This window comes from Prionailurus bengalensis, chromosome F2 (genome assembly GCF_016509475.1).
Source record: "Prionailurus bengalensis isolate Pbe53 chromosome F2, Fcat_Pben_1.1_paternal_pri, whole genome shotgun sequence".
NCBI lineage: Eukaryota > Metazoa > Chordata > Mammalia > Carnivora > Felidae > Prionailurus > Prionailurus bengalensis.
The window spans coordinates 40,567,632-40,711,810 of NC_057353.1; the positions used below are offsets into that span (position 1 = coordinate 40,567,632).

General features: G+C 38.0%; 3 protein-coding genes and 2 long non-coding RNA genes across 10 annotated transcripts; 3 read left to right on the top strand and 2 right to left on the bottom strand.

Annotated features, from left to right (window-relative positions):
* The first annotated feature begins 286 nt into the window (after positions 1 to 286).
* On the top strand, positions 287 to 28,249 carry CIBAR1 (CBY1 interacting BAR domain containing 1). 3 transcript variants are annotated; one of them, XM_043601371.1, is made up of 10 exons: positions 289 to 436; positions 987 to 1,221; positions 2,345 to 2,368; positions 4,343 to 4,411; positions 5,365 to 5,466; positions 8,766 to 8,771; positions 9,979 to 10,083; positions 19,261 to 19,374; positions 25,186 to 25,305; positions 27,160 to 28,249. In XM_043601371.1, the coding sequence occupies exons 1-10, from the start codon at positions 411 to 413 to the stop codon at positions 27,244 to 27,246; spliced, it is 888 nt and encodes a 295-aa protein (XP_043457306.1). In that variant the 5' UTR covers positions 289 to 410; the 3' UTR covers positions 27,247 to 28,249. The 3 variants fall into 3 exon arrangements, with proteins under 3 accessions (XP_043457308.1, XP_043457306.1, XP_043457307.1); XM_043601373.1 differs by lacking the exon at positions 25,186 to 25,305 and having other exon boundaries at positions 287 to 436; XM_043601372.1 differs by lacking the exon at positions 2,345 to 2,368 and having other exon boundaries at positions 291 to 436.
* Positions 13,106 to 19,265, bottom strand: LOC122495600. Its single transcript, XR_006300508.1, has 2 exons — positions 13,944 to 19,265; positions 13,106 to 13,216 (listed from the first exon to the last, which is right to left on the bottom strand). It is a non-coding gene; the product is annotated as an uncharacterized LOC122495600 (long non-coding RNA).
* A 3,282-nt stretch (positions 28,250 to 31,531) lies between the features above and the next one.
* On the bottom strand, positions 31,532 to 39,488 carry RBM12B (RNA binding motif protein 12B). Of its 4 annotated transcripts, none has more exons than XM_043601365.1 (3): positions 39,284 to 39,488; positions 35,739 to 35,786; positions 31,532 to 35,154 (listed from the first exon to the last, which is right to left on the bottom strand). In XM_043601365.1, the coding sequence occupies exon 3, from the start codon at positions 35,124 to 35,126 to the stop codon at positions 32,145 to 32,147; it is 2,982 nt and encodes a 993-aa protein (XP_043457300.1). In that variant the 5' UTR covers positions 35,127 to 35,154; positions 35,739 to 35,786; positions 39,284 to 39,488; the 3' UTR covers positions 31,532 to 32,144. The 4 variants fall into 4 exon arrangements, with proteins under 4 accessions (XP_043457300.1, XP_043457301.1, XP_043457305.1 ...); XM_043601366.1 differs by having other exon boundaries at positions 39,039 to 39,488; XM_043601370.1 differs by lacking the exon at positions 39,284 to 39,488 and adding an exon at positions 37,176 to 39,209.
* An 80-nt stretch (positions 39,489 to 39,568) lies between these two features.
* Positions 39,569 to 43,541, top strand: LOC122495602. Its single transcript, XR_006300509.1, has 2 exons — positions 39,569 to 39,699; positions 43,006 to 43,541. It is a non-coding gene; the product is annotated as an uncharacterized LOC122495602 (long non-coding RNA).
* A 9,170-nt stretch (positions 43,542 to 52,711) lies between these two features.
* Positions 52,712 to 107,288, top strand: TMEM67 (transmembrane protein 67). The gene is made up of 28 exons (XM_043601374.1): positions 52,712 to 52,996; positions 54,639 to 54,727; positions 57,103 to 57,196; positions 63,977 to 64,076; positions 65,768 to 65,837; positions 65,931 to 66,005; positions 71,372 to 71,434; positions 72,843 to 72,994; positions 73,115 to 73,223; positions 73,985 to 74,071; positions 74,332 to 74,397; positions 76,780 to 76,936; positions 77,515 to 77,638; positions 79,168 to 79,273; positions 81,923 to 81,979; positions 83,755 to 83,853; positions 85,618 to 85,716; positions 85,970 to 86,056; positions 88,008 to 88,107; positions 88,198 to 88,337; positions 90,650 to 90,790; positions 94,031 to 94,111; positions 94,605 to 94,721; positions 97,981 to 98,097; positions 98,202 to 98,306; positions 98,852 to 98,954; positions 104,642 to 104,784; positions 106,035 to 107,288. Exons 1-28 carry the CDS (start codon positions 52,774 to 52,776, stop codon positions 106,113 to 106,115), a joined length of 2,985 nt encoding a protein of 994 aa, XP_043457309.1. The 5' UTR covers positions 52,712 to 52,773; the 3' UTR covers positions 106,116 to 107,288.
* The last annotated feature ends 36,891 nt before the right edge of the window (positions 107,289 to 144,179 follow it).

The following is a 144,179-nucleotide window of genomic DNA, read 5'->3' on the forward strand; positions in this document are numbered from 1 at the left end:
CTGGCTGATTGGCTTTTCGCTCCTTTGCCCACAGTCCCGGCTGGAGGGACCGGAGGCGGTGTTTGGCGAGCGCGGCTCTCGACGAAGATGAAAGGCCCAGCAGCGGGCACCGGCCTAGGCGCTGTGCCAACCGCACGCGGCGGGAGGGAACGCGCGGGCCGAGGGCGCGGGCGGGTCTCGGGGCGGGCGCCGGGGCCCCCCGGCTTTCCCTGGCCGCGCTCCCGCCGACTCAGGCCCCGAGCGCGGGGACGCGCCGCGTTGCCGTAGAAACGCCGGGGCCGGCGCGGCGGCGCGCGGGGCGGGTTCTCAGGCTCCGGGAGGCGGCGGCTCGCGCCCCGGCGCACGCTCGGGCGCCTCCGAGCCCAGGTCGTTGGGCCCAGCCCGGGGTCCCCGGCCGTGCGCAAGGCAAGATGTTGAGGCGCAGCTTGGAAAACCGGTAACAGCCCCGGGGCCTCGGCTGGCCAGGGCCCCTCCACACGCGAGGGCTCGGGTGGGGGAAGCGGAGCCTCTCTCTCCGGGGCCTCCGTGCCAAATCTCGACCCTGGGCCGGGGTCTGGCCCGTCCCCGCTGCGATCTGGGGCCTACTTCCCAGGGCTGCGGCGAGCCCCGGAGGCCGGGGGTGGATCTTGGGACCACGCTCCCCGGGCCCGGTATTGCCCGGGCGGTGCAGACGCCAGGGAGGCAGCCGGGCGCCCAGGCCGCGCCGCGCCGAGCGGCAGCCCTAGCAGCCGCCACCCCGCGGCGGCGCGGCCAGGCCACAGCCTGGCCTCTCCGTGCGCCCGCACTGTCGGGGTGTTGAGGCCAGGCCCCGACATGGGGACCTAGAGGAGGGGAACCCGCCTCGGGAGGTGGTGGGATCGTTGATGGTTTGCTCCTTCGAAGCCGCAAAACGCCCCGGGAATGTTTGCATATCAAATTAACGCGGAGATGAAGCCTTTTCATCTCTGATGAGAATGATTTGCGTTTTGTGTCATCTTTTTCTCTAGGGACGCTCAAACCAGACAACTGCAAGATGCTGTCACGAATGTGGAGAAGCATTTCGGAGAGCTGTGCCAAATCTTTGCTGCTTATGTGCGGAAAACTGCCAGACTGCGAGACAAAGCAGACCTACTGGTGAATGAAATCAACGTGTATGCCTCCACAGAGACCCCAAATTTAAAGCAGGGCCTGAAAAACTTTGCCGAGGAGTTTGCCAAACTTCAGGATTATCGACAAGCAGAGGTATGGAGTGAGGTCACAGCGTCATTGTTATGAATGAGCCCTGAAGTAGTGGATGAAGGAACCGTGAAGACTTCCACTTGTAATCCACCTAACTGCAGTGGCGACCACACACTTGATGATAAACGTACATTTCATGTAACATTGTGTGAGTCTGTTAAAGGGAAGCTTCCTGTGATTTGTGATTTTACCGTTTTCAAACTAAACTTTAGGGTGTTCTGAAGTCCTGAATTTCCCCACTTCATTTGGCCAAGGGGTGGCTCTTTACAGGGGGTAGTAAACATAGTACCCATGGGAAAGAAAAGGAGCATGACTTGTGTCTTGTGTGCACGTAAGTATATTTTAAAGTATGTCTGGAGATGGAAGATGTTGAGAGTGGTAATACGAGTGAATAAGTAATAATTGGACAAGAGATCTTTGCTGCTTCAGTGCTCTGCAAAGTGGACCGGTATTTCATTGATTAAAAAAAAAAAAGCAGCAGTGATTTGCTGATTTATATCATAGATATAAACTAGTAGTGAGACTTTGTGGAGTGGCTTTGTTTTTTTTGCTTTTGCTTTGGAAAGGAGGGAAGAAGATGGTGTTGTAATTGTTTTCTTCATGAAAGTCCATTTTTACCTTTAAAACCTCATAAGCACTTTCACTTACATTTATCTTCGGTTTCAAGATACAGGTTTACTGTCAGAAAATTGCCAAGTTAGGAGCCACATTGCTTCTCTTGGACTCTTCTCATCAGTGCTTTTGGTACTTTTTAGAAGCCTAATCCAGTAATTTCAATTATCAAAAAAACTCACAAAAACAAAGAGAACGATCTTTGAACCTACATTTGCGATCCAAACGGAAATTTGAGTAGTGATTAGATTTGGGGGTACTTTTTGGGAAAAGTTGAGTTCTTGTCATAGGATAGTCTTCTATAATAAACACCTAACTCTCAGTTAAACATAACTGGGGACTTAGTGTTCAAAAATTATTTATTTACACTCACTGATAACCCTGAATTCCCATGTTAAGACAGTAATTTCAGTGCCCCTTTCTAGAAAACCTCTATGCTATTTATCAAATAGCAAAGTGAATTGATTTACATTTGTTCTCCTTTTTTATTTCCCCTGCTTCCCAAATGGTGGAGGTGCTAATGAACCATGAACAAAAGGTAGGCAACAAAAAGGAGAACAGAAACAAGACTTAAGATAATCCTTGCACTGCATAATCAGTGTATGGATTATTCAAAATGGTATAGACTAAACTATTCAGAGTATTCATGGTTTTGATTTTAGGATTCCTAATATTTACTCAATGAGAACTTGGTTTGTTTCATTTTCCTAAAATCTTTTAAAGTGAAGCATTCATATACATTTTGTTTATAGAAAAACCAATATGAAATGTAAAGTACTGACTATATAAACATACATCATCAAAAAAAAGCCTTCTTCCTGGGGCGCCTGGGTGGCTCAGTCAGTTTCAAGAGTTCTGACTCTTGATTTCGGCTCAGGTCATGATTTCACAGTTCGTGAGATCGAGCCCTGCATTGGAATCTGCGCTGACAGCACAGAGAGCATGCTTGGGATTGATTCTGTCTCCCTCTTTCTCTGTCCCTCCCCTCCTTATGTGCTCTCTCTCTCTCTCTCTCTCAAAATAAATAAACATTTTTTAAAAAGGCTTCTTCCTCCTCCAAAAATAATGTTCATTTTGAACAGTAATGTTATCTTGTATTACTTGTCCTGATAAAGAAAATGTTATTGTCCAAGAGTTATTTTTCTTACACTATACATATATATTTGCCTTTAAAGTTTTGGATTTTTTTTTTAATTTTATTTTGAGAGAGAGAGAAAGTGTGTGTGCATGTACAAGCACGGGGGGCGGGGGGGGGGGGGCAGAGAGAGAGAGGGAAAGATAGAATCCCAAGCAGGCTCCTCCCTGTCAACGCAGAGCCTGACTTGGGGCTCAGTCTCATGAACCATCTCATGAACCATGAGATCATGACCTGAGCAGGGATCAAGAGTTGGATGTTTAACCAACTAAGCCACCCAGGCACCCCTATATATGTCTTTATAAAACCTTTTTCAGTGCCTTCCACTAGCACTATTAATTAAAGAAAGTAATTACTCAAAATGAGATAAAAACTGTAATGTTTAAGAAAAACAGTTCAATTTTTTTTTTAATTTTAGGGAGATTGCAAGCAAGGGAGGCAGCAGAGGGGGGGGGGGAGAGAGAGAGAGAGAGAGAGAGAGAGAGAGAGAGAGAGAGAGAGAGAGAATCCTAAGTAGGCTTCAGATGCTCAGCAATGAGCCTAACATGAAGCTAGATCCCACGATCCTGGGATCATGACCTGAGATGAAATCAAGAGTCAGCCGCTCCAAAAAAAAAAAGTCAGCTGCTCAACTGACTGAGCCACCCAGGCGCCCCAAGAAAAACAGTTTAATTCTAAATAAAAAATCAACCATGCAGTTTGACAGTTCAGCAACACTGAGACCATTTATCTTGTTCTTCAAGCTTTAGTAGTTTACAAAAGGCTTCCCAGAAAAGAATTGCAGCTAATGCAGTGGTCTGTAAGCTTTTTCTGCTTTTGAGGATTTGTGTCATTTAAAATTTTTCCAATATGCTGTAGCTTTCAGCTTCAATTTTCTTATCTGGAAAGTTGGACTATTACTTTGGAGATAATATATTTTCTTATCTGGAAAGTTGGACTATTACTTTTGGAGATAATATATGTAGAATATCCAACACTGTGCTAAACACACTGATAATGGTAGCAGTACTAAAATTTGAGAGGTCTTGAGACTTACCCAAAAGTAACTGTGAGGTAGAAAAGTAATAGAGAGATGATTGTGTGGCGGAGATAAGCTTCTTAGAAACCTGAGACACCTTCTTGCCATATTGTATACGAGGTACTTTTCTGCTTTTATTGTTCCTCTGCAACTTAATAGTTTTTATTGTATTTGAGTTTCGATTCTGAGTTTTATCAATTTCTGGTGATGCTTTTTTATAAAGATAAACTGTGACATCTTAAAACATTACTCTGTATAGTAATTATGTTTAGGTTAAATAGCACAGGTTTTATTTCCGAATTTAAATTTTGATATGTCTGTGTTTCTTTTCAGTTATATTTTATAATAATTTTCAATAGGTTGAAAGACTTGAAGCCAAAGTAGTTGAACCTTTGAAAGCTTATGGAACCATTGTAAAAATGAAACGAGTAAGTAAATTCATTTTTTCCTACTATTTATTAGGTATTGTGGCAATGAGGATGAGATTTCCAACAATTGTCCTCTTAATAAAAAGTATAACGTAATAGTTACACAGTTCTTTTCACACATTTTATGAAGCATCATTTCTTAGAACTTTGAGAATAGTGAGATATTTTTAGTGAGTTTACTAAGTAAACTATAGCAACATAAAACATTATTATAGAAAGTTTAAAATATTTAATTTTTATAGTCATGAAGAATATATGGACAGAGCTTATTTTACTAAATGAATATAAGTTTATATTAAGTTTATATTTTTTTATTTTAAAGTAGGCAATAACAGGTAGACCAAAAGTGACTAAGACAAAGCTCTATTTTTTTATTGAGACATATTAGTTTCAGTGATTTAGTATCTGTGTACATTGTGAAATGATCACAAAAGTCTAGTTAACATCCATCATCATACATAGTTAGAAATCTTTTTTTCTTGCGATGAGGCTTTTTAAGATGTACTCTTAAGCAACTTTAAAATACACAATACAGGGTTAATAACTATAGTCTCCATACCGCATGTTACATCCCAAGTTCTGTTTTTTAAATCAACTTTGAGGTATAATTTACAGGCAGTAAAATTCTGTTTTAAGTGTTCATTGAGTTTTGACAAATGTGTATACACATGTAACTACTACCACAGTCAAAATTCTCTCTATATATAACATTATATATAATGGTTATAGGTTCGTATTAAAATTGTCTTGCCTGTATCATTATTTTTAGAGGATATTAAAGAAATGCACACATACATAGGCACACTCACACACACTGATTCTGCAGTAGTAATAATTCCTGTGGTAATGATACCTGGACCAAACAAGGAGTGTTTTCCCATTCTTAAAACAGAGTGTGTATATATTACTTCTTAAATCAGAGATTTGTATTAATCATAAATGCCTCTTTTCAGGATGACCTCAAAGCAACATTAACAGCAAGGAATCGAGAAGCTAAACAGTTAACTCAGTTAGAAAGAACACGACAGCGAAACCCATCTGATCGACATGTTATTGTATCCTTTGACTTTTGATCTTTAAAAAAATGTTTTGTAAGGTATGCCGTACAAAAGTAAATATATATGGAAATTATGCATTTCTACTCTTAAATGTGCAGAAAATTTGAATATAAAGGTTGTAAAGAAACCTATGCATTTACAAGTTCTCATTATAGAAATCAACTGCCCTGCTTTTGAAAAGGAAAAGTCATTTTTCCCCAGTATAATCCCCTTCACCTTTAAAAACAACAACAGTGTGAAACCACAATTATGACTACCAGCCAAAGACCCTCAGGAGGTTCTAGAATACAATTGAGGTCCTTAGCTGGACACAAAAGGATCTAGATAGGACTATCAACTGTGACAAGGATCTTCTGTTAAGAATGACTGTTACTGGGGCGCCTGGGTGGCGCAGTCGGTTAAGCGTCCGACTTCAGCCAGGTCACGATCTCGCGGTCCGTGAGTTCGAGCCCCGCGTCGGGCTCTGGGCTGATGGCTCGGAGCCTGTTTCCGATTCTGTGTCTCCCTCTCTCTCTGCCCCTCCCCCGTTCATGCTCTGTCTCTCTCTGTCCCAAAAATAAATAAACGTTGAAAAAAAAAAAAAATTTTTAAAAGAATGACTGTTACTTAAGGTAGAATGTACCTTGTTCATGACTAAATAAAATAGTGCCTGGCTAATTGCCAACCATTGGAATAGGTGCAATTGTATAGAGAGTACTAATTTATCCCCCTGCCTCTTTTTCCCATTCCTTATGTCTCCTTCCTGCTTCCTGAAGGTTTTTACTGCCCTAGCTCAGCCAATTAGGAGTGCCCCTATTGGGGGCATTTGAGGTTCCATAACACCTCCATCCCTGAGGGGAACCCCTGGAGCAATAATCTGGGGCTACACCAGTTGCGCGGTCCTCCTTCCTCTGGACCAAAGGTACATAAGCCCAACCTTGTAATAAACAAAAATGGGCAGCCATAGGGCTGGGACAGAAACATCTAGTTGAGGATTAAGATTTACCAACTAGATTATAGAATCTGGATTTTAAGCAAGTCAGAAAAACCAGAGAATGGTGGAAAATTTATGACTGCCAACTAGGGACTAAGGCAGAGAGACCAGGTTATCCAGATTTTAAGAAGCGAGAGATCAAAATTTTGTTGTTTTGTTTTGTTTGGAGGAGAATACATAAAGGCAGAAAAATGTCACATCTGGAATCCCGAGTGGTTGGTAGGATTGAATCATGGGTATCAGTGTGGAGATTCAACACAGAAATGAACATTTCTAAGACAAAGATGTTTCTGACTTAGATGGTCTGTTGTAAACACTGCTGTGGAGGAGGCAGTCTTATACTGTAGATGAAACTGGTCGCTAGGTTCACATTGGGGGAAATAAATGCAACAATGGAATAAATTACTGCTATAGGTGAATTGATATGCTCACTGGAAAAGTGAGTGGATTTTGACAACCTAAGACTAGAAAATAAAGGACAATCTATATACAAATGTATTCAATATAAATATAAAAATATTCAATCATAGCATAATAGAGTATTTACTAGGATGGACCCTTAAAATTCATCTGATAATTCAAAAGCAAGCATGTTAAAGTTCAATATGTAAAAAACATGGAGTGGCTCTGATATAAGAGGATGGGATAAAGAAGAATCTCAGGGCTCTGTCTGCTTGCTCATCCTGCAAGGCCCTGGGTGGCTTTGGAAAAAGTTTCCTATGACACAGTTTGAAAAACACCAGTCTGGCTCACCATTTTATAAGCCATTTTGCACTAATGGCTAGTTTCATTAAATACACTGATAACCTCTAACTCACAGAGTTGTGTCATAGTATTTTATTTTTTTATTTTACTTTTGTAATGTTTATCTTTGAGAGAGCGTGAGCAGGGGGAGGAACAGAGAGAAAGGGGACAGAAGACCTGAAGCCTGCTCTGTGCTGACAGCAGTGAGGCCGACGGGGGGCTTGAACTCACAGGTTGTGAAATCATGACCTGAACTGAAGTCGGATGCTCAACTGACTGAGACACCCAGGCGCCCTCATAGTGTTTTAATAAAAAGCATTTCCTACTCAAATTGATACATTATAGGATTTTGAAGAATTTTCCGAAAAAACAAAACAAAACAAAAACAAGAAATAGAAACCTATGTCTTTTTTGTTAAAAATAGCTGTGTTAACTTTGTGTGAGTTGCTGTGCCTGAGTGAAAAGATCTGAGACTTTCAGAAATGAATATTAGTTGGTGGAGGGTGGGGGAAGATTAAAACACAGGTGTCCCAGCTGTAGCCTCTGCTTCCCCACTCTTTTCCTGGTTTAGCCAATTCCACCTACCTGTCCAAATCAAAAAAAAAATTTTTTAATTTGAAACTATCAGTAACTGGAGAGGGCAAAGACATAATCAGAAGGAAGTAGTCACAAGAATTGCGTGAGTCGCATGTAATACTATTAAGAAATTAGTTTTCTTGAATATTCTCATTAGAAGGTTAACATGCATCAAATAACTGTTCGAAATTTTTTCATACTAATCTACAAAGGAACTCTATTTTACTTTTGAATTTCCTGTGATACAGTTATATTTTTAAAAATTGCAAGCCCAGGGCACCTGGGTGGCTCGGTTGGTTAAGCCTCGGGCTCTTGATTTCAGCTGAGGGTCATGATCTTGCAGTTTGTGAGATTGAGCCCTGCATTGGGCTCACTGCTGTGAGCACAGAGCCTGCTTGGGATTCTCTCTCTGCCTCTCCTGCACATGTGTCTGCACTCTCTTTCAAAATAAATAAGTAAACTTAAAAAAAAAAGTTAGAAGTTTATATGCTTTTAAAAAACTTTACTCCCTTATGGCAAATGTACACATACGTATAATGACTATATTTTTAAATTCTTAGCATCTTAAAATCATGTACTTGAATTATTCTAAATTCTTCTTTTTTTAAGTTTGTTTACTTATTTTTGAGAGAGAGAGAGAGAGACACTGCAAGTGGGGGAGGGGCAGAGAGAGAGGAGAGAGAGAGAGAGAGAGAGAGAGAGAGAGAGAGAGAGAATCCCAAGCAGACTCTGCACTGTCGACGCAGAGCCTGGTGCAGGGCTCGAAGCCACAAACCTGTGAGGCCATGACCTGAGCTGAAATCAAGAGTCAGACACTTAACCGACTGAGCCACCCAGGTCCCCCATGAGTTATTCTAAATGTAAGAGTACATAATCAATATAAAATTATAATTAATGTATAATCTGATTGCAAGTTTATATAACTCAATGAGCATATGATTCTAATTTACTAAAAAAAATTGTTCTCTTTGAAATGTATTTTTTCCTTTATGAAAAATTTCAGTCACAGGTGGGTAATAAAATGGTGTGTCGAGATGGATCCCTATAGTAAACTCTTTTACTTACTTCAATTTATACATTTTCTTGAAAAAGCAAGGGCTAAATGTCAAAATAGTACGTGTCACTAAACTTTGATGACAAATGCACATTTTTCCATGGATTATTAAATGATGATATTTGATACTTTTGAGTAAATATACTACTAATACAGGAAACAAAACTGTATTAGAATTTAATCAAAAATTAAGCTATGTTTTTTAAAACCTCTACTGCTTAGTAATAAAATCTTTTAAATATTTTTGGGCAACTACAGTTCTAAAGTAAGAAATGCTTTTTTAAGTGAAATACATGAGTAGATTAGAAATGTTCTGCACTTTACAGTACTGTAGCCACTAGCAATATATGGCTGTTGAGCTCTTGAAATGCAATTAAACCAAATGAGGAAGTAGTTTTTTAATCATTAAATCTTACAGTAGCCACATGTGGCTACTGGCCACCATATTGATTATACACTACAGATCTAGATTGTATGAGTACTTGTCATTACAGTATATGAAGTAAAGTGTTAAAGTTGCCATCTAATTTATTACTTACTGGTATATATTTTTTGTAATAAGCAGTAACTAAATGGTAACAGTGTAATATGATTAATTTATTAGAAGAATGTATAAATACACCCCATGCTGAAATAAATATCTGTTACTGTACATTCTTCTATGTCTGATTAGGATATTACAGGATTAGAAACATTTAATGCATTTGGAGAATTAGAAAATTTAAAATACTTAAGTCACAAGTCCATCCTTTTTTGGAAAATAAAGGGCTAAAGGGGAAAGAATGAGAAAAGAACAGAATGATAAATGGCACAGATGGTAAAACAGATGAAAGGAGTAGAAAATATAGAAAATTGTTTTACAGTAAACAGCCCAAGGGTGATATAGGGGAAAAAATGATTTTGTAGGAAGAAAGGGGAAGAAAGGGGAGTTACGTTTTCTTTTGTTTGAGGTCAGGAATCATGTCATTTAATAGATTTAAAGTTCTTTATTCTGCACATGCTTATTATATAGATCATTTTATTTTATGTGGTAAAATATATTCTTGAACAGTTTACAGTATTACGCCAAAAAGCCAATAGGGCAATTGTAACATTTAGACTCAGTTGAATGGATTCTAACTTGAACTGTTTTATATCTTTGGTTGGGGAATACTTTTTGTAGGCAGAAACTGAATTGCAGAGAGCTACAATGGATGCTACCCGAACAACTCGTCATCTGGAGGAAACCATTGACAATTTCGAAAAGCAGAAAATAAAGGATATAAAGGTAATAAAGTAACTGTTAAAGTCTGCAACATGTTTTCTAATGTTATTTTTTGTTTATTTAAATGTATGAAAAATTTTAATGCTGATTTTTTTAGCCCATAGTCTATATGGAAAAGGTACTATAAATAAAAATATATCAGATGATATTTTCCTATTTCCTCAGATATTCAACTTACTCCATTTCTATTTAATCAAAGGAAACTAACATTTCTTACGTTTTTGTGCATCCAGTGCTGTTACAGGCACTTTATATGAATTCTCTTTATAGCAACTTCATAAGAATGAGGTGGTGTTATCCATACATTATATAAAATTTAAGCAAAGATAGAAAGTAATTTACCCAAAGTATCATAGCCAAAAGTCTGAAACTATAAACCAATTATGTATTTTAAAAATCTGTGCTTTCCATTATAATACACTCATTAAATGCTCTCTAGTAACTAGATATTATCACATAAAAAAATAGCAAGAGTAACCAACCACATAAATTTGCATCCACCATGATACAGTGTCATAAGAATTGCCTTATCTTATTGCAACATACCAGTAGATATGACATCTTTCAGATCATAGACTTCAGAAGTCTTCAGTGACTTTTTCATATGCATTTGGAGATTTGGAGGATTGCTTATGACCATATTATGTCCTTTAAAACAAGTAATCTATTGGATGTGTTTTGGCTTGCTGCAAATTTTCTGAGAAAAAGGCTTTAAAGAAAAATACTTTTGTCATTTTACAACTACTAACAAAGAAAACATCTTGCTTTCAAAAGTTACGTTCTGATCAGTAAAATTATCTGCCATTTAATTATATCATTCCTCTTTACAGTCCACGAAACAACATTCATTTGTACCTTTTTCTCCCCGTTACAGTTTTAAAGGATTTCAGAACTTTGATTTTTTCTGATAACCATGCTCAAAAGTCTCTGGTTTGGTCCTGAAGACCAAAACCCTTTTTTAAAGCCTCTCAATTCACTTTGCACTCTGCTTTGTAATGGTAGATTACTGCTCATGAAGACCATCTCATTTAATAGAGGAGACAAACTCCATTTACTGAGGTGGGAGAGTGTGGGCAGGATATAACATTTTACAGTCACTGACATCATCTCATAAATTGAGGGAGAAAGGAAAGAAGATTATTAAAATAAATAGCTTTAACCTGAACAATGAGAATGAAGACTGGTGAGGTATGCTCGATTCCATTGCCACTTAAGGGCTTCTTCAGTGATGGCAGTCTGATTCCTCTCTCCTGCTGATCCTCATGCCTGCAAAATTTCCTTGTACACATGGCAATCTGTGTCTCTGATCTTTGGGCTCACTTCAGGGGCAGACTACCTCTACATGTGTTTTTAATTCCCTGAGTGACCACCAGTTACAGAACAGGCAGAGACAGTGAATGCAGAATTCCCAACTGCAATTCCAAGTACCTGGGATTTTCTGAAGCATTATGACATAGAAAGAGACTGCACAGTGGAGGGTGCACAGAGAAGGGCTTCCAAGCTTTCTCTTTACCTGCTGTATCATGCCCTTGGAAGGCTCTTGGTGGTCACAAAAGTGCTAGACAGGAAGAAACCTACTTTTTAGAAAATTGAGATATAATTCATACACCACACAATTTACCCACTTACAATGTACAACTCAGTAGTTTTTAATGTGTTGTGATATATGTAATCATCACCACTCAATTTTAGAACATTGTTATCACCTCAAAGTAAGACCTAGTACTTCACTGCTCCTCCCACCCCACCCCACCCTACCCCACCCCACCCCACCCCAGCCCTAAGCAACCATCACTTACTTATCTCACGTCTCTATGGATTTGGCTAGTCTGGACAGTTCATGTGACTGGAATCATGACATGGTTTTTATAACTGGCTTCTTTCACTTAGCGTAATGTTTTCATTATTAACTATACTTATATACATATATGTATATTAGCTATATACATGCTCTCATGTCATAACATGTATCCTATGAGTATAATCCATTCCTTTTTATGGCCAAATATTCTATTATATGAGTATTGCCACATTTTGTTTATCGGTTCATCCATTAACGGACACTTGGGTGGTTTCTACCTTTTGGCTATTGTGATTAACGATACATTCATATACAAGTTTTTGTATGGACATAAATTGTCATTTTTATTAGGTATACATCTAATTGAATTGCTGCATCATATGGTATAACCTTATCTGTAATCATCTGAGAAACTTCCAGACTGTTTTCCAAAGGGGCTTCAAGATTAGGTTCAAATTTTTTTGCATCCTCACCAATACTTGCTGTTCATCAGACTTTTTCATGACAACCATCCGAGTGGGTGTGAAATGGTAGGTCATTGTGGTTTTGAGTTGCATTTCCCTGCTAATGCTTATTGGCCATTGGTATGTCTTCCTTGAAGAAATGTCTATTCAGACCCTTTGCCCATATTTTCATTGGGTTGTCTTTTTATTATTGATTGGTAAAAGTTCTTTATCTATTCTGGATACAAGTCCCTTTTCAGATCTATGGTTTGCAATTATTTTCTCTCATCCTTAGGGTTCTTTTCACTATCTTCATGGTGTTCCTTGAAGCAGAAAAGTTTTTATGCTTGAAGTCAATATATTTGTTTCTTTTGTTGCTTGTGTTTTTTAGTGTCATATCTAACAATCCATTGCCGAATCTGAGATCATGAAGATTTATCCCTGTTTTCTTCTAACAGTTGTATAGTTTTCATAGTTCTTTTAAGTCTTTGATCCATTTGAATTAATTTTGATGTATGGTGTGAGCTGAAGGTTAAACTTCCATCTTTTTGCATGTGACTGTCCAGTTGCCCAAGCACCATTTGTTGAAGAAGCTATTCTTTTCCATTGAATAGCCTTGGAACCCTTGGTAAAAATCAGTTGACATGGTTTTGTTTCTGAACTTTGCCTTTCATTGATCTATAGGTCTGTCCTATGCCAGTACCACACTACATTGATTAGCATTGCTTTATAATGAATTTTAAAGTCAGGGTGTATAAGTTCTTCTACTTTCTTCTTTTCAAAGATTGTTTTGGCTATTCTAGATCTGTTGTAATTCTGTATGAATTTTAGAATCAGCTTCTCAGTTTCTATAAAGAAGTCAGGTGGGATTCTGGTAGGAATTGCATCAACTCTGTAAATCAATTTGGGGAGTATTGCCATCTTACAATTAATTTTTTCAGGCCATAAACATAGGGATATTTTTCCATTTATTTAAGTATTCCTTAGTTTATTTTAACCATTTTATAGTGTTCAGAGGATACATTTTTGTGTTTCTTTTCTCAAACTTTTTCCTAAGTATTTTATAATCCTTCATGCTATTATAAATGGAATTGTTTACTTAATTTCATTTTTGGATTATTCATTGCAAATGCACACAAATATAATCAGTTTTTGCAGACTGATCCTGTATTCTGCAACCTTACAGAATTCATTTATTAGTGCTGATAGTTTAGTAGATTCCTTAAGATTTTCTACATACAAGATATATATCATCTGTGACAACCTACACTTTAAATACAGACCCCCCCACGATCTACCAAACTTCCAGAAATGAGTTCCAGAGATCAAAATTAAACTCTGTTAGGGTTCTGAATCTCCATTTTATACATCTTTCCTCATCACTATCAAATTGTTTCTTTTCCAAGTCAGGCCTCATTTGAGATCTTTTATGATAAAGAGGGATGCACAAATCCCAGAAGTTTCAAACACAAGTCAAAAAGAGTGACACTACTGCCCCCCTATGTTGATTTTAGCATGTCTTACATTTCTGTTTATGATAGAAATTCTTGGAAAAGTAAAAATCGTTGCTGCCACTCATAATTTTGGGAGAAACAAACCTAGAACATTCTTATTCTTACCTTTTATCAGGCTACTGGTTCAGATGGGGGCAGAACTTCTGGCTCCTCTAACCTCTCTGGGGGCAGAAATGAGTGAGCACTGCTGATTACTGTACAACTGTGTGGGAGGTAGGTTTAACTGACAAGTCCATCTGAATTTTGGTAGCAGCAAAAGTAGCACAATTAATTAATCAGCAAGGTAGCACAATTTTTAGATAAAGACTTCACGGGAACCTTGCAAAAAATTGGCTTGAGAAAAGTTGGTATGGAACTTAAGAGTACAGAATGTGGATGAAAAATCACAATCCCATTTGTTTCCCATATAATAGGAAAAATCATCAGTTACATGGTGAATGTCAAGGGAATTTCAGGCCTACAAAAAGGATCTTAAACAGGGGGTCACTCCTGGAACAGAGAGGAACAGGAATTCAGTATGTGGCAAAGTAGCTGACATGAACAAGAAACATCTTCTAAATTTAATTTTAATAGCTTTATTTTTCTTATAACTAAATATAAAATAACCATAAATTTTCTGCATGAAACTATTAAGAGAGAATAATAATCCTACTACTGAGAAATAATAAATTAGCATTTTGGTTTATGTGATTACAACTTTTTTCTATGTACATATACACAGGAGATAAGGATAATAAATATTTCTTAGGCATTGACTATGTCACATATTCTATGCATTTTATGTGGATACACTCACTTACTCCTCACAACATCTTTATGAGGGAGGTAATATCATTACCCCTATACAGTTATATTTAAGTGGACCACACTATATGTAGCATCTGTTTTTAAAATTTAATATATCACAGACATTTGCTAAGAAACAGATGTGTATCATCCTTTTGGTATCCTCACAGTTTTTGCTATGGATATATATTACTTTATCTAACCAGTCCTTATTGGTGATACCAACATTATTTTTGCAGGTATAGATCTCATTGCATCATTAAACATTCGGCTTTTTGCTGATCCAGTTGTTCTTTTGGGATAAATTAACAGAGTGGTATTTCTGATTCAAAGAGCATATACCCTTTAAATTTTGATACCTTCTGTCCACAAAGCTTTAAACTCCTGCCCACAAAGTTTTAACTGGTTTACATTTCTATAAAACCTGCATGAGCAACCCAGTATACCAATGATGAGTAGAAGTCTTTTTAATAATTAGTCTGATAGGTGAAAAAAATCGGTGTAATCTTAATTTGCACTTACTACTATTAAGACAATATTTTTTCATATATTTAATAATACATTTATTTCTTCTTTAGTAAATTACCCACACTTGTCCTTAGCCTATATTTTTATTGAGTGTTGGCAGTTTGCTTATTAATTTGTAAAAAAATCCTTATATTGAGAGAATTAACCTTTTATATTGAAGAGAAATGTCGCAAATGTATTTTCCCATTTTGTTGTTTATGGTGTGTTTGTGCCATAAAGTTTTATGTTTGTTGCCAGATCTGTTGGTCTCTTTTTTGGTTTCATACTTGGTGTCATGTTTGAAAGGTTGTTTTCATCCTCAAGATTGTAAATACTTGCTTATATTTTCTTGTAGTATTTGTAAGTTTTAAAAATATTTTAAATATTTAAACATTTTATCTGGCAGTTGTGTTTTGCATATGGTATGAGGTAGATATCTAGCTTTATTCTTTTCAAGTAGATAAAAGTTCTCCTGGCATCACTTATTGAATAGCCTCTACTCTGGAGTCATTATTTCCCCTTTATTTGCCAAAATGTTATTAGTCAGACCTTTCATGACTTTTTTGTTAAAAGTGTTGCTTGCTAATTAAACCAGGTAGAGGCTTTAATATTAACATAAGGAACATTTTCTAACTTAGCAAGTTTACTTCTTGAGTGATAAAAATAGCTAACTTGTGTTGAGCACTTACTCTAAGTCAGTCACCATACTATACCTTTTCTTGGATTCTCTCATTTAATCCTTCACCCCCAAACTTATGAGTTTGATACTGTTCTTATCCCCCATTGTACAGATGAGAAAAATTAAGGAAAAGTACAGATAAACTGCTTGTATTATATAACTGTTATGTTCGGTCATGATTGGAACCCACATTTATCTTAATCCAGAGCCCATAATCTTAACTCCTATATACTATCCTGCTTTACAGAATACTTGTCAATAGAGAATTTCAGATTAGCTCCCCCGTCTCCTACCAGTAAAAATTAAGTACATGCCCAAATTGCCCTCTAGTCATACAAAATAAAATTGAAAAGGGGAAAAAAAAATAACTCATTAATGCGTCTGTCCCTGATGATACTCACCCACTGCAGATAAGATTACATGAGATCACTGAAAGTTAGGCTAAATTTATTTGGGGAAAATTATTTCTAAGTATGATTGGGTCCTAAAAAGTTCCACCACCCTTCTGGTGATTCACTGAAACTATTTAATTTCAAAAACATGCTTTTTATGTTCTTCTTAATACTAGGTGTCATCTAACTTTTCTGTTCCTTGCTATTGTTCTCCTTCCTTCTGCCTATCTTCAGATGTTTTGTGAAATTCTAACTAGAAAAAAAAAGTATAATTGGCAGTATTCCCTCCTTGCTATACTCAGGGATATAACTCTCTATGATAATCTTCAGGCTTCATAACTCTTAGGTCAAAAATTCCAAGTCTGGGATACTAGATTACCAGTACTTCTGATTTCCCATTATGGTTTTTGACAGAAAAATAAACGGTATAAAAAATCAGTAGGGCCAGTCTCGTCTTATTTAGGTGTTACAATATAGGTTTTGTCAAGAAATAAAAGTTCAAACCATAAAGGATTAAACCAAAGTATCACAAAACCTGAGAGTGATTCCCTCCCCCCCACCTTCCACATGGTAAATTATAGCCATTTATAGATTAAAGAGAATTTGTAAAGTACTTATATTAATTGAAACTAAATTGAGACTGGAAAGTGGTAACAGACTCAAAGTTGATCAGTGTTTTTTAAAATGAGAATGCAGTAGATTCTCTTATTAGAGGACATGAATAAACAAAAATAATGTAGCTTTCTTCAGTGACAGACGTATCTACATATTTTTCAGGGCTCACTTATGAGCTAAGGGTAATGTAAATCCTATAAAATGCTAGTATTAAAAAATTGTTAGTTCAGAGATGACACATTCAGAGATTCTGACCATCAGAAATTTAATAACTATATTCAAATACTTGAAAAATGTTTTAAATTATTTTGAAATGTTTGCATATTCCACAAAGTTACCACAGTGGAATAGATTAGAATTAAGCCTAATCTACTGATTTAGGTGTAATAAGGTTGTAAGTATTTGGATTTCACTAGTTATTAAATAGTGTGACAGTCTATGATAAAGATTTAGAATGTCCACTTGTAGAAATATTTAAAAATAGGAGTAACACCTAACTCACTTGACTGATTAAGCTTAATTCCCTTATTTGAGGCTACTTTATTTCTCAAGTACTTTTATAGGATAAAGCAAATACCTTATCTTCTCTCTCCACATAATAGATCCACGTAAGTAAACAGATGATTTATAAATACCCAAAAAAGAAAAACTAAAAAAGAGAGTGCACTGTGTAACATTGTAAAATGTTGATTCTCTACTGTACTTAGCTGAAACATTAAACCTAAATAAATGAAAACAAATTTCTGTAACAGCCTTGAATAAAAAGAAAGTCAAGCTATGTCTATATTTTTTTACATAGTTCTTTATTTAGTAAATGTAGAAAATCTCTAAATTTAAGATTCAGAAGGAAAGTTGTAAACCTCTGCTTGATTATTCCCATTGCCTAAAATGAGCTGCAGACCAAGAACCAAGTAGGAATCTTGTGTTTTGGCATATCATTGACTTCTGGTTCTGCTGTTTTCCCTCTTGGAGTTTTCACACTCCTAAGGGCACTTGACTCCTTTCTAGCTAGACTGCTATCTTAGGAAGACAGACAACTAAGTGAATAAGTGCCAGTCTTAATCAAAAGCGACTTCATTCTTGGGTATCTAGAGATTCTTGGTCATAATACCGCTTATTAGTCAGTTGCCATTCCAGTATACCAGAACCCTCTGTGACCTATATGAAGTGACAGTAAGGGTCACTGTTAGTCATACTTGTGTCTTGTCCCAGAGCCCAGTCTTTTTAGGCCAGAAGGGATACTTTCAACTACTGATCTGTTTCCATCGAGTAGTAATCAGAAGCCTATCAGTACTCCCTTAAATATTCTTAAGGAAGAAAGAATGGACATGAAGGAGAAAAAAAATCACAGGACACTAAGGGACACCTATAACACTGTCTTCCAAAGTGCAGGGCCACTCCTATTTGATGACTAACACAGAAGAGCAGCAACAAAGAGAAATGGGTATTTGACTCTTGTCTGTTGTAGCCCATCTCTTTTCTCTTGCCCCTTAAGGACAATGCTTTGGTACTTTCTACCTTATTCTGTCCACTCCTCTCTATATTAATGCTCTGATTTTTTTATTTTGATAAGAGACAAAATAATTAACAAAAGGATAAGATCCTATTTTATTGAAAACTTTTCTGGTTTGTATCCTTTCCTTACCTACCGATTTTCTCACCCCTGCTTAAATCAACATGCACATCTCCATTCATTCTCTTAGCTCATTATCTTCCTTGTTGTAAGCTGTCATCATGCTCCATAGAGTTTACATGCATAGTTTATTTGTGAAGGAAATGATGGATTCCAGCAAGAAGAGCACAGTACAATAAGCAAGAGCTATAACCTTTGAAGAATCAGACCCAAGTCACAACATTCTAGCTATGAGCAATAGGAGGCAAGTCATGTATTCGTAAACTGGAAAAGCTCTACACAAATGCATGGTGCTATTATCAGTAGTAGCAATATAATTACCAAGTAAGTCCTTTGTGGCTAGAGAATACAAGTAACACATAGAAATATGATGGGATAGAATTCCTGTCTAAAAAGACATACTGTTGTTTCAACATCAGTTGGAGTTACTAAAATATCAGGTTTAGAACTGACCTGCTTTATCTAATATTTAGAGACATATGGTAACAGAGTACATATGGTATACATTTTAGTCAGATCTTTTTTTTTTTATCACAAATATCAGTTACAAGGTATACAAAGAACTGACTTATTAAAAAATAGGAGGAAATTAAATGGTGGGATAAGAAATATTTTATATAATTTCAACGTTGTGCTACAGTCTTTTCAACTATTTTTATTCCCATTATCTTTTATACTTGATGTGCCCTGTGGAAAAAGAGATATCTCTGTATTTCATAAAATGCAAAAACAATAATAAGGAATAAATTTACTAAATTCACAAATTCATATGATTGTTTAAATTCAAATCTTTGTGTTTTTTTTTTTTAGACTATATTTTCAGAATTTATCACTATTGAAATGTTATTTCATGGCAAAGCTTTAGAGGTCTATACTGCTGCCTACCAAAACATACAAAAGATTGATGAAGAAGAAGATTTGGAGGTAGGACTATATCTATCTAAGTTAAGTTCTTCTCTTAAGATGGAAATATTTAAAAGAAAGCATTAATCTGTATGGGTAAAAATATCTTAAGTTTGAATACTACAATGGCTCGTGTTACTGTGTGCAGTCCCAAATAGCTCAACTTTTATGTTTTTCTCATTATGTATTTTTAACTTAACAAATTCACCATGGTAAAGTTCCAAGAATTAATTTATTAACAGCTAGTTAATAAGGCCATTACTTGAAATACTGTATCATTTTGACTGGTGATGTAAGTCACTTAAGTGTGCTAACCATCACATTGATTAGTGCTAACATTTGATTGCTTATGCTGTGCAGAATACCCAAAGCTTCACATGCATTTTCTCATTCACTGCTCAGAATCCTATGAAGTAGGTGCTGTGGTTATTCACATCTTATAACTACAGAAACAGGTTTAGAGGCTTTAAGTAACTTAACTTGACCACAGCCACTTAGCTAGTAAACAGCAGAATCAGGATTCTCACCAGTTTTGTGTGATTTAATCAGTATGCTATGAAATAAGTGTAGGTTTATAATAAGGCTTGCTTTGTACTGATAGTTAGATGCAAATGCAAGTAGCCAACTAATGTTAGAGCATCTAAATATCACAGCCTGGCTTCAACAAGCACATCTGAAGAGTAACTGTCCAACCCTCTTACCTTTTAAAGGGAGGAATAAAGGCACAAAAGTATTTTTGCTGAAATAGATAAAATAGTACACACAGACTTTGTCCATATTATCTCTATAGTAGAAGTGAAAAAGACCAGATAATCTCAAGATATAACCAGAATTCTCTATTAATGAGTGATAGAATTTGGGAGTATCTGCCAGTTGACAATTTTGAAGATTCCCCCAGTTGTTTATTTATTAACTAACTATCCATAAAGAGTTCACCTGGGCCTTCTTTTCCCACTACTCCACTGGTTCCAGGAAATCTAATTCATAAAATCAGATAACAGTTTGACTAAAATGAAGAAGGATACATGTTTTAATATGTGTACATATGTTTTCCAATGTCAAAATCTCATCTTAGTTTTACATCAGTTATGCACACGTGATATTTCTATTTATTGTCTATCAATAGATGGCTTCCTAAGTTTCCCTTCCTTCCAAGTACTATAGCTAAGGTTTCTTAATTTTTACTCCTTTCATGTCCTATCTTTTAAAAAACAGATCAAGCTTTTATCTGTCATTTGTAAAATAATAAAATAGCAAATGTTTATATATAGCAGTTACTTTGGACAGCTACTGATCTATGCATTTTAATTATATTTTAATCCTCCCATCAACTTTGACAAAAGTATTTATTGTCCTCCTTTCTATGGAAGAGGAAACTGAGGCAGAAGTAGATTAAGAAACTTCCCGGGGCGCCTGGGTGGCGCAGTCGGTTAAGCGTCCGGCTTCAGCCAGGTCACGATCTCGCGGTCCGTGAGTTCGAGCCCCGCGTCGGGCTCTGGGCTGATGGCTCAGAGCCTGGAGCCTGTTTCTGATTCTGTGTCTCCCTCTCTCTCTGCCCCTCCCCCGTTCATACTCTGTCTCTCTCTGTCCCAAAAATAAATAAACGTTGAAAAAAAATTAAAAAAAAAAAAAAAAGAAACTTCCCAAAGGGTCCCATAACTAATAATGCTGGAAGCCAAACCCAAAAGTCCTGACTACAGACACTGTTTTTATCCTCTCTATACTGTGATTAGTGTGGTTCTTGATGAGTGTGATAAGCACCATTCCCTGCAAGAAAAACACTGCACTGAGTGGTAGGTTCAAAACTGATCCCTTACTTTTCCTAGAAGACTGGAGTCCTGTTTAGAAGTATCTTCATTCTCCTTTTTCTAATGCCTCTGACATGCCATTTGTTAACTCTTACTAAAGTTCCTTCAATCTCTTTGAACCCCAAGATTTTCTTTCTCATTCCAGAGGTCCTAGCTAGTTTATTCTGTCACACCACTTCCCTTACCGGTATTCTTAATCAGTTAGCTAAATAGCTCGTGGGAGGAGAGATTCATAAAACACCCAGGATCTCAGAGCTGTGTGGTAGATACGTTTTTGAGTATCAACGTTCCTACTTTCTAATGGGGTAATATTGAGCTAGTTTTTCATTCTTCAGCTTCCTTATCTCTCAAATGGAGATCTAGTATTTACCTCATAAAATGTTCATTCAACAACTGTTTATTGAGCACCTGTTATATGCCAGGCATCACTCTGAAGATTTAGTATTATAAGTTAGAAAAGGTCTGAGTTGTCAAAGCAAAGATTTAAAAATCTACCATAGAGTTCAGACATTTAAAAAATATACAGGCATACCTCAGAGATATTATAGCATTCCAGACCTGTGCAACAAAAGGAACATCACAATAAAGCAAGTCAAATGAATTTGTAGGTTTGCCAGTGCACATAAAAGTTATGTTTACACTATACTTGTAGTCTACTTTTTTAAGTCTTTTATTTTAATCCCAGCACAGTTAACATACAGTGTTATATACTATAGTCCATTAAGTGTGCAACAGCATTAGATCCAAAAAGCAAAAAGGTGTACATAAAGAAAATATATTATTGCTAAAAAATGCTAACCACCCGAGCTTCCAGTGAGTCATAATCACTGATCACAGGTCACCTTAAGACAGGTAATAATAATGAAAAAGTTTAAAATATTGTTAATAATTACCAAAATGTGACACAGAGACACGAAGTGAGCAAATGCTGTTGGAAAAATGGCACTGACAGACTTGCTTGAAGCAGCATTGCCACAAAACCCTTAAGTTGTAAAAGAGTCTCTGTGAAGCACAATGAAGTGCAATAAAATGAAGTATGCCTGTACTGTGTAACTGTTTAAGTTTTATAATGTTGACCAGTCCTGTAAAGAAAAAATATAGTGTGCTGTGAGGATTCTAAATAGTCTGGCGAATCAAAGAATGATTTCTTAATTAGAAGTCTGAGGGACGCGTAGCATGCCTGGCAACACCTGTAGGGCAAAGGACACAGATACACAGAGGTCCTGAGGCGTAACGAACTATAGGCAGAAGCCGTTAGTGTTCTGCCACACAGCAATTGTGGAGAGAAGGAAGCAGACTAGGGAGAGTTGTGGGACCAGGGAAAGTAAAATTCTATGAAACTGGTACCAAGAAGAAAAAGAATCTTTTACATACAGGATTTCTTCGTAACAAGTAGAGAAAATATGTAGACAGGGACAGAGAAATAACTTGCTATTCTTCTTAAATACTTCATGCTTTACAAGGACTGCTGAGACTTATTCTGGCAACAGCTAATTTTTTTTGTGGTTAGGCATCTAGTTATATCACAAACCATCTTACCTTATTTGTTCTTCACATAAAAAAGCATTGTCAGGCTCATTTTCCCCTTCAAAAGATCACCTCTGTGCAGTCACTTCAGAGCATCTTGAGACTCACTCCTAGAAGAGATCTTGGACCATATTGGGAAATGCATTATTGCCAATAAACATTCCTGTAAACCTGTTGTTTTGCATTAAGAGATTAATTTTAACACGTAGCTGGTTTAGACTTTTATCCCATGGGTGTATACTGTCTTCCATTTCCCACTTTTAACTTCATCTTTTCTAGAACAGTTAAAAAAGGAATGTTGTTCTAACAAAAATACATCCCTGCCAAATACCATTTGATTAATGGTTCTTATACCAGGATACGTGTTCCTTACATCCGTTTCTTATATCATACCAGGATATGTTTTCCTTAACTGGCATGAAAACATAATTGGATCCTCAGTAACATGTTAAATAACCTAATTAGCATGACTGAATTGTCCTAAAACATGTCTCACCTCTTGAGTTTAAGTTTCACCTCTTCGCTCCTTTTGTGTCTTGTACTTCTCTAAGGTTTAAAGAAATGCACAGAGAAATCCCTTAGTTTTGAGTTTCTTTTCCCCAAAACACGTCGTTAACATTCCTTTATGTTACAATCTTAAGCTGGGAGGAGTTGCAAAGATAAAACGGGGCTCCTTGCACTAGTGTTGGAGATAGATACATAATTACGGAACAATGAAATGATAGCTGTATTGAGGTATAAACAGTAAGCGCTACTGACTAGAGAATAGGAGAAAGCAGAAGATGGCATTTGACTTGGCTCTTGATGAGTGTGCTGGAATTCTAGGCTGAGGAATCAGCATTGCAAAGGCAGAGTATAACATATTCTGCATATAGGTAAAAGGCTAGAGGTGAAGAGTGATGAGTAGGTTTGAGTAATGTTAAGCCTTGGGTGTCAGTATTTGGACTCTAGGTAGGGAGGAGCCACAAACTGTTTTAATAATCATACTTTGGTCTTCAGTAAGATAATTCTAAGTAAACTACAAAGAAAGATGTGCAGAGTCAATAAATTAAAATAGAAGTGCCTCAGATGAGAAATTTAGGGAGAATGTCTAGGATTATAGTTTGGTCTACTCAATGTATCGTAACATCTATCATTGTAAAGGTGAATATAGAACTACGCTGTCTAACACAGTAGCCCCTAGGCATATGTGGCTAAAGTTAAAAATTCAGTTCCTCATTCACATGAACCACATTTCAAGGGGTAGTAGCCACATGTAGCCTGTTTAGACAGCAAGCATTTCAGTCATCTCAGAGTTCTACTAGATGGTTGGTCTAGAACAGAAGTAGTTAGGCATGTTAAGTATGGCTATCAGAAGAGAGCCTATAGAAAATTGGTTGAAAGATAGCCATTAAACACTATATAGATAAGATCTTCAGAGAAAAGGGTAAAAAAAAAAAAAGTGGCCTAAGGGAAATCCTTTAAAAATATTTAAGGTATAAGCAGTAAAAAAAGAGATGTGAAGAAATAGGGCAGCTGGCACATGAAAAGAGTTTAGAGATGGCATACCTGGAAAAGAAGTTTCATAACAAGGCCAGGGAGGATCAAAGATGACTTTGGTGGTTTGGGGCAAAAGCAATTTCAGTGGAAAGTGAAAGCCCACTTGTAGTTTTTTTGACAAATGGAGATGAAGGAGAATATTTGAGAAGTTAAGGAGTAAAGTTATATCTTGAATTAAAAAAAAAAAATTGATCTTGAGCTTATTTGCTGAGGGGAAGGAACCTGTGGAAAAAGAAGGCTTTTCTTTTTTGAAGTCTTAGATATAGGAAATATGCACCTTGGAAAGACTCAGATGACATTAAATAAAAGGGGTGGGGTAAAGAGTTGAGGAAAAAGGGAGTGAAGTTGAAGAAATTCACATCTGACATTACCTACCAGTTTATATATTAGAGAAATGGGGGAAGACAAAAAATATAGATAGGCTTAAGAGAGTGGTATTTGGAACTGTTGCCTTAAGGATAAAAAAAACTGACAAAAGGTGTTTCAGAGTCCAGTGAGATTATAATCCATAAATCACAGTGGCTCCAACTTACTCTGAAATGATGTACTGTCAGACTACTGCGATGAAGTTAAATTGATAAGAGTTGAGACAGGGAGAAGACAAAGAATCAAAGGTATGACTTGCAGCCTCTCTACTTGGGAGCATCCACTTTGAGGGAAGGAACTCCTCAGCAAAAGCTCTCAAGTGATGGTTTCAGAACCCATCAGCATCTTAACCTGGTTCAAATAAACTTTATAGCTTTCATCTTTAAAACTTGATTTTTTGTAGTGGTTTTTTGTTTTTGTTTTTGTTTTTTTTAATTTACAATAATAGAAATTTGTTCCTGGGAGGGGGAGGTGAGCAGGTGGACGTGGTTGCTTTAAAAAAAAAAATCTTAACTAAGAAGAACTTAACATGGCTTCCTAGATTCCCATCGTTTGGTATTTATTTTATAATGTTGCTTTATCATTGCAACAGGTTTTCCGAAATTCTCTGTATCCACCAGATTATTCATCCCGTTTAGATATCGTAAGAGCAAATTCAAAGTCCCCTCTTCAAAGATCACTGTCAGCTAAGTGTGTATCTGGAACAGGTCAGGTAAGCTAAAAACCGTAATTTAAAGAATATGAGCAGCTGCCTTTGGTATTGTTCAATACATTTTTAGTTTCCCTTATGTCCTGACTTCATATAACTTACCCTCTTACAGAAGATGATTGGAAGATTGCATTAAGTCCAGCTCTGTTCTTATTTTGTATACTGTAGTACATAATACTCTCTACAGAACACTTGAGAGCAGAGGTGGAAAGGACAGGAGAATGCTAATCTAGATTTGTTTTCAGATGTAATATGAAGAGCATAGATTCTGAAGTCAAACTGCTTATGGTTTAAATACCACTATCATGACTCAGTGAAAATTATACCTAAAAAAAGTCTTTTTGCTGAACATGATCTTAGATCTGGAAGCACGTATCTTTAGGTAAAAAGTCCATTTTCTCATTTCTTCTATATCCAGAAAGCCTGAGTTACTAGATGTCTACAACTGGGAGGGGTGTACAGCCTTTTTCTTTTAAGAGGCCATACAGAAAATGGGCCCAAGGTGTATGTCCCAAATAAGGGCAGCCATAAACAATACATTAACAATTCTTTATGGCAGTGTTATAATAAAACTTTATTTACAAAAACAGGAGGCAAAATGGAGTATAGCTTGCCAACTTCTGATCCAGAGATCAATACTTTTTTTCATATCTTGCCTTCAGAATTTAAAATTGAGCAAAATAGGGGCACTTGGGTGGCTCAGTCAGTTAAGCATCCAACTTCAGCTCAGGTCATGATCTCAGTTTGTGAGTTCAAGTCCCACATTGGGCTCGCTGCTGTCAGCACAGAGCCTACTTCAGACCCTCTGTCTCCCTCTCTGTCCTTCCCCACCCCCTTTGATCTCTCTCAAAAAAATTAATAAGATTAAGCAACATATTTTCAAAATACAACTTGTAGGTAAATGTGACCCAATGACTTCTATTTTCATTTGGTTCTCTTCTAAGCATTTATTTACTGCTTTATATGTATACGTCTCTCTCCCCCAAACAACTCACATTTTTATTATTTATCAGCATAAAGTGCCTTGCATGTAAATTCCATATTATCTAGTATTATAGTACAAAGTTTGTTTCTATTGAGAGCTAATAATGTTACCAAAATTGGCTAACATCTGTGTCGTACTTTAGAATTACATTATCCTAGGGTTTCTTGACCTCCACACCATTGACTTTGAGTCAGATAATTTGGCAAGGAACAGGGAGTACTGTCCTATGCATTCTAAAGATGTTCAGCATCACTAGCCTCTACCCACAAGATGCCAGTAACACACACAAACACAAACCCCCAGATGTAACAACATTGTCTCCAGACATTGCCAAATGGGCCTCAGAAAGGTCTGAAGCAAGATGACTTCCCAAGTGGCAATGGTCAGGACTTAAAAGCAAGTAGTGAATTCAGACTCACTCCATTTAAATCATAGTATTAAATTTTAATATTTCAGCTGCCTAGTTGAAATAGTCTTGGCATATTATTTGCTGTCCCTTTGATGATTCTCATGTTCAAATGCCCATTTTTGTGACCTAAGAATTACTTAACAAAATATTTTCGATATCCATAGTATACTGAGTATGTACTTTTCTCTGAAGTATTTAGTTATTCAAATACTAGTACCGAACTGGAATTGGTTAATTTCATATTTTTGTTCAAAAACAATCTGCTATATGAATGAAAAAGCTCTGTAACTGTTTTCAACCTTAAAATATAAGAATTCATAGGGAATTTTCATTACTAAAAAATTATTATCTTCCTGAAACATATGTTCTATGTGACCTTCTCTATAAGGGCATATTAAAAAGATACCAAGTATGTAAAAATATTTTAAGTTAATATTTTTTAAAATGTGTTAACTTTTAACAGGTGTCTACCTGTCGACTAAGAAAGGATCAACAAGCAGATGATGATGAAGAGGATGAAGACTTAGATGTTACAGAAGAAGAAAATTAATTTTCTTAAGAAAACTTCATATTTCAATTTTCATCTTGAATGACTTGGCGTCCAGAATTACTACACTGTAAAACTTTATACTGGCTTCATACTCGTTAAACCTCAAAATGAAATCCTCCTGAAAATGAAAATTAAAGGAAATTTATGCTGACCAAAAATGAAGGTTTTAAAAAATATTACACACCAGTCATTTCAACATGCTATCTAGCAGTATGTGATTTTTGTATAGGTTCCATTAAAAAAAAAAAAAAATTATGTATTTCAAATGCATTCCATATTAATGCACTATACCTAGTTGAGGTTGCAATAGAAATAGATGACAAAACACAAGAGATCTAACAATTCCACTTGCTTTCTTTGCTTTCATTGCCAAAAAAAGGGTCTTTACTCATTCTGATCAAATACAAATTCTATTCCATAAAGCCTTAATCAAAAGGACAAAGGTTTTTTTCCTTTATTTTTTTTTCACTTTTACTACAACCTGAAGTTTCATTATTTGATACATAATTTGCTTTTCAATAAGTGTCATTACTTTTTATTAAATGTAATGGGACACTAGGATATCAGTGTCTTAAAACTACATAAAGCAGAAATTTTAGATTCAAAAAGAAAGCCACATTCAGCCTGATTCTGGTTTTAAAATGAAAATGCTGTCATACTGAAGCATTATACATGGTACTATAGCTTTTAGAAAGCTGTAATTTGGTGAAGTGTTGCCTAAGAAACATCATGGAAAACGATAATCATTTAAGTCTATAAAAATTTTACCAAACCACCATCTAATTAATGAAAGAGTATACAGTTACTTTTATTCCTGAAAATAATCAATTTAATCGGAGCCTTTCAGTATGTCCAATACTTTTGTTTCTTTGGATGGGGATTGTACTTTTGTTATTTCATGGATACCAGTCAGGCATATAAAAATTTTGAAATTTATAAAATCATTTGGGATAACCACAAAAGGCAACTATTCACAACAAAAATAAAGACTTTCTAGAAAGCTTTTTTGACTTTGTTATTCATGGTTCTGTTAACAAAACATTGCTTCCTGAGAATAGCCCTAAATGATGAAATTACTTCAGTACAAAATATTCAAAATGTTCTAAAACCCTAAATAAATTAAGACACTAAAGGTATCATTACATTGCATTTTATTTTCTCAATATTTAAACGTGGTGTTATAGTTGGGAGGAAAAACCAGGGTTATAGTATTTCTCTTGTTTACTATAGCAGCTCACTTCTCTTAGCATTAGTTGCCTATCTATAAAATTAAAACAGTGCCTGATATACAAAGCAATCAGCAAATAGTTCTGATATAAAATGTATGCCCTGCCTACTTCAAAGAAATCATCTAAAGACAAAAGGATTACTATACATAATACTTTCAGCAATGTAAAATTAAATTTCTTTTAGACCAGACTTAGGTTGGCAAACTATTTCTTAAAGGGCTAGGCAGTAAATACTTTATAATCTGTGGGCTGAGAAAATTAACGCTATTACATAGATAGTTCTATAATCATTTAAACCACCTTTAAAAATGTAAAAACCTCTTTCAGCTTCCTAATTAAAAAAAAAAAAAAAATAGGTAACTGGACCAGTTACTTAGCCTATAAGCCTCCATATATCTCCAAAACAGTTTAAGTTTTTTAGGGTTATGGAGAATAAATCACATAGTTAATTCATAATTATAAGCCAAATATATAGTACCTAGTACAACTCCTTAAGTAATAGCTAACACTTAATACAAAAAGATGGAGGTGATGGGGTCACTGCTTAATAGGTGATCTATGGACCAAGAGCTACTGCTCTTGAGAATATCCTTAGTAACTGATAAAAAATAAACTCTTAATGATTCTTAACTATCTCCTGGTTTATGGGATCAAGTTTACTTTCTAGATGGTAACTATTATTTTTCAGATACCTTCTGACAAAAAAAGTTTGTTTTTTAGTTAACATGTTGCTAGGTATTAAACTAGAGAACCAGTATGCTCCTAGTGTACCTGATATGTCTGGGAACAGGAGAAAGAAGTGGCTGAAACAGTTGACCCCCGAACTATACCAGGGTCAAGAGTGCTGATCCCTGAACAGTTTAAATCCATTAACTTTTGATTCCCTTAAAACTTAGCAGCCTCTTGCTTATCAGTAACCTCCTGTTGATCAGAAGCCTTACCAATAAGTTGATCAACACATTCTGTATCTGTATTATGCACTGTATTCTTACAATAAAGTCAGCTAGAGAAAAAGTATCAACACAACCATAAAAATATTTAGTGTTATACTGTATCTATCAAATCAATCCTACCTATAAGTGCACACTTGCAGTTCAAACCCTGGTTGTTCAAAGTCAACCACAATGATGGGTCTATGAGAATTGAGTGCAGTATTCTCTTTTATGTTTTTGAAATTGGTGTGCTGTTTGAGGGTCCATCATGGAAAATGCCCTGATTTTGTTACATTTGCCAATTTCCATTGCAAAAATACTGCCATGGCCAATTTAACATAACCAACGACAGCAGAGCTGGGAAAATGTGCAAAAATGGTTCCCAACCAGTAGGAGCCAATTTTCTCTACTTTTTTATTTTTAAAAGTTAAAAAATTTATTAAACTAAATGGTTATGAGTAAATTATATCAATTCATTAATTTTACAATCATAATACAAAGCTTCTGTTTACTATTGTTGACCTCTTGTCTACTATCACCTCACACCCCAGCCCATTTGAGAAGCAGTTCCACATTACATGGTATTTCACTTTTAGGCTTCATCTTGGCTCTTACTGATATGTATTTAGGAAGTGTTTTAAAGTCTTCTATACATTCCTCAAGAAGACTGATCAAATGAACCATCTATATAATCTCTGAGCATTTAAAAATAGTCATTTCTTATTTTGTTTTTTGTTCATTGTGTTTAGTTTGCACATTTATCATTCCCCTGGCTATTTGTAAGCTTACTAGTTTAAAGAGCCATATTGATGTGCTTTTTCAAACCAAATTTACCAGTTTATTCATTCTAGCAAGTAAGATATTCACAATAATTAAAAACACAGAAACTTCAGTTGGCCTCTCAAGTTTCTTAAATCACTGAAGATTAATCCAAAATAGTGGCAAATGGCTAAATACTGACAAAGTATTCTACTTCTGCAAAATCCTATTATTAAATTACTAAGCTACCATATATAAATTCAAATTATATTCTTATTTGCTCAATATGGGAAACCTGTGAATCACAGAATTGAGGAAAATTAACCTGGCTTTATGTAAACTATATAAAAGGCCAACCAAAATCAAATCATATTTGATAAAATGAACAATTTTAAATTAGAAGTCAATTTATGATATTATTATCCAAGAAAAGCCCTGGATAGATATATAAAAACTTTTAAAGTTATTTTGTCTTTTATGAACAATGAGCATAGTAATTTTGGTTTTTTAATGCCACTTTAAAGCAACAATGGAGAGAAAGAAAATATCATTTACTCTAAAGTATTTTTAGCACAATCTTACCAAAATGAAAAGTACCATTTAACAAAAGTTAGTAGGCAAAAGTGTTAATAGCATGAACTGGAGTCCAAGGTCTGTCTGGGTTGAACCTGGCTCCATGATTTACTAGCTATGACTTTAGGCAAGTTACTTAACCTCTAAACTTCATTATCTCACTTGTGAAATAGACATAAGTAATACACCATACTTCTTAAGGTAATATTTAAATTGAGATTGAGATTATGCATGTAAAGCACTTTCACTGCCTAGCACACAGTAGGTGCCCAATAAATGTTAGCCACTATTATGGGTATAATAAAATCAAATGCAGTGTTTGTAAAACGTCTACACTAAATATCAAAGAAGTAAAAATGCAATCTCACAAAAATCTGATTATATTTAGTTATTGAGTCTTTGGATACAAAGTCTTATAATTTAAAAATGAGAACCTAGTAAAAAAAAAGAAAAAAGAAAAAAGAAAAAAAAAAACAAAGTTCAATGAATCATCACTAAATTCTTCCCAGAACAAACTACATCCATTTATCAGATTCTTCCCAGCATAAGCCTAAATGTCCCCTTGTACCTATAATTACTTTTTTCTTTTAAGTATTTGGAGTTAATCTTACCAGTTTGGTTGATGAGATATGGAAAACACCATAAAGGTACACAGCACTCTATACTATTATAGGCTATTTGGTCCATCCTATCATAAATATGGTCTAAGATAGCTGTTGAAAACTTCACAGAAAAAGCTGTAATCCTTTTTTCTTTTTATACAAATACAAGTAAAGTTAATTAGCTGGTCTATTCAGTTGCAAATTTTTTTATTTTTATAAAACTTTGCAAAGTTATGAACATGGAAACTTCAAGAATCTCCTAAGCTTTTTACACAAGTAAACTTCAAGTTCACAGTCTGTCCATTTTGAACTATTTATAATTAATGGGAGGCTTAACACAGTAATATCTCAGACAAAGAAGAGGGCATTAATTCTGTAGGCAGTTAGCAATGCAAATGCTAAACCTGAACAATAGTCACTGACCATTTCCTTATACAGTGTAAAAGATGTAGACTACAGACCAGAAACAAAAGTGAATATAAAACTTATCTTCCCCAAATACAGGTCTACTTTATACAAATCTTGAGGTTTACCCATGACATCAACAAAAACTAATGCACTCAGGGAATTTTCTCCCCAACTGTCCAAAAAAGGGGGCATATATAATTTTAAATTAGAAAAAGTGAATGGTAATTTGCAAGCAAAAGAAAACCAGATTCACATTCTAATATTTACATTTGTTCTATTCACAAGTCAAAATGTTTCTTTTCATTAGATAATTAAAAATAAACACTTAAAAAAAAACAAATGCATTTTACTGCATCAATACTGTGGGGAGGTAATTCTGAATTTAGGAATGCTCTCTAGAGCAACATTAATTTAACTTTGCGTGGGCCAACCGGCCTATCACTTAGGTCTTTAATAGCAGCCATAGCTTCATTATAGTTTATCATAGCAACAATGGCTTCCCCTGTAGGTAACCCTTGCTCATTATACTGTATTGAAACTGAATCAGGTATGATTCTATAACCATGGAAAAAGTCTAGAATTTCGTTAACATTAGCTTTAAATGGAAGATTCATTATCTTAATAGGTGTTAGTCTACCTGAACTACAATTTAATTTTGGGTCAGGCATAAATCTCCCCTCAGGAAAACTTCCCATACTGCGCTTTCCAAAATCAAACTTGCCACCTTCTGGGCGACCAAAATTCACAAAAGGACGATGACTTCTAAAGTCATCGGGTGGACTCCTAAACTCCTCACCAAGAGGTCTAAAACTGTCAGGAAGTCTAGGGTCCTCCTCTGGAGGTTTCCTGAGGTCTTCCTCCGGGAGCCGCCTGAAGTCCTCATCAGAAGGGCATCTAAAATCTTCCTCCTGGGGGCTCCTGAAGTCCTCATCAGGAGGATGCCTCAAGTCTTCATCGGGAGGGCCTCTGAAATCTTCATCCGGTGGGTGCCTGAAATCCTCCTCTCGGGGGCGCCTTAAATGTTCCTGGGGTGGCCGCCGGAAATGCTCCTGAGGCGGCCGGCGGAAGTGCTCCTGGGGTGGCCGGCGGAAGTGCTCCTGAGGCGGTCGCCTGAAATGCTCCGGGGGCGGCCGCCTGAAGTGCTCCGGGGCCGGACGCCTGAGATGCTCCGGGGCCGGCCGCCTGAAGTGTTCCTGGGGCGGCCGCCTGAAATCTTCTTCGGGAGAACGCCTGAAATCCTCCTCGGGAGAACGCCTGAAATCCTCCTCCGGAGGTCGCCTGAAGTCCTCCTCGGGAAGTCGCCTGAAGTCCTCCTCAGGTGGTCGTCTCCACTCCCCTTGGGGAAGCCGTCTAAAGTCATCCTCAGGAGGTCGCCTCCAATCCTCCTCAAGAGGCCGCCTGAAGTCTCCCTCCGGGGGCCTCCTCCAATCTTCCTCCGGGAGCCGCCTCCAGTCCTCCTCGAGGGGTCGCCTGAAATCCTCCTTGGAAGGCCGCCTGAAATCCTCCTCCGGTGCCCGCCTCCACTCCTCCTCTCTGGGGTACCTGAAGTCCTCCTCCCGAGGGTATCTGAAGTCCTCCTCCCAAGGACGCCTGAAATCCTCCTCAAGAGGCCGCCTGAAATCCTCAAGAGGCCGCCTGAAGTGTTCTTCCCGAGGGCGCCTGAAGTCTTCTGGGGAGCGCCTGAAGTCCTCTGGGGAGCGCCTAAAATCTTCTGGAAGGCTCCTATCAAGCTGTCGGAAATCCCCCTGGGTTTGCTTGAAATTGTCCAGTTGCCTCAAGTCCTCCTGCTGATGCCTGAAGTTTTCAGAAGGACCAATTGAGTATATTGGTGGATCGCTGGAGTCAAAAGAATGGGAATGGTCATCTCTATCACGTGACTGTGAATGGTCTTGCACTCTCTCACTGGACATCAAGGAAAAATTTACATCAAACTCCTGCATTTGTGCCTCAGATATAAGTCTTAACAATACCTCTGTCCCCAAGAATCTCCGTCGGTTTAAACGTTCGGCTTTCATGGCTTGTTCTTCTGATTTGAATTTCACCAATGCTTCTCCCAGACCAACTCCTTTGTCATCATAAAGTAAGTAAATGTCATCCTCTGCAAGAGAAAAGTCTGCAAAGAACTTTTGCACTTCAACTTTTGTAACATCAAAAGGAAAATTTCTTATATATATACACAGTTTCTGGCCAGGGTAGCCTTCTTGAGAGTATTTTTGTGAAATATGTCCAAGCCTCTCTTTTTCTATGGACACTGGTCTTTTCTTTTCATAACATTCAATGAACTTCAGCATTTGTTTTCTAGAAACAGGATCAATATGAACAGGACGATACTGTAAAACAGTCTTATGTAAACCCAGAGCAGTGTTATAGTCTTTCAGAGTTTTGAACATTACAAAGGCGTATCTTGTTCTTCTTTCATCTTTATATAAAAACCTAATCTGTTCATTAGTCAGATCAGTATCTCTAAAGAAATTTCTTAAATCTCTTTTGTTAATACTTAGGGACAGATTTTTTAAATGAACATAAAACCCGAGAGGAGAACGAGAACGTGTTCTTCTGGGAGATTTTGAATGAGATCGTTTTCGAAAATGTCTATCATTAATTCCTCTTGGTGGAGAATGTTCTTCAATTCTCATAGGAATGTCAACCTCCTTAATTGCATTACCACCAAACTCAATCCACTGTTGTTCTGAGCCTTGCATTACTTCTATAAATCTTGAACCCATAAAACTTCTATGACATTTAAGACCTCCTGAAGCATCAATACATGAAGCAAATTTTACTATGGCATCACCATTATTTCGGCCATCGTGATGTTTTAAGAAAATTACGCCATCCACACACAAACCAGAAAAAAAGACACGTACATCATCTTCATTTACTAAGTAAGGCAAACCTCGCAGAAACAAGTAAGGATTCTCTGCCTTCAATGGCCTTGTCTTTCTTGGCCTTAAATCACCATGTCCTGTACCATTAGTATGAAACCCAGCATCTTGATTAATTGGAGAGCCATATCCGGAATTACTTGCTTCTTCTTTAATAGCCTCAACAAAGTTAGATAAGCTGCCAGCCCCTGATGCCCCAGATCCCGGTCGCTCTCTTCCTATGCGATCAGTTCTTTTCATTTCTATAGTCTTCTGCATTTCTGCCTTACTACTAAGAAAGAGCTCTACAGATGAATCCTTGATAAACCCTCCTGAACGACTTATGGCACGTCTTGCATCTTCATCTGTTGCAAAAATAATAAAAGCCTCCCCAACTTCCCCTCCAATTATATGCACTCCTCCATCAGGAATAGTCAATCCCGTGAAGAAGTGACGAATATCCACAGGCCCCGCAATAAAAGGAAGCCCCAGTAAACGGATGACTACAGCCATGCTGAGCTCAAACCACAGCAATAATGACCTGCAGACAAAAAGGTACACATAATAGCAAGTCTTATTTGTGAAGTACCTTATCCCAAACTAAACTTAATAATTACTTAGTTCCTACCTTCTTCAGCATTTATAAATGAAAACAGGGTATGAGTTCACAAAAAATATTGACAGTATCTAATTTCTTAGAAAAAGAATAAACCTTCTCCCATCTAAACATACAAATAAACCAACTACTTCGGAGAAATATTTCATATCACCTATCCTATATAGTATGAACATCAAAAATATCAAATCTTCTTTGTAAATCTGCCAGCACTGCTTCACAACAAGACCGAAAACTATTTTCAGACTCACTTAGAAACAGATCTTCTGCTGAAACATGTGAGAGAGCTTTGCGGATTAAAGAATGTTACCAACCATGATAAGTTTTACATATGAGAAAAGCCATCTATGGTCAGAATATAATTTCTGCTCATAATAATAAACTGTCTACCACTAGTGCATCACTGACCAAAGGTAAAGTACAGAAACCATGTGTGCCTACATGTACTATTCTACTTTACATTTTTTTGTCAAGCTTCTGTGAATAGCCTTAAGCTCTGGATATCTTACCTTTTTAAAATTTCTTGGAGACCTGTTAATTCTGTAAAAGCAACTTAACTGTGGAAAGAAAATGAAATATAATTAATCCTTGGACCCTGTAATTGATCTTAAACACGCCAGATTAGGATATTCCCTTCAGAATTACCTATTAAAAGTGAAGCAATATATGGAACCACAACTATGGACATTACAAAATGGTCTTCTTTGTTCCAAGGGGAAATTAATCATCCTTCAGCAAAAACGAAGTACAAATTCCAAGCAGACATCTGCAAATTATTTAAAAACAAAAATCTTCTGGAAATTAAATAGCTCCTTGATTGGAAGTGGCAAGAGCAAAGGGGTGATGAAAGTGTTATACATTCTGATTAGAGTGTTGGTTACATGGGAGTATAAACTTATCAAATGAATACTATCCTTAAAGTCTGTGCATTTCACTCTATATAAATTTTACATCCACTTAAAAAAAAAAGGGGGGGCGCCTGGTGGCGCAGTCGGTTAAGCGTCCGACTTCAGCCAGGTCATGATCTCGCGGTCCGTGAGTTCGAGCCCCGCGTCAGGCTCTGGGCTGATGGCTCAGAGCCTGGAGCCTGTTTCCGATTCTGTGTCTCCCTCTCTCTCTGCCCCTCCCCCGTTCATGCTCTGTCTCTCTCTGTCCCAAAAATAAATAAATGTTGAAAAAAAAAATTAAAAAAAAAAAAAAGACAAGTGTTCTACAAGTAAAAGGTCAATTTAAACACATCAAAAGTTCCCAAAAAAACTTCTGTCACTTCCACTCATGAGAAAACCAAACACCTAGCTCCTTATGTCCAACTCTCTTGCAGTTTTTCTCCCTTTTAAAATATAAGACCAAATCAAACTAATAAGGCAACCATTCAAAATGATACAATAAATGAACAAAATACTAATGTTTTGAATTCAAAAACCAATTTTTAAAGTAATAAATTCAAACCAATGGCTACCCATTTGAATACAAATTTTAAGTTATACACATATAGCTCACACTTCCAAACATGGAATTAAATTTCCTGATTCTAATATAATTAAGGCAAACACTAAAATACTCATAAAATAAAAAATCTCTGCTACTAATCCTTATCTTAAACTCCTAAAACAATTACTACTAAATTCATCCTAAGCCAAACAGAAAATGTTCAAATAAGAATCTTATTATGCTAACAAGTTTATTCCATTTTAAGCTGTCCTGCAGTGAGAAAACCCAAATGACAATAAAGAAAATAAAAACACATTTATTTAGAATGTTTAGGGATTATCAGTATTAACTGCTGAGAAATCTTATTTCCTAAAGGCAATTTATATCTAATATTTTCAGAGATACTCAAAGTTACAACATTTAATGTAATCTTATCAAATAAGAGTTGCTAAATTAATAATTATACATTTATGTTTTTAATGTGCAAAGAAATGTTGCTTTAATTCAGTACTTACACTTAAGTACCACTCTTCCACAAAGTGTGGTTGGAAGACATATTCTTTGAGGTCTGCAAGGCTTATTTTCCTTTGGAAAGGGTCCACTGATTACTTTTTAAACTACAAGCTCAACTAACAAGGTATCAAGAAATTACTGGCCATATTCTACATCTGAATTATCAATGCCAAATTGATACTTAAAATATTGACTATTAATACTATTAAAATATTTACAAAGTACATGGGCGCGGGCAGGGGGTATATAGGAAATCTCTGCATCTTCTGCTCAATATTGCTGTAAACCTAAAAAAACTGCCCTAAAAAAATCGTTTATGAAAAATCCACAGTACCAAAAATAAAAATGAGTACAAACCTGGTTCCTTCAACAAACCAATATCCACACCAACGTTTAAAAAACTATATAAATGGCTTCTGTACTAGTTGTCCACATTAAAGTTCCAAGATTCCTTCCTATACAAATTAACTTAGCTCCAGAGCAAGTAAGATACATGCCATTTTGTCTATCCTCAACTTTTTAAAAAACTTAAAAAGGGATATGCCCTGAGAACACAAATATATCTACAAGCTACGTAGGGACGTTTCAAGGAATAACATGTCAAATTCAAAAAATTTCTCGTTTATCCTCAGCTTAAAAACAATATTTGAACTAAATAGTTCCAGGAGTACAAATCTCATGAATTCCAATCCAAGCAGACAAGATAAAATATTTTGTCTAATTTGCCACATATAACTAACAATTAACTTTTTTCCCTTTTAGCTGGTAGGGTAACTGTACCATTTTATCCCTCAACAATGACACACCTAGGAGGCCATCTGTAAGAGACCAGTTCTCAAAATGAGCACTTTTCCTATGGTTCCCATAGGTCATTTCCTTAAGCAAATTCACCAGAAATTCTACTCTTAGAACATAACACAAAAATAGAAACACACAAAATACCCTAAAGTACACTGCACTTAGAATTGTTTCTACTTATGAATGTAACAGAAGTATTTTTGCGACTGTGTTGATTTAAAGACAGTGATGTTAGAACTTCTAACCTATGAAAAGATGAAGTGAGTCCTGAAAAGCTTGAAATTAAGAAGTTCATTTTAAGTAATTTTGATTTTATCCAGGATTCATCACACTTGATCACCATTACTAAACAATACGAAATGTGCATCTTCTAATCAAGCCTGATAGGGAAACGAGACTAAATTTAAATAGGTATTATCTCAGATCCATCTGATTTTAACTAGAGAGTAACAAGTCATTCTCCAGATACGGTGGGGGGAAATGACTATTCCTTAAAACCCAAAGTTATGATGAAATTCTAAATGCATGAGTTTCCCTTGCAGAAAATAATCTAGCCCGGTCCACAATTATTCTTTATGAAGATCTGCCTTTTATCCTTTTATAATGTAGACGGTTAAAATAAAAACCAAAGGCATGACGACAGAGCCATAGTCGTTAATAGGAACTGTAAATGAAGACGAATCCACAGGGCACAGGATTTCCCATAACATCCATCATCCTCAAATGGGGATCATCCGAAGGAATCGCTTCTATAGCCCAAAGCCTTTGTCCAGACTCCCAAGGGTTAGAGCTTCCTTCTTTTGCGCCAGGCCAAAGTTGCTACGTGGGATCCGATGCTGTCGCCAGACCTTCAGCCAAAATCAGCCTTCAAATTAACCTGGACCGCCCAACCTCCGTGCCTTTCCGTTACGCCGTCCCAAGGGCAAACATTCCACCCTAACTCGCCACAGGGTGAACTGCCCCATACCTAACTCAAACACTTTGGCCACTCTCACGCCTAATGAGCCGGGCCTTCAGCGCTTTTCTGCCACCACTGACTACGATGACATAGCAAAGAAAAAAAATACCTATGAAATCCTTCGAGATCTTCACTCTCAGGAAAACTGGGAAGCGCACACACAACACCACATGGAGGCTGACGGGAGAGTCGGTGTTTAGCAAGGAAGGAGGGTGCCCTAACGGCAGAAGCTACGCTAGCTCCTGGCGCGGCCGCCGGCCCCGCCTTTCCCCGTTCTTCCGTCCCCGTCGCCAACCCCTCCCCACCCCCGACGCCCCAAGGGTAACTGCTTCGCACTTGGCAGTAAACACACACCACTGCTGCCGAGTCGGACACACAAGACCGGGGGCGGGGGGCACTCCTCGTCGCAGCAGCCTGCCCGGCACAGGTGAAGCCCTCAGTGAGCCTAGAAGAAGATGGCGCCCACTCTCCCCTCCGCTCCGGACAAACGGACGTACAGTTTGTCTGCCCATGCGCTCTCCAGGCGTAACCCACCACCCCGGCGCCCCGGCCACGTTTGCGCACGCGTCTTGTGCTCACCCGCTTCCCCTTGTCAGGGGAAGGGAGGCGGTGCCCGCGAGCACAACGGCCCGCCTAGGGTTTGCTGAGCTTCTGCGCATGTTCAGATTCCAGCCAATCCGGGCGCCTCCACCAGAGAAGGGAGAGATTCCTAGACAAAGTTCGAGGCCATATCATTGCAGTAAGGAGAAGCTTCAATAATAACTGCTGAGGTACGTTGGGGAAACGTCTGTGGTTTACAGGAATTAAGGAGATGCAAAAGCAGAGACCAGTTGGCGATTTGTCTTTTCACCGCTGCAGTTATCATGTGTTGTAAGCATCTTCTATACGGCTCTTTCATAAGCTTTAAAAAGGCACAGAAATGTTAGTTTTACTGCCTTAGATGACCAACACCCAGTGGGTTTAATAAATGCATGCCTATTCAATTTTATAGACATTAATAACTTTTTGAAGTGCCTTTTTACGTTTGTTGTTCCTGCTTCCTAGTTTTTTGAAACATGAGAACAGATAGACCAATCCTGAACAAACGGTAAGTGAAAAGAACAATTACAGGCATGTTCTGTGATGCCAGCTATGTAATATCTGGTGAACAGCCTTGTGTTTGATTTTATTTTATTATTTACAAATAACAAAGCAGCCCACCAGTTTTATAACTACATGATGCATTTATGGTTGGAGTCAAAGCTCACTAAGAAAGCAGATACTACATCTTTTTTTTTTTTTCAACGTTTATTTATTTCTGGGACAGAGAGAGACAGAGCATGAACGGGGGAGGGGCAGAGAGAGAGGGAGACACAGAATCGGAAACAGGCTCCAGGCTCCGAGCCATCAGCCCAGAGCCCGACGCGGGGCTCGAACTCACGGACCGCGAGATCGTGACCTGGCTGAAGTCAGACGCTCAACCGACTGCGCCACCCAGGCGCCCCAGATACTACATCTTTAAAATGGAGATGAAAAAATGAGTTTTCAATCCTTCTGATATGATTATAAGAGGTAGTCTATCAAGTGAATAAAAGGTGGTTCCTGGAATGAGAGCCACCATTTACTCGGGCAAGTTATTTAGCCTCTCTATGCCTCAGTTTCCTCATCTGTAAAATGGGGATAAAATAATATCTACCCCCATGGGGTTGCCATAAATACTAAATGAGTTAATATATATAAAACCTTAGACTAGGTAAGTATTAGTGACTTGTTTCAAGTGTCAGGGTTACCCAGGCCATCCATGCCAAAAGAGGGCACTTTGGAAAGCTAGGCTTATTGAGTAGATAGCATTTGCCTTGATTATTCCCTACAGTCCTGGGTTTGGTCCTAGGGAAACCTGGCCTCAAAAGCTAAAATATATTGAGGGCTTACTTACCACGTGACAAGCCCTGTGCATTATCTCATTATATTTTTACAACTATTTTTAGAAGTAGGTACTATTATGTTTCCTATATTACAGATAAGGAAAACTAATGCATAAAGGATTGCATAGCTTGCTCAAAACTACAGAGATAGTGAAGGAATTGAATCCAATCCAGGAATTCAATCCAGGAATTGAACCCTGCTCATTTGCTCCCAGAGGCCACAGGAAGAGGATTCTGGCCTGTGAGGCAGGCTCCCTTTAAACAAACACAGAACCAACACTCCAGAATGTCAATATTGCCAATATTAAGTCACAAGAAGAAACACTAGTAGAGTGAACCTGAGATCACCTCTGGCTGACCAGCACTTTTCCTGGCCTGTATATGCTCTCTATATGAAGTCAAATACTCAAAGAGTTGTTCGCTACATGTGGAAATAGAACATGAGAAGGTACCTAATCTCAAAAAGTGGTTCTCAGTTAAAGGGTACCTAGGAAGCATTCTCATCTATGTTAACAAAAATAATAGCTATCATTTAATGAGCATTTTCTATAAGGCTAATCTGAACAAGTATGCTTAGATCAAACTCCCTCTTTTGAACAGGCTTAAACAGGTATTGTCAGCCTCATTTACTATTTGGGGATAGCCATCCCCTTCTACTTGCACAGATTTTCTCCACAAATAAGACACTATACCGTATGCCTGTCTTTTCTAGTCTGCCTCCTGCCTCACTCAGATAACAATACCAATTACAATCAAAACCAGAAAATGCCAGTTGAGGTAATTAGTTTTAATTACATGGTATCCTGGTTATAGAATAGTTTCTTGAGCCTTTAGTATGTCAACATGGATGTCTAATCATTTCAGAGTACAGAAAGAAAAGTAAGTTTCTGGAACAAGACTATACCATAAAATATGGTAACCACACCAAGCCATGAGCATTCTGTGGCTCTGCCTGGGCAATTACTCAACCTCTCCCAGCTTTTTACTATATCTACATCACTCCCTACCCTCCAGAATGATTTTGGTATCAGACAGCTTTCAGCTGCCCTTCCTAGCTCTTCAACACCCACAAGAACAGTCTTTTCTCACTTGATCTCAAGAGTTCCTTGATCTTCTCAACTGCAAAGTCCTTTATCCATCTTGCACACCTTGACTTCCATTCAATTTAACTGGCATTTATTGAGCACAAACTGTGGGCCAAGAACCTTGCCAAGGCCCCTGAAAGACGAGGGAGAACAACTCAGCTCTCTTTCCTCAGGAAGCCTATACTGTAGCAGAATAGACACTGCACATGCCATTACACCAGAAGCACAGGTTGAACATGGGGATTAAACTGTGGGCTTTTGAATCAGGCAGATCCAAGTTTAAATCCCAACTCTGCCACTTGATGACTGTGAACAAATTCCTTATCCTTGGGTTTCTCCATTTGTAGAGTGAAGATAACAGTATTCACCATTCAGGGCCATTTTTGAGGACTAAATGATATAGTGCTTGTAAAGCACTTACCACAGTCCCTAACACACAACAAACTCCAATATGACTTGGAAATCAAGAAGGCTGGCTCAGAAATCAGAATACCATAGTTCCAAACCTAACTCTGCCACTTGCTAGCTGTATCACATTAGTCACTGAATCACTCTGCCTTAATTTCTTCACCTATCAAGTGAAGGTGACAGTAGGAGTGTTGTGTATGTAAAACACACATGCATGTCCATAAACATGCATGCACACACATGCATTGTATATTATATATAATACATAGTAAAGCACCAAGAAAAGCATATAACATGAAATCTTACCTGTTGCTGTGGTGACCTGAATGCTCTTTTCCAATTTTCCCCTGAGGTGGTCCTCAGAAAACCCCTAGGGATTATTGGAGCCCTGTTTGGACACTACTGATTAAATAAAGGAGCTTGCTCAACTGTGTGTGACAGAGTAAATGGGAGTCTTATCGCCATGGTAGAAAGATGGAGGAGACTGAGATCCTGAATGTTATTTATGTTATAGGTTAACAAAGGAGTCATGCAGGAAAGGTGGTGGACAAAATCTGTTTTACTGCTGAAGCTTTGGCCTCCAAATCTCAGTATAGAACCCACTTTTAGTGAACAGGTAGAACCACACATGAAACATGACCTCTCCTGCTTAGGCCTCATTTCTCTTGGTTCCATTTAGTACTGGGTACATAAAAGAAAGAAGCAAGAAGACCTAATAAACTAAAGAGAACTTCCAAACACAGAATATAAGGAGAAAGTGAAAGAAAGAAGAAAAGGGCGAACGGAGGAAGAAGGAAAGAGTCTATAAGACTTTGTGTTGGAAGAGGGAGTCTCCTTCATGCAGTCTTTCAGACCCCACTCAGCTGCATAAGAATGGGCCTTGAGTCTGCAACACCTCCTTGCCAAGAGTTAAAGAGCTCACACAGACTAAACCTGACCTATCACCTTATGTGGGATAGGCCTTGTTTTGGGCTAAGTACTCTTGCTCTGTTTAAAGTATGTACATTAAACATCACTTGGTCGACCCACTGTTATCCTGTCCTAGAGAGAGGCCAGGTTGTTTCCACTGCATCATGAGAGGGGTGTGGCACAAAGACCAGTTGCCTTGTGTCAGTGGCCAAGAGAGACCCACTGGCCATGGGGGACTGACACCACTATTGAAGCTGATCCTGCTCTGTCTCTTCTCTATGTAAATAAACTATTGTCTGTCCAATGTTTGACTGCATTGTATTTCCCCTAATGACTCTAAAACGAAGATGCAATGGGCAGAAATTTTTGGAGTCCTCCCCTGAGACTGGTTATTGGTACATGGTACTTTGATTGATCAACATCAAGCAAAGTAGAAAGAAGATTTTGTGGACACTAAAAAATCTGTCTCTTAGACTATGGTTAGAGCCTACTCCAGGCTCAACCTATGTTGGTCCTCTGCCCCCTTCTCGGGGATGAAATGAGAGGACACAGCATTGAGATCCCCTTAGAGTTTGGAAGATGACAATAAACTAGAGAATGAGGGAGTGAAGCAAGTTTTAATCTTTTCCATTGCAACAAATGTATATTAAATGACAATGTGTTATGCACAACTCCAGGTACTAAGGAGACAGGGTGAACAAAAATGGACATGGTCCTTGCTTTCATAATTCTTGTAGTCTAGGAGAGGGCAGGAAACCTAGTAGAAGAATTACTCAAGTAAATGTAAATTTACAATAGGGACAAGAGCTATAAAAGGGAAATACATGATGCTGTGAGAATCACAGGCCTGGCCTGATCACAAAAGGCAGGGGGAGTTCCTTAAATGACAGATGAGAGATGCTTGGGTGGCTCAGTTGGCTAAGCATCTGACTCTTGATTTCAGCTCAGGTCTTGGTCTCACGAGTTCATAGGATTGAGCCCCACTTGGGGCTCTGCACTGACAGCATGGAGTCTGCTTGGGATTCTTCTCTGTTTTTCTCTCTGTCTGCCCTCCCCCACCCACTCAAAATAATTAAATAAACTTTAAAAAAAAAAAAAAAGAAGTGACAGATGAGCTGGAAGGAAAGGTAGAGTTAACAAAGTAAATGGAAATTTCCAGGGAGGGCAAGGAAAGAGCAATAGTTCAGGCAGAGAGGTGCACAGGCTTAGCATTCAGAGAATTGAAAGAAGACCAATGTGGGCAGAGTGCACAGGAGTGCACGGGACAATGAAAGGATGTGGGAACAAGTCAGACCCTGCTGGGAGTTGTGGTTCATGCTCAAGAGGTTGAGCTTCCCACTGGAAAAAAAAAAATTATTTTAAGCAGAGAGGTGATAGACTTGCATTTCAAAGGTTACTCCAGCTGAGGTATGGAGAATGGATTAGGGGGCGGCAAGAGTATGTATATGAGGACAGGTTAACAGGGTTTTTGACTTCCAGTTTAAGGTGACAGTTTGAACACAGGTATTTACTTCCTCTCCTTTCAGAAATCCTAATAATATAACAGAAAAGGAACTTTTGGAAGAAGCAAAAACTGACACGAATGAAGATAATAGAGTAGGAGGCAACGGCAATAAAATTTTGTGAGCAGGAAAGAGATAGAGAGGTGATAAATTCTTTTGTGAATCCAAGAGGGCTGAATCCTAAATTGACAGTGGGAAAAGCAAAAGGCAACCTGATATACACCAAATAAGTCCTCAAAGTCTTAGAAGTCCTCAGTGTCTTCTGTTGGGGAAGGAGATGAAAACATTTGGTTGAACATTAATTTATAAAGCACTAAAAACATGCACTTAAGACTCCTTTCCAGAGCCAAGAAACATAGATCTCCCCCCAGAAGATGGAAAGTTTATTCTCTTGAGAGAATATGACTATGGGACAATGGGTACAAATGAGATCAGGGGTTCTATTATATGAAAGAATGACAACGTGTAAATGATGAAACTGAATGATGAAACTCACACCCTCCTTCCCTGGCAGCCAGGCTTGAATTCTCCAGAGAGAAGTTTCTTCCTGGGGAACCTGATCAGCACAACAAGACAGAAGAAAAAACACTAACATGGGAGATGCCCTAAGAAACAGCCCAGGCATGGGGTGCCTGGGTGGCTCAGTCAGTTAAGCTTCCAACTTTGGCTCAGGTCATGATCTCACAGTTCGTGGATTCAAGCCCTGTGTCGGGCTCTGTGCTGACAGCTCAGAGCCTGTAGCCTGCTTCAGATTCTGTGTCTCTCTCTCTGCCCCTCCCCTGCTCACACTCAGTCTCTCCCTCTCTCTCTCTCAAAAATAAATAAAAACTTAAAAAATTTTTCTAAAAAAGAAAAAGAAACAGCCCAGGCAAATCACCCTACACATTGTAGACCAGTCAAGAAGCCCCACATGTCCTTTTAGAGCTTCCTATTAGCTTTTCAGTGTGCCCCACTCTAATATGCATACATTTAGTAGGTAAATATACATAGATATAAAACACATATACATAAATAGCAAACGGTCACCAGATTTATAAGTAAATCCTCTCATACAAAACATAACTTTGAAAAAACAGAGATTGTGCAGGCAGAAGGAAACTTTAAACGTAAAAGGAGGGGCGCGTGGGTGGCTCAGTCCATTGAGTGTCTGACTTCCGCTCAGGTCATGATCTTACAGTTCGTAAATTCAAGCCCTCTGTGCTGACAGCTCAGAGCCTGGAACCTGCTTCGGATCCTGTGTCCCCCTCTCTCTCTGCCTCTCCCCTGCTTGAGTTCTGTCTCTGTCTCTGTCTCTCAAAAGTGAATGAACATTAAAAAATAAATAAAATTTCTCAAAAAAAAAAAAACCTTAAAAGGAAACTTAAAACACTATTAATATCTTCAAAGAGATAAAATATTACATCCATGAAAGAATACCATGATGTTACACATTAGATATAGTCAGAAAATTAAAAAGTGCTTTTAGAAGTTGAATTAATAATGGTGGAAATGAAAAACTCAAGGTAATGTTTGAAAGAGAATGCTTGGAAATTTTTCCAGAAAGTAGAACAAAACAAAATGAAATGGAAAAGATAACATAAGAAAATTAAAGAAACAGTCCATGGGGTCTAGTATCTGAAACAGGGCTTCCAAAAAGAGAGAAGAGAAATAAATGAGTGATCGTCATAGGAACAATTAAGATCCAACAAGTGCTCAACACAAAAGAAGACAATGAAATACTCCAAGACACATCACTATAAAATTTTAAAAAATGAGGACAGAGGGACATCTCAAGACTTCCAGAAGGTAAAAAGCAAATTTAAACCCAAAAGATTAAGAATCAAAATGGCAGATTTTTCAAGAGCAATATGAGAAACCAAAAGAAAGAGAAGCAGTACCTTCAAAATTCTAAGGGGATTTTCCAAAGTAGAACTTCATACCCAAATAAACTGTTAAGTAACTGTGAGGGAAGAATAAAGATATTTTCAGATACACAAGGTCTCAAAAATTTACATCTTATGCATCTTTTCTCAGGAAACTCTACCCAAAAAAAGCAGTAAACCAAGAAAGGAGAGAACATGCAATACACTTAACCTGAGATCTCGCTTTAACCTTACTCCACTTTACCCTTCCAGTTTGATAGATTGCATAGTCTCTTCATTCTGGGTTTCTGTCCTGGAGGAGAGACCTCATAACAGTGCTTAAGAACATAGATCCCTGAGGCAACTGAAGCAAAAATAAACAAGCGGGACTGCATCAAACTAAAAAGATTCTGCACAGCAAAGGAAACCACCAACAAAATGAAAAAGCCACCTACTGAATAGGAGAAAATAACATGCAAATCATGTATCTGATAAGGGATTAATACCCAAAATATATAAACAACTAATACAATTCAATCACAGAGAAACGATCTGTTCAAAAAATGGGCAGAAGGTCTGGATAGATATTTTTCCAATGAATACATACAGATGGCCAACAGCTATATGAAATGGTACTCAACATCACTAATCATGAGGGAAATGCAAATCAAAAACAACTGTGCGATATTATCTCACACTTGTTAGGATGGTTATTATCAAAAAGAAAAGAACAAGTGTTGGTGAGGATGTGGAAAAAAGGGAAACCTTGTGCACTGTTAGAATTTAAATTGGTGCAACCATTATGGAGGTTCTTTTAAAAATTAAAAATAGAACTATCATATGATCTAGCAATTCTACTTCTGGGTGTCTATCTGAAGAAAATGAAACCCTAACTCAAAAAGATACATGCACCCTCACACTCATTGTAACATTATTTACAATAACCAAGATATGGAAATAACAAATGAAAGAAAGAAGAAAGGAAGGAAGAAGGAAAGAAAGAAAAAGAAAAAGAAGAAAGAAAAAGAAAGAAGGGAAAAATGTGATTATACACATATATGTAGGAATGTTATTCAGTCATAAAAAAGAATGCGACCATGGGCCCCTGAGTGGCTCAGTCGGTTAAGCGTCTGACTTCGGCTCAGGTAATGATCTTGCGGTTTGTGAGTTTGAGCCCCGTGTCGTGCTTTGGGCTGACAGCTCAGAGCCTGGAGCCTGTTTCGGATTCTGTGTCTCATTCTCTCTCTGCCCCTCCCCCACTTGTGTTCTGCCTCTCTCTGTCTCTCAAAAATAAATAAATGTTAAAAAAAAATTTAAAAAAAGAATGCGACCTTGCCATTTGCAACAACATGGGTGGACCTTGAGGCATTACACTAAGTGAAATAAGTCTGACAGAGAAAGACAAATACCTTATGATCTCATTTACATGAGGAATCTATTTTAAAAAATAACAAAAAAATCCCCAAACTCATAGATACAAGAGAACAGACTGGTAGTTGTCAGAAGTGAGGGTAGAGAGTGGGTGAAATGGGTGAAGAGGGCCCAGAGGTATAAACTTCCAGCTGTAAAATAAATAAGTCATGGGGATGTAATATACAGCATAGCAACTATAGTTAATAATACTTCATTGCATATTTGAAAGTTGCTAAGAGTAGATCTTAAAAGTTCTCATTACAAGAAAAAATTTTGTAACTATATATGGTGATAGATGTTAACTAGACTTACTGTGGTGATCATTTATCAATATATACAAATATTGAATCATGGTGTAAACCTGAAACCAATATAAAAATTATATGTCAATTATACCTCAATAAAAAAATAAAATAGAATAACTGATAATGCCTAAAACTGAAAATTAAGGTTTAGAATAGGTCATTGCAGTAATTCATATGAGAGAAGACATTTTAGGATGATAGAGATTAAGAAAAGTAAAAGAATTCAAGGGATATTTGGGTGATTAATTCAAGATATATTTAGAAGGTAAAAAATCAAGAGGTCTAGGGGTGCCTGGGTGGCTCAGTCAGTTAAGCATCTGACTCTTGATTTTGGCTCAGGTCATGATCTCGTGGTTTGTGGGATAGTGCCCCTCATTGAACTCTGCACTGGCAGCATGGAGCCTTCTCGGGATTCTCTCTCCCTCACTTTCTGCCCCTCCCTCGCTCTCTCTCACTCCCTCCCTTGCTCTCTTTCACTCCCTTGCTCTCTCTCAAAATAAATAAAGTTAAAAAAATTAAGAAGTCTAGCTAGACTGAAATGGGAGGATGAAAGAATGGAAAGGATCAAAAGTGACTCCTAGAGTTTTGGTCTGTATTACAGGTGGGACGATGTTACCATTAACTGAGATAGAAGACACTGGAAGAAGACCAGGTTGGGGGTGGAGGAAGGGATGGAGATCATGGGTTGTTTCGGGACACCTTGAATTAAAGATGCTTCATTCCACCCAAATGGAACTTCCAAGCAAGCAGTGGAAATACTGGTTCAGAGCTCAGAAAAAGAAATTTGGCCTGGATATATATAAATATGTGAGTCATCTGCAAAAAGTGGTCAGTGAAGTCAAGGACATGGTTGACATCCAGAGGGAAACTAAAGTATGAGAAGAGACAAAAGTCTAGGACTGAGCCCTCAGGGACTATCCATATTTAGTTAGATAAAGGAAGTTGAGTCAAGAAAGGGCAAAGAGCAGGAATAACCAGAAAGTTTATTCTAGGAATCACCTGGAGAAAACCTGGGAGAGTGTTCCATTATGGAAGCCCATCCAGTTTAGAACATATTGAATGTGATGCAGCAGTTCTAGTAGGAATTGGCACCAAGAGTCTGAAGATTAGGAAAGAGAGTAGGGCTTACCACACAAAGTGCCCTGACTGTAAGATCTTGACCTCACTAATTCCCCTTTCTGACCACAACTTCCACTTCCGCACTTTGCATTTGTTCATCACATTCTTTAATACTTTAAATTCTGTGATACTTTAATGCATTAACCCCCTCATGGGCTTACCTGCCTTTCCCTTTTCTTTATTCATGCCCAAGAAAGCACATCCAAGGGTTCAAGAGCACAAGTAAAGAACCAGGGTCAAGATGGTGGGCTCCAGGGGTGCCTGGGTAGCTCAGTCAGTTAAGCATCCAACTTTGGCTTAGGTCATGATCTTGTGGGTTCAAGCCCTGTGTCAGGCTCTGTGATGACAGTTGGGAGCCTGGAGCCTGCTTTGGACTCTGTGTCTCCCTCCCCCTCTGCCCATCCCCCTGCTCGCACTCTGTTTCGCTCTTAAACAGAAACATTAATTTTTTTTTTTTTAAGAAAGAATGTGGGCTCTGGTATCAAATTACCAGAGTTAGAATCATGATCTGAGTATGACCTTAGGAAGTCATATATGCTTTCTAAGTCTTGGTTTTCTCATCTGTAAAGTAAAGTGATTATAATGGTCCCAATTTTGTCAAATGAGATATTGCAGTGACTGACACACTGAAAACAAAAAATTAATATCAGTTATTTAAATTATCCATGGTCCCAACTCCCCATGAATGGATAATTCTATAACTTTAATTTTTACCATTAATTTTTTTTTATTCAGAAAGAAGCTTTTATCTGTCCCCAGATATTTCCTGTTTTCCTATAATGTCACAATCCACCTAGCTACCCAAATCAGAAACCGGGAGTGATCCTTGTTTTTGTTTCTTTACTTCCACTGTCCAAGTCATAACATTCTCACGATTCTTCCTCCTAAACAGCTCTTTCATTCATCCTTCCCTGCCTCTCCCTTCTTCCATAGCCCTAATTTTGTTATTGTAGATGAGGCATGGTACAGTACCCATCTCATTCTAGGTGTTCAATAAGCATTTGCTGTCCTCTTTGAAGCCATCTTCTCATGTTTTTTGGTAGACTTCTTCATAAGCTGACATTAAACCATGTTCTGCTAGTCTCATCCACTTATATGGATAATTCTTCCACATTTTAGCTGGGTGATACTGGGATGTCTTTAAGCTGATAAATGCACTATTTATAGGGCTGTTAAAGATATTGAAATGATGCAGGTAAGAAGTTTAGCATAAGACATGACATAGAGAAAGCATTTACTTTTTTTTTTCTTTTAAGAGACAGTGGAAATATCTCTGGTTCAGCTTATTTTCTTCTTCCTGTCTTAAATCTGGTATAGGGCAAGCACCCTGCAACTAAGAGGGAAAAGCCAAGAAAACTGCAGAGGTGACTATCTGACATCATTGAATGAACACCAGTGACCACCTATGTCCAGACTTCTCCTGTTTGTTTTTGTTTAAGCCATTGGGAACTGGCTTAAACTACTTGATCTATTATTTGCAGCAGAAATATCCCTAATGATACACTCCCAATTTATACTTAACAGTTTTAGCTAACATTTTTTCCGCTATCCTTGTAAGCAGTTTATACAGATGAACCCATAGTATCTACGGTTATGTCAAACCTGTTTCTATTTTGAATCATTTCACTACTTTATTTAGCTTTTTGGAGCAGTTTTGTCAGGTACAGTGCCCAAAAGTCTTAGGCAATCATTGTTCCCCTGTCCGTGGTGTACAATGGAGGTACCATCTTGTTAACTAAAGGCAATCGTTTCATCCTATATATAGAATATGCCAAATTTTTCCTCTATTCCACAAAGAAGCCACTTAGTAAACTGGAAAGGTAACAGGTTGTGGAGTTGGCCAGATGAAAATAAATTCTAGTTCCACCACTTTCTAAAATGTTACTTTCTTGATCCTCAGAAAGGGATACAGAAAGGAATAGTATTACCTCAGAGGGTTATTATAAAGAGTTCAGATTAATGCTGTCAAGAGCCTAGTATAGTGCACAGTGTGGAACACAAGAAAAACCAAGAATGGGAGCTCTTTTGTTGTCTTAATTACATATAAGGCAATGAGTAAATGTTATTGCCCCAATCCCCTCCACAGAGCATAGAACAGTATGCACTTCATCAAGGAAGATTAGAATTAAAATTCACCCATACGAAGCTTTTGCAGATTAATCTCAACTATTCTGACCATACCCTTTCTGAGTCATTGACATTTGTATAGTCACATGTCTTTTTAAAAAAATCTTAATCAGATAAATGATTTCCACTACCAGTTAAACACCCCAGCAATGCATAATTACTCAAAAACATTTTTGAGATTCCTTTTTAAGAGAGAGCTTTCAGAACATATTACTGTGTCCTGTATCATAGATATTAGTGACTGAGTGAATGCTGGTCTTTTGGGGAAGGCCACATGAAAAATACTAGGACTGATGGTGGATACTGGTTAAAGTTATCTATCTTTTTTTTGAGAGAGCCAAAAGTTGTTTCTAGCTACTACTGATTGATAAGGTGGCTGAAAATTATGCCAGGTGATTTTATTGGGGGAGTGGGGAGTGTGAGAACAAAATAAAATAAAATAAAATACAACAGAAACAGAAGTGAGATTTAAATATTGAGAAATAAAATTTTATGATCTGTAAAGTGGCTCTAAAGGTAATTCTAAAATGTTTTGGTGCTAATAGCCTTCAAGGATGCCTGCTTTGAAAGGCAGGATTCGTGTATGTTTAAATGTGGTTAAAAATTAGTTTCCTTCTTTATTCACAAATGAGTAAAGATGATCTAATTTTATATACATGATTTCCTTTACCCGAAACAAAGAAAGTAGAAACACAAAGAAAAAGTCTGGCAGGAAAGATCTTTTTTTAGTGCTTAAGCCAATCTTCCAGCATTGCATATTTCAAATCAGTGGATTTTTTCTACTTTTTTGACAAATGTATTTTGCAAATACTCTGTTGGAATGTCTCCTTTAACGCGAAAATGGCCTGATTTGGATAAATTCTGATGTAAACATCATTCAACAGCTTAATGAAACAATACTCATAATTCTGTCATACTATCGCATACAGTCTTTGCTGTGAAATTCTATTTACCGACCTCCTAAACTGATAACAAGCCCGGTAACGGGTCGCGTCCCAGAGTTTGAAACACATTTTAAAGAGCGGGTTGGCCTGCCAGCCTCCGGGGTTACTGTACCTCTACCCCTTCCTATCCCAGACCAGCCAGCTTCCCGAGGCTTTGCTCACCTAGCAACCAGGCGGCGACGGCAGACGCTTCCGGAACCGCAGGCGGAGTCGTCCAATCGGCTCTGCAGGTTCGCCGCAGCGGCTGATGGGGCGCGGGAGACTGCGCTGCCGCCGGCGTCTGCACCATGGTGACGAGCGGCGGTGGGGCCAGGGTAGCCATGGCGGCTTGGTCCACCTTCGCCGCGGCTGTGAACGTATTCCTCCTGTTGGCCCTCCCGCGAGTCTCACACGCCCAGACCTTCTCATTTCCATTCCTGCAGCCGGAGTCGTGCGGCCACAACCAGTACTTCGATATCTCCGCGCTGTCCTGTGTGCCGTGTGGAGCCAACCAGAGGCAGGATGCCCGAGGTGAGACCGTTCAGGGTGGGCCCTAGCCAGAGTTTTAACACTCCAGGCTGCTTCTTGCCCGCTGCCCCCTCCCCCTGTCTCTGAAACACATTTTCGTCGGCGGGAAGAAATGTTTCGGGAAAGTTAACTGCCAACTCCTGAGGGGTCGGTTTCCTTGGAGGATTGCAGCTTGCACACAAATGAGGTTGGGGAACCCGAGTAAACTACCCCCTGAGCCATGGCCGATAATTAATTTCTCGGCGCCAGTCCCTCACTTCTCATCCGAGGGGTCTTTCGGGAGGCACCTGGAAAGTCGCCCACCGAAGATAGAAAAAAAAAAAAAAAATAGAGAAGGAACGAGGTGTAGAGAAGTAGGTCACAGGATGGGTTGCGGAGGGAATGCAAATTAGCGCTTATAAATTTTGTTAGCTCTTTATCTTGCTCTTCAAATCCCAGAAACCTAGAGCTAGAAGGGACCTTAACCATGATTAGGTCCAGTCTTCTCATTTTACAGATAAGGAAATTCAAGCCTCGATGATGTTGTTACATCTTTGTTACCTAAATTGTGGATTGGAAGAACTGGTGTCTCTCTGCCCTCAGTCTCAACCCATGTATTTCCACTATACAGTGTGTTCTTAATATAGATTTCCTTAGGACTCATCCCTTTTATTATTGAATATTACTAATTGCCCTTAAAGTCTCTTTGTATTAAACTTAGTTGTTGTTGTTGTTTTTTCCCTTCAAACGTAGGTCATTTGGTCCCAGTTCCCCTCACTGAAACTGCTCAGAATAAGACCTTTTCCATATTCTAAGGTCCAAAATGTTTTCACTCTTGATTTGGTCACCCATGGTGTTAACTTTCTCCCATCTTCAAATTTGATATATCCTCATTAAAGTTGTCATTTAAGACTGGGCCGGCTCCTCGGGTGAGGATGTATGAATGAGGAAGCATTTCACCGGCTCTTAAACTGTAAGGTGTTGCTTCATAGTTACAGACCCAGATATTGGATGCATCCTACTACATAGATTGCTATGGGTGCTGTTTCTATTTGATGCCTCCTTAGAGAATGTTGTCCTTACCTGTCCAGCAAGTTGAATGGTGATTATCTTATAAGGTCTACTGTCTGTCCAGAGGAAAACAATGGTTTATTTGAATCAAGGTAACTTTGCTAATAAGGTTTTGTTTTGGCAAAGTAAATTTGAATTCATTGAATATATGTGTATGGTTGGATGAAATAGAACAGTAAAATTTCCCATAGCAGTTAATGCATAGTTTGATTATTAAAATTAAAGTTCAGTACTTTAATAGTTCAGTTATGCTTGCACTTAAGGTGGTAGCACATATGGTACCTACTGTGTGCCATACACATTCTAAGATCTTTGCGTATAATAACTAATTTAACACCCATATCAACCCTATGAGGTAAGTACTGTTATTGCCCCCATTTTGCCAAAGTGGAGACCAAGCCATAGAGTTTAGTAACTTGCTAAAGGTCACACAGCTGAATAGCAGAATTAAGATTAGAACCCATGCAGTGCTGATTCCAGAGTCTTGCTATTAACAGCTATACTTCTTCTCAAGATTTTAAGAATATTAAAATGTTCCCTATCTTGGAGCTTTATTTTTATTTACCAAGGTCAAAATTGACTGTTTTTATTTTAGGAACTTCATGTGTGTGTTTACCAGGATTTCAGATGATCTCTAATAATGGAGGACCTGATATTATTTGTAAAAAGTGCCCGGAAAACATGGTATCAAGTATTTATTTTAAAATCATTTTACTGTAAAAAGTAGTAAATTAACATATCTTTACTTTTTTAAACTACATTTTGATGCTGTACTATAATATGGTCCCAAAACTCAAAATTATTAAATTAACTTTGTTTTTCTCGACTAAATTTCGGGAAATGAGTGAAATTTTATGCAGACTTGGAAAAAAACAAATGTATTGCCTTAGTTTTTAAAGTCTGAGATTTAAAAAACCACAAAGCTGTGAATATTTGTGTCTTTATATTTTCTCATAGAGTAACTCAGTGACTTAAAAAAAATAGATGAATGGTATATATAGAGAACAAGTTGGGATGTGTGAGTTTTTTGACTGGTACAGATTGAGTTCTGTGCCTTACACCTATTGTGTTAACAGTCTTATATAACAATTCATGTTTATAATGATAACTGAGGTGTGATGAGTTCATGAAATGCGAATTGCATCACTAAAGAGGTTAAATAATATCTATTGCTGTTTTGTTAGTCATATCATAATTTTAGAAAAATTAGTAAATTAATAGTTACTATATGTAATGATTCTTAATTAACAGAAATACATTTTCCAGTCATTTTGGATAATTCAAAGTCTTTGTGAGCCAGTTCTTTTATAGCGATGTTTCTTCTCATTATCTGAATAAAATAATTGAATCTGGGAATTTAATGCTCTAAAATACTATCAAGTTAATTATTATTAAGTTACTAGTTTAATTTACCAGTTGTCCTAATTTATGGCTAACTTGATTTAACTTTTAAGTTTGATTTTCACCTTAATACGTATTTTATATTTTTGTAAATATTGACCATAGATGAATTATCAATGATGAAAAGCTAATATGAAATGGCTACAAAGCAAATATATTTTTCAGTGAGATTACTAAACAAGCATAATTTTTATTTTTCCAATGTTTATTTATTTATATTGAGAGAGGGAGAGCATGTGCGCACATGTGTACACACGAGTGGGGGAGGGGCAGAGAGCGAGAGTGAGAGCGAGAGAGAGCGAGAGAGAGAGAGAGAGAGAGAGAGAGAAGGAGAGAAAGAATCCCAAACAGACTGGTACTGTCAGGGCAGAGCACACTGCAGAATCGATCTAATGAACCCTGAGGTCATGACCTGGGCCAAAATCAAGAGTTGGATGCTTAACCGACTGAGCCACCCAGGCACCCCAACAATCATAATTTTTAAATAGTCCTATATAATGTACTGACAAATATAGGAGCATTTTATGATAAATCCAGTCTTTTCAACTAAAATTAAAAATAATTTGTGGCATTGTTTTGTTATTACCATTTGTTCTCTATTCATTTTGGTTACATTCATGTTTTTGATATTATATTTTTGCCCCAGGTTTAGGAAAAATCATATAATACACCTAATTTTGAATGTCATATTTTATAAAAAACCTCCATTGAGGCACTTGGGTGGCTAAATCAGTTAAGCATCTGGCTCTTGATTTCAGCTCGGATTTCATGATTTCATGGTTCATGGGTTCAGGCCCTGCATCAGCTCTGTGCTGACAGTGCGGAGCCTGCATGGAATTCTCTGTCTTCCTCTCTCACTGCCCCTCCACCACTCAAAATAAATAAATAAACTTAAAAAGAAAAACAAAACTTTCATTAATACAAACAATTCTGGATTGAAAGAAATATCCTTATAACTTTAACAACTTTATTTACATATTATTCATACACTATAAAATTCACCCATTTTAAATCATAACTTAATTTTTAAAAGCTAACATATTTGGATTATAAAAATTAGAGGGGCACCTGGTTGGCTCCGTCAGTTGAGCATCTGGCTTTGGCTCTGGTCATGATCTCATAGTTCATGAGTTTGAGCCCCACATCGGGCTCTGTGTGGATAGCTTGGAGCCTGGAGCCTGCTTCAGATTCTATGTCTCCCTCTCTCTGCCTCTCCCCTGCTCATAATTTGTCTCTCTCTCTAAAAAATAATAAACATTAAATTTTTTTTAAATAAGTAAAAATTAGAATATTTTAGAACAGGTAAAACCAAACTATTAATTGACTATCTGTTGATTAAATGCTGTTGAATTTTGTTGTTTTTTCTTTGTAAATGGAAAAACTGAATGACAATATTACTTTGAAAGAAATGACTCATTTGAACTGAAAATCATGAAGAAGAAATAACGGTTGCCCAGAGTTAACAGTAGTCTGTACATAGTAATAATGTATAGCTTAATTTCAGAAAGTGAGCACAGTTTAACTCTCCAAGAAATATTTATGTAGCTCATATATGCATGATTTATTTGAATCTTGACTACAAATTGTACACTACTGTGGCTTCTTGAATTCACAGCATCAATTAAGAAGAATTTACTTATTGATTTATTTTAATTTAGAAAGGTGTTACTGAAGATGGCTGGAATTGCATTTCTTGCCCTGGTGGTTTAACTGCAGAAGGAAAATGCCACTGTCCTACTGGCCATGTTTTAGGTAAGAAGTAGATTCTTTATGAAAAAGTAGTAGAATCTTCACTTACGCTACTTAACAAATATATATTTATTTATTTTGAGAGAGAGAATGTGAGCAGGGGTGGGGCAGAGAGAGAGAGGAAGAGAACCTCAAGGAGGCTCCACACTCAGTGCAAAGGCTGATGCAGGGCTTGATCTCACAAACTGCAAGATTGTGACCTGAGCCGAAATCAAGAATTGGACACTTTGACTAAGCCACCCAGGCACCCCCACTTATGTTATTTTTGATAAGGACATTAATGGAAATTCCTTGGTGAACAGTATTTTTTATTGCCCAGAATTTAATGATGTTTAAGTCAACAGCAGGCATTGAGAAGAGAATAAAAAGTCCTACCTGATTTTAAAAAAAAAGTCTTAATGTACAATTAGATGGATAAGATGGATACTTCCTTAATATGATAAAGTATATATGTTTCAACTCAAAAGTCAACATGGTGCCTAATAGGGAGAAAGTATAAGCATTTCTATTGTCAGGAACCAGATAAAGATGCACGTAGGTAAGTGAAAGAAACAGGTGGTAGAGTAATTAAAAAGGAAGTAAAAATCATTAAAAACTAATTTTTAATGATTTAATTATATGTTTAGAAAACCCAAGAGAATTACTAAAAATTATCATAAACAATAAAGGTTTTGGGGTAAAAAATTAATATCCAAAAATTAGTAGACTTTGTCTATCTAAACAACAATCCTTTAGAATATATGAAGGAAGAAAAGATCTTGTCTACAGTAGCAACAAAAAGAAAAAGCACCTGTATAAACTTCAGAAGAAATATATAAGATAAATCAATTGAAGAACCTTAGAATGCTTCTGCAGAACACAAAAGTTGGCTTTAATAAATGGAATACATACCTTGTTCTTGGAGGGGAAGATTAAACATTATAAAGATATTAGAGGGCCCCTGGGTGGCTCGGTTGAGCATCCTGCTCTTGATTTCAGCTGAGGTTGTGATCTCACGGTTCATGGTTTTGAGCCCCACGTTGTGCTTTGCACTGACAATGCGGAGCCTGCTTTGGATTCTCTGTCTCCCTTTCTCTCTGCCTGTCCCCCACTCCTTCTCTCTCTCCTTCTCTCTCTCTCTCTCTCTCTCTCTGTCTCTCTCTCACACAAAAATAAACAAAACATTAGGGGCGCCTGGATGGCTCAGTCGGTTAAGCGTCCGATTTGGGCTCGGGTCATGATCTCACGGTTTGTGAGTTTGAGCCCCATGTTGGGCTCTGCTGAGAGCTCAGAGCCTGGAGACTGCTTCAGATTCTGTGTCTTCCTCTCTCTCTACCCCTCTCCTACTCACACTCTCTCCCTCTGTCTCTCAAAAAAAATATTTAAAACAATATAAATAAATAAATAAATAAATAAACAAACAAACCATTAAAAAAAAAAAAGATGTTAGCTCTCACAATACCCATCTATACATTTAACAGAACCTTAATAAATTCTACTAGAATATTGTTTGTCTGTTTTAGAGACTAATTCCAAAGTTTATCTGGAAAATGTGAAAAGCCAAGACAATTATGAAAAAGGAAAGAGAAAATAACCCCATCAGATACTATGTACATTTTAAAGCTACTGTAATAATATGAATGGCTGGTATATGGGTTACACATACTGATGGATGGGACTTAAAATAGAGAATCAAAATAGATCTAATCTGTATCAGAATGTGATATGGGATAAAAGTAGTATTTCATGTCAGTGGAGAAAAGACTGATTAGTAAATGGTGTTGGGGAAACTTGGAAAATACTAAGTCGGGTTTCTAACTTATTGCTTAAGGAAAAATAAATTTCAGGTCAAATATCTAAATATTAAATATGAATCTAAAGAAAAACGAATTTCAGGGTGCCCAGGTGGCTCAGTTGGTTAAGTAAGGATACAGGGAAATAGTCATTCATATATTACTGGAGGATTATAAATTTGTGCAGCGTCTGTAGAAAGCAACTTGACAGTATTTATCAAATGCAGATCATTGCCTAGCTAGCCCTTACTGGGAATTTGCTATTCCAGTGCAGGGAAATATATGTCTGAAGAAGTATATGCATGGCTTCTTATTGAAACATTAATCCTAGCGCAGTCGGTTAAGTGTCCGACTTCAGCCAGGTCACAATCTCGTGGTCCGTGAGTTCGAGCCCCGCGTCGGGCTCTGGGCTGATGGCTCAGAGCCTGGAGCCTGTTTCTGATTCTGTGTCTCCCTCTCTCTCTGCCCCTCCCCCGTTCATGCTTTGTCTCTCTCTGCCCCTCCCCCGTTCATGCTTTGTCTCTCTCTGTCCCAAAAATAAATAAACGTTGAAAAAAAATTAAAAAAAAAAAAAAGAAACATTAATCCTAAGACAAAATATTGTAAGCAATGTAAAAGTTTGTTAAGAGGAGATTAGTCAAATAAACTCTGGTACATCCATACAATGGTATAGAATGCAGAAAAATATAGATTATTATATAGAAAAATAATGCAGTTCTTTATTGCTGTGGAAACAAATCCAAGATCCATTAAGTAAAAAAACAAGGTATATAAAGTTTATATTCATTCATCCACAAATATTTATTTGGTACCTGCTATTTATCAGTTCTGTTTTCTGTGTTTGGTGAACTACCATTTATGTTTTCTAAAAAAGATTATATATGCATATGTGTTTATGCACAGCCTATTTCTGGAAGAATTTACAAGGAACTGATAAAAGTATTGCTTCCAGGGAGGAGAATTCGGTATCTGGGGGGAAAAGGATGGAAGAGACTTAATTTTCACTTAAAAATTTTTTGTGCCTTTTTTATTCCATTTATATATTATCTATTCAAAAATTAATTTTATAGGGGTACCTGGGTGGCTCAGTTAAGTGTCCAACTCTTGGTTTCTACTCAGGTCATGATCCCACAGTTCATGGGATTGAGCCCTGCATCAGGCTCCACACTGAGCATGGAGCCTGCTTGAGATTCTCTCTCTCCCTCTGAGCCTCCCCTCCCCCAAATTATTTTTTTAAAGAAATACAAATCTCTGCCATCAATTTATTTAAAATCTAGCTAGAAGGCAGGATATGCCTATGGAAAAGTAATTTGCAGAGCAAAATAGCAACAAAATGTTTTCACAGGGGCACATATATTAAATCATCAAATGAGCATTTATAAACAATAAATGCTCTGTAAAGAGGAAGTCACTTCAACCAGGGTTGTTTAGGAAGGTTGTCATGAGGAGGCAGTGTAATCGTGGGGCCATAAAGGATTAATGGGATTTCAAAAGGTAATAAGAAAGAGAACATCTAGGCAGAAGGAGCAGTGTGAGCAAGAGTATTATTATAAACATAAACATCTAGATTGAAAATAAAGGAATTGGGAGGATAACAGTTTGTTGAGTTTAAAGGTGCTTTGGTACAGATGGTGGAAGGCCTTGAATGGTAGGATGTTCTGTAGGCATAGGCATTTTGTTCAAAGCTTTGAACAGGAGAATGATGATTAATCTGGCAACAATCTGTTGCATTTGTTCATTCAACAAATATTTATTGAGCTCCTACTACACGCTGGTCATTGTGCAAGGGCGCGAAGCATAAAGCAGTGAAGAGGATACAGTGAACAGGCACGAAGTCCCTGCTTTCATGAAGTTCACATTTAAGGAGTGGAAGAGCAGAAGTAGGGAGAGCTGTGAAGAGGCTGCTCTGATGCTGTAGACATGTGACTACTGGACCTGAACCAGAGCTAGAGGGAATTATACCCAAAAGAGTAGATGCCAGAAACATTAAAAGGATGACAGTAGACCTAGATGAGTGAAGGAATATAGGGATGAGGAAAAAGGAAAAGTCAAAATATCTTTGGGATTTCTAAGTGGGGATGAAGGTGATGATGGTTCATAGATTCATGCTGTGAGGAAGTCATTATGGACTGAATTTCTGAAACAACTTTTGACAGAGATCACTGGTACAGAAGTGGCAGTTTTAGTAGGTTGCTGAGAATGGAGGCTAGATGCCCGGGGGGCCAGATGGTGGCTCTGACACCTAGAGACCCCTTAAGGTTGAGTGACAGCTGTGAAAACAGTATTTCACTATCTTAGACGCTACTGTTACGTACTTAAAATTCTCCATGGCATGAGCTCCTTAGAGCCACCTTGAACTTTTGCTGTTGATTTGTTCTGTGGATTTGCAAGAGGGGTTGGAGAGGAATGGAAGAGTACAGAAAGAGGGCACATCTTACTTATTGCACCGCTTCTCTCAACTCTTCCCGTTTCTGACATAAAAAGAAAATGATCAGATAATCAGGTAAATAATTTTTTTAAAATAATTTTAAAATAATTATCATTAAAAATATCAAAATTCTTGAGGCTATAGAATGAGAAATAAAAGTCTACACTCCCCATCTATTTTATTTCCCAGAAATTAACCTAAAGTAATTATTTTTTCTCTATCTTTCCAAGTTTTTAATGTATTGCAAATATTTTGGAATGTCTATTTGCAGTGTATTTTGGAGAGAGTGCCATAAGAGCACATGTAGATTTACTACTTAAAAAGATATATCCATATTTTTCAACTTAAAATTTTTACTTTTTAAAATTAAAGTAATACATGTATATGGTTTGAAATGTAAATAGTATAGAAAAATATAAAAACCAAGGGTCCTTGCCCTTCCACCCTCACTCTTATTCTTAGTTCTCTAATGTAACCACTATTAAGTTTCTTTTGTGTTCTTCCAAGAATGCTTTATGTATTTATATGTTTCTGTACATCCTTGGAAATATTTATATGTTGTCATACTTATTTCATCATAAATATTTGTTCACAAAAATTAAAATTTAACATAAAATTATAAAACTTGATTTAACAGAACGGCAGTGAAGCTAAAAAGCAGTACCTTTTACTGAGCAGTACCCTGTTCAGTACCAGAAAATGGTTATCATCATGTAGGAACATGGGTCCCATGAAATCAGATTTTCCTATTTTTAAAAAAATGCTAAAAATACACAATTTTTATGTGAAACCTTCCAAATTAAAATTTCCCAAATTCAAAAAAGAGTTTATTGAGCACTACCTGCCAGGTGCTGGCAGACAGTGGTGAATCCAACTTAGGTTCTAAGCAAATTAATAGTATATGCCAGGGCATGGTAAGTGCTATGAAGACAAGGGAGGGAGGGGGGGGGGGAGAGAGAGAGAGAGAGAGCGAGAGAGAGAGAGAGAGAGCACGCCAAGTGTTATTTTACGTGGATGATCATGGAAGATCTCTTTGGAAAAGTGACATCTGAGCAAAGATTTGAAGGAAGTGCGGGACAGAGCCATGTAGATCACTAGGGGACTCGTTCTAGACAGAGGGAATAGCAAGTACAAAGATCCTGAGATGGGAGAATATTTGGCATTTTCAAGGAGCAGCAAATATGCTAATGTGGGTAAAGTAAATGAGGAGGAAAGCAGAAGTAGATGGGTCTGGAAAGTTGGGGTGATTGTGTGCAGATCATGTAAGGCCTTTTGGCTGTAATAGTGACCTTAGAAATTACCCCAAGTGAGATGGAAGGCCATTAGAAAGTTTTCAGGGGAGTGAAATCATCACACTTAGTTTTGGAAAGTCTTGCTCTAGCTTCTGCCTAGAGAATAGAACCAGGACTCCAATTAGGAAGCTGTCACAAAAGTCCAGGTGATAGATTGATGTCCCTTGGCCTGGGGTAGAGTTGCGGAGGTAGAGAGAATAATTCAGTTTCTGGATATATTTTAAAGGAGGAGCTAACAAGATTTGCAGATTTATTTTGTTAACTTTAATTTTATTGTTTTTAATATACAGTATGAAAAGAAATGAGGAAACTCTAAGGACTAGGGCCTGAGTAAATGGTCCAGTGGCATTGCCATTTACTGAGACGGGGATAGGGATGACTGTAGGAGAAACAAGTCATTCACCTTTACTTTGGTTAAACTCATTTTTACTATCTTGCAAAAACTTAAAACATTATGGACAAAGCATTATTGGTAACATTATGATTAGGAGTAATGCCCTTTGACCATTTTTCTCAGTGCTGGTTCTCTGTTAATTCCCTTAGCCCCAAAAGTAATTGTTAACATTTTGATGTGCGTGCACATACACGTTTGCGTGTGTGTTTCCTTCTAGAACCTTTTTTTTTTCTGTTTTAAAATAAACATTCAGCCACATTATATAAATGTTTCATACCAAAAATATTGTTCTAGAGCAAACTTTTTTCAGTTACCAGTATGATCTGTTAGATTACGTAATTCTTTTTAGTCCACTCCATAGTATTTCGTAGGATGAATATACCATCATGTTGCTATTTTAAATATGTAGGTTGTTTTCTAACAAGTAACTACCTCAGTAAATATCCTTATACACATGTACAAGTGTTTCTGTAGGTTAGGTGTCTAAAAATGAAATTGTAGTGTTGTAGGATATGTGAATTTAACATTTTAATAGGTGCTACAAAAAACCCTCTTAAGTTGTAGAAACATGTCAACTGTCTATGAAATTACTTGTTTCTGCATACCTGCTGTAGCAGGAACGTACAGGTAAGAAGTAACAAAAAAGAAAAATAAAGAAAAAAATAATTTATTATTATGATTTGGAAGGTTAATTTTTGTAATTTTTTTATGTGGGAATAAGGAAGGCTTCACTCTTCTACACTTTGTTATGGTGGTATTTGACATTCCTCTTATACAAATCAGGTATCTTAAATATACCTGATTATTTATAATAATTACAAGGGGACTGTACTAAGTTTATAGAAGGTTATATGTTGACTTTGAGTTACATCTTAATTTTGTTTCTAAATTGTTTAGTGGAAAGAGATGTTAACGGAACATTGTTGTCTCAAGCAACTTGTAAGCTCTGTGACGAAAATGAAAACTCTTTTACAGTAGCAAATGCTTTAGGAAACAGGTAAGTGGTGTGCTGGGTGCTGACTTTAAATATCATCGTACATTTATATGGAATCTATACCTTTTAAAAATACTTCCTATGATATCACTTGTTCCTCATACTAGCCCAAAGAAGATAAAAGTAGATATTAACATATAAAGAAGCTGAAGATCAGAGAATGAGACTGATTAGGGTTCAAAGCTTGGCTCAGTCTCTTATCAGTTGTTTGACCTTGGCTAGCTCAGTAAGTCAGTCTTTTTGTCCTTAGAATGGAAATATACCACCTACTTCCTAGGCTGTTATCACAGCTCAGAAATCAGTATGTGAATTCTTAGCATAGTGCTTCAGAGTAAGTGCTCAGTAAAAGGTGCTTTTTTTGTTTGTTATTATGAAGTTTGTACATAATCTATAATATATATAGTATATAAATATTAACTTCTATTTGCAGCATCCTTACTGTGTGCCAGGAACTGTGCTTTAAAATAATGTTACATAAGGGCACCTGGGTGGCTCAGTCGGTTGAACATCCAACTTCAGCTCAGGTCATAATCTCACGGTTCGTGGGTTTGAGCCCTGCGTCAGGCTCTGTGCTGACAGCTCGGAGCCTGGAACCTGCTTTGGATTTTGTGTTTCCCTCTCTCTCTGCCCCTAACCCATTCACATTCTGTTTCTGTCTCTCTCAAAAATAAATAAACATTAAAAAAAAATTTTAAATAATATTACGTAAAAAAGCATGTTAATAGATAAATGGTAATTATAGTGACCCAGAAACCCTGATTAATAGCCCTGTTCTTTATCACTTCCTGTTTCCCCTTTATGCGTGCATATGTGTGCACCACATAAACACACAGCCCTGTCTCTCTAACTCAAACACAGTATCCCTATTTCAAATTCTTCACATTTTTATAGAGAGCTACATGATGACTTTTCCCAAGTTTAAGAGAAAATACTTGAGTAGCTTCTCCTGGGGGTATTTAGTATTGGATCACCTCTTCCCTTATGCTGATATGGATTGTAGTATCCAAATATTGACTATTGGGCTGATCCCCAGGTCTTCCCCTCCAGTACCGCCTTAAGCCCACTTCTATGCCATGCCCCAGTGCCTCCTACCTGCTCTATCTTACGAGTAATGAATACTACAGACCCATCACTGTCCCCGCTAGTCCGGTGGATGCTCTCCCTCCCTGGATATCATACATTAATGAAAAATACAAAGTATTTTTCTAAAATAAATAAAGATAATAAATAGACTTTAAAAGTGTTTGTCACAGCTTTGATCAGGGGATAGACACATTTTTTCAGTATATGTTTCCTTTTTGCTTTGTGAGAGGCAAAATAAGGAATGTAGATTTGATATAACTACCTATGAAAACAGATTGGGTTTTACTTATGTGAGTTTGTTAGGCTCTTAATTGAGTGACTTAACCATCTTTTTTATTCAATATCGTTTATTCTGTACACGCCATGTAGTTTCAAAAGAATATTCTCCTATTATTGGCTAATATTATTTATTTATACCTTGCTTTGTAATACAAGGAGTGGTATAAAAATAATCAAATCAGTGTTAATTTTTTTAATTTGTTTAGTTTATTATAAGTAATTACTTAGTTGAATGAATCTATTCTAATCCAGCATTTAAGAAGACAGATTTTAATGAAATTAGATCTAGCATAATTCATTAACATTTTAAAATGTTTTTGTTATATTGACAGATGTGTTCGATGTGAGCCAACATTCATCAATACCAACAGGTCCTGTGTGTGTTCGGAACCGAACATTTTAGTAAGGCTAAGCACATTAATGAAGTGTATATTTTAAAATTAAGTTATACCTTTCCATAAACTTTTTTTTTTTAATTTTTATTTATTTATGAAGACAGGGGGATTATGTTTCAGCAGCACAGTGAATTTTCCTTCACGTGTAATTTCATCTGCCCGTTATGGAGAACTTGTGAGTATGTTTCAGTTTTTTTGTTCCATTCTTGTTGCATTACTTCCTTTGGTCATCAGTCTGGGGCTAAAATGAGAAATATTTCTGTGTAAGTCACTTCAAAACACAAATAAATTAAGAAACAGTTACTCTCTTCTCTACCTTAGCTCAAACTTTTTCAGTGAATCTCCGAATGTTTAAGCTGGAAAGGTCCTATATAGATCCTGTAAGGAATGAAGCATTATTTGTTAAGAGCACCAGAGACTCTAGACTTGAACCCTAGGTTGCCAGTCATTAGTTTTATATCCTTGGACTTACTTGATATTTCTAAACTTCAGTTTTACTGTCTGTACATTGGACATAATAATAATAATTACCTCACAGTGCCTATACATGCTAATCACTGGAGAAACAAGGGTTATTCATATCTGGCCAGGTTCCTTGTTCTGTGGATGAGAGCATGGATGCCTCAGGTTAGAGCCTTTGTAACAGATTCTGGTCTGACAAGGTCTGCTGTGTAAAATGGGAAGTAGATGAATTGGAAGTGAAGAGATCACGAATAGAGAATAGGAGTTCGTTGACTAACTAGGAGTTAGTTAATGAGCACTGAAAATAAAATACCCAGTATGGCAGCAGAGCTTGTGGCAGGCAGGCGAGGACCCGGTTGCTCAAATTATCCTTAGATGAATGAGAGTCATTAAGGGACAGGAGGATAGCCATGATGAAGGTGGAATCTGGGCTCTTAAGGAATAAAGCAAAAATCCCTGTTCTCCAATATGGTCTTGTGGGAGTGATAGGCAAGTACCATGCATTTGCAAACCAACAAAATAAATGCTAATATTGGGGTACAAATACGGAGCTCTGAGATCACCCCAAATTGCCTCATTTGGAATAAGAGGTGTGTCTTCTGGAGTGTTCCCAGTCTCAGGTTATAGTGACCTTCTGTATACTATTGTCAAACTTGCAGGCCTTTAATTTTCATTTTTCCATTTGTTTTCTTTTTGCCTTTTTAAAATAATTTTGCCAAAAGTACCAACAACGCCTCTTTTTTCTCTTTGGTGTCAGATCACCAGTCATTTAGAAGTCATGCCTCTTTTAGTCTCCTCTGATCTGAAATAGGTCCTTAGTCTTTCACTGTCTTTCATGAACTCAACAGCTTTGAAGGTTACAGGCTTTACAGTCTATAGGATGACCCTCAACCTGGATCCATCCAGTTTTTCCTCATAATCAGGACATGCTTGGCAGGAAACCACAAAAAAGATGTCAATGTATTATAACAGAGGGCACACAGTGTCCATTTGTCCCACTACTGGTGATTTTAACTTTGATCACATGCCATAAAGTCACCATGTCTACTATAAGGGTACCATTTTTCCCTTTATAATAGTTAGTATTTTGTAAAGAGAATTTCCAAGATTGCACTTCGTCTTCACCAACCCTAACAGTAAGTTAAACAACAATAAGTTTTAGTGTTGGTTAGTGATGTTTGCCTTTATCAACCACTACTAGTATGGTTGCTAAATATTTCCATCATTCCTTCTTCATTTATTAATTGACATTCTACTATAAGAAAGAATTTTTCCTTCTTCTCATTTATATATTTATTAACGTAGGTATAGATTAGTGGGTTCCTGTTTTATTCAGTTGGTTATAATCCAGTACATGCATTATTTGTTTTGATCCTCAAATTGTCCTAGATTTAGCTAGTAGAAACTTCTTCAGTTTGTTTCCTGTGTCTTTTTGATATATCTCCATCATTCTTTGAGCATTTCCTTCCTTTCTGGAACAAAAGATTTCCAGGCTTATCTTGTACTTTTCCTACCTCAGCCCTGGGATCAGCCATTTCTTTAGAATTTCTGGAAGATAATAATTAGAAACCAAGATTACCACATGGAGCATGCCCTTTTAGGAGGCAGATACCTATATACATACACACATCTGTAACTATTTATTTTGTATATGTATTGAAGTAAATGAGTTCCCACTGATACTTTCAATTCCAAAGCAGTACCTCAGCATTCCTTCTAACTCTCCTTTTGACAGATTTTAAGTACCGTCTCCAGTAGTGAGAAATCTGGGTCTCATCTTCAGTTTACTCATTTGCTCAGTGTAATAGTCTTCCAACCATACTGCTCTCTTCCATACCATCTCCGCATCCTTCTTCACACCACTTTGCAATAGATCTGTTGCAGACTCTGTTAAGAAAAGATGGACAGGGAAAATAAATTCCATTCTTAACGTTAATTTGATTCAGTTAATACATTTCATTTAAACATTATCAATCTTGAACACTGATGCTTTCCTAAGGACAAGTTTGGAAACCTTGATTTTTAAGTCATTTTATAACTAATGTAGAGACAGGTTCTGTGTAGCTTAAGTTATGAGGCATGTAAACAAATATAGTTAAGATTATATGACTATTTTGGCCCAGTCCTCAGCCTGGCTGACATAAGAACTCAGTTTTAGCAGTGCACTTGTAGTCAGTCAGGACCTAGGGGACCAGTACAAAATAATTAAACCCACAAGAGACTAGATGGTGGATAAAGCAAAATGCATGTTTATTAGTTTATATATATTAATTGCCAGCTAGACTAAAATACTTACATTGACTTGATAATGTACACGCTTCCTAATTGGAAAAGTGTGCTTAGAACATTACAAATCAGGTGTTCTCTTGGGTAATACAGAATTGGAACATAATTAATTTTGTATAATTTTATGAGAGCATTTAATCCTACTCTAGGAATGTACCTGCCAATCAGTAAAGAGTTTCCATATATACGGGTCAGTGTGTTCCCATTGTCTGTCCCCAAAGATAGTAATAGTGATCTGGCATCTTGGCTTTGTGTTTTTCTCAACTTTTTTTTTGAAAATTTCAAAATTACAGAAAAGTTAAAAATATAAGTCCAGGAATGTGCCTGGGTGGCCCAGTCAGTTTTGAGCATCCAACTCTTGATTTCAGCTCAGGTCATGTTCTCACAGTTTGTGGGTTCGAACCCCACACTGGGCTCTGTGCTGACAGCATGGGGCCTGATTGAGATTCTCTGTCTTCCTCTCTCTCTCCCTTCCCTGCTTACTTGTGCACTCTCTCTCAAAATAAATAAACTTAAAAAAAAGTACAAGACTAGGACTATACATATATCTTTCACTTAGGTTAACCAATTATTAATGTTTTGCTGCATTTGCTTTATAATTCTGTATGTATGTAAAATGCATGCATACACACACACATTTTTTTTCAGAGTCACTTGAAAATAAGTTGTAGACTTGTGACACTTCACTCCTAAATATCATATTATATAGCCCCTAAGAACAAGGGGATTTTCCTGGCTTCACAGCAAAGAAACTAAGATAATAAAATTATCTGATATACTGTTCATATCTAAATTTACCCTGTGTTCCAAAAATGTCCTTTATGCCTCCCTTTTTGTGGGTGCAGGGAGAGAGGCAAGAATCCAAGGATTCATTTAAGGATCCCACAATGTAATTAGTCTTTTAGTTTTCTTTAATCTAGACCCTGCTGAATTTTGCTTTTGTGGGTTTGTGGTTTTTTTGCTTTTTTGACTTTTATAGAATTGAAATGCAGAATCCAGGCCAGGTCTCTTGTAGAGTGTCCCACAATCTGGATTTTTCTGATTGTTTTCTCATGATTAGATTCAGTGAAACATCTTTTCACAAGAATATGATGTAGGTATTGTGTATATCCATTGCATCATAACAAAGAGCACATGTTAGGTTGTCTAGTTCCTGGTGATGCTAAATTTGATTATCTGGTCACGGTGGGATCTGCCACTTCTCTTCATTGTAAAGGTACTGTGATAAGTCAGTCTGAGATTTTACTTTGTGACTTTGTAAATATCCATTTTAGTGGCCACTGATGAACCAACCTTGCCTGAATCAAGTTTTAAATCGGTCATTTCAAGATAATTTCACAATTCTATTATTTCCTTTACATTTAGTAGCTAGCAGTCTTCTGTAAAGAGTGCTTTCCTTTCTCTCTATACTTTTTTTTTCACTTAGAACTCATGAAATCTTTATTCAATGTGCTATAATTTTTTTACTTTTTTTTTTTTTTTTTCCAAAGTTCAAATTGTCTTCGGGCTTCACTTTAAGATAGTTCCTATGTTATTTTGACGTGTCTCCATCAGTCTTTTTGCACCTTCTTGGTTTCTCTATACCATGTTCCAGGCTCAACCAATATAATTTTTAATAGTTACCTAACACTCTCATTACCTAACACTCCCCTTTGAATATTTAGGTTTTATGTTATTAATAATATTGCTATCAATCATTTTATGCACAGATATGTTTTTCCTTTTAGAGAGATTATTTCCTTATGATAAATGTCCCAAGTGTTTCTAAATTCCTGGGTTAAAATGTGTGGATAGTATTTTATGAAAGGATCATGTAGCTTTAACATTGTCACTGGAATTGTCTGTGGGTTTATTTTACATGAATTTCCAAACACTGTTGTCTTTGCTTTCCATTTTTACTAGTTGTTTTTTTTTTTAATGTGTTCTTCAATCCTGTATGCAGAGGTGATGTTTTTCTTTAAAAGGGAGAATCTTTAAAAGGGAGAATTGCTACTTGACGAGATGAAAATAGTGACTTAGAATTTTACTTCAGATTTTTTTGATAGCTATGATGCCATGTTCCATATAATTTGGTTTTATCTCCTCTCTGTCCATGCCTCTGAATGGTGTTTCTTAGTGTGTCATTTTTTAGCAAGATGTGCAGATAAGCTCTAAAGCAGTGGTTCTTAGCCAGAGATTTATATCTGCAGCTTTCAGAGCACATGCGTGCCTTGGTCTCCTGGAGATTGATTTGGAATGTAGTCAGGCATTTTCTGTTCTTTGGAAATTCCACAGGTGACTCTGATGCCCATCATTATTTGAGAATCGCCACTCTAGAGATTTTATATGTCAGTTACTCTGTATATCCCCAATTTCCTGTTGCTTAGAAATCATTCATAAATGTTTCTTTTTTATTACTTGCAAATTTAATACAGTATAATAATCCTAAATCAGCATGTGTTGGCAGTGAAATGCTAAATCAATACCTAGTTTTTCTTTTATTTTTTTGCCATCTTGTTCTTTGTTTCTTGTATTAGTAAAATGAGTGTAATAGTTTTTTTTGGATTATAGACACACTGTTTCCTTTTATCTTTTGCCTAAGTGACATGATTTTGTAATGCAGTCCCTCTTTGTGATAACTGAGTTTGGTTATAATTAACTCTTATATCCTCATTAAAACTATTTTCTAATAACATTGCGAAAGTGCTAGTAGTCATTTCCCATTGGAAAATATGCATGTTAATATTTTCTTAGCAGTGTACATAAGGAATCTTCATTTGAACTTAAAACTAAAACTTATCTTTTTGTGAGCAGGGCATGTCTTTCACTTCAGAATGGTTTGCAAAGTATTTGCAGTCATCAGCAGCTGCTTGTTGGGTAAGTTTAAGTTGTTTTTAAATAATTTTATTTCATTTTACAGAATTGTCCCACCACCATTTTTTCCCCAGATAATAAAAATCTTCTAAGATATATCTTCTAGATATATCTCCTTGGTCATATTCTATAAGAAAAATAAGCCATTTCTAGTGGAAAGAAAATACACAAAGAAAATGTTTTTCATTTCACATTTCATTATACACAAATTGAATGTCTTCAAGCTTGTTCAGCTAGAATGGAGTGTTAGAGGAAAGTGATTCACACTGTCATTTCTTAAATATTAATTATTGACCTACTGTGTGCCAGGCCCTGTTCTCAAATCAGGTTATGTATTTCAGAAAAAGACAGGAAAAAAATCCCTCATGGAATTATATTCTAAGTAAATGCAGGTGGTGCTAAGTGCTATAAGACAAATAAACCAGGATAAAGAGCATAGAGAGTGGAAGGGGTACTATTTTATACAGGGTGGTTGGGATACATATCTCTGTGAGTGATATTTGAACAAAGTCCTGAAGGAAGTGAGAGTGTAAATATCCAGGGAAAGAGTGTTCTAAGTAGAGACCACAGCAAGTACAGAGATTCCAAAGCAGTTCTCTGATGTGTTCATGTTTAAGAAACAGGAAGGAGGCTAGAGTGGCTAGAGCAGGGTAAGTAAGTAAGGGCAAGTGGAGAGGTGAATTTGGAGATGAAGGGAGTGGCTACAGTGAGGACCTAGTTTATTGCAAGGGGGATTAGAAGAATTTTGTGCAAAGGAAGATAGTGACTGAACTTCAGATTTTGAAAGGATCACTAGCATGGAGAATAGATTTTGCTGAAGCAAGACAGAAGCAGGGAGACCAGTCGGGAGAGTATTACAGTAACCCAAGTGGGAGATGGCGGACCCATGAACAAGAGTGGTAGCCTGGGTCTGAGAGAAGTTCAGCTTCTAGATACACTGTGAAGATTGAGGCAATAGGATTTACTGATGAGCTGGGTATGGGTATGGGAAGGGAGAGAAAGAAGATCACTGAAATGTTTGACTTGAATCAACTGTAAAAAATAGAGCTGCCTCTTCCTGAAAGGGAAACTGAGAAGTTTGAGTGGCAAACTCAACAAATAGTATTCTTTCAAATATAATTATTTTACCTAATAATTTTTTAAATGTCCTGCTATGTTTTTAGTTAGTTCTTTTTTCAACTGCTCATCTTTATATGTTCACCTGTAATTTACAATTAAAATGTACACATTATTCAAGTGGAAAGTTCTTTTCTACTTAAAATAGAGGAAAGATATTAAAGAGCAAAAGAATACCACCAAAAAGAATTTGTAGACTAGGTACAAACATAATTTTTATATCAGCTTTTGCTTAAAGTATTAAAGTCCATGTTACATTTCTTTGCCTGGTTACCTTTACATGGTTCTCTCGTAGGTGTATGCCAATCTAACATCTTGCCAAGCTCTCGGAAATATGTGTGTGATGAACATGAATTCTTATGACTCTGTCACTTTTGATGCATGCCGACTGTTTCAGTTTATCTTTGAAAATACTGGACTGCGCACTGTTCATTCTATTTCATTTTGGTAAAGATACCCTGATTGATGAACTGTCATTTTGACCAAATTCAATGCAGTTACTTTCACAAATATTAGTAATGAGATATATTGGTACCGTGTTACTAAAACAATTGTAATTATTTGTAGGAGACGGAATCTTCCATGGCTCTTCTATGGAGACCAGCTAGGATTAGCACCTCAAGTACTCAGTACCATACCTCTTCCTACAAATTTCAGTTTTAAAGGGGAAAACCAGGTATAAGTTATTAGATTATTAGAGAACAACTGTATTTTGATTTATAATTTAAAATTTATAATTAGTCATAATTCTTGCTTCCTTAGGTTTTTTTCTAAAAATTTAATTACTAAACTAAACCAAAATATCAGCTGTTCATAGAAATTAAACAATATAGAGTTTAGCAGCCTTACTGAGTGTATGGCTACCTCTGGATTATGTGGTTGTGGCAGTAAGTAGTACGTGTAGGACTGGGAAAGTAGTTTTCATCACCAAATGCCAAACAAACTCTGTCCTTCTCTGTCTCTACATTTTTAAGAACTGCTTCCAAAGACTGACTGGAATCTATGCCATTTCCTTAGCATAAAGTTTTGTGCTAAGGTCAAAATTTTTACCTTCAGCTTTTTAACTTTCTAGAATGATGGAATCGATTATTCTTGTCCCTGCTCACCCCCCCCCCACTCTTCTACACACACACACACACACACACACACACACACACACACACACATACTTAACAGTTTTGAAGGAAGTTACTTGTCACTGGCATTGCCTCTCAATTCTGGGATAATAGTTTTAATGCAAAAAAAACCAGTTCATTTATTTTAGGTGTGTTTAATTATAAAGATACTTAGATTAATTTTGCTTCAAAGTAAAGACAGTTGAATTTGATATTTGATCTCTAGAAAAAGAAAGGATCAGTCAGTAATGAACGTTTCTCAATAGAATACTGCATTGCTTCTAGAGTATGTAACATTTTATTCTTGTTTTTATTTAATCAGAATAGAAAACTGAAGTTTATTGCTGCTTCCTATGATGTAAGAGGAAATTTTCTCAAGTGGCAGACATTAGAAGGAGGTGTTTTACAGGTGAGCATACTTCTAGCTAAAGAATTCCTACCTAAAGTGCCTTATTTTTGCCTCAGCAAAGATAAGGAAAAGACTAGATGTTTACTAGATTAACTTGCATGGCTACGTTGATTTTTTTATTGTGTTTTAAATGGGATTTTCTTAAAACTACTTTAAGTAGTATTACATAAAACATGTTGTATAGGGGTTTAAGAATTCTTGACTATAAGCAAATAAAACATTATTCTGAGACATTTACCATTTGTATTGTTTTGCTCTAGCTTTGTCCAGACACAGAGACAAGACTGAATGCTGCTTATTCTTTTGGAACAACCTATCACCAAAACGTAAGTTTGGACTATACTAGTCTATATTTTAACTTCATTTCACATCAGCAATATTGGGATGATCTTTGAATTTTCAAAATGTTTTTAATAGTAGTGAATAATTTCACTGACTGATACAGTTTTTTATTATTTGGGTGTGGAAAGTCTTACCTTGTCATCTATAGCGTTTAAAATCATATAATATTAGATTTTCATAATTATTATTTATTTACTTTTAGGCATATAAAATGATATTTTCGTCTGAGCATTTTAAAATAAAGTGAAAATATTATTTTTAGTGACTAATAAAAATGTTACTCCCTCCTCTCTCTACCCCCCAGTTAATAAATCAAAATGCCTCTTTCTTTCCTTCCATACTTTTCTCCCTTCTACCCTCCCTGACAGTTCCTTCCTTTGGTAACTCATTTTGAAATTATAGTATTTACAGTATGGTATAAAGGAATGTTATGAGCCATTAAACTTCTGAAAGACAGACATTCACTTGTCTACAGAAATACTTCTTGATAAAATGCATATACATACACCATAGAACAAAACTGTGATTCCACTTTTGTTAAAACTACAATGAAAACTATCATGGAAAACAGATTGGAAGACAATAAACTTTTTTTTTTTTTAATTTTTTTTTTTCAACGTTTATTTATTTTTGGGACAGAGAGAGACAGAGCATGAACGGGGGAGGGGCAGAGAGAGAGGGAGACACAGAATCGGAAACAGGCTCCAGGCTCTGAGCCATCAGCCCAGAGCCTGACGCGGGGCTCGAACTCACGGACCGCGAGATCATGACCTGGCTGAAGTCGGACGCTTAACCGACTGCGCCACCCAGGCACCCCAATAAACATTTTTAATAGTGGTTATCTCTGGATGGTGGGATTGCAGGTGATTTATTTATTTATTTATTTATTTATTTATTTATTTATTTATTTTATTATTTTCCAAACCTCAGGGGCACCTGGGTGGCTCAGTCGATTAAGCATCTGACTTTGACTCAGGCCATGATCTCACGGTTCGTGAGTTCAAGCCCCGCGTCAGGCTCTGTGCTGACAGCTCAGAGCCTGGAGCCTGCTTTGGATTCTGTGTCCCCCTCTGTCTCTGTTCTTCCCCTGCTCATGCTCTGTCTGTCTGTCTGTCTCTCTCTCAAAAATAAACAAAATAGTAATAGTTTCCAAACCTCCATCATGAACGTGAATTTACTTTTATTATAAATGACTTATGTTATCAAAAAAAAAAGGAATGTTATTATGTGTCTACTATGAACCAGGAGAATCAACACTAGTTAAATGCCTGCTGCTGGATGCTCAGCATTTTGTCATTGTCATCTCATTTGATCCATGAAATAACTATGTGAGATACGTATCATTATTATACATATCATTCATAGATGAGGAAATGGTGCTCAGTGAGATTAAGTAACTGACTTAAGGTCTTGTAGCAGGTAAATTGTAGAACTGGTGTTCTGTTAAACTTAAAAACCATGTTTTTTCCATTGAACCAGGCTGCCTCTGAAGTGGCTCACAGCCTAATAGAGAAAATACTATATAGACAAAGAATCGCAAAGAATGTAGAATGCGGTGTGTACAAAGTACCATATTGACACAAAAGAGGAGTCATCAGCAGTTCCTGGGGAGGTACTGGAAGGCTTCTCAGAATGAGTGATATTTAGTCTTGTAGAATGAATATGAGTTTGCCAGGAAACACAGTGGGGAAGGGAATATCAGGCAGCAACATTTGTGATGTCAGAGAGACATAGAATAGCATAGCATATTTAGGAACTGCGTTAGGTTGGTATGAATGGACCATAGACTGGTAGGGAGCAGTGGGAGATAAGCCTGGTTCTGTTAAGGGAAGCCAAATCTTAGACTACACTGTACGTCAGGAGAAAGAATTAAGACCTCATTCTATAGGACAGTAGTTTTTAAACTTTTTCACTGATGTACACTTACTGTTGAGAACAAAGGCATACCTTCTCCAGCTGTGTTGTAGAATAAGAACCAAGCAGTTCTTTACTTTTAGTTCTTTTGATCCTTAAAAAGAATCATATTGAAGTATTCATGTTTTGGGAGGTTCATGGGAATGCATATTAAAAAGATAGTTTAAAGATATTTTAAAAGCTTAAAAAACACTTTTACGTTTATTTTTATTTTTGAAAGAGTATGAGTAGTGAGGAGCAGAGAGAGGGAGACACAGAATACGAAGCAGCCTCCAGGCTCTGAGCTGTCAGCACGGAGCTTGACGCGGGGCTCAAACCCATGAACCGAGAGACCATGACCTGAGCCGAAGTCGGACACTCAACCGACTGAGCCACCCAGGCGCCCCCAAAAAACACTTTGAAAGATTAAATATGCTTTCTAATTTTCATTGCTTTTATTTTTTATTTTCCAGTGTGAGATTCCTATTTCTAAGATCTTAACCGACTTTCCCTCTCCTATATTTTATGATGTGTACCTTGAATATACTGATGAAAATCAACACCAGTATGTTTGGGCTGTGCCTGTGTTAAACCTAAATCTTCAGCACAATAAAATATTTGTAAACCGAGGTAAGATATCCGTATATACCATTCTCTCTCTGAGCTGAAAACCAATAAATAAGTCAACCTTCATGATAATCTAATAAACCATGGGTTATAAAAAAGGTCATGGGTTTTCTCTTATTATATGGTTTTAGATAGTCTGCCAAGAAGTAAAACAATAAGACTACTGATATATTTAGAAATTTCTGCCAAACATATGAGGCTTACTGTTAAGAAATTAAATATTATTGCTAACATGTAAATTGAGAAAAAGTAGTAGAACTGTAAATTGGGGCTTCTTCAAGCTGTTCTCAAGCTGCTTTTCAGACAAGTTCATTTATTTTGTCCTCATATTATAAAATTCTTATTCAGGTAATTTGCAGGGAAAATCCTTCCAAACTGATGAAAGTCCAAACAATCAGAAGACATTCAAGTGAGGTCAGGAAAGCTATTACCAAGAATTTCTTGCAGCAATAGCTGTTTGTGCAATCATTTTATCTAAAACACAATGTATAATTCTGTGTTTTAAATTTATTCTGCAACTTCTCCTTGAGAACCAAGGTATTTTTTAATGCCATCTTTTTCTTTTCTTTTTATGATAAAAGACAGTAGCCCCGGCAAGTGGCTTCTGACTCGGCGCATTTTCTTAGTGGATGCACTAAGTGGACGGGAAAGTGACTTAGGAAGTCAGCCAAGATTAACTCGAATTGCTACCCAAATATCACTGAGGTAAGCAAACATCTGTTGTACTAAATTAAGGTTGGAGTGTATGGGAAAATGTGATAATGAAAGTGTTTACTAGTAATCATCAGATGAAAACAATAAGGACAACTAAATTGCAGCAATACATAGAGATTTTTAGATATCTGTGTAGACTGGTATATACACCAGTAGAAGTGAGGAGCTCCAGGGGGAGAATTCTGTTGAAGAACCTGAGGAGTTTTGTCAGAATGCACACTCTAGCCCTGCTGAATTAGAATGGGTTGGGAGGCGGAGGGGAACTGAATAGCAGTGGGCTGAAATGGGAATGTGAGAAGGAGCCTGCCCAGTGGTTTAATGGGTAGGCCCCTGGTTTTCATTTCCTTTCATAGCTGCTGCCTTGGCCCAGATTAACTATCAACACCTCCCTCTTCCTAGGAAATCTTAATGATGATCCTACCTTAGAATAGTGCCTTGTAGCCCTTATTTCTCTGTTTTTAAGTGTGAGATTCCTACCTCTAGATCATAACTGACTTTCCCCACTCTGATATATGTATTTTTTAATGTTTATTTATTTTTGAGAGAGAGGGAGAGAGAGCACGGACCGGGCAGGGACAGAGAGAGAGGGAGACACAGAATTCGAAGCAGGCTCCAGGCTCTGCACAGTCAGCACAGAATCCAACGTGGGTCTTGAACTCATGAACTGCGCGATCATGACCTGAGCTGAAGTCGGACGGACACTTAACTGACTGAGCCACCCAGGCGCCTCACTCACTCTAATATTTTTTGATGTGTACATTGACTACACTGGCAAGAATCAACACCGCCATTTTATATGAGTCTGGCACTTTGAAGCATTTCAATATCCATATACATTTTTTCATTGTTATTTCATTCTGCTTTTCATAGCAATCTTATGAGGTACAGGCAGTATAGAAGCTTTATCATGTATCTTGCTGAAGTCCAAATATACTGTGTTTTTTAGCATCCCCTCAATCTACTAATGTAGTATCACTGATAAAAATGAAATTGGACCTAGTCAGGCCTAACCTGATTGTGGTAAAACCACGCTGGCCCCTAGCATTTGGCACTTTGAATTTACAAACCATATTCATGCATTGAATTCAGCAAAATATGTTCCACTATGTACTATAAACAGCACTAGATATGACATGCATTATTTTGTTAAGAATTCATCTTTCTCCTTTGAAAATTATGGTGTTATCTGTCTTTTCCTAGGCTTCGTTTAACACTTCACTTTTGACTGTTCCTCAAAGATGGTTCATAGTACTTCAGTGATTTCACTTGTAAACTTCATAGGACCTAGATCGCGAACAGCTTCTAATTTGTCTCAGACGGCAAAGTTTTGACTACTTAAGATAGCTTATGTTGTTACCATTAGTTTGTTTGACCCTAGTCCTTATTAACTGGTTGATTCTGAGATCACCAAGACTATCCATATTACATTAAAACAACAACAACAACAACAACAGTAAGTCAGCTGTATGTTTAAGGACTTAGATATATTTATAACTAAAAATGTATTTTATTATAAACAGCATCTACCTTGTGCCCAACACAAAAAATGGAAACATTTACCCTCCCTTAATTACCATTGCCTACAGCGACATTGATATCAAAGATCCCAACAGCCAGTCTGTGAAGGTGAGTGCCATGCTATTCAGTGGCTCTGTATGTGTTAATGTAATACTGATGCAGTTTACATTATGGTCAAAGGTTATTAGTTCTTTTTTAAGTTTTAAAAAAAATACTGCACTAAATATAGTCAAGTCTTAATTACTTTTTACGACTAACAGTAAAGGTGAGTTCTTTACAGATCGTTCAAGTAAAAAAGCAAGAATTAAGTTTTTATCTAGACACCATCACCAGGGATACAGTTGGGCATCCCTGTTCAGGATCCCGGGGGTATCCTGAAATATGCAGTGTCTGTCTCTGTCCTTTTTGCCAACTTGCTTGCACTAAGATTTTGTTTCCCTGGCTAATAAAAGCAGAAACTCGAACTTTTCAGCAGGCATATGTGTTCCTCTTCTCATCAGGTTTGCTCACTTGATGAAAATGCACTTTGACAGGTAGAAAGATTCAAATCATCAGTAGTTTATAACTAGTAGTGCTAAAGGGAAGTAGAGAATAGTTTGGACCTGCAGCCAGGTTGGCTTCCCACTATTTCCCCAACTCAAAGTTAACTGCAGAACTAAAGGCCTCCCTTGCCTGGAAGGGCCTGTGAATGGAGTAGAGACCTCGTACACTCTGAAGACAGGCTACGCCAGAGAATGAGCCTGGAGAAGGCTCAGTTCCTCCTCCCAACCTCACGAGTAGTCAGATAAAGCATCTCTGCTTTGAGGAGTGGTACATGACAGAGATATAGAGACCAAAACCAGAGGTAATCCTTCTATACTTTTTCCTCAGAGAGATTAAGTGGCCATTCCCTTCCCTGTCTGGAAACATGAGAGGTATTTAAGCATTCCCTACCTCCAAACCTCACTAATAGCTTTTAATTTCTACTATTTTACTTTTCTGAATTTTGGCTACTTTTGGCTTCTGTATTGTATTTGTACTCAGCTGCTACTAGATTCAGGCTGCCATTAAAGGAAAAGTAGGCACATAACATAACTCTTCTCTGAAAGATTTTACCTCCTCATTTGTATGACCGAATTGGACGTTAAAATTAGTTTCCATTGCCTGAGCTCATATGCACCATAACAAGAGGAGAGGAAAATCCAGAAACTCACTTAGTAACAACAAGGCTGCCTGGTTTAAAATTTCCTGGTTAGGGACACCACCTGGGTGGCTCAGTCGGATAAGCTCTGTGTTGAGCCCCAAGTGGAGCCCTGCGTCAGGCTCTGTGCTGACAGCGTGGAGCCTGCTTGAGATTCTCTGTCTGTCTCTCTGTGTCTGTCTCTCTCTCTCAAAATCAATAAATTTTAAAAATTAAAAAAAATAATAAAATTTCCTGGGTAACCAAGAGTATATTTATTTTAAGATAAAACACTTCTGGGTCTTTTCTTTAACAATCTTTTTATTTGCTTAAAATATTCCAAAGTAAGTCTTGATAAATTGGAAAATAATAGATACAAAAAGAGTTGCGAGAATCATGAAACTATACTGATGAAGTCCACCTCAGATTCCTTCTAAGTATAGAATGTACAGTTCTTTCATCATTTCTTAATTTTTCATGAGAGGTGTTGCAAAAATTCTACATTAGTGAAGCATTCAGCTACGTCTTGGCTCTCTCACCAACAGCAAATAACTTTCCCTCACATTTTCTGAGCAGATCAAGAGCATCCCTCAGATTTGCCCTCAGATGAATGCCCTCAGTTTTCCTCTGTAATACTTCAGAATCTCTGTTTCATTATCCTTCTTGTCTCTTGCTCCGATTTTTACGAACAGAGTGCCCTTCCTCCTTACTTAATTTTCTACCTGTGCTTGTGTGTAGTACTTTCTCCAGCATCCTGTTTCACCGCTCTTCCCTTATTCAGCCAGCTTCTCTGCTGGCCCCTTTCCTTTGCCTATAACAACTATCAAGTCCTCCTGTCTTAAATACAGTAAAACAACCAAACAATAAAATCTTTCCTCAGTTCTGCCAGCTTTTTAGCTTGCTATCATATATCTTTCCTTGATTTTCCAGGCATTTACTCTTTCATCATTTGCAGTCTAGCTCTTGCCATTTTGTGTCTTTGAAAACCTCTTTCTTAAAGGTCAGCAATGAATTCCACGTACACTGGCTTTATTTCTTTAACCTGACATACAATATTTGACATTGTATTTCCAGACATATTCTTGAACCTCTATTCTGTTATCTCAGTAAGACTTCAGTATCTCGCCTCTTCTGCCTCTCACAGTCCTGTTTCTCTACCCTTTACTGGTTTCTCTTTCTCTTCTTGTCTCTTAATAGAGTGGTATCCCTAAGATTCTTGTTCAGCCCTTTGATTAATGCCTTCTAAGGTGTGATTGTTTAGCTAGTTGCTAAATTCTTGCTGCACAAGATTTGTCACATTCCTCAGTTACAGACACCTATCAGAAAATGAAATATCATTAGTTTGGTTTGACTGCTGTTAATGAACCTAAATGAGCTCCTAATGAACCCCTCTTTCTTCAATGTGTGTTCAAAAGGTATATTTAAAGCAGCGTGAACAATTCCTCAGAGTATTTCCACTTATATATAAATAAAGGTCAACTCTAAAAATACTGATAGATTAAAAATAGGCATTTCTACAACAAATATATCTTTATAGTAAAAGTAGGTTTGTGTTACATAATTTCAGTATGGCTAATTTACTTTGTTTTAAATTTCAGGTTTCTTTCTCAGTCAAATATGAAATGAATCAAGGAGAAGCACAAGTCCAGACAGATGTGAGTTTGTTTTAACTTGTTAAAATATTTACAGTATATTTCTTAATTAAAAAATGTTTAAGTACACAAGGGAGTTGTCAAAATAGTTCTGCGATAGATCCTTCAACCAGCCTCCCCTAATGTTCACCTGTTACATAACCATAGTACAGTGATCATAATAAGGGCATTAATATTGATGTAATCCTATTAACTGATCTGCATATCCTTTGAATTTCATAAGTTTTTTCACTATCCTTTTTTTTTAATTTTTTTTTTAATGTTTGTTTATTTTTGAGAGAGAGAGAGAGAGAGTGTGAACGAGGGAGGGGCAGAGAGAGGGAGACACAGAATCTGAATCAGTCTCCAGTTTCTGAGCTGTCAGCACAGAGTCTTACACGGGGCTCAAACTCGCGAACCGTGAGATCATGACCTGAGCTGAAGTCGGACACTTAACCAACGGAGGCACTCAGGCGCCTGCCTCTCACTATTCTTTTTTTGGTTTAGGACCCAAATTGCTTTTGCTTTTAGTGATCATGTCTCCTTAGTCTCCTTTAATCTGTGACAGTTCCTCAATTTTTCTTTGTCTTTCATGACCCCATCCCAACACTTTTGAAGAGTACTGGTTATTTATTTTGACCTTCAGTTGGGGTTGTCTGATATTTTCTCATAATTAAATCAAGTTTTGATACAGATACTACAGATATGATGTTGTGCCCTTCTCAGTGCATCATATCAGAAGGTACATGATGTCAGGATGTCTTATTACTAATGATGTTAACTTGGATCATGTCTAAGGTGCTATATGCAGAGTTCTCCAAATAGTATTTTTTTGTTTGTAATTAATAAGTATCTTGTGGAGAGAGAGTTTGAGAGGATGCAAATATCCTGCTTCTCATTATCCTTTTGGTCTCTGATTTTAGTATCTAGTGATGATTCTTATCTATAAAAAGTATTACCGTGACATCTGCCTGATGGTGATTTTTCTCTTTTTAAAATTTTTTTTCTATTTTTCATTTCTTCTATTTTTGTTAAATGGAATTCTAGAAGAAGTTGTCCCTTTGCCCACATGGATTTATTTATTCAATGATTTCTTTAAAAAAAAATTTTTTTGGGGGGCGCCTGGGTGGCGCAGTCGGTTAAGCGTCCGACTTCAGCCAGGTCACGATCTCGCGGTCCGTGAGTTCGAGCCCCGCGTCGGGCTCTGGGCTGATGGCTCAGAGCCTGGAGCCTGTTTCCGATTCTGTGTCTCCCTCTCTCTCTGCCCCTCCCCCGTTCATGCTCTGTCTCTCTCTGTCCCAAAAATAAATAAAAAACGTTGAAAAAAAAAAAAAAGATTATCCTAAAAAAAAAATTTTTTTAATGTTTTATTTATTTTGGAGACAGAGATAGAGCATGAACAGGGGAGGGGCAGAGAGAAAGAGAGAAGGAGACACAGAATCTGAAGCTGGCTCCAGGCTCTGAGCTGTCAGCGCAGAGCCTGACGCGGGAGTCAAACTCACAAACCATGAGATCATGACCTGAGCCAAAGTCGGACGCTTAACTGACTGAGCCACCCAGGTGCCCCTATTCAGTGATTTATTTAAATCAGTATAGATTCCTGGATATTTATTTTATTCTAATGATTATAATTCATTACTATCTATCTTCTTGGTCAAATTGTCCTAGATTTGGCCATTAAGAGTTCCTTCAACTTGGCCTCTATCCACCATTTTTTTTTAGCATTTCTTTACTCTATTTGCATATTTGAACATTGATGAAGGAAATTACATATATTCCAAAATGTTGTGTTTTTTTAGATTGCTTTAGGCGTTTTGGGTGGGCTGGCTGTTTTATCATCTCTTTTGAAGACAGCAGGATGGAAGAGGCGCATTGGGAGTCCCATGATTGATTTACAGGTATGATCTCAGGAGTTTTTAAAGTATATTTTCATCTTTTGACTATTTTGTGTCTTTCTTTTAAGATACAGCTGGAGAATGAGTAAAACACTGCCTTCTTTCCCTGGGGTATATAACCAGAAGAGGTGTGTGCACACCGCATTTTCCTCCCACATTGCTGTGTGCCGGTCCACACTCCCACCCGCAGTGCTGTTCTTATTTCCACACATCCTCACCAATGCTTGGTATTTTCCAGCGTTTCCATTTATTGCCAATCTGGCAGTGCAAGTAGTACGTCATTGTTGATTTCATTCATTTGTCTGCTTTTCATAGCCTTTATTAATCATTTTGGTTTCCCTTTTTGTAAACTGCTTGTTTATATCCCTTGCCAATTTTTCTATTTGGTTTCCGGTTTTTCTCGTTGATTTAAAGTAGTTTTTTGTATTTTCTAAATATGAATCCCCTTTTGGTTTTTGATGTTGAAATATGTCCTCCAAATATGACCCATCTGTTATCTTTATCTATGTGTTACTTTGTTTAACAGAGACTCTTAATTTTGATGATATTGTCACATTGATTAGTTTTTCATGTGCCTCTGGAATATTTTTTAGGAAAACCTTCCCAGTCTCAAGATCACAAAGATATCCTACCAGGTTTTATTCTATTAACTTTATAGTTTTACATCTCATATAGTCGTTTTTAATTTACCTTTGTTTTTATTTTTATCTAACATTTATTGAATGTATGCTAGGCACTTTTTGAAAGCTTTATTTATATAATTTATTTAATCCTCACAATAGCTCTATGAGATTAGATACTATTATTATCATTCCCATTTTACACAGAATGAAATTGTGGCAGAAGTGAAATAAACTTTCTACTCATTTAATTTTTTACAACTCAGTAATAGGTGGTATTTATTTCCATTTTGCTGATGAGTTACCTGAGAAAGGCAACATAGTAACTTGTTTGTACTGATACATCTTCCCGACACCAAAGCCAGTGTGCCAAGCAATCAGAGGAGAGGCGCTTGGTTTACTGTTTGGAATAGTTAAGAAAGGCTTTCCAGAGAAGTGAACTTTAGGGTGGGTTGGGTTATCTGAGCATTCCACAGATAGTCGCTGAGGACCTGCTTTCTGATTGCCAAGAACACTACCAGGTGCTGGGATGTGATAGCAAAGACAGATTGGGTCTCTACTTTCAGAGCTCATGAGAGTTTGCCACAGAGAAGAAAGAATATTTGATGGAACAATAAGCAATGCCCATTTCATTCCACAAAATAATTCAAATGCAAGTTAATCATGGAGTGGTTGGAACTGGCATATGAAGTTTAAAAAGTCCATTTTGGTCTAGGTTGTGAAGGACCTTATGGGTCTGGAATTTATACTCTAGTGAAGAGTCGTACATTTTTAGGAAAAGGAATGACACAATCCAATTTACATTTAATTTTTCCAGTTTAGATTTTAGAAAGCTAACTCTGGTGGTAGTATGAAGGACTGATTGGGGTAGAGGGCTCCAAACTAGGAGAGAATTAGGAAGCAATGTAACTTTCTTAGATAGTGAAAAGATAAGCTGGGTTGAGTAAGACAATGTTGGTAATGGACTGAAAGGTACAGATTCAAAGGAACCCAGGAGGTGTCCACAGTTGGGCTTTATAACTGAATAATCTATAGATACATGACACAGGCTTTAAACTTGAGAAACTGGGTAGAAAATAGGTTACTAAAAGTGATAGTATAAATAGATTGAGTCTATAACCGCTATAATTCTCTTTTTAAATTGCAGACAGTTATGAAATTCTTGGTGTACTATGCTGGTGATCTGGCCAATGTTTTCTTCATCATCACTGTGGGAACAGGTCTATATTGGCTTATTTTCTTCAAAGTACGTGAGTTTCTCAATTTAACCTAAATGTTCATACCTGAATAAGTGAGGCTGTCTTTATAGAGGAACTATCTTTATTTGGGGATATTTCTGATCAAGAGAAATGAGTGAGGCAAGTGATGAACTCCCGATTCCTTGAATATGGTATTTACTGAATCTCACCACCTACCTCTTTTATGCTTTCTTTGGTTTATAAATTGTGCTTCTTAAAAACCCTGTATGGTCATATTTAACAGTGTAATTTATATCGTAGGCACAGAAATCTATCTCTGTTTTGCTACCAGTGCCAGCTCAGGAAGAACGTCTTGTTACTTATGTGGGATGTGCTTTTGCTCTGAAGGTAAGTTTTAAAGGACAGGTTCCTGAATTTAAAAAAACCTGCTAATAAACTCATAAGTCTTTAAAATGCTTTCAAAATCTTTGGTGTAAAATTTAGTGTGATTTTACTTTTTTTGTTTATTTTTATTTTTTAAAGTTTTATTTATTTAAGTAATCTCTACACCCAACATGGAGCTCGACCTCACAACCCTGAGATCAAGAATTGCCTGCTCTTCCCACTGAGCCAGCCAGGTGCCCCAAATTTAGTTTGATTTTATTTTTAATTTATTATTTATTCTTTTTTTTTTTTTTTTTTTAATTTGAGAGAAAGAGTCAGGGAGTGGCAAAGAGAGAGAGGGAGAGAGAGAATCCCAAGCATGCTTCTTTCCATCAGCGCTTGGAGCCTGATGCAGGGCTTGATCCCATGAACTGTGAGATCATGACCTGAGGTGAAACCAAGAGTCAGACATTTAACCAACTAAGCCACCCAGCTGCCCCTCTAATCAGTCTTATTTAAAATACTTAAGGAGCTCCTGGGTGGTTCAGTTGCTTAAACGTTCAACTCTTAGCTTCAGTTCAGCTCTCGTGGTTTGTGGGATCAAGCACTGTGTCAGGCTCCAAGCTGGCAGTGTGGAGTATGCTTGGGATTCTCTCTCTCCTCTCCCTCTATCTCTCCCTCTGTATTGTGTGCTCTCTCTTTCTGTCTCTTAAAGATAAATAAACATTAAAAGAAAAAAAAAAAGCACGAATTATTTTATTTTACCAAGAAAGTCTACTTTTATTTATAATAGGTAGTTCATTCTGAAAAACTGACTTAAATAATTTTCATAAGAAGCCATACATATTTTTGAATTAATACAAGTTATATTAATTTGATAAAGTGATATTTAATTATATGACTTTTCTTTTTGAAGTCTGATGGTGCATTCACAATACCTTTAGGCATGAATTTTATCTCTTTAGTGGACAATAAAAGGTACCACTTTGGATAAAGTGCTGAAATCTAGAATTTCTTTTCTCTGTCTCCATATTACTTTCCTCCTCTTCTCATGGCGTCTCCTCTCCCTATTTCATTGTTCTATCAATGTACGGGAAGCTGTCTAACATGGTTCTGGTAGATCTCATCCCATTGTACTATGATTATTAGTGTCTGCTTTTCCCACTGATCTGTGAGCTTCTTGAAGGAAGGAATCATGTCATACTTAACACTTGTATTCTTTGATAAATAATGCTTCTACTAGGAAGAACGCCCCAAATTAAACATATTACTTATGTTAAAAAGAAAAAGATGTGTTTCAACAACACATTTTTAAAAATTAGCAATCTCAATACCAGAAATAGACAGTAAAGGCATCTTAAAACTTTAATTAACACAGTAAATTACAGTTGAAAAATACCTTTACTCATAAAGAAATCAGATGATCTAGAAAATAAAGTGTGCTTTTGGAAACCTAGGGAGAGAGTCAATTATGCATGGCTTCTGTATGAGGAGAAGGTAGTATGTCTACTTTTTTCATATCCCTATTTTAAAGAAAGAAGAAAGGAGGGCAAATTAATGTGTATAAAAATTTTGTGAATTTGTTGATTCCATGTTACTTGATGAGCTTCTAGTGATCCCATAATGATATTATAACTTTGTCATTGTGTATTGTATATTCTTGTGATTAAGTATATTTGTTTCTTAAAAAAAATCATCATTATTTCCATAGGCAGGTTTTTTTAAATGTTACATATTATTTTTGAGAGAGAGAAAGAGAGACAGTGTGGGGGGCAGGGAACAGAGAGAAAGGGAGACACAGAATCTGAAGCCGACTCCAGGCTCTGAGCTGTTACCATAGATTGCAACATGGGGCTCAAATTCACAAACCATGAGATTGTGATCTGAGCTGAAGTCAGCCGCTTAACCAACTGAGCCACCAGGTGCCCCTCCATAAGCATGGATACATTTCAAATGTTTTGTTTGTCATTTTCAGGCTCTGCAATTTTTGCATAAGCTTATGTCCCAGATTACCATAGATATATTCTTTATTGACTGGGAGCGACCTAAAGGAAAGGTTCTGAAAGCTGTTGAAGGTAACTGAAATAACCATTGTACCAAAATGCTTTTGCTGCTTTTTCAGAACAAAGATGAAACCCTCTTGCTTATTTTCTCTCTCTGACCAGGTGAGGGCGGTGTTCGCAGTGCCATGGTTCCTGTGAGCATATGGAGAACATATTTTGTAGCAAATGAATGGAATGAAATTCAAACTGTGAGAAAAATTAATCCACTCTTCCAAATACTTACTGTCCTCTTTTTTTTGGAGGTATGAACTTTTGTAATTGTGTGTGACTTCTGTGTGCCTCATATATATTAATTTCATGTAATTCCAGCTACATTTTTTTTCCAGCTACATTTTCACATCAGTGGAAGTCTTCTAAAGTTTTCTAAAGTAATCAAGCCATTACAAAGAGTGGCTTTTAAAAACTTTGTTAAAATACACATAACATGTAAAATAACACAAAAAATCACCTGGGTGGCTCAGTCTGTTGAGTGTCTGACTCTTGATTTTAGCTCAGGTCATGATCCCAGGGTTGTGGGATCGAGCCCTGCTTCGGGTTCTGTGCGGCGCGTGGAGCCTGCTTAAGATTCCTTCTGCCTCTGCCCCTCTCCTCTGCTCACTATCTCTCTGTCTCTCTAAAATAAAAATTAAAAAAAAAAAATACACATAACATGAAATTTACCATCTTAACCATTTTTCAGTGTGCAGTTCAGTCTCCTTAGGTACATTCATCTTGTTGTGCCACCAGCCCCTAAGACTCTTTTCATCTTGCACAACTGAAATTCTGTACTCATTAAACAACAACTTCCAATACCCCTTCCCCAGCCCCTGACGATCGCCATTCTACTCTGTCTCTTTCAGTTTGATTACTTTAGGTAAGGAGCAGTTTGTTTTGTTTTGTTTATTTTTGAGAGAGAAAGAGCATGAGCAGGGGAGGGGCAGAGAGAGAGGGAGAGGGACACAGAATTCGAAGCAAGCTCTGGAATCTGAGCTGTCAGCACAGAGCCTGACATGGGGCTCAAACTCACGAACTGCGAGATCATGACCTGAGCCGAAGTCAGCCGCTTAACCGACTGAGCCACCCAGGTGCCCCAGGAGCCGTTTTTAAACTACTGGTTTGTATCAAAATCCCCTGGGAAGCTTTTGTAAAATATCTGTTCCTGGTCTCACCCCTAGAGATTATGTTTGACTCAGTAGCTCTGAGGTCTAGTTATCTGTGTTTTGAAAACAAAACAAAACAAAACAAAACAAAACAAAAAACTTTTCTTTCTCAGTCACATTCTTACTAGAATTAGAATTCTGCATCAGAACCACTATCACAGGTGAAGTTTTTCAACCAATTATCATTGAATGCTTGCTGTGGGCTACGTTCAGTGCTGAGAGCTGCACTATGCACAGAGAATGGGTGATGCTTATGATGCCTTTGCAGCTATTTCATGGATCTGGTTGGAATTATTAAAGGAAGTATTCAGTACTGAATAGGAGACTGAACTATGAAAACCATTTATGTGGGTAATAGATTTTCTCAGAAATTAGCTGCTTAAATAAAGTTAGATATGAATTACTAACTCATGTCTGTCTGCCTTCCTTTTTCCTTCTTTTCTTCCTTTCCCTTTCTTTCCTTTTTTAAGCTGGGAAAATATATGTATTTCTAAGGCATATGAATGATTTTTCAAAAATTCATGTATAGTTTTGTTTGTTAAGAGTGTTCTATAGAGCTTTAAAAGGTGTTATATGAAAAAGAATTTTTTTAGATGAGCACATTTGGAAAGCATTGGATTCAATAAAGTCATGTAGATTTCTTTACTGTAAAACTTACCAGAACTGGGGCACCTGGGTGGCTCAGTTGGTTGGGCGACTGACTTCAGCTCAGGTCATGATCTCACAATTTGTGAGTTCGAGCCCCACGTCGGGCTCTGTGCTGACAACTTGGAGCCTGGAGCCTGCTTTGGATTCTGTGTCTCCCCCTCTCTCTACCCCTCCTCTGCTCACACTCTGTGTCTCTCTGTCTCGATAATAAATAAACGTTTAAAAAAAATTAAAAAAAAAAACTTACCAGAACCTTTATTCAATGAGAGTGGAAGGCATGGACAGGAGTATAATGTACAGACTATACTTACTCAGCTATGGCTTCCTTTTATCACAGAAGGTACCTCCTTCAAAAGACATTTTGCAAAAAACATTTGCAAAAACCACTGTTGAAAAGTATAAGAAGTATTTTGCATAGTGCCTGGCATATGTTAAAAATGTGTGAAATGCTAGTTGTTCATTGCTGTTTACTGAGTAAAGTTTCATTCTTCTTGACAGAAATTTTTTAATTTTGTCAGTGTGTGATAATAAGGTTATATCTGGCCCTTAGTCATATTGAAGAGATTTCCAAATGAACTAACTAAATATTTTGTTTTGTAATGAAAACTCCTGGATAATTATTTTTAATATAGATTTTCTAATGTTTGTACAAACTTTTATAAATATTTTAGTTTTTTAAAGTAAGGGTAGGGAGGAGTGTCTCATTTTTATAGCAGAGCCGTTTTCTTTATCCATGTCTATTTAAATTTTTCTTTTTTTTACTTCAGGTTGTAGGATTCAAGAACTTAGCATTAATGGACTCATCCTCTAGTCTTTCCAGAAGCCCAGCTAGCTATATAGCTCCCTATAGCCGCATTTTAAGATACGCAGTGTCTACTGCTCTTTGGCTAGTCATTGGAAGTTTACAGGTAACAACAGATCATACTTTTTAGCAACATTGCCTTTCCATATTTATAACTCTGTTTACATACTAATTATCTTCAAATATTGACCACAATCTTGGTTTCTACGGCAGAAATAAGGTAACAGTGGAAACAACAATAGCAAATAGCTCACATTGTGTTATGATCCAGGCCCTGTGGTAATTAATTGCATTGTAAATATTAACTTAATCTTTATAGTAGCCCTCAGAGATAGTTTCTATTAGTATCCTCATTTTATAGATGAGGACACTGGGGCGCAGAAAGGCTAAATAGTTTGCTAAAGTCATGCAGTTAGAGATCGACAGAACTGGAATTTGAACCTCTGATGTCAGAGCCAACCCAGTGGGCTCCAAAGGGTCTTTCAGACCTGCAGCTTTCTAGTCAGAGGGCGGACTTTGTGTTTAGTTTATATAAACTATAGGGAAAGCTAAGCTACTTTTATTTATTATTTTTTTTAAGGTTCACTTATTTTTGACAGAGAAAGAGAGACAGAGCATGAGTGGGGGAGGGGCAGAGAGAGGGAGACACAGAATCCGAAGCAGGCTCCAGGCTCTGAGCTGTCAGCACAGAGCCCGACGCGGGGCTCAGACTCACAGACCACGAGACCATGACCTGAGCCAAAGTCGGACGCTCAACCAACTGAGCCACCCAGGGGCCCTGTTAAGCTGCTTTTAATATTTCCTTTTTTTTTTTTTTTTTAAATACAACTGAGTGTTTACATTTATTTATATATCATTAAATCTCATTCAGATTGCCAGTACCCCTTGTGAAATTTTTGTTGAAATATTTATTGAGAAAACTGAAACTAAAAATAAATCTTCTTGGCCTCAGGTCCTGTGGCTCTAGCAGAGGATCTTTTCTATGCTCACTTCTGCTATCTTCTTAGACCTTAAAAAAAAAAAAAAAAAAAAAAAGATGAAAGGAAGAAGAGAAAGCAGCATGAACTAAAGCACCTGATTCCAATATCTGCACTTCTTTCTCTTGCTTCTAGACACTCCCATGAATGGAAAGAACCTTTCTGTTTGATTAAAAATTTCTTTAAGTCAGCAAATGAACATGGGACCTTTAGACACACCGCGTTAAACTTTCTCCAGCCTGGCAAAACATGCTATTTTTAAATCATGGTTTGGGATTAAAATCCAAAAATTCCTATAGAATTGGATCCAGGTGGCATTCTGTAACCTGAGAATAGACTCTGAAAATTTACATTTATCTTAAATTGGTGAGACTTGTTTAAACTAGAAGCTACAGGGATAGATCCAGTGAGAGATGGCTTAATAATCAGAAAAGAAAGTCAGGGGCGCCTGGGTGGCTCAGTCGGTTGGACATCCAATTTTGGCTCAGGTCCTGACCTCATAGTTTGTGGGTTCAAGCCCCACATCCGGCTCTGTGCTGACAGCTCAAAGCCTGAAGCCTGCTTCCAATTCTGTTTCCCTCTCTCTCTGCCCCTCCCCAACTCATGCTCTGTTCCCTCTCTCTCAAAATATAAATAAACACTAAAAACAAGAAAAGAAAGCCAAACACATTAGAATTTGAAATGAGGTAGGATCAAAAGAGAATGGGGTTTGATATTTATCATCAATATAATAGGGAGAAAAGTCATTTTAAAGATATATAAGTATACATTTTTCTGAGTAGATTGGATTCATCTGGATGTAGAGAATTTAAAGGAATACCATCTGAACCTTTTCATATTTGGTTAAGTACAACAACAACAAAAAACCAAAATAGCAATGGCTGAAGTAAAAGTGACCTGTATCATGAGAAAGAAGAATGGAGATGTGCAATGCAGGGCGGCTCCATGCTGCCGCCCGGACCCAGAAGCTCTGCCACTCAGAACTTCCCTCTCTAAGGTCACCTTGTGGAAGGAGTCAGGGGGAATAGCTCACCCTCTCTTCTCTAAGAGCCTTTCCAGAAGTGCTGTTCAGCATTTCCTTGGCCAGAACTTAGGCAGATGGCCACACCTTCCTGCACTGGTGTCTTTCAGCTGGGCAGCAGTGTGCCCGCTGCAAAGAGGGTTCTGTCACTAAGGAGAAAGCAGGAAGGATTGGTGGGGCAGAAACTAGTCATCTCAGGCACCACCATCTCACCTCATTCTTTGTTTCTCACCCTGCTTTCATTCTGGTAGGAGTGTTTCTCTCCGTGGGTTATCAGTGTTTATTCCTCAAGTATTGTTAAGAGTCCCTTTAAAAACCTGTTACCGTTCCACAAATTTGTTCATAAAAAGTGTTTTTGATTCTCATAATGTTAAGCTTATTATTTCCTCCTTTTATTTCCCTAAACCCAGCTTCTTCAACTTTTAAGTGGTATCCTTTAGTTTTTAAACTTTGAAAGTTGCTGTTTTTCAAGTCCTTTAAAGGGATTTAAAACAAGACGTATATAGAATGTTAGGGAAGTGTGTTCAGTAATCAGCTGCTGTAGATTCATTTATTTATTCATTCACATATCTGAGTACATTTCTGTACTAGGCTCTGTGCTGGGCTCAAGGATATGCTTAACAAGAACAAGCTACAGATTGTAGCAAATGCTGTGAAGGGCATCGGGAGATGAGATAGGGATTAAGTGGAGGAGAGGTGGGTGGAAGTTAGGAACGGGGGCAGCTTTCAACTGGGTGGTTAGGAAATGTTCTGTTTCTCTGACATATATCTAAGTAGGTCTACGACATAAACTTTTCTCTTTTGATTTATAAAATAATTTCCTTTTCCAGTATTGTTATTAAAGCTAAGAAAACAGTTGAAACCATTCCATTTGAATATTTAATGCAGTATCTGCAGTTGAAATAGAATACTTGATATGTTTTTTATGTGCTACTCTGTCAGGGAAGATTAATTTGAAAAGCAGCATGTTTTCTAATGGCTTTGGAACTTAGGAGATGAGCAGGATTGCAGAACCAAACATAAATCTGGCCACTAATACATTGGTTTATGCTAAATTTTTTAAAGCCCTTCTTTTTCCTCCCATGTTTGTCCTGTCTTGTTTTAATGATACAGAAAAGTTTTTAAAATGCAAAGTAGGCTCCCTCAATGAATCTTAATACAATTCCAAAACCTACTTTCTTTGACAGAAGAATCAGAAATGATAAGTAGGATTGTATCCCACAGGAACCATTCAGAGGCCACTGTGTTCTTGGGTGGACCTTCTTTTTTCTTAAGATACTATACTGTGGCTATAAAAGAAAATTAAATTTTAAAACTTAATAAGTATGAACTTGGCTTAATGTTTCAGATCATGTTCTTTGCTGTCTTTTATGAGAGATTTATAGAAGATAAAATTCGACAGTTTGTGGATTTATGCTGTATGAGCAATGTAAGTACTTTCTAACTTTATCTTGCGACTGTTATTTTTCCCTTTTTAAAGGTCATGAGTACATTAAGAGAGGCTTTAAAAGTGATTTGGTATGATTGGATTTTTTAGTCCAATTTCCCACTGATTGTTAATTCCGGAGATAGTTATAATGAGCTACAAGCTAATGTTTACTGCCTTAGTTTCTTCTTCTTCATGTGCAGTTTCTTAATTATGAATTCCTTATGCTACCAAATAATTCACTCAGCAGAGTCCCTGAAAAGTTTTCATATATCAATCCTATTTCTTCCTTTCTTGGAAAATATCTTCAATCTCATTTCTGTGTTCTTTAAAAAAAATTACTTAATTATCCTTTATTACTTTATTGTCCTGTTTGTATATTTTCCAAGAATTCAACCCTCTTTATTTTGAGAGAAAGAAAGCAATTTTAAGAAAAACTTACTTTTCATTGTTTTCTTGATGAGCTGCTAATAGTTCCTCTCTTCTCTTTTTATAGATATCAGTGTTTCTGTTATCCCACAAATGTTTTGGATATTACATTCATGGTAGATCAGTACATGGGCATGCAGATACTAATATGGAAGAAATGAATATGAATCTTAAAAGAGAAGCGGTATGAAAGTATTTAACATCTTTTTAATTTGAGACATGGGTTCTCTTTTCTTAATCTAGGATTTGTAATAATATTTTTAAAAATTCCTCATTGATTACTTTTGAAAGTTGCTGGGGCACTGATTCATTACCCTGAACATTAATAAAGGGAAAGAATCAAATTTCATCTTACAGTTCCTTATATGAACTGTATTTCAGAGTAACCGAAGAATTCATGAGGGAAAGTTCTTCCTTATAAAAAGAAACTAAAAGAAATTCTACCTTAGAAAATCACCATTTTATAATGACTGATGGATTAATGCATATAGGTTACAATCAGTGGATGCTAAAACAGTTAAGGGTAAGTTGACAGGGAAGGGAGCTTTATAACAAGGAATCAGGTCGACACAATCTGAGCACACTGGCTCAATCTTACTACAAGTAAAAATTAGGAAAATGAACATTATGCACTTCCTGTTATGATGCAGTAGGAAGTACATAGTATCACTCATAAAATATCCTTGCTTAAGAAAATCAAGTCTAAATACAATCAAGCCTCTAGATCTAACCGCCAATTTACAGGAATTAGAGGAGCTAGAGGGATAAATTAAATAATACCATAGGAAGGAATTAGCCATATGTAGAATGCAGGATAGCTCACAAGGTAGATGACCCAGTGTCTCCAGCAAATCAAGAGCATGTAAAGAAGTGGGGTGGGCGGTGTGAGAACTGTTACATAGGAAGAGATTTAGAAACAAAATAATCAAGTACAATGTATAGACTTTGGATCCTGATCCAAACAAACCAACTATAAAAAAAAAAGTCCTTGGGAAAAATTAGGAGATTTAAGGACTAAATATTAAATTATATTAAGGAATGATTCATTTTATTACATGTGCAAATGGCATGGTGGTTTGTTTTTTTTAAGACCTTATTAGTTATAGATACATACAGAAGTATTTACAGATTTGGGGTTGGGTGATGGATGGTTTACTGTTTGTTCTCTGTACTGTGTACATTAGACCACTTCCTTAATAAAATTAAAAAGAAAAATAAATACTTAAGAAGAAAAATTAAAAGGATTTTTTGACTAAAGGACCTGTGACTTGTACGAATCTAGTACATGATTATAGCACGTCTCAGAGAACAATTTATTTAGTACATGAACTGGTTGGTTAACTATTAGAAATTAACACCTGATTGAAAAGTTAAATGTAAAAAAAAAGAATATCTGAGATTGGGAGATGACATTCTAAGCAAAAAGAATAGAAAACATCAGGGGCACCTGGGTGGCTTAGTCCGTTGAGCGTCAGACTTCAGCTCAGGTCATCATCTCACAGCCCCTCGTCTCCAGCCCCACGTCAGGCTCTCTGCTGTCAGCACAGAGCCTGCTTGAGATCCTCTGTGCCCTCTCTCTCTCTGCCCCTCCCCTGTTTACACTAGAAAGTAAACATTAAAAAAAAATAATAATTAGAAAGCATCATAAATGGAATATTCATTGATTTTACTTTATTAATTAATGGAGAATATTTACCTAGCCAACAATCATATAAATAAAAGACATAGCAAATAAGGATAAAATTCTCATAGCAAATATTACAAAGATACTGATAGCAATATTGAAAGTCATAAAGATCAATAGGCGAACAGTTAAAACCTCAATGGAAAAATGACAATTTTTAAATACATAAATGAACAGGAGACTAATAAACCTCTTAAAAATGTATAGCTCATAAATAAATGTAAAAAACTAATATTTTTGCCCTCTTCAAATTAGCAAACTTTTTTTAAAAAGCTAATACTTAATAGTACCAAGGACATGATGAAATGGGCACCCGTAAAACTCCTGGTCTAAGAATAAATTTTTACAAATCTTCTGGAAAGCATTTGGAAATAAATATACCAAGAGTTTTTTTTAAGAGTTGATTATCTTTTATTCACTGATTCTGTAAATCTAATTCAAGGAAATAATTAGCAATGTGAATAGCTAATTAGGTTGAGGGTCTTTATCACAGGGACTATTTATAAGGCCAAAAGCATACATAAAAATAAGAATATATTAAATCAATTGGTCTTCCTACACAGTGAAATCTTAGGTAGACATTAAAAATCTTGTTTTATAGAATATTTAATGACATAGAGAAAAAGAAATCAGTGTGATCCCAATTTTATGCCATCTATATGTATATCCCTGGACAAAGGACTGGAAATGAAATACCTTCAAAACTTCTATTTCTGAATGTTGAGATCATAGGTGATTTTTTTTCTTTTCTTTCTTTTTTAGATTACTCCATATTTTATAAATTCTCTGCAATAGCATGTGCTTTTTTAATCAGGAAAAAAGAAATGTTTTTTAATAGAGAAATTCACTACATGTAGACTTCCTTTCAGTCTGTGAAAAACAAGTGTTATGTTTGAAGATTAAATTTAGACAAGAAGATTATTAAACTCTGGAATAGGCAAATAAAGCAAGAGAAGGGAAGCAGAAGGACTTGAGGTGACCTTGAAGCATCGATGGGAAGTAGCTAGGGGTGGGGTAGGGCAAGATTTCACATGTTTATGGTTGTCAGGATTCAGGCTGTGTCAAGGAGACCTGAAATGGATATCTGGTCCATGGCATTAACCGTTCAATCATGTATCACTACCTTTTTATTGCATTTAATTAAGGAAGTGTTTTAAAAGTTTTTAGGAAACAAAAAAGATTATAATTATGAAAGTAGTTAATCTAAGACTAGACATTTTGGCATGCATTAAAGAGCAATAAAATTAATCATAAAGCAAATATCAATATATAATGAATTTAGTATGGATTTTTTTTAAAGTAGTGTAAAGGAGATGATACAGAGAGCTGAAAGGCATGACAACAAAGAAATTAGTAAAACCCGGAGGGGAGTGGGAACCTCGGATAATGTCAGAATCCCTTTTGTCTCAAATATAGTTTCAGTAAAATTTCAGTTGGCTTCCAAATCTTGTAATGTGTGATACCAACAAAAAGAAAAATTTTAGGGGTGCCTCAGTCAGTTAAGTGTCCAACTTTGGCTCAGGTCATGATCTTGCGGTTCGTGAGTTTGAGCTCTGTGTCAGGCTCTGTGCTGGCAGCTCGGAGCCTAAAGCCTGGAGCCTGCTTCAGATTCTGTCTCCCTCTCTCTCTGGTCCTCCCCCCGCTCACACTCTGTCTCTCAAAAATAAATAAACTTTTTTTAAAAAAAAAAATTGTGTATTTTCTTTTTGAGATAAGGCAAAATTTTTATGATCTTTATTTAAATCATTTAACTTTTCAGGAAAACTTGTGTAGCCAGAGAGGTTTGGTACCAAACACAGACGGTCAGACTTTTCAGATTGCAATTTCCAGCCAGATGAGACAACACTATGACAGAATTCATGAGACACTAACAAGGGTTTGTATAAATTACAATTCAGGTATATTTTGTCAATATTTCATGTTACTTAAAAACCAAGAACGTAAGACGTGTTGCATTTATTTTTGTCTCTTTCACATTAGAAAAATGGCCCTGCCAGACTATTGAGCTCATCGGCAAGTACATTTGAGCAGAGTATAAAAGCATATCATACTATGAATAAATTTCTTGGCTCTTTCATCGATCATGTATGTATGTCAGCATTTATATTTAAACTAGAAGCAAAATATAATTCTTAAGAAGTTAACCAGGAATGTCAGTGATTTCTTTAGTTAACTAAGTCAGTGGACTTAGAACCCTTCTTTTTTTGCCTGTCAAAATTAATACTGTGGCTTAAAGACAGAGTTACGTTATGTAAAAATAAAATGACATTTTATATCTCTACTAGCATAATGATAATTCCCTTGAAGTATGTCTACACTGCAATTGTGTCAGCTAGTTACTGAAGTATTACTATATTATTTATTACAGAGATATGCTGTGGTTGTATTCCTGAAAAGCTTGTTATAAGTTGATTTTAAGTATATCTAGCCCTAAATACTACTAAAGACATTTAAAATTTTTAACATTTCTAAAGAAAAACTTTGTTACAAAGCCCAGTGTAGTAAAATCCATCTTTTTAAAGAACATATTTTCCTTACTATTCATTTTTCATTTTCTCTCTTCCTGATTTTACATTAATTTGGAAACATTTCACTGCTGTTTTTGAAATAACTTTGTCTTTTTATATTAGGTTCATAAGGAAATGGACTACTTTATAAAAGATAAATTGCTTCTTGAAAGAATTCTTGGAATGGAATTCATGGAACCAATGGAAAAAAGCATCTTTTACAATGGTATCCTTCAAATGCCTTTGCTAAACTTGATTACTATTTTCAAAGTTTGAAAAAAAAGTACTTGTAGTTATTTGTTTTGCTTTTATAATTTTATATAAAAACAAAGGAAAGGTAATGAACTTAATTAACTTAACAGTATTATAGTAGTTTGCTAGGTTCCATTTTATTATGTCATATAGCAGGAAACAAAAGTATAAAAGGGGCGCCTGGGTGGCTCAGTCAGTTAAGTGTCCAACTCTTCATCTCAGCTCAGGTCTTGATCTCAGGGTCGTGAGTTCAAGCCCTGCACTGGGCTCTGTGCTGGATGTGAAGCCTACTTAAATACACACACACACGTGTGTGTGTGTGTGTGTGTGTGTGTGTGTGTGTGTGTGTGTGTGATACAAAAAAAGACCATTATTCTGTAAGAAAGTAAAAAAACTGAATTTCAAAATCAGTGGTAGACATGAAAGAGATAGTAAAACACATAAAATTCAGGTTTTTTAAATTTGAGTATAACTGACATGATGTTACATTAGTTTCAGGTATACAACATAGTGATTCAACAAATCTGTATGTTGTGTTATGCTCACAAGTGTAGCTACCATCTGTCACTATGCAATGCTGTTATAATACCATTGACTATATTCCTTATGCTGTATCTTTTATTCCTGTGACTTATTCATTCTATAACTAGAAGCCTGTGTCTCCCACCTCCTCCACCCATGTGTCCTCCCCTCCACCTTACCCCTCCCGACCATCAGATTCTGTTTTTTGTTCATTTGTTTTTTAGATTACACATGTAAATGAAATCATGTGGTTTTTATCTTTTTCTGTCTGGCTTACTTCACTTAGCATAACTCTCTCTACATCCATCCATGTTGCAAATGGCAAGATCTCATTCCATTTTTTATGGCTAATATTCCACTGTGTGTGTGAATATATATATTTATTTATGTATTCTTTATCCATTCATCTGTGAATGGATGCTTGGGCTGCTTTGATATCTTGGTCATCGTAAATAATGCTGCAATAAACATAGGGGTACATCTATATTTCCAAATTAGTGTTTCTGTTTTCTTTGGGTAAATGACCAGTAGTGGAATTATTGCATCATATGACATTTCTATTTTTAATATTTTGAGGAACCTCCATGCTGTTTTCCACAGTAGCTGTACCAATTTACATTCCCACCAACAATGCGCAAGAGTTCCCTTTTCTCCACATCCTCATCAACACTTCTTATTTCTTGTCTTTTTAATTTTAGCCATTCAGACAGGTGTAAGGTTTTCGTTGTGGTTTTGATTTGCATTTTCCTGATGATTAGTGACGTTGGGCTTCGTTTCATGTGTCTGTTGGCCATCTGTATGTCTTTTTTGGGAAAATGTCTTTCAGGTCCTCTTCCCATTTTTAAATGGGATTTTTTTTTTAAGTATTGAGTTAAGTTTTTATGTATTTTGGTTATTAACCTCTTTTCAGGTATGTCATTTGCAAATATCTTCTCCCATTCAGTAGGTTGTTTTTTTATGTTGTTGATTGTTTCCTTCACTGTGTAAAGCTTTTTTATTTTGATGTAGTCCCAATAGTTTATGTTTGCCTTTATTTCTCTTACCTGAGGAGACATATATATGTCTCCTTAAAAATTTTGCCATGGTCAGGCATGCCTGGGTGGCTCAGTTGGTTAAGCATCCAACTTTGGCTCAGGTCATGGTCTCATGGTTTGTGAGTTCGAGCCCCGCGTCGGGCTCTGTGCTGACAGCTCAGAGCCTGGAGCCTGCTTCAGATTCTGTCTCCCTCTCTCTCTGCCCCTCCCTTGCTCATGCTCTGTTTCTCTCTGTCTCAAAAATAAACAAAACATTTAAAAATTTTTTTTAATTTGCCATGGTCAATGTCAAAGAAATTACTGTCTATGTCTAGGAGTTCTGTGGTTTCATGTCTCACATTTAGGTCTTTGATACGTTTGAGTTTTTATTTTTGTGTATGGTGTAAGAAAGTGGTCCAGTTCTATTCTTTCTTTGCATGTAGCTGTCCAGTTTTCCCAGCGCCATTTATTGGAGAGATTGTCTTTTCCTCATTGTATACTCTTGCCTTCTCTGTCATAGAACAATTGACCATATAGGCATGGGTTTATTTCTGGGCTCTCTATTCTGTTATGTTGATCTATGTGTCTTGTTTTTGTGCCAGTACCATACTGTTTTGGTTACAACAGCTTTGTAGTATATCTTGAAATCTGGAACTGTGCTACCTCCAGCTTTGTTTTTTTCTTTCTCAGGATTGCTTTGGCTATTTGGGTTTCCATATAAATTTTACTATTATTTGTTCCAGATGTGTGAAAATGCTGTTAGCAATTTGTTAGGAATTGCATTGAACCTTTAGGTTGCTTTGGGTAGTGTGAACATTTTAACCATATTAATTCTTCCAACCCATGAACATGAAATATCTTTCCATTTGTGTGTGGTGTCTTTAATTTCTTTCATCAGTGTTTTATAGTTTTCAGAGTACAGATAACCTCCTTGGTTATTTATTCCTAGGTATTTTATTATTTTGGGTGCAATTGTAAATGGGATTGTTTTCTTAATTTCTCTTTCTGCTACTTCATTATTAGTGTATAGAGGATTTCTAGGTATTAATTTTGTATCCTACAACTTTACTGAATCCATTTATTACTTATGAGAGTTTTTGATTGGAGGCTTTAGGGTGTTGTATCATGTCATCTGCAAATAGTGACCTTTTAATTTCTTCCTTACCCAGTTTAGATGCCCTTTATTTCTTTTTCTTGCCCGATTACTCTAGCACTTCCAGTGCTATGTTGAATAAAAGTGGCAAGAGTGAACATAAAATTCAGATTTTATGAGAATCTGCAGTTAGTGGAAAACTAATGAAACACTTAAAGAATAACATTCGTGATTAGTTTTAATTTTTTATTTTATCCAAATTCTTAAAAATCACAGCTATCTGTGACAGGAATGGTGCCTAAACCTGGTTTCTTATCTTAAAAATGTGGTATATATGTCACTTTTAATGTGGCTGATAACCTCTTATATGGGTTCATTAAAATGGAAATGATGTAACCTGTGTCCTGGCCTAGATGTCACTTATTCAGGCAGTATTGGGCATTATGTGTTGTGCCAGTCCCAGGATACACAGATACACAGACTAGTGGGCATCTCAAATGTATGAGTGGGGCAATGCTGGGATGGAAGGCTCTGCAGGCACAGGATATACCAAGTACAGAAAGGATAGTGGAATATCTAACCAGACATGGAGTTGAGCCAGAAGAAGCAACATGGAAAAGTTTGAATTGCATCTTAAACAAAAAAAGTTACTATTGTCAAACAGGAATGTCAGGGGAAGAGAGGCAAAGACATTTGTACAGAAGGGGGAAAGGGCATTCAGTACTTACGAATTTTATTGGTGAAGCCTGGTATGAAGTGGGACATCGTAGGAGTACATGAAAGATAAAGAGGGTGATGATCAAATCCCAAAATCCTTGTCTGACATCCTGAGGAGTTTTACTTTATCCTATAGAGCAGTTGTTTCCAAAATATATATATATACATCTTTTCAATGTTTGTCTCACAAGAGATGTGGTTGATTCGTGAAGGTATGAGAAAAAACATTAAAATGTCTATTTGTATATTTGCGATTCAGTCATTTTTAATTTGTATTTTAAAGAATTTATAATATATAGTAATATTTAATAAAATATACCTATTGTGGAATGCATGCTTAACACTTTGTTCTGATAGGGATCCATGATTAAAACAATTTGGAAACCACTGCTAAGGAACATGGGCGCCATCAAAAAGTGTTAAGCAAATCTGATGGTAGATTTCTACTACTCTGGCAATAGTAAAGTGTGTTAAGGTTGTATTTATACCTGTGTTATCATGTGTGAAAAGCCTGGTAGGCATCAGTGCCTGGTATGGGATGGCTCCCAGTGTAGTCATGTTACTATTTGTAATAACAATACAGTCATCTTCATCTTCATCTTCACTGGGAGATGATGAGAATATGAGCTACAGCAGTAATGATGGGGATAAAGAAGAAGAAAGGATTGTCAGAGATATTAAGAGGAAAAAAACAGGTAGAGAGAGAGTAGTAAAAAATTATCCAGATTTCCAGCTTGTATGACTAAGTGGTTGGTAGTGATGCTTTTCACTAAAAGAATGCAGATGGAGGGAAAGAAGATGAATTTAGGTTTTCTTTTAAATTTTTTTTAATGTTTATTTTTGAGAGAGTGCAAGTGGGGGAGGGCAGAGAGAGAGGGAGACATGGAATCCGAAGCAGGCTCCAGGCTCCAAGCTGTCAGCACAGAGCCCCACGCAGGGCTTGAACTCACGAACTGTGAGATCATGACCTGAGCCGAAGTCAGACGCTTAATTGACTGAGCCACCCAGGTGCCCCTAAATTTAGTTTTGAATATGTTGTATCTTGAGGTACTTTCTGGACAACTAAGAGGAAATGTCCAGTGAGGTATTAAATGTAATGAACTGGATCTCAGGAGAAAGGAAAGGCACACAATAGCCGGGAGTCTCATCAAAGGAGGGCATTGCTGGAGCGATGTCAGTGAAAGAACACCCGGGAAGAGCATACAGAGCAGGCTTGTTTATTTGTTTAAATATATATGCAAGTATAATATGTATACAGAAGTCCATATTTTGTAAGGATATAGAATAAAGGGGAGTGAATTTTCACAAACTGAATATATCCCTGTAACTAGCACCCTGATCAAAAAAGAACATTACCAGCAAGCCAGGCATCCCCTTGTATCAAACAGAGTTCCTAACTGGATATCCATGAACAGCTTTGCTGATTCCCCGGACCTCCCTGAAATTAGGTGCCAGATTTGTATTTATGTGCTTTCTTCCCACTCTGGTGAAAGGATCTGTAGCTTTCATCAGAATCTTAAAAGGGTGTTTACATCCCAAAAAGAACAAACCCCTCCTTGTGGAGTGAGGGGAAGAAAAAAAAAAAGAGAGAGAGGTCTTAGAGCAGAACCTTAGAGTTCTGCTCTGTTTAAGACGCAACCTATTTAAGACGCAAATTATAGCTCACTATGCACTATTCAGTCCTTGCTGGTTTGGTTTGTTTTTTTTTTTTTTAACTTCCTCTATCTTGAAGAACCTAAGATTCTTTGGGCTTTAGTTATATAAACAAATAAGGGATATTAATTACCTGGTCTTTGAGAGGTATTGACGATACACTTATATTACAAGCAATGACCAACCCTTGGTACAAATGTTAAAATTGCTTTTTATGAGCAGAATTCCTTGACTAATCTTTGAGATTAGCAATTTTTTTTTTTAATTTTTTTTTTTTCAACATTTATTTATTTTTGGGACAGAGAGAGACAGAGCATGAACGGGGGAGGGGCAGAGAGAGAGGGAGACACAGAATCGGAAACAGGCTCCAGGCGCTGAGCCATCAGCCCAGAGCCCGACGCGGGGCTCGAACTCACGGACCGCGAGATCGTGACCTGGTTGAAGTCAGACGCTTAACCGACTGTGCCACCCAGGCGTCCCAGAGATTAGCAATTTTTAATTTTAATACCGTTTGTTTATTTTTTTAAAGCAATGAAGTATTACAAGTAGCAGCTAGTTTCTATTGTGCTGTTTTTAAATATCCAAACTTTATCACCAGAAATTTATTCCATTTTGCAGTTTCTAATTTATATCTTATAAATTGCTTTTTTTTTTTTTAAATAGATGAAGGATATTCTTTCAGCAGTGTCCTGTATTATGGAAATGAAGCCACTCTTCTTATTTTTGATGTGCTGTTCTTCTGTGTTGTGGATTTGGCTTGCCAAAATTTTGTTCTAGCAGCCTTCCTTACATACCTACAACAAGAGGTAACTGTAAAGTTTTTTTACTGGATTTCTTTTAAAAGAACTATATTGGATGGGGCCCCTGGTGGCTCAGTCCATTAAGCGTCTGACTCTTGATCTCGGCTCAGGTCATGATCTCACAGCTTGTGAGTTCAAGCCCTACATCGGGCTCTGTACCACCACTCCCCCCGCCCCTCCCCCCCCCCCGCCAAATAAATAAATAAACTTTAAAACAAATATTTGTTTTAAATAATTTTTTAAAAAATACATTGGAAGTAGATATTTTATAGCAGAGACTAACAGTATCTACTTTCACAAGGAATTTATAAAGGTTTAGAATATGATTATTCCTACCAAAAAAAAAAAAGAAGAAACATTTCAGCCCTCTTCTTCAGGATCAATGAAATACTGGGGTCTTGTGGAGGGCATAAGTTGTTTGAGCAAATGTAAAAGGAATCCAGTAGGAAGATATTCAAATTGCTGATCATCTAGATGCCAGAAGCGGCAGTAATTAGAATCTGAAACCAATTTTACCATATATGTTAACTAACTGGAATTTAAATAAAACCTTGAAATTAAAAAAAAAAAAAGTAGAGGTAATTAGAGTTCCATTCATCCTCAGCACCAGATGTTAACATAACAAAAAGGCAAGCTAGGGTGATCTAGCTCAGGACTCAGCCCCAGAACAACCCCCTTATGGTAACTCTCATGCATTTTCCACCTGTGTGAATAAAAAAACAACTGCTAGATGGCTTTGAAGCCTGAAATGGAGATTTTAAGAAATGACAGATTTGTTCTGGAAATGTTATTAATGTCACTCAAATATTCCCCCATTATATCCAAGGAAGTATATGAGTTAGTAATACATAATTTATTAGTCTTTGACAGAGATCTAAAATTACAAATTCTATCACTAACAGTTCTGTTGATGTTTCCGTAGCTTTTAGAGCTAGAGGTAAGATGCCTTGCAACATATTTGACAGTGAATTTCTATGAAGATGAGAAAATTTGTATTATTAATTCATTAAAACATAGTCTAAATAGGAATATACACTTCTTTGATATTATGAAAGATAATAAAGAGTCTTGAAATAATTTTGTATATCACCATGTCTCAGATGCCCGATACATGAAAATAAATAGCTGAGAGAATTAGCTAGTTTAATTTAGATATTTTAATTGGTTATACATATTTCATTTTCTTTCTGTATATAATTTTCATTCTTTCTGTATATAAAATTTCATTAATAAAAATTGTTTTAATTTTTTTCCAGATTTTTAGATTTATACGTAATACAGTAGGACAGAAGAATTTGGCATCCAAAACATTGGTGGATCAAAGATTTCTGATTTAATTTTGTGAATAACTTCAAAGACAACATAGCTGTGGCAAAAACAGTCATGATCATCAGGTTAGTTTGCCAAAGTTTTTAAAACTTTTAATGCAAATTATTCTATTTTTATTTGTTTTCTAATCTAAAGAAAGATTTATTTTTATAATTTGTGGATACGTAACTTCTTTGTGAATATGTAGTGTGATATAATGAAGAATGTTGTTTTCCCATTTGTGGTGGTATGTAATTCACTAGTTCATAAAGTAGATAAACTGACAGCAGGGCAAAGGAAATCTACATGTTGCTGTCAGCATAGCAGTCCCCATCATTTGTCTCTGTAGATAATTTTGTAAACTGGGATTTGCCTACATTTTCTCACATTGACAAAATTACTTAGTTCCAAGTTCAAGGCTAGTTTTCAGTTTAAGAGTTTCTGGTTTTTACTTAACGTTATGGTAAATAAATGTTGAAAACTATTTTCAAGTTCTTAGAAATTTGAAATTGTATATTGCTGACTCAATTTGCCTCATTTTAATTTCTCACCCTGTTTGGCAATGGACTAATTCACTCTTGGATTAATGGGCATCTCATGAGATGGTATATATTCATTCCTTTGTATACCTGTATTGTTAGGTCAGGAAATCTTTCCTGTAAAGCGTGTATATATCTTAACTATCACTTACATTTAAAACAAAGCTATAATGTGTGACATTTTCCCCAATATAGTTTTTCATACATTTTAAAAATTACATTTTAAGAGCACTCCCAAGTTTTGCTCTTCCATTATATTTAAAGATTATAAATAATGAACTGTAAATTTATCATGCTATATTGACAAGATGATTTATTGAAAGCAAACTTAGGCTTCATAAATCAGTACACTTGTATTTTTTTTAAATAAGGAAAAAAAATTAGGATCCAAAATATACTTAATGTAAATTCTGAACCATGTAGTAATAATTTCCCATGACATAATTTTTTTTCTTTAAAATACTCTTCAATAATCCTTTTCATTGTATACTGTATACTTGAAAGTCATCTTATGTTTCAAGTATAATGATCATTAACCCACAAACCATCATTTCTTACTGCCTTCTATGTTGATGCTGTGTAAATACGTAAATATAATGTTATGTAAATATTGTTTCTATTTTTTAATTGAACATATGGAATAAAACATTTGGTGTCTCTGTTTCCTGTTTGATTAATGTGTATTTCATGAAATAACATTTAGGAATATACAATACTATTGCAACCGGGGGCCCCAGCCTTTGCCAAAGTTGAATCTTTTACATTTCTTTGAGTTTTAAGAATGACTGAGGAGAAAGAAGTAGGGCTCAGAAGTATTTGAAGTATTTCAAGTATTTGAAACTAGTTTTTGAAGGGTCAAAGTACAGGAATGCCTTTATAAAACCTGTAAAGAGAAACAAATGTAATAGCCTGGATTTTTAAAACCCCTTGCTCAGAAGCATATGAAAGAAATTTAACTCTCATTGCACACATGAGAAGTTAATATTTATGTGAATGTTTGAAAATGGGAATTTCAGACAATAGGTGAGTCGGCTCACCTAATTAAAACAGAGAAAAAACATTTTAAAACATCATTTTTCTATACTAGTTTTATACAGTGTTGCTTTTTACTTCGGTTAGATACATAAAAATGTGTTCAGATTTTCATATGCTGTTGATTCCTTTGTCTACATTGCCACAATTTAAATTTTATGATCAGGTGCCTAATTTTCCATTAGCTCTATAATCTTATGTCCGTTTCTGTGGCACCAATTTACGGTACTTATCATGTTACATCCCCAGTTTTACTGATTACCTAGAAACATTTGATAAGTCTCCTCATCATTTCATACTGAAGCAAACTCTAGGTTCACCTGGAGGTTCTTTACAAACTGCTGTGTGCTTAGTATCCTACTTAGAAAATGCATGGGTCCCTGACAGTTCTGCAGACCAGTCTCTGTTATGAGATGTTTATATTTGCTCATTTCTCTGGCACTGCTGTCCTAACAAACCCTTTTGAGAAGGCTCTACTGGTTACTAGATTGAGAGGCATTCAAAATGACCACTAACTCAGTGCTTGCAGGTACGAAATATGTATCTTTTTTTGTTGCCTATAAATATTGACAAATAAAAGCTGAGGGGAAATAAATATAAGTCAAGGAACAGTATGACTTAATGGAGAATGCTCCAGATTTAGTAACAGAAGCCCCGGATTCAAATGAGAATTTGAGTGCCTCTGTCACTTACTGGCTTTGGGACCTTAAACCAGGTCATTTGACATCATTGAGCTTTAGTCTGCCTCTCTACAATGGAAATAATACCCTTTGTTTTCCGCTTATTGTGAGGATTAATTCCTTATCTTAATGATAAACATAACAGGAAACTATGTACACTAGAATTTTTATAATTTTTAGTTTAAAACACCTGCCTCCAAATATATTTTCTATCTTGCTAATAAATTATTTCCATAATATTAAAACCCAGATTACTGATCTCAGTAACTAACCAGGAACTGACCCCAGCCTCACCAGGAAGAGGCCCTCCCTGGTAGAGCCATCAGTGAAAGGCAAGAAGGAAGTGTCATCACACCATGTTTAGATACGGTTCATGGTACAGATTAGAAAAGAGGGAAGAGGGGCACCTGGATGGCTCAGTCGGGTGAGCATCCAACTCTTGGTTTCGGCTCAGGTCATGATCTCACGGTCATGGGATCGAGCCTCGCATCAAGCTCTGCACTGAGCATGGAGCCTGCATGGGATTCTCTCTGCCTCTTCCCTGCACATTCTCTCTTTCTCTTTTCTCTCTCTCTCTCTCAAAATAAATAAATAAGCATAGAAAGAAAGAAAGAAAGAAAGAAAGAAAGAAAGAAAGAAAGAAAGAAAGAAAGAGAGAAAGAAAGAAAGAAAGAAAGAAAAAGAAAGAGAGTGGAATATTTGGAAGCAGGAATTTAATTTATTCATTTATTCATTCAAATAGTATTTCTACTCTTCCCACTCCACAGCCTCTCAGGAGGGTCTTAGAACTGGTAGAGGAAATAGGTGTGTTAACCAATAATTGCAGGGAACTGAAAAGTGCTATAGCCACCAGGGTGTGATGGGAAAGCTCTTAACTGTGCATCTGCTGTCATTAGAACTTTTACCTGAGAAAAGTGGTATTTAATCTAAAATTTAAAGATTAACAAGACAAGGGCAATCAAAGCAAGAAACAGTGTATACTCTGAGATGAAGAAACATAGCATTTGGGCACTACAGGTAGTTGGAATACAGAATATGTGTATTCTTTATACGTTTAAATTTTTCTGTATGTTATGATGTTTTGACATCTTAAATTTTTTTTCTGGCTATTTTTTCTGGGATTTGAATTTCAGCAAAGGGCATAGCAAGTTGCCTGCTTTGACATATAGACTAACCAATCCAGATCCATACCCCTGTCTGGCTCATACATGCCCAGGAAGCAATATCCTGCCTTAATCATCTCAGGACCAAGTACCAGGCAACTAAAGAGCACCCCACAGCTTAGAGCCCACAGTAATTATTTCAGCTAGCCAATCCTGTTTACCCTGGCCTGCCTTGCCTTTCCTGCAGAAATACAGAGACGGATAAAGGCTGGGGCCTAGGCTCTCCCCTTGCTCTAGTTCTGCCTCCTGACCAGCACTGGTGCTTCCCCATGTGGCTCCGTGTGACGTGGGTGCCTGCACGGTATGGCACACTCTTGTTTGTAAGACCGTGAGTATAAGAACTTCTGTTTTCCTGAGCCTCTCCTGTGTCTCTTCTTGTGGCCCCACCTGACCATCACGTAAAAGAACACAGAACAGTACATTTGGGGGTTTTAGAAGGAGATGAGGTTGGAAAGGAAAATAGGAGCTGTATCATGAAAGATTTTTACATCACACCACAGTGTATAAAAAGTTCAACCAAGCTAAGCTTACCGGCTGAATACTTTACCCCAAAGAGTGAGTGAATGGACAGAGGCTGCATGAAAGGATCGTCTTCCACAGTCAAATTGCCCTGGAGTACTTGGTGGTCCATGGGCTAGAAGACTGGTGCTTCTGCTGTCTGTTGCCTGGCATATCATGTTTCATTAAAAAAAAAAAAAAAAAAAAAAAAAAAAAGCATTGCCTATAAGACCAGCAGCAAAGGATAGTGGTTGACAACAGAATCTGGAGCCAAACTCACTGTACTCAACTTCTGGTTCTTACTAGCTGAATGATTCGGAGCAAGTTACTTACCTCCCTGTGACTAAATTTCCTGCTCCTTAAGAGGGAATAATAGTACCTACCTCTAGAGTTTCGGGGAAGATTGAATGAGTTACTGAGTATACAGTGCTTAGGAGACTGCCTGGCACATAGCTAATACTATACCAGTGTTACCATGCAGTAGTAGAAGTAGCAGTAGTAAGTCCTATTCATATTTAATTCTGAAAGAAAGACCCGGGTTAGTCTCTCTGGGGCCGGCCTTAGGACACTGTGACATTGTGGAGAGTGCTGGAAGTAGTGGTGGACAAACTGCCCAACACAGAGCAGTCTGTGGGCTTTAAAAATAACTTCGCATTTATTATCATTATTGTTACCAAAAAAAAAGAAAAGACATGGCTGTGGATCTTCCCAGGATAAACAAATGACCACTGGAATGAAATACAGAAACAGATCCACAGACCCACAGTCACTTGATCTATGGCATGCAGTGCAGTGAGGACAGGGTGTTTTTTCAATGGTCTATTGAATATCACAACAGAAAAAAAAAACCTAGAATCCTTACCCCTATGTCACACCTACACAAAAATCAATTTCAGGTAGATCGTAGATCTAAATGTGAAAGGTTAAATGCTAAAGCCTCTAGATGGTAACACAGGACAATATATTCATAACTTTGCTGTAGGCCAAGATTTCTTTAGACCCAGAAAAGATTAACCTTAAAGGAAAACATTGGTAAGTTGGACTTTACAACTTACATTAAATTTGCACTTACATATATTTCCATTAAATGTAAATGTAAATTTGCAATTTACATTGAAATTACAAACTCTGTTCATCAAAAGGTACAATTGTAAGAACGAAAAGGCAAGCCTCCATATGAAAAAAATTTCGAAACATATTATCTGACAAGGCACTTCCATCCAGAATAAAGAACTCATCAACTCAATAAGGAAAAGACTAACAAACCCAAAAGGAAAATGGGCAAAAGACTGCAGTATGCATCTCTCAAAAGAGGATTTCTGAAGGATCATAAGCACAGGTGAAAAATGTTCAGTTAGGTGGATGGTTATCTCAGTTGGGTAGAGTGTGGCACTAACAGCACTGACGTTGCGGCTTTGATCCCCGAACAGGCTAAGAGGGGCATTAGTTCTTGTATTTAATAAAAATTAATATTTTTTAAAAGGGCTCAACCTTAGTCATCCTGAGAATGCAAAATGAAATCAGTGAGATATCATGGCAGAATCACAAAAATGTCTAAAGTTGCAAAAATTAAAACACCAAGTGTCCCTAACGATATGGAGCAAATGAACTTTCATGCTATGTGTCTGATAGAAAGTAGAGGGGATCAGTCTTTATCTGTAACTTTCCACTGGATTTCTTTGTATTTTAAACCAGGAGTCTTTACTCAGTGTTTGAAGCCACAGCTGGCAGCAGATGGCAGTAGAGCGCACACTAAACCCTTCCCCGGCTTTCAATGAGTGTGCAGGCTGGGGGCTGCCGAGCCCAGAGAATGTCGTGCTTCTTCTCCCCTCTCTTCACTACCTCTGCACCCCTCCTCGTTTCCACTGTCCCAGCCGGGGACTGCGCATGCTCCAGATGATAACGTGTACTACTCTATATGTAGTGCTGAGGTTTTCAGCTCAGGTTTGGGAACTGAATGCTAAAAATAGAAATACACTTTCATCGATCTCCTAGATAGAGGGTCATAAAACAGGTCATGCCTAAGGGGGAAACAAAAAACGAATTACCTAATTATTATGGAACCTCTCTCCCCTCATTTTAATGAAATACACGTTTTCATTTAAATCCATTAAAAAAATCAAACCATTATCCAGAGTATGCAATGCCTCCTTTACAAATCTCCCCAAATGGAGACTCGTTGGGACATTTTCCTGCCTTTCTCTTATTTATAAGAGGCACCTGGCTCCTGTGAGGGGTCACTGGCTGGCTCAGTTGGTGAAGCACAAGAACTCTTGATGTGGAGCATGTGACTCTTGATCCTGGGGTTGTGAGTTCAAGCCCATGTTGGGTGTGGAAACTACTTATTTTATATATATATATATATAGAGAGAGAGAGAGAGAGAGAGACAATATTTATATTTAAATATATATTTACATATACAGCCATATATACTTTACATATATTTAAATACATATGTTTGCATATATTTAAATATTTATATTTAAATATATAGAGACTCCTGTGATTACACTGGGCCCACCCAATAATGCCCAACTCAAAATCCTTAATCATATCTGCAAAGTCCCTCTTAGCATGTAAGGTAATATATTTACGAGTTCTGGGAATGAGGATGTAGACATCTTTGGGGGGCCATTATTCTGCCTGTCACAAGCACTAAAAAGAAAATCTACAAGGTACAAGAACACAAAACGTGGAAAGGACATTTCAGCCAAGACATGAAAGATTAGCGTAAGTCAGCCAGGATGATGAGGTAGGAATGATGGTGAAGATGTCCAGATAGAAGGAAAGATATGTACAAAGGCCCTGTGGCAGGAGCAACCTCATTTACAGAGGTCCTGGATCAGCCATTTTACAGAACTGACCAACAATAAAGAAAGGATTGTTTAGAGTAAAAAATACAAAGCAAGAAAAAAGCTTGCTTCCATCTAATTCCTGGCTTTGGCCTTCCTCATTGTAGCAACCAGAGTAAGATTTCATTTTGTTTTAGTTTTAGCTAGCTAAATGTGGTTCCATGCAATGAACATTTCTCATTTTCTGGAGTCTCTCTCAGAACCATCGTGTCATACTGTTTCAAAGGACTGTTTACATAGTAGGGGGAGGAGACACCAAGCTCAGAACCCAAAGCCAAAGCCCTCATCCTATTTGGGAAAGGTCTGTTCCTTGCTGGGGGTTGGCCATTATTCTGATCATGCTTTCACATTGGCCATTTTCTTTTGCAGCCACTCTTGCTGTGAGTTGCTGAGGGACAGAACTGATGCAGCAGGAAAAAAAAAAAACAGCTGTTTAGTCTACCAGAGCATTAAAAAAATAGTTTAAAAACAAATCATAGAGCTCTTTTCCCCCTTATGTCATTTTTGAACTTCTTCTCAAGTCTGCTCTGACAGAAATAATTGTAGCCTAGTGTTTGCATGGCACTTTGATTCTCAATGTTTTAATAAATGTATCCTCTTCAGCTGCCTCTGTCTTAGGAGCCCAGCTGCCAGGGAGACTCATGAAATGGACATTTTCAATGTTACTTTGTACATTACTAGGTCATTTTCCCTCTGACCCTCAGGAGGTAAAGGGTTATGAGATTTTATGCTGCAGAGTATCTATCTTAGACCCTAACCCAAACAGAATCCCAAACCAATTTCTCCAATTCTGTCTTTTCTCCTTAAGTACTATACATCTGTGGGAAGAGCCCTCATTTAGCCACATTTTGGGGTTTTTTGTATGCTGAGATAAAGAGGCAGAGCAGAATTGTAGCTCTGAGCAAAAGCTTTGAATTCTGAGGGATCTATATCCGAATCCTCCGTTTTCTTTGTGTGTGACTGTAAGCCCAAGCTTCAACCTCTATGAGCCTCTTCTTCATCTGTAAAACTGGGTAATACCTCTCTCAAGAGAGCCATTGTAAGGACTGAAGGAGATAATCCTGGTTAGTTACCTGGGAGAGGTTAAGTGCACAATGAGTGTAGCACAACATTGTGATTGAATTATTAATGTGACAACCACAAAACGAATTAATGTGGCATGTTTTGCTTATTTGAATGCTTCTGTAGTACACCCAAGGCAAGTGTAGATACGCAAATCCAGAGGAGGAGAACTGACCCGACCACAGCATTCCAGAAAAAAAGAGTAATGGTTTCAACAGGCCAACAAGCGCAATACGGAACAACATTGGGATGAGGTTGTTAATACAATTTATGGCCACATTAGTTGAGTACCCACAATCCCAAAATAAAGGAAGAAACGGTCCTCTTATGTGCTGCCCACATCTAACCCATGGTATTGTGTCTAGTTCTCAATGTACCTGGTTCTCAGGAGCCCGATGAATTGGGCTGTTTGGAGGGTGATGATGCTGAAGGATCTAGAGCTGTCCCAGGGAAGAAAAATAGAAGGAACTGGGGAGAAGTTTAACCAGGACCACGATACCTCTCTTCAAATATTTGTCTCATGGAAGATGGAGTTAACATCCATATGACTCCTAAGTACAAATTAGGATCAGTAAATGGAAGCTAAAAAACAATAGATTTCAGCTTAAGAGAGGGAAGAACTTTATGATAATTTAGAGCTGCCTAAATAATAGTGGCTACTTGTCATTCAGATCTTTCTATAGATGACTTATGGCAATAAGTCTGGGGTATGGAGAGGAGTCACCTGCCTTGGGGGAAGGGATAGACCACACAGCCTCCATGGTCCTTTCCCAGTCTGCCACTTGGGCGTGCACATAAAACCTTCCCAGGCAAAAATCACAACACCAAAGAAGGGTGTCTGTTTGCCTCCAGATGGTAAGCCTCAAGAACTGAAATACTGAAAACACCTAAAGCAAATTGCCTTGCACATAGCACAAACTCAAGTATTCCAGACTAACTGGACCATACCAGGCTTTTAGTTATATAGTTCTACCATTTGGGCAAATATCATTTATTCCATGACGTACGTGTTTATGTCCATAAAGTGACAAACCTTGTTATTAGGTTTGTCCTGAGGGGTCCTGTAAATAAGTGGTTTAGGAAAGAATCTGAAGCGTATGGAGAACAAGTGAAATCTTTGTGACTTGTTTCTTCTTCCTCATGAAAGAAATGAGTTCAAAGTTGAGATACATATTTAATAGGCATATGTTTACTAGAAATAGGCAGAAAGTATACTAGGCAGGAATACCTTTTGCCTTCCAGTCTAGCATACTTTAGTCCTATCTCTGTCAGTACGGAGACATTGACTAAACCAGTTATGCTTTCTGGACTTCGTCCCATCATGTGCAGTCCCAAAGATCTCTAAGCCATCTTCTCTAATTCCAGGATCCACAGTTGATAACTCTCTACATGGGAAATGCTAGATGAAGACAATGTTCATATTGAGCCCACTTGTCCTCAGACAAGTCATTTCACCTAAAATATGGTTTTTCATATTTTTAAATGATAGATAATAATCTTGAAAGGGCAGGTAGGCAAGATTTATAAGAAGTACAGCAGTTTGGGGTACCTGAGTAGCTCAGTCAGTTAAGTGTCCGACTTCTGCTCAGATCACGATCTCATGGCTCGTGAGTTTGAGCCCTGCATCAGGTTCTGTGCTGACAGCTCAGAGCCTGAAGCCTGCTTCAGATTCTGTGTGTCTCTCTCTCTGCTCCCCCTCACACTCTCTCTCTCTTTCAAAAATAAACATTTTTTAAAAATTTTAAAAGTACAGCAGTTTAAACTAAGTCTATGTGAGAAAAATGTTACTGACCTTGACATTTGAACACGACCTGTGATATAGAGTATGCCATCATAAGACTATGAATTGCTATCCTAAAATAAATCAGCTTGCATAAGAATATCACTAGCTGCCTATAGAATATCCATTCTCCACCTCTTTTCTTCAGAACGCTGGCTTCATTTGGAATGGAATGTGTTCAACTTCCACTGTGTAGGTGGCCATGTTTCATGGTAGTCAGCGAGAGACAAGCAGAAGTGCACTAGATGGGGCTTCTGAAAAGACTGCTGAGTTCCTCATAAAAACTTAGCTGGCACATACTTTTTGTCCTTCCCCTCTTCCTGCTGGAAATGTGGTCATGACACCTGGAGGTGCAAAAGTCATCTTGAGCTCAGGCCTGAGGATGCAGAATGGGAAACTATGGAAGACTGGGTCCTTGATGACTATCGTGAGCAGGTGTATCAGCCCAGGGCTGCTTCTACTTCTTGCTACTGGGAACGAGAAACCCCTATTTGTAGACAGGTATCTATTACATACAGCCTAATGCAATCCTGACTAATAAAATACTCCTAAACAAATACTTCCCAGTCAGCCCAAATTAATTACACCAAAGGGTGAATTCCACTTGGTACCCTCCAGAATGTCCTAAGAGGTATATGTAACCATCCACAATTCAATATCGAATGACACAGTAGAGACACCTACTCTTGTATCTTTCTTATAAATATGCTATTTAGTGCCAGAATTATCATCAACACCCGCAACAGTAGCAACAATAATAGGTGGGGAGCATCAGCCATGTTCCTTAAGGAACTTTTGATTAATTGACTGACTTCCAGCAGCATTGCTTAATTCAGACACATTTTGCAAGAGAAAAGAAAGCATTAACTTGAACTTTCTTGGATAACCCCATTAAACATTATACTTATGCCATAAAACTTCATTTAAGTACTAAGAAGGCAAAGAAAATCTTAAGTGTTTAATTAATTGTTACAACTAACATATTCCATGTTAAATTTATTATACTAGTTTTTACAACTATTCGCTTTATAGCATATTGGAGTCTTTTATGAAACTGAGTATATTACATTTATGCTTGTTTTGTAGAACTCAAGAATAATTTTACAGTTTTAAGTGGTTATACGAATGTATACCTATCTTTGCTTTTATGACATGTGGTTGGTTGTATTTATGGTTTCTGCAATGCTGAGTTCTTGGTCAGGATGCTATTCTGTTATAATCCTTTCCCTAGGGTGACAATAGGTTCTATTCTGTAGCAGTCCACTTAATGATGTGGTTTCCAGGAATGCCTGCACTCCACTGAAGAATAGACAATAGACGTGTTTTTTCTTTTTCCTACCAGGATTTGTCTCTTATGTCTCTGCTGGAGAAAACAAGCTCTCTTCTTGGAACTCTGTCACTCAAGTCTGCCGTCAAAACCGCTAAGATCCCATTTATCTGTTCTCTCTCCATCTATATCGTTCACTGACTGTCTCAGTTCACTTCTAAGTACTCAGGCTTGCACTAACACCACAGCCTCTGCTCACTAGGCTATTCCTCAGTCTCCCTTTGAGCAGGCCGGTCACGTCCCTCCAGTGCAGCCCGGGCCACCCTCTCCCTATGACTATACAGAAGCTAGCTGGTCGGCTCCTCTGAACTTCTTCAAGTTTCCATAAGAAATGCAATCACCCCAAACATTCTCTGATTCTTTTTAACTTTCTGAAGACACAGCCCCCAACATCTCCTCTCTCATTTTATGTTTCCTTCTCTCTTTCTTCTCTCCCCCTTCTTCCCAGATTCACCCAGGAGCTCCTTGTGGTGTGAGAAGCCAAACTCCAGCCTCTGTAGACCCACCTTTTATCTCAGGCAGGAACGGCGTTTCTTAATGAAGCAAGCTCTCCCGGGGGGGATTCTTGTACCAGTTGCTAACAGAATATTCCCCCCCCCATCTTGTTAACACACTTATAATCACCACACCCAAAAAGCATTTGCTTGCATATCTTCATGAATAACCAGAGAAAGTGCTGGCCCAAAGAATCATTTCATGACCTTGTACTTTAAACTTTGTTTTTACATGTGATAATGTAGTAAGAGCACAAAGGTTTGGACCTTTCTTCAACTTGTGGTGGTCATGGAAACTAACAGTAAATCAGGATAAAAACAGATCCTTGAAACCCAAGCCACATCTGGTATATTTGCTTCTGTCACAGTCACATGTTAAGTGTTCCTAGTTTTACACACTCCAAATGGGGGAGCATCCACACCATCGGATACTGAAATTCAATCATTTAAATGAAAAAAAACCCAATGACAAGAGGAGATGGCCCATACGGGTGGATCAGGCATTTGTTTGGGCCCCCTTCAAGTGAAAGGATGTTGAGAAGGACCCAGGAGAGACAAAGGTCCTTGGGGCTGAAGGAATGGCCAGATTAAGGAATCTCTGTGAGTTCAAGATGTGAATGAGCTCAGCTGACTAAGCAAGGGGTTAAAATAGAAATCAAACTTTGAAAATTTTGCCAACAATTGGAGTGATTTCTACTACAATGAAGGTTGCTACTCTATTTATTTATTTTTAATGTTTTATTTATTTTTGAGAGAGAGAGTATGAGCAGGGGAGGGGCAAAGAGAGGGGGGGACAGAGGATCCGAAGCAAGCTCTGTACTGATGCGGGGCTCAAGCTCACGAACCGCAAGATCATGACCTGAGCCAAGGTTGGTCGCTCAACCAACTGAGCCACCCAGGTGCCCCACTACTCTCTTTTAAAGAAAAAAATTGGGTGCTGGGGTGGTTCAGTTGACTGACTGACTGTCCGACTTTTGATTTCGTCTCAAGTCATGATCCCAGGGTCATGGGATTAAGCCCTGTGTTTGGGCTTTGTGCTGAGCATGGAGCCTGCTTAAGATTCTCTCTCCCTCTGCCCCTCTCCTCTGCTCATGTGCACTCTCTCTCTCTCTCTCAGATAAAAATAAGAAGAAGAAAGAAAGAAAAAAATTGAGCCAACTGAGGCTAAATTTTACTAATGTAACAAGAATGTGTTCTCTGTCAAGAATTACACATTCAATGGCACAAAAACAGACACATAGACCAATGGAATAGAATAGAAACCCCAGAACTAGACCCACAAACGTATGGCCAACTCATCTTTGACAAAGCAGGAAAGAACATCCAATGGAAAAAAGACAGCCTCTTTAACAAATGGTGCTGGGAGAACTGGACAGCAACATGCAGAAGGTTGAAACTAGACCACTTTCTCACACCATTCACAAAAATAAACTCAAAATGGATAAAGGACCTAAATGTGAGACAGGAAACCATCAAAACCTTAGAGGAGAAAGCAGGAAAAGACCTCTCTGACCTCAGCCGTAGCAATCTCTTACTCGACACATCCCCAAAGGCAAGGGAATTAAAAGCAAAAGTGAATTACTGGGACCTTATGAAGATAAAAAGCTTCTGCACAGCAAAGGAAACAACCAACAAAACTAAAAGGCAACCAACGGAATGGGAAAAGATATTCGCAAATGACATATCGGACAAAGGGCTAGTATCCAAAATCTATAAAGAGCTCACCAAACTCCACACCTGAAAAACAAATAACCCAGTGAAGAAATGGGCAGAAAACATGAATAGACACTTTTCTAAAGAAGACATCCGGATGGCCAACAGGCACATGAAAAGATGTTCAGCGTCGCTCCTTATCAGGGAAATACAAATCAAAACCACACTCAGGTATCACCTCACGCCAGTCAGAGTGGCCAAAATGAACAAATCAGGAGACTATAGATGCTGGAGAGGATGTGGAGAAACGGGAACCCTCTTGCACTGTTGGTGGGAATGCAAATTGGTGCAGCCACTCTGGAAAGCAGTGTGGAGGTTCCTCAGAAAATTAAAAATAGACCTACCCTATGACCCAGCAATAGCACTGCTAGGAATTTATCCAAGGGATACAGGAGTACTGATGCATAGGGCCACTTGTACCCCAATGTTCATAGCAGCACTCTCAACAATAGCCAAATTATGGAAAGAGCCTAAATGTCCATCAACTGATGAATGGATAAAGAAATTGTGGTTTATATACACAATGGAATATTACGTGGCAATGAGAAAAAATGAAATATGGCCTTTTGTAGCAACGTGGATGGAACTGGAGAGTGTGATGCTAAGTGAAATAAGCCATACAGAGAAAGACAGATACCATATGGTTTCACTCTTATGTGGATCCTGAGAAACTTAACAGGAACCCATGGGGGAGGGGAAGGAAAAAAAAAAAAAAGAGGTTAGAATGGGAGAGAGCCAAAGCATAAGAGACTGTTAAAAACTGAGAACAAACTGAGGGTCGATGGGGGGTGGGAGGGAGGTGAGGGTGGGTGATGGGTATTGAGGAGGGCACCTTTTGGGATGAGCACTGGGTGTTGTATGGAAACCAATTTGTCAATAAATTTCATAAAAAAAAAAAAAAGAATTACACATTCAAGTGAAAGCCATTCAGCAGTGTTCCAACCTTCTCAGAATACCCTGTCCTATAATACACAGATGGAATGATTAGCTTCCAGCCCAACCCGTATATTATGATAAGTCCTGCCTCTTTCCAGTATTTTTTTAAGCTTCCCAGTAGGGGGTGCACAAGTGTGTGCATGTGCTTGTGTATGTTTGCACACGAGCATGTATGTGCATGTGCTCACGTGCATGTGTTATGTGTCACAGCTGAGGACCAGAGTGTGTGGGAGGTAGGTTGGCTTATGATCTTCAAGTCGCCTCTCACTCAGAATGCTTCTGCCAAATTCCTGTTTCTCCTCTTCCCTCCTGCAGCCATAGTTCTTGCTCCTACCAGTTTGCCCCTATAAGGACCCCTTAATTCCCCCCACAGAACTATTAACACTGGACAAGTATATGTTGTAAGCTTTTGCTGAAGGTCTGGAATAACAGGGGATGGGCTACAGCATCACACAGATAGAAAACAACTCCAAGCGGAATACCAGCCCTTGTTGTTCTCGGAGCCCTTCAGCCAAGTCTTTCCTGCTCTCCTCTCTGCTCAGACCCTTCTCTCCTTTACCCTCTTGGTCAAGTCCTCAGTATTTCCAAACGGTCTCCTTCTGCCAGGAGTGGCTCTCAAACTTGTTATACAGACAAAGGGGTTTGGGGAGAACAATCTGATTGGAAGTTAGGGTTAAAGGTATTATTTCATTATTTTGTTTAGAAGCACGCTGCTTCTACTTAGATTGTGTGTTACTTGAAGTGGGTTGGGGGTCTAATGGAGGGTAGAAGGAAGGAGAAGACACTTCCACTGATATAATCACCCCTTCCTTTTACCACGGCAAACCCACAGTCTCTCTACCTACAGAACAATTCAGTTCTCTGTCAAAATACATATTGCTGAAAAATGCCTTGCAGAAATCACCTTTTATAACCAAAAGCCCCCTCCAGGTATTTCGCAAACAAAAGATCAGCCTAGTCTCTTCCATCTTCCAGAATGCATAAGCAGCTTCAGACATTTCTTTTTAAAATAGCAATTGTTCCTTTTCACTGGAACATATGGAATAAAAATGATTAGTATTCAAAGAGTGTTCAGTCTTCATTATGTTTTTAGATGTTGTCAAGTCTTACCATGGGGAAAAAGAAATCCCCAAATCATAGACTTCACTGGTCCTTAGAAATAGTAGCTTACCACCCTCATTCGTGGATCACAAAACTGAGGCCCTAAGCAGTTCTGTGGTAGGCCCAAGGTTACTGGTAAATCCTCAATGGTCAGCTGGGATTACAACCTCCTCAGGACAGCCACTGCTGCTCTGATAATAGTTTAATAGAGACAGGATTTAATTTGTTCACTTAGCTTGCTGAGTGGGAAGTGTATGGCTCAGAATTCTTATAAACATCACTTATGGGTTTAAATTATATGCAAATGACATGGTTAGACATGCAAAAATATGTGCATATATATTAGCTATACAGGAGAAACTTATCTGCCAATAGGGAAATTCATGTTGTATTATCAAAAGATAAACAGAGCTGCCTTTACTGCTATGCAGATTACAGTTTAAATTGCTATAGAAAAATAACAGTAAAATCTCATGGACCCTTGAGTCTCATCCAGGCCTCAGTGCTGAATCTGGGTTTTTGCCCACCAAATAGCTGCTCATACCTCTTTCACATCCCTGGAATTCATGGTGACCTCTGACCCTTAGGACACTGTTCTCTGTCTCTAACGCACACTTCTTACGTATTTAAACCTTTTTTCTGATCATAAAAATCATATATATTCCTTGTAGAAATTTTGGACAGTACAGAATAGCATGAAGAAAAGAAAGTAAATGCTGCTTGTAATCCTAGCACTAGTGATAACCACAGATTACTTTAGCCTTCACTTATTCCCCCAGACATTTTTCTTTGCATCCTAGATGATATATATCATACTTGCACTCTTTCTCCGTATTGGGAGGTGTATTGCATTGTTTTGTAGCCTGCTTTTAAAAAAAAAAAAAAGCTACACAGAATAAACATATTCCTATGTGATTAAATGTTCTTCAAAAATTGATTTTTAAGCCTGAATCCTAAGCCACCTTTGGGAGTTATTTATTTTTTTCCTGGGTATCTACCATGTATACATGAGGTATACATGTTAATCAAATTCTGTTTTTCTCTTGTTGATCTGCCTCTTATCTCAGGTGTATTAGCTAAGAACTCAGAAGGGAGAGGGAAAATTATTTTTCCTCCCCTACAATAATCTTTTGTAAACATTTTCTCAACCCATCTTCTATCGTTAGACCTTTTGATTATTATCTATTGTAAACCCTTTAGAAGAGCAACAAGCAGAGTTTATGAGCAGGTCTATCTGGTCCACATACACCTGGATACCAGAAGGTGACGCAAGAGAGCACTTTCCTCATTCATCCTTCGTGGTCACCTTGTGTTCCAGACCCCACTCTGCCCTCACTGCAGAGGTCTGTCCGGCCTCCTCTCATCTCCTCCATTCTTGATTTTGACTTGCCTCTTGTTTGCTCTTTTGCCCCATCCAGCTTTCTTCCTCACACCTCGGGTTCAGATTTTGAGATGCTCAATTCCCCCTGCTTTGTCCTGTAATGAAGCCAGAGAGAGAATAAAAGAAGGTAGCCCTGCCTGGCCTAATCCCCGAATGATATACCCGCAGGACTTGAGCCCCAGAAAGAAGTGATTGGACGTTTCTTCCCTATTGTGTGCCCAGTCCCCAATTTTTACAGAGTAGTAGCCTTAAGGCACTGTGCAACTTGTTTACCAACTGACACTTCCTTCCGTCCACAAACATTTAATGAGTTTCTTGTCTTTTCCAATCTAAATGATGAGAACCATCATTTAGCTAAAGCTTTGCATCTATCCTTGATTATTTCTTTAGGAGAACCTTCTAGAAGAATAATTTCTGGTCCAAATGGTTTTAAGCATGCATATTTATGGTGAAACATATTGTCTAATTGCCCTTTTGGTATAAAGGTTATACCAAATGTATGTTTCTACCAGTGGTGTCCAATTATGCCCCCAGCATTAGGATAATCAATTTGTGGTATCTCATTGTTGCATTACTTTGCATTTCCCTAAAGTATGTGTTTGAAAATTTTAATAATTTCAAAGGGTATTTTTCATTTTAGTAAATCAATAGATTTTTAGGATTTTTTTCTATTAATTCTAGGATCATTTGAGACAAGGAGACACCAGGGTTTTTAAATTGTATTTCAGAACTATACATATGGTTGGAGATGAAAAGAAACAGTGATCATCTGGGCAATCTTGTTGTTTTACAGATAAAAACAAAATTAAATTTCTGTGGTTGAAGAAAAATGTGTCCAATGAAAGCCATATAGTTGAGTTAACACAAAATGAGATTATTTTTCAGCAGCAAAAGTTAGGAGACTGCAATATATTTCAATGTAAGCAATATTTTGTAGTATGCACTTCACATAAGGCTGTTCAATAAAGTACCATCAAAAAATACATAAAGATTTCTTTCAAGAAATTTATGTACAATAAAAAAAGAAATTTACATACAATCATAAGGGATTAACATCAACAAAGTGCAGAGTAAAAGCAGTTAACCTTGAAAATGCATAGAATGAAGCTAAATAGGTTGTTGATGACCTAGTCAAACTTATAGAATTCTGTCAGCATGTAATGGAAGAAAATAAGAAAAAATACTTTATAGGTGAAATGGTTTTATATTTTTATGGGAAAAAAAATACCACATATGATCGTAGTTATGTGTACTTTTCATTTATTGGAAGCTGATTATATGAGTGGAGTTTTAGAAGATTGAGTGCACTCAGATGCCTCTGTGTGATCTGCAAACTTATACAGCAGGAGACCCCAAGACTCACAGCCACTTGTTTGGGGGAACAATAGTCTATTCAATCAACAAGCAATTATTAAGGGGTTATTCTAAACCAGATGCTACAGAAGATCTACTGAGATCAAAGACAAGTTGTCTCTGTCTTAAAAGAGTTCAGCTTGATGGATAAGAAAGACAACAAAAAATAGGGTGGTAAGATCTGTGATCATCCTATCGGACCCATTGTTGGTCAGTCCCTGGGACTTGTCAGCTTCAGAAAAGCTAGAAACAGGAAACAGACTGAGGTCAGATGCCAGAGAGAGAACAGACAAGTTGCCAAAGCTTCACACATAAGTGGAACACAGCACTGTCATGGAGCTGCGGTCAGATGCCATCAACAAGGCTGGGCAAGTTAGAGCAAGGGCAAGCCTGGAGGACAAATGTGACATCAGAAATGGCAGGAGTTGAGGAAGAGGCAGGGCAAAGGAACAAGAGATCTAAGGTAATAGACCTAGGAGAGATTGGGGAAGAGCATTCTGTAGTGGGGACTTTCTCCAAGACCTACTGACCACTCCCAGGGAACATTCCACTGCTGGTCTTAAGGGTGGTACCACCCAACCAAGTATCTAATTATAGAGGTGTGTACAAAGTGGTGGGGAAATCGCCAGCTGGGATCTTTAAGATTTCACAGACAAGGTCACAGAAGTGTGAGCTGCTCAAAGGGTGGAAGATGGAAAACCAATGCCATAGGATGAGGCTGGTAAATCAGTACTCATAGCTGACATTCACTTAACATGTCATATGCGCCATCTTATTTAAGCCCCACAACAACCTTGTGGGGTAAACTCTATTATTAGCCTTAGAGTGCCCATTAGGAAACTGAAGTTCATAGGGGTTATGTAACTTAAGCAAGGGTTTAACTAGAATGTGGGTCTTAATTCCAGAGCTGGACTGTTTAACTGTTACCAATAACTACTAAAGCTCCCTGGGGCACAATTACAGTGAGCCTTTTAGATGTGCTAAAAGGTCTGGACTTTCTTGTAGACAGTGGTGAGGAACTGAAGGTGTTAGAACCAAGGACTGACATGTGTTTGGTAGTATGGTTTAACATCATCAGCATAAACTTCACAGTCCTCAGGTTTGAACAACAGCTCTTTGGCTTTTTGAGGATCCTTGATCAAGATACTTTCTCGGGCCTCCAATTCCTATTCTAAATGAAGAATAACAGTGTCTTCTTGCGGGAATGCTATGATACTTAAATATGAAAATGTACATGAAAGCAATTTGTTAACTGACAAGGTAAAAATAAACATTAACCTTTAGTATTTCTACTGTATTTCAGCAAAAGCAAGGCAGCCAGGGATAGAGTGGTAGGAGAACCGCTGGGGACTATTGTAATGGTCCGGGTGAAGGAGGGTGACAAGGGCGTAGGCTAAAGCAGTGGCAATGAGGATGGAGAGGCAGGGCATATTTAATGGGTAATTAGGACAGTGTACAAACTAGACTGAATGACTGATTGGATATGGGGATGGAAGAGAAAGGGGGTCAGGATGATTCAGAGTTTTCTCTGAATCATCAGGTGGATGGTGATGTCATCCACGAAGGAAGAAGGGTAGGCAGAATAATGCATTCTATTTCAGAAATATTGTGAAGAGGTGGCTATGAGACATCCAGCAAGTGGAGGTGGTGAAGTATGAGTGGGACCATGAGTGTGGGGGGGATGCCCAGAAAAGAGATGTGCTATAGATTCAGATTTAGACCTCACTGGGTATTTGTGTTCCTAAAACTATGAGAGTAGGTGTGATGTCCAGGCAGAACATTATAAAGCTATGGCTTGTAACCCCATAAAGCAAGGGAAACTTCTCAAAAAAAAAAAAAAAAAGTGCTGATGCAGAAGCCCAAATGGCAAAATGTATCAAAATAAAGCTTTTTCTTGACAAATCTGGGGTGAGTTGCCTGGAGCCCACTTCCTAAGACGGCCTCTGAATGGGCTTTACTGAGCCCAGCTTGAGAACCACCAACTTGGAGCAAGAAGGAAGAGGGTTAATTGCCATATTGAGTCTGAAAGAAAGCAGCTTACAAAAATCAGATTTTCGTTTTGTGATTCTAAAAAAGCCGCTTTGAAACTCTTAATTCTTTTGGAAGCCTCACCCAGTCGTATACCCAGTACTCATATTTTTTCTGGCCTGCTCTTATTGTGCAATGAACATGGTTGCATACTGGAGGCCACAGTCCCATTTGAGTAGATAGTTGGCTGGGAGCTTAGGCTAGTAGCTGTTTTCAGGCCCATGCACATTGGTTTTCCTCATCAGACGATGGTTGTTGTGTACATCCGCGGGGTCTCTAGCACTGAGATAATCACATTTGTCACAGTTATCGTGAGACTCTTATGTGATCTCTAAACTAGAAAAGTGTGATCCTTTCTTCAAATAGTTGTTTAATAAAAATTATCCTAGCTTTTTAAAAAGTTGAATTGATTGAACTTTTCCTCCTAATTAAATTAATTGGGCCTGCTTATTATTTCAACACTTTTAAGGCCTTAGTCCCATATCCAATAAAAGCAGTTTGTTTTGGTGATTAAATCAGGAAGACCTAATCACACGATAAACAAAGACAGTAAAAGGAAGGAAATGAGGAGAGCAGGAGACAGAAAGAGAGAAGAAAGGACAGCGGGTGATGTATTATTTAGTGGTTACTGTTAAAAACAGCTACAACAAGAAATGAAAGCATTCTAAAATCTCAGTGATTTAATGCGATGAGAATTTATTTCTCACTTATTCAAAAGTCAATGTGGTGGGTGTTTATGAGCGGCGAGTGGCCGTTCATCCTGTGACTTGGCCTCAACATCCTCGCCTGGATCCCTTGCCATTCAGTGATAGGAGCAGGGACCTGAGACTTTCTCTGGGCCAGGCACTTCTAGACGCATTTCATTGGCCAGCACTAGTGTCTACGTGACCTGTTGTCTAGCTGTGCTCTGGGGGAGGCGGAAGCAGCGAGCCAGTCTCTGCTAGCGATGAAATAGGAATGGGGCTCTTGGGTGGCTCAGTCGGTTAAGTGTCATGAGTTCTGAGTTCATTCTGAGTTCTGAGTTCGAGCCCCACATCGGGCCCTGTGCTAGCAGCCTGCTTCAGATTCTGTGTCTCCCTCTCTCTGCCCCTCTCCCGCTCGCACCCTGTCTCTCAAAAATAAATAAACATTAAAAAAAAAAAAAAAGAAATAGAAAGTGCCAATGCTCAGGTTTTGTGAAAATTAGGAAAAATTAATCCTTTGCATTAAAAAGTTCAGTCTGTTTCTTCTTCTGTTATGGAAGTCTTAATCCAAAAGACTGACAGAGGTGCATATTGAATAGCCTCAACCCTGCCAGAAATATCAATTAATTCCTAAGCAGAAGTTAATTGCCACATCTTCAAAGGCACCAAAGAAAGTATGTATCGCTTTTACAGGTAAGGCTCCATTCTGAAAACATTATTTTCAAAACACTGTTTATCAAATAATGAAATAAAATGTATTTGTATTTGATGCAGTTCAGCATAATTACATAAACCTTTCCTTCACAAACTTCTCACAAAAAACTTCTTCACATTCTTACCCGAAAAAAGAATTTTGAAAAAGCTAGACATATACCACTGAGTCATAGAATAATTGGAATTCTGACAGGAATATAACTGTAAAGCAGTTCTTTAAAAAGGAACACCATCCTGCTTTATTTAAACTCCAAAGTAGGTAAGCATTTTATGGGTCGAGATTTTCTAATACAGGGTGTTATGCAATACACAGCTTAGCTTTGAATACTTTTCTTCTTGCTCACCACGCACATGCCCATTTGGTGACATCCTGAGGTCTGGGAGGCTCTTGGATTAGACTTTCTGAAAAGAAAAGGTTATTCTACATCATGTATAGAAAGAAGCTTTGATGATTCATAAAATTAAAGCCTTTTAGTTCCTGGCAGGGGAGATTTCCTAGTCAATGTGATGAAAGGAAAGTGGCTATAATATAACTTGCCCCCTGACAGAACCAAAGACCCCAGCTGGCTTTTCTGCAGGAAGGACACGAGCATTAGGCCAACATTGATGAGACAACTTTGAAAAAGCACAGAGTAGACAAAGACGTTGTCAGCCTCCAAAAAAGACAATGAGTGCGTGCCAATGAGTCTGCATGTTATGGAAAGTATAAGGATTGTTCCGGCAAATGTTTTCTCGTTCTGGAACAGTGCTGGAACAGGCTTGTGTCCCTCCTCATTTGTCCTATACCATTAGTCCAGGCCACTGAGGTATGACTGACAACTTTTGCTTCACAAAATAAAAATTTGGATCATGAAAGTGGTCTGATCAAATCTGACTTAGCCGAAAGTTCCAGCAGGGACTTCCATCCCCTCCTTATCTTCTATTTTCATCCCACCCAGTGTTTGAGCTTTTTTCTGCCTGGAGAGAGCACTCGGTAAAAGTGCATCGGGTTATCGTTAGCATCAGAACTTTGTAACTTAATAGTTTGTAAAGAGCTTTAAACTCCATAAAGGAAGTTCTTGGTTTTTCTTTTATGTATATCAACGGAAGCTTCTGTGTTTTTCTTCTCTTTCCCATTATATACAGTTCTTTTTATGCCAGAATTCTACCCTTAATGTATTTTGATCTTTAACCGTTCTGATTAGATGCCATTGCAAAGAAAGTAGTGAATCCAATTATGCATGGAGCACGGCGCTTTAGAATATGTGGTGTGGACCACTCTGGCACTCAAGGCAATTAGAGGTGCTATGTGAACAGAGAATTTATGAATTAATAAAAAAAACTATTAATTTCTCCAGAATGTATTATTTGACTCAGAAGTGAAACAGTCTCTCCATTTCAATTATTTTTCAATCCTCTTAAGGAGAATGTCTCAACTTAATGATAATTACATGTTCATTCCTCTTTATCACTTTCTGTTCTTGTTAAGGAGAAAAAAAAAATTTAAGGCTGAGAATCTTCAGCAGGCAATTTTATCTAGCTAAAACTTAGTAATATTTTTTTCTCAGTATTTTTAGTCTTAGTTTTCATTTATGGATATCAAGTGAAACATTTTCCAGTTATCAACTAATAGAAAATTTTCTTTCAAAATAAATAAGGGTGCCTGGGTGGCTCAGTCAGTTAAGCATCTGATTCTCGATTTTGGCTCAGGTCATGATCTCCCCCATTGGTGAGTTTGAGCCCCCCCATTGGGCTCTGCGCTGACAGCACAGAGCCTGCTTGGGATTCTCTCTCTCCCTATCTCTTTGTGCCCCTTCCTCTGCTCATGTGCTCTCTCTCTCTCAAAATAAAAGTAAGTTAAGTAAGTAAATAAATAAATAAATAAATAAATATTATTTAAATGCTAAAAAGGGAGTCACCTTAATGGAAAATACTGGATGACAGAGTCAGTGTAATGTGAATGAATCAAGAATGAAAAACACAGTTAGAGAAGAACACTGGTCTGAGATCCAGAACACCTGAGTTCCTATCCTTTGCCACTAACTAGCTATGACTTATGGCAAGTCAGTTAACTTCTATAGGCCTCAATTTTCTTATCTGTAAAAGACTGCAATATATCAGTGCTTCTCAATTTTGTCTGCACAATAGAATCACCTGAGGAGATTTTAAGACTCCCAGTGCTTGGGTCACAACCCCAGACCAATTATGTCAGACTCTATGGAGTGGGACCTAAGCCTGAGTATTTTGCAAAGCTCCCAGATGATTCTCTTGTGCATTTAAGTTGAAAACTCCCTCACTAAATGACTTATAAGGTCTTTGTAACACTAAGTTTCTGATTCTAAGATACAACGATAGGCCATGTGAAACATTGTATTAAGATAATCTAGAAAGATACCAGCATTTCATATAAATAGCTGAATGAACCAGGTTATCACCGTCATCCGTGGATTTAGATATTCAAATATGCCCTGCATGCATATTACAATTTGAGACAGGAACTATACTGGGGATATGATGACAAATGAGGCAGATGTGGTCTCTTCCTCATGGAACTGACAATTTAATGGAAGAGGAGCTCAATGAACATACCACAGTGTTTCTATGTTAGAGGATGCTGGAGAAAACTGGGAGCACATTAAGAAGGGCATCGTCAGTAAATCTTAAATTTTATTATTTAAATTCTATAAGTAAAAATTAAAACATTCCTCTGTATGGCTGGTGTTCTGTTTTACCTGGGCTACTGGCTCATGCTGAGGCAACGTGTGCCAAACAGAAAAGCTAGTGGTGGGAAAATTTCAGGTTTGGCATTTGCTGTCTGTTTCGCACATGGAAACTCTCAGGTTGGCATTGCACATCTGAATTGCCCAGCAACAAAAGCAAGAAAAAAAATCTCCTTCCACTCTCCTTCCCACCCGGAAGGCGCTTTGGATTGCTTGTGTAAGATTTAAAGATTTTCTTTTGTAATCTGCTTGAACTCAGAGTAGCAATAAGGTGGAACTCATATCAAGGATTCAAATAATGATACACACCATTTCATTCAAATAATAAATGTGCCTACATTCTGACACTCTTGTTCCCTGGAGACATGATCAACATTGATTTACACAGAAAAAATCAGACATAATTTGAAATAAAAAGACACCCTTCACTCTAAGAATAACTCTTAGTTTAGGTAATCTTTGCCAAAATAAGATTTAAAAAAAAAGCTAAGAAGAATAAAACCTTGTAACCATTGCTAAATCCCATTAATTCCATTTTAGTTCCTAAAAATAATGGGCCACAGTTAAAGTATTGGGGGACCCCGTTAACACTTTTAAGAAATCTATAGTAGAGATGCCTGGTGGCTCAGTCAGTTAAGCATCTGACTCTTGGTTTCTGCTCAGGTCGTGATCTCATGGTTTCGTGAGTTGAGCCCTGCATTGGGCTCTGTGCTGACAGCATGGAACCTGCCTGGGATTCTCTCTCTCCCTCTCTCTGCCTCTCCCCTGCTCACACTGGCTCTGTCTCTCTCAAAAATAAGTAAATAAACTTTAAAAAAAGAGAAAGAGAGAAAGAAATATATCCTAGAGGGATTCTAAATCATAACCTAAGCAACCCAGAAGTGTAAGGGGAATTTCCAATAGACTGTATGTCGAACGTCACCATGCCAGCATCAGGATCAGTGCTGTTGCATTACATTAATGTTGCATTAGCTGACACATGAGGTGCATGTGGACCGTGGATCAGCGTTCTGCCGCGGTGGCCGTGTGCTACTTTCCATGACACCGTCTTCCCTCCTTCCACCATAAACGCCAACCACTTGGCACTTGCCCAGCACCGTGGTAGCCATAAGCTGGGAAAGCAAAGAACCGCCACACGGGGTCTCGTGGTTCCCAGGTTTTTGCGGCGGCCTCCATAGTAAAACAAGAACACTGTTTTCTGTTACCGACTCCAGGCAACGAGAGTTTTTTGTATGACGCGTACTGTTGCCAGTTCATTCAACCCAAATCTATCTTGCTTCGCTCTCTCTCTCAGGCACTCTGGGTTTTTCCCACTTTCTCTGGTATCGGTTCCCACTCAGTCCATGTATGGAAACCTAATAGTTTATTCTTACTTTAGTGTCTAGCATCACCTCAAACTCCACATACCACCATTGACGTAAGCAGCTTCCCCATCAGCTCCCCTTTCTTATTTTTAGTCCACAGCACCAGTGTTCCCATCCTCCTCCTCCTTGCTTCCTAGGCAGCTCAGTGCTGCTGCTTCACTCCTAAGCGTCTGCAAGCTCTGCCATCTCTTCCGTCGAAGGGCCTCGTGGTTTCTCTTCCCTCTCCGTTCCAGTCCCTCGCACCCTGCTCTACCTCCTGGTTTCACATGCCAGGAACCAGAGGGCGCTCTTAGAGTCCCTTGGCCTCCAGCGTTGTTACCCCCAGCCATCCAGACTGCATGCTGTTGCTGGACAGGTCTTCCTAAATTAGCGTCTAAAATAGCACCATGGCCACTCCTGTGTTTAGGAATTCCCAGTACCTGTCCACCGTCCAATGCACTGCTGAGAGTAACCGTGGTGATGGTGGCAGCCATGACCTCTACACGTACTGAGCACTTATTCTGTTTTGGGCCTGGGGCAAACCCTGTACGTACAGTATCACTAATTCTTAGAAGAGCTGAACCGAGTACATGTTATCAATCCCATCGTACAAGTATGAAGACTGAGGATCCATGGGTTTTAATGAGTTACAAAATGGCCCAAGATTTTATACATTAGGACCAAGCAGAGATTCAAGTCCAAGTTTAACTCCATGCTCTGTGTGTTATTCCATGTCGCTTTTAAAAAACTCACGTGGATTTCCAGTTCTGTTCTAATGTGCACAGACCCTTCAGATCTAACTTTATCTCCTACTGCTCTGTGACAGGCCCCCCTCTATTCAATTAGGAAGGTCTCATCTCTGTCCTTTACATATTCCATACTGATGTCCCCTTCCCACCTTTGCCTAATATAGTCCTCACCCCAGGAATGCCCTCCCTTCTAACTTCTGTTTGTCTACATGTTAATCATTCTTCAAGGTCCTGGTCATGTTCAATCTTCAACATGGACTACTCTGAAATCAAGATAGCCCAAACTGTTATTTCCCTTTCCTGAGTTTTAACATAGGATCTGTGCTCTATAATTTACTCATTCACAGTTTTGTGTCTCCATAAAGTGTGAAAGCAGAGAATACAAAGGTTATGGAAGTGCCTAGCAGACCAACAGATCTGTGTTTGGATTCTGTTTTTTGGCTGTGGGACACGGGCATGCTAACCGTCTTCTCTGAAGCTGCGCTTCCTCATGTGGAAAAGAAGATAAGAACCGTCATTCGGCAGGGTTGTTACACAAATTAAACAACACCAAAAAAATGTCAAGCCCTATCTGAGACCCACCACTCTGTGGTCTCTAAACACTTGTGAGTTTTCTCTTCTCTTTGGGAGGTGGGCTATGACTCATATTTAAAGAACTTTGCAAGCGATCAGCAACAACCCATGCGTCTTCAGCTATTATGTAATGAAAGGTTGAGTTGTACATTTTAACTGAGACTTTGAGATATAAGATCCAACTATCTAAAACCAATTTCAGGACACTAAAACCCCCGCATTCCAAAGGGAGAGAGTAGAGAGTAAGAGAGGATGTGTGAAGTGGATTTGTGATACAAATTTCTCTAAAGGGAAAGCAGAGACCCCGACAGACATTTGTACCCCTGTGTTCTTAGTGGCATTATTCACAACAGTCAAAAGGTGGAAGGAACCCAAGTGTCTGCTGACTGAAGAACCACCAAACAAAATGTGTTCTATACATACAACGGAATATCATTCAACCTTATAAAGGAAGTTAAAATTCTAACACATACGACAACATGGGTGAAACTTTAAGACGTTATGCTAAGGGAAATAAGCCGATCATAAGAGAGCAAATGTTGTATGTTTCCATTTACATGAGGTTCTGAGAGTGGTCAAATTCAGAGACAGAAGTAAAATGGTGGTTGCCAGGGGTGGAGGGTAGGAAGAATGGGCAGTTGGTGTTTAAGAAGTATGTGGTTTCAGTATGGGAATATTTTAAAGTTCTAAAGATACATGGTGGAGATGGTTGCATAACCATGGGAATGTACTTAATGCCCCAGAGCTGTACACACAAAAATTGTTAAAATGTTGGGGCACCTGGGTGGCTCAGTCACGAAAGCGTTTGATTTCGGCTCAGACCATGATCTCATGGTTCGTGAGTTTGAACCCCACATTGGGCTCTCTGCTGTCAGCACAGAACCTGCATCGCATCCCGTCTCCCTCTCTCTCTGCTCCTTCCCTGCTCACTCACTCTTTCTTTCTCTCTCTCAAAAATAAACATTAAAAAATTTTTAAATCATTGAAATGGCACACTTTAGGTTATGCCTATTTTACCACAATACACAAAATATAGGGGGAAAAAAGGGATGGAAAAGTTATGGGACCTGTTCAAATGTGGGCAGTGAGTAGACTGCCCACACCTGAGCAGGTGTCCAAGGCAGTGAAGGCCATAAATGAAGTCCATTTGTCTTTACACCATCAGAGTCCTACTGGTTCGAAGTGCAGGTGACACAAGTAACAGCAAATCCAACTTGAACTGACTTAAAGTAGGAAGCGGATTTACTGCTTAGGCAACTGCTCTAGGTCATTGTTTCTCAAACTTTAATAAGCATCAGAATCACTTGCAGGGCTTGTTAAAACACAGACTGCTGGACCCCACCTCGTAGTGTCTGATTCAGCAGGTCCAGGGTGATAACTGAGAAATTGCATTTCTAACCCATTAGCAGGTAATGCTTCAAGAATGTAGGCGAGACCACTTCAGAGTGGATACGGGCTCATATGTCATCTCTGTCATCAGGGCTGTGGCTCTGGATTTCTGCCAGTCTCATTCCTCTAACCTCGGCCATCATCCAGTTTCTCTTCGGACTGATTTTCCCCACGAGAGCTAAAACATCTTACCTCACTTCCAGCTCTCGCATCCGTATGCCACGTGGTCCCGAGCAGGAAAAATGCCTCGTGTCCCAGCATTCCAGATAAAAAGCCAATTCAGACCAGTTAGTACTTGTTAAATGAAAGGTCAAAAACCAAAACAGAAACGCCTCTGATAGGTGGTTTCCTACGTAGAGATCCTCATCCCCGATAACGATAAAAAGCACAGTGACACTCGCCTGACTTCTACTTGTCCTATGTCTCTTGTGCTCACGGTCATCTGCTCCCTTGACCATTAATGACAAAGTTTCCCTCCAGAGACTGTCATCTGAGAGTCTCTGCCAGAAGAGCCTAGCTCTGGTGCTTAGCAGCTGAGATGGATTCGACTGAAATAGGAAACCACATCGGTTCTCTTTGTGACCACAGCGCTATAGCTGCCGAGGAGCCTGGTGACAACCAGGCTCAACATTAACAAGGACAAATTGCTCAGCACCTCTGGCAGGGCCACCCATGCTGGACACACCCACGGTGCCACCAGGGCTGCAGGGCCTTTCAGGTTCCCGGCAGACAGTGGCGGTTCAGATGGTGAGGGTAGAGCTTCAGTCTTCCCTCCGCTTTGTTCTCATCTACAGGCTTTGTCTCTTTCTTCAGGCTCTACTTAGATAGACCATCTGGAAAGGCCAAGTTCCCTGGATCTGTTTTCTTTCAGGAAATGACCTTTTCTCATAAAATTATAGATTTTTTTTTTTAATAACTGGAAGAATTTTTTGACATCAGGTTAACCACATTTCACCTTATTTATAGGTAAAAACAGCAACTTGGGGGCTTTCTCATGGCAGCAGACAAAGGCTATTGTTATTAATTCTGATGACAAAGAAGTTCTCTGATTTGTGGTCCCAGTCTTATCCAGAATCCTAGCAGCAAAGGTTGGATGGATCGCAAAGAGAGGGCTGATCCCTGACGTAGGACACCTTTATCAGGTACAAAGCAGCTGATGCCTTGAACTCAAAGCAGCTCAAGCCAGGCTCCTCCAAGAAGCCTTGGCCGGTCACTGCAGCCCATGGGGACCTTCTGGTCCCTGGAGCCCCAGAGACTTCAGTTGGGAACAGCTGATAATGTTGTAATATGTGCTATTTCAACATTGTCTGCTTCCTGAGTGTGCCTTCTCCTTTGTCTCCTGAATTGAATTCTGGGCTCTTTGACCACAGAAACCGTATTAGTATTTATTCATAATCTTCATATTGTACAACACAACTCCTGACTCAATAAATACAGATTGGTAATCGCTGTGACAGAAAAGCCCCAGGCCGTTCCACGTCCTGTTTGTGATGAGGCAGTTCTATCGTCGTTACACAAGGACATCCTTTTAAGAAGAGGCGGTGCGTTCAATCCTGAAAATCATCTCATTCAAAATCAAAAAAGATCTGAGGCCTCTGAATAACTTCCACTGCTTTCTTTGGTATTTGATTTATTTTATTCCCCAGTCAGACAATACTTTTTACTTCATTAACATAATAACATCTTACCATTTCAACTAACAAGCATTTCTTGAATGCCTCCAATGTACAAAAACATGGATCAAAGAGGAACACAAAGTAACCTCTGCCCTCAGAGAATTTAATCTTCTAGAAGAGATAAAACGTACATAAATCAACATAAGAAAAGGCAGAATCAGATCAAATCTGTGGGAAAAGTTGAACAAAAATACATTGGAAACAGAAGAATGACGGGAATATAGAATTCAGGGTTGAAAGGTCTTTAAAACCATATGGTCTATTTCTGCAAAGGCTGCTGGAATCCCCTTTACAATATAGTCAAATACCCAGCCATCTAACCTATGTTTGAAGAGCTCCAGGGATAGGAAATTATTATCTCCCAGACTCCCAGTTTTAAACCTAGTTAACTGGTTTGTTTGGTTGGTTTTTTGCCCTCCTGTCAATGCATACATGTGAGATCCCATGTCTGATCCCTGGGGTGATTCCTGGGGTGCAATCCACTGTCCTCTCCTGCATAGCATTGGGCACACCTGTCTGTAATGTCATATGTTTCCACTCAGGTATAATTCCATATGTGTGTACACAGCTATCCGTGTACTATTAACACAGGTAAAACAGGTACAAAGCAGAAATAAAAATGATGAGATAAAGAGGAAATATAGAATACTTCTGAAGTGATCTCGCATATTATCTCATTAATTTTATCTACCCCCTTTACTCTCGTTTTAACCATACTAGTATTAATAATATTCTGAATGCTTAGTTTTTAAATGGTTATATCCTGATAACCATGATGGCTCCCTACAATCACGGGCTAATGTCACAAGGCATACTATTCCCTACTGCTTGATTTATTAGGGATAATAATGGTTGTAAACTCATACTTCAGATAGTTTTTTGATGATTTCAGCTGTGTCTGACCGACTTCTAGCCAGATTTGATTATGCTTTTACTTCTTAATGTGACTGACAAAAGTCCTGTTCTCAGTGTTGGAGAAATGCCAGCTGTGCCATTTCTTCGATGTCCTCTTGTTTGCAGGAATCACGTTAAGCCACTTATCTATTTTGCTGGGATTACTTTAGTTACATCAAGATAATATTCTCACTGGGTACGTCTAACATGCTACACATCACGATAACGGAAAGCCGGCCAAGGAGTGAGGCCTGCCTTGGTCAACCACCCATTTTATGTAACCCCTGCTCTTTCCTCGGGATACTTCAAGCGTGGCAGGCACGCAAGATCTATTTGCATTCTGTTCTCCGACGGGTCATCATGTGCCTCTCACTCCATTTGGACATGTTTACAGGGATCCCTATTTGGTTTTTGGCAAGCTCTGAAGGTGACCAAGTCCTTCCCTCCATTGAGTTAGAACCAAATTGTATGCTACAGAGCCAGTCTGCTTGCTCTCCCACATGAAGTCCAGGGTCATGGATTCTTGCTGCCTTAACCTACTTCCCCAAACAGCTCCTCATGGGCCCAGCCCTGGGTGTCAGCCTAATGCTTGCGGCCCTCTCTGTCTTTCGGCATCTCTTTCTGCTAAATATGTATTGCGCCTCAGGATCCCTAGCCCTACCTCCTACCAATAATTCCTGATTTCACCTGTATTCCAGCCTGTCAGGAGGAAAAAATCTATATAGATAGAAAAACAGGGAGACATTTGATAGTAAACATAAATACTTTTACCTTGTAAAAAAAAATCTGAAACATGGAGAATAACAAAAATTAAATACTGAAATCACCCATCATTTCACATCTCAGTGATAAACACTGAAACGTTTTAATGTTTGCCCTTCCAGATTTTTCTATGTGTATACACTCACATACATGCACATTCCATTCCATTCTTTTTGTTTTATTTTTTAGCCATTAGGCTCTTCAGGTGCATCGAAAACACATCTATCTGACTGAATAAAATTAGAAATTAGAAGTGGCCGGGTCAACACCAATAAGCTGACGTGACAAGATGATATGGAGTTTTTCTAACCTAGACTGTCCTCTCTTCTGCAGAACAGTTTTGCAGCTTGGAGTCTGTGGGTGCATGTATAAGGCCTACGAGAAACAATATCTTGGTTTTGAAAAGAATATTGCAGGTCATATAATCCAAACCCCAGTCATGATGAGGATTCCTGCCCCACTCTTTTCCAAGAGGCGTTCAGCTTCTCTGGAATATTTTCCACCTGGGAAGCTCAAAACTTCCCAAGGCAAACCATTCCATCCTTCCCTCACCCTCCACAGTCTTGTTGTTAGGAAGTTTGGGCGGAGAATAAAAGATGCTGACATCCTGGAAGCCCAGCAAAGACAGTGCAGATCAGGAAAAGCTAAAAAGAAACCATAGAATTAGAAATGGACTCAGAAGGGGAATAAAGGATGATTTGTTTTCAACAAAGTTGAAAAGCCTTGAGGATCTAGCTGTTGTGGGAGGCAGAGGGATGAAGTACCAGGAAGGGCTTATTCTTTGGGATTTGAAGTAAGTTGTAAGACAATCAATCGCACATGAATGGATGACACATGGGTCCATGTAGGCATCTTGGAGAGGGTGACGTTTGAGCCAAGTCCCATGAAAAAAATCAAGTTTGGGCTTGGTTTTGGATTTGTTATGTGAAAAAAACAAATTTCTAGAATGTCTAACAACCACTGGAGTCGGAGAGCGATTGGATGGAAGGTCATCTAGGAAAGCCAACTGGCCTCTCAGACAGGCTCTCACAGATAAATCATTACCCTTCAGTGTCTTCCCCTCAGGTTTTTACGTCCAGAGGCTCAGTTTGTCCTGTGCTGTCATGGTGGCTTAGGCTTGGGTATTCTGACCGGCGTTAACAAAACTAAAACAGGATTAGTATATAAATCTGAGTGCCAAGTATAAAGGGTAAATACAAAATTTTAAAAGCCATTTCCCTGATACAAAAAGGGAGACTCACACCCCCTCCCCCTTTCCGTCCAGCATTTACTTTAGAAAACCTGTCACTGTAAATTCCTTCTCTGTCCCTCTAGATGTATGTGAACCATTTTCAAAGCTAAACCAGGCTCTTGCCAGCTTTAAGACCCAAGAATACTTTTCTCAAGGATGTGGGAATCATCTCTGAAATGTAATCCTCAAGGAGGAGAAAGCGGCCCCGGGCTCCCGGTTTCTGTGGGAGGGTAGGAGCCTAACTTCAGTGAGCCAGCTGGCTCCAGCTTGCAAAGCTCCCTCTTGTCATAAGGAAATTCTATTTTTCCTTTGGAAAAAACCAATTAGGTAACACAGATGACCACCTCAATTCCCAGGTGCATTTAGGATGAACTACATGTGTGACTAACGGTGCTGCTTGGTTTTCCTACTTGAGGACTATTGTTTACCTTGAGAACATGTATGTAATGAGCTGTATCTGCTCGACCACATGAAAGGGCAAGATTCCTTTCCATCTTTGCCATCTCTTAGCAGATTGCCTGGGAAGTGGGTCACATTCGGGTCTAATGCCTATCCAATAATAAAAATGTCCCCTTACTCCTCTACTTTTTGGGGAGAGGTTTTATGGGCTGGGGAAGGTTTTGATTTATGTCCCCGACACAAGTCATTCCCTGACAATGAGAAGTGCTCCAGCCACCCACTCCCCATATTCTCTCCATATATGAGAATCTGCAGGGACCAACTGATCTCTAGAAAACTCTTTGGTGAGTATTATGGTTTGAATTGTGTTCATCCAAGAAGATGTTAGAGGTTAGCCCCCACTACCTCAGAATGTGAACTTACTTGAAGATAGGATCTTCCCAGAGGTGATCAAGCTAAGATGAGGACATTAGCATGGGCCCTAATCCAATGTGACTGGCATCCTTAAAAGGGGGGACATTTGTTACAATTTAACTTTATTACAATTCCAGTGCAGTGATATCACTGTCAATATGACACCTTGACAAGGAATTCAGATATGTGCAAGAAACTATATTCTAAAATTTTTGTCCCCAAACAAGATAACCTGGTTCGATGATCTTCAAATAAATAAAAACCCCATGAAAATAATATATAACACTCTTGAGTGCATTTGGGGAATGTACTTTTTTTTTTTTAATTTTTTTTTCAACGTTTATTTATTTTGGGGACAGAGAGAGACAGAGCATGAACGGGGGAGGGGCAGAGAGAGAGGGAGACACAGAATCGGAAACAGGCTCCAGGCTCTGAGCCATCAGCCCAGAGCCTGACGCGGGGCTCAAACTCCTGGACCGCGAGATCGTGACCTGGCTGAAGTCGGACGCCCAACCCACTGCGCCACCCAGGCGCCCCGGGAATGTACTTTTTAATTTAATTTCTATGTTTTAAAAAAAAATTGTTTTTATGTTTTGTTGTATATTAGAAAGAGAGAAACAGAGCATGAGCAGGGAGGGGCAGAGAGACAGAGACAGAATCCGAAGCAGGCTCCAAGATCCAAGTTGTCAGCACAGAGCCCGAGGCGGGTCTCCAACCCGCGAACCGTGAGATCATGACCTGGGCCGAAGTCAGACACTTAACCAACTGAGCCACCCAGGCACCCCTTAATGTTTTTTTTTTTTTAAAGTTTATTTATTTATTTTGTGAGAGAGATCACACGAGTGAGAGCGAGGGAGAGGCAGAGAGAAAGGGAGAGAGAAAATCCCAAGCAGGCTCCGCGCTATCAGCACAGAGCTCATCGTAGGGCTCGAACCCACGAACTGTGAGGTCATGACCTGAGCCTAAATCAAGAGTTGAACGCTTAACCACCTGAGCTACCCAGGCACCCCCAATTCCAATGTTTTATAAATGAAACTGAATCATCATTTTTCGGAGCCTGCAGCCTCCAAAGGCAGGGTGAGGACTGCCACCGTGGCATAATGTGGCTCTGTGATGGAAGAATCCCCGCAGGAGCCTGTCGCAGTTGACTCACCTGCCATAACAAGGTACCACAGCCTGGGGGGCCTAAGCAGAAATTGATTTCTCACCATTCCAGAGGCCGGAAGTCTGAGATCAGGATGACATGGGGGCCTGTGCCTGGCGAGAGCGGCTTCCTTGCAGCCCTGCCTTCTTGTGCCTTCACATGACTTTTCCCAGGACCGTTCGGGTAGAGACAGGGGTGAGGGAAGCAAGTTCTGTGGTGTCTCTTCTCATCAGGGCACCAACCCCCCCCCCCCATGAGGGCCCACCTTCCCCACCTCATCTGAACCTAATTACCTCCCAAAGGTCCCATCACCATATACCATCACAGTGGGGGGTTGGGGCTTCGACATATGAATTTGTGGGGGTGGGGAAGGGGGTACACAATTCAACCCATAGAATTGCCTTTGAGCAGAGAATGGGCCTTTTCTTTCCTCAGGGCAGATGGGCATGGCCTGGTGAGCCAGGCGTGGCTGGAGTTCAGCTCCCCCTTCCACCTCCGGGATGCATTTGTGCAGTACGTGAACCATACAAACTGCATCTAGGCACACAGACTAGAATCTAGAAAAAAGAGGTTGCTTCACATAACAGCAAGTCCTGTTTCAGTAATAGAATTATGGGAAAGGGAGGGCTGCCAGGGTAGGTCAGCTTTTATTTTGAGGTTTTCTTGCATTGGCCAGATGGGTTTTAAGCCATGTTATTCCTCTGTAGCCCTCTGGCTGTTCCAGGAGGTTCCTCAGAACTAGCCTCCTCCAAGTATCTTCCTGGGTTATTATTCTCCATGTTCTTTTGCTTTCATTTTGTTCCTCTTCAATTCCCAGCTGTAGGTGGGTAACCCCTTCAGTTGTCCCCACTGTTGGCCCCTCTAAGCTTGGCATAGGTCCTGATTTGGGGCCTGAGGCTTTCTCCAGGATTCTGTGGCAGGACCTATTAGCCAGGGGCAGGAACTTTCCAGTCCCAGTCTCAGCTTCCACAGTCCAAACCCAGCTCCAGGCCACTCAGCAAGAGGCTGGCCAGCCTACCCCCTATTGGCTCTCCTTTCTCTTCTCTTCCCTCCAGGGTGGGAGACGCACACAGATAATCTCTCAGGGGAGCTGGAGTGGCGTAGAACTCCTAGAAACCCTGCCTTGTGGCCTGGCATATAGGAAACATGTCTGCTCTGTGAAGGTTGTCCAACCCTGAGATTCAAGCAATATGTGAGAGGCCCTTCTATTTATTTTTTTGGAAAGTTTTATTTTTTTAAGTTTATTTACTTATTTTGAGACACAGAGAGAGAGAGAGCAGGGGAGGGGCAGAGAAAGGGAGAGGCAGAATCCCAAGCAGGCCCCACACTGTCAGCACACAGTCCAACTCAGGGCTGGAACTCACGAACGGTGAGATCATGACCTGAGCCAAGATCAAGAGTTGGACACTTAACTGACTGAGCCACCCAGGTGCCCTATGGCTCTTGTATTTTTAAGGCTCCCTTTCTGTTAGCTCTAACACAACTGCTACTGTGTTTAATTTATCTTTGACATCAAATGGTTTGATATCTGCTCACTGCCTAAAAGTCTTAGAACAGTGATGTTCGTCAAAAATTGAAAGCCCTTTCACATTTTTTTCCACATTTAATGCTCATAAAATCTTTGGAAGAAAGGTATTATTCTTCCCATTTATAGGAGAAAAACAGATGTTGGGGAGGGGATTTATAACTCCCACCCAACCTGAGGTCACTGGCTTTTGAGTCAATTCTGTGCTGTCCCCCTGTTTTAACCTGAAATGCTGGGCAAACGCCAGCTGGTCTAACAACAACAAGAAAATCGCTGGTAATATAACTCCAATTTCTTTCATTTTAGTGGAAGATATGTTTCACGTTTTACCTCCTGAATAACAAAGTTCCTTTCCAAAGGACATATTCCAGCCTAGAAAGATGCAGTGTCCAGAGCAATTTCAGGTGTTTCTTCTTCTCTTTTTTTTTTTAAATTCTTCTATTTTTGAGGTGTAACTGGCATCACATTACACCTGTTATTTTCAGGTATAGAATGTAATGATTCACTATTTGTATAAATTGCAAAATGATCCCCGTTGCAAATCCGGTTAACACCCCTCGCCATACAATTACCAAAAATTTTGCTTCTGATTAGACTTTCAAGATCCACTCTCCTAACTGCTTTAGAGCACCTGCAGACGTGTTTGAAATGGGTTACTTAGATTAACTACTTAATTAAATACCAACTATATTAGCTAAGATGATGGTATTTCATTCATTTATGTGATCACACAAATACTTTTAAAACATTTTCTAAATAGAGAAATATTATAAGAGAAAAATTGGAATTGAGCATGTGCATGCATGAATGACTCCCAGGAGCTGACTCACATTACCCAAGCTCTTGCTTGATTTCATCTCCTCGTGTGAGCTCGGGAACATGCTTTACCACCAGATCGCTTTCTCTTCTGTGTCTTCAGTCTTTCCATTTTCACTGGCACCTTTTCTTCAGCCTAGAAGTCATTAAGTCCCTTCATCTACACACACACACACACACACACACACACACACACACACACACACTTCCCTCATTTCATGCGTCCCTGTAACTTTCACTATCACTCTACTGGGTCTTTTTCTCTCTTGTTCCTACTTAACCATAATTCACGAAGGAATACTCTGCAATCACTTGCCCAATTTCTCACCTCCTTTCTCCTTGTCTCCACCATTCATTCATTTGCATTCATTCAACAAACTTTTTTTTTTTCTCATATGCCAGGCATTGTTCTAGATGCTATGGATATAAAGATAAGGAATGTTTCTATCCTTTTTTTTATTTTAGTTTTTAAATTTACATCCAAATTAGTTAGCCTATAGTGCAACAATGATTTCAGGAGTAGATTCCTCAATGCCTCTTCCCCATTTAGCCCATCCCCCCTCCCACAACCCCTCCAGCAACCCTCTGTTTGTTCTCCATATTTAAGAGTCTCTTATGTTTTGTCCTCCTCCCTGTTTTTGTATTATTTTTGCTTCCCTTCCCTTATGGAATGTTTCTATCCTTAAATGCTCATGGGTTAGGGCAAAGAAACTCAAGTGGTAAAGCACAGTGATTAAGATCACGGGTTTAGGAGTTCAACTGCCTGGTTTGGAATTGTATCTCCTACTTACTAGCTGCGGCCTTGGGCAAGTTACTCTACCTCTTTGAGCTTTAGTTCTCTTAACATAATGGGGTTCATCATAGCACCTGCTGTCCAAGGTTGGTGTAAGGATTATACAAGGTCAACATATGCAGCATTTAGTCCAGAACCTTGCAGGTTGTGGCTCTTCATTACTAGTGAGCAGTTTCTGTTGCTATCACATTATGATGGGACAAGACTCAAATAGGGGCATGTAAAAGGATGTTTTAGGTACAGGGCACTGCCAGTGAAAACCAGGAGAGGGGACACAGCCCTTCTGGAGAAATCTAGGTAGTGTGGCTGGGATGTAAGGTGAGGGATTTAAAGAGGAGAATGAGCTTGG

Excerpts from the sequence above, each read along its gene's own strand:
- CIBAR1 (XM_043601371.1), top strand. The coding sequence starts at position 411 with ATGTTGAGGCGCAGCTTGGAAAACCG. Across the intron at positions 2,369-4,342 it reads TAATGAACCATGAACAAAAG|GTTGAAAGACTTGAAGCCAA; the intron begins GTAGGCAACAAA and ends AATTTTCAATAG. Across the intron at positions 4,412-5,364 it reads CCATTGTAAAAATGAAACGA|GATGACCTCAAAGCAACATT; the intron begins GTAAGTAAATTC and ends GCCTCTTTTCAG.
- RBM12B (XM_043601365.1), bottom strand. The coding sequence starts at position 35,126 with ATGGCTGTAGTCATCCGTTTACTGGGGCTTCCTTTTATTGCGGGGCCT.
- TMEM67 (XM_043601374.1), top strand. The coding sequence starts at position 52,774 with ATGGTGACGAGCGGCGGTGGGGCCAGGGTAGCCATGGCGGCTTGGTCC. Across the intron at positions 54,728-57,102 it reads AAAAGTGCCCGGAAAACATG|AAAGGTGTTACTGAAGATGG; the intron begins GTATCAAGTATT and ends ATTTTAATTTAG. Across the intron at positions 64,077-65,767 it reads GCAAATGCTTTAGGAAACAG|ATGTGTTCGATGTGAGCCAA; the intron begins GTAAGTGGTGTG and ends TTATATTGACAG.